Source organism: Sus scrofa, chromosome X (genome assembly GCF_000003025.6).
Source record: "Sus scrofa isolate TJ Tabasco breed Duroc chromosome X, Sscrofa11.1, whole genome shotgun sequence".
Classification (NCBI taxonomy): domain Eukaryota; kingdom Metazoa; phylum Chordata; class Mammalia; order Artiodactyla; family Suidae; genus Sus; species Sus scrofa.
In genome coordinates this window covers 124,684,040-124,805,935 of record NC_010461.5, presented here as the reverse complement: position 1 = coordinate 124,805,935, position 121,896 = coordinate 124,684,040, and the positions used below count along the sequence as shown (strand labels likewise).

Below are 121,896 nucleotides of genomic sequence, written 5' to 3'. Positions count from 1 at the left end.
CGTGGGTTTGCTCCCTGGCCTTGTTCAGTGGGTTAAGGATCCGGCGTTGCCGGGAACTGGGGTGTAGGTCGCAGACGCGGCTCGGATCCCGCATGGCTGTGGCTCTGGTGTAGGCCGGCAGCTGTAGCTCTGACTGGACCCCTAGCCTGGGAACCTCCATATGCCAACAGTGTGGCCCCAAAAAGCAAAAAGAGAGAGAGAGAGAAGAGAGAGAAAAGGGGAAATAGACTCCATCTCTCGCTGGGCGGAGGAGAGGCCCAGGCCAACTGCAGGCGGACGTGCAGAATGGGAGCCACTGCAGCAGCCTGGTTGGAAAGAGTCCCCCCAGTGCTCTGTCAGTCCCATATTTAAGAGAAAACCCAGGAGTTCCCTTCGTGGCCCAGTGGAAATGAATCCAACTAGTATCTATGAGGACGTGGGTTCGATCCGTGGCCTCGCTCAGTGGGTTAAGGATCCAGCCTTGCTATGAGCTGCGGTGTGGGTCGCAGGCACGGCTTGGATCCCGCGTGGCTGTGGCTGTGGTGTAGGCCTGCGGCTACAGCTCCGAATGGACCCCTAGCCTGGGAACCTCCATATGCCATGGGTGTGGCCCTAAGAGACAAAAAAAAAAAAAAAAAAGAGAGAGAGACAGAGAGAGAAAACCCAAGAGACAGGAAGAATGTGTTGAACAGTTGGTACTGAGGTTTCTGATAGGGGACCGCGTGGGTCAGTGACAGTGGCACTCCCCTTCCTAAGCATTGGTGCCTGTGTGGTCACCGCTTGATAAGCCTCAGTGTGGACGCAGTCGCCAGGCTGCCCTCCGTGACCCTGTCCCTCGGCCCATCTGTTTCCAGCCACATTGGGTCTGACAGTGTGTCCGTTTGGTGTGTTACGAAAGCCATTAATAAACAAGGGGATTTTGTGGAGTTCCCGCTGTGGCTCAGTGGGTTAAGAACCTGACTAGTATTCATGAGGATTCGGGTTCGATCCCTGGTCCCGCTCTGTGGGATAAGGATCCGGCGTTGCCGTGAGCTGTGGTGTAAGCCGACAGCTCCGGCTCTGATTTGACCCTTAGCCTGGGCACTTCCATATGCCGTGGTCCTAACAAGCAAAAAATCAATCAATCAATAAAAATAAACAAATGTTAAACCTTGGAGTATGAGAGTGCTTGAGTTAGCTCTTGCATAAAAATAGGAACACTTAAAAAGGCATCCTTACACCGGAAACTAACACAACTGTAAACCAACTGTATTTCAATAAAAAGAAAAAATAAAAATAAATAAAAATTGACTTTCTATTCTATGAAATAGGGTATATTCCAATTAAAACAACAGGATACTAAAATTCAAATTTAAAATGAAGACATTGGTATAAAAATTTTAAAATTACCCTAAAAAGTTATGCAATTGCCAAAACAACTTGAAGTGTTTTACTGACGTGAAATTCATATAACATAAAAGTAACCATCGTATGGAGTTCCGTGGTGGCTCAGAGGGTTAAGGATCTGGCGTTGTCACGGATGCGGCTCTGGTTACTGCCGTGGCACGAGTTTGATCTCTGGCCCCGGAACTTCCACATGTTGCAGGCGTGGCCAAAAAAACCCATAGTAACCATCTGAAAGCAGACAATCGAGTGGCATTTAGCACATTCCAGATCATTGTCACCACCCCAAACAGAAAGCCCATCACCATTCCTTGGCTCCCAGGCCCTGGCAATGCCTAATCTGCTTTCTGTCTCCATGGATTTGCCTGTTCTAGGCATTTCGTGTGATAGCAATCATGCAACAGGCGACACCTTGTGTCCGACTTCTTTTACTGAGATGAGGTTTTTGAGATTCATCCAAAATGTAGCATGGACCAGTACTTCATTCCTCTTTACCAAAACATATTTAAATGAATGACATTTAAGTAAATGTCCAGGGTAGCTTTTATAATCCCACTGAGTAGCTAATGACGATGGCATGTTCTTTTTTTATTAACCATTCAAAAAATGAAGTAGAGTTCATTTACCATGTTGTGTTAGCCTTGGGTGCACAGCAGCGTGATGCAGAGACACATATTCTCTTTCAGATTCTTGTCTTTCTGTCTTTTTAGGGCCGCACCCATGGCCTATGGAGGTTCCCAGGCTAGGGGTCGAATCGGAGCTGTAGCTGCCGGTCTACAACACAGCCACAGCCACAGCCACGTGGGATCCGGGATCCGAGCCACATGTGTGACCTTCACCACAGCTCAGGGCAACGCCGGATCCTTAACCCGCTGGAGGGAGGCCAGGGATTGAACATGTAACCTCACGGTTCCTAGGCAGATTCTTTAACCACTGAGCCACACTGGGAAGTCCCAGATTCTTTTCCATTAAAGGTTATCACAGGTCAATGAATAGAGGCCCTTGTGCCATAGAGTGGGTCCTTGGGGGTTATATATTTTATACACAGTAGTAGTGTGTTAATCCAAAACTCCCCACCCCCCTTTCCCCTTTGGCAACCACAGATTTGTTTAACCGGCTTTTGGTTTCATTGATCTTTTCTATTGTTTTCTTCATTTCTGTTTCATTTATTTCTGCTCTGATCTTTATGATTTCTTTCCTTCTAACTTTGAGTTGTGTTCTTTCTCTCGTTGCTTTAGGCATAAGGGTAGGTTGTTTATTTGAGATTTTTCTTATTTCCTGAGGTAAGCTGGTATTGCTATAAACTTCCCTCTTAGAACTGCTTTTGCTGCACCCCATAGGATTTGGATCATTACATTATCGTTTTCATTTGTTTCTAGGTATTTTTTACTCTCTTCTTGGTTTCTTTAGTGATCCATTAGTCATGTAGTAGCCTATTGTTTAGCATCCACATGTTTGCGTTTGTTTTTGCAGTTTTTCTTTTTTTTCTTTATTTCTTTTCTTTTTTTTTTTTTGGCCTTTTTAGGGCCGCACCCATGGCATACAGAGGTTCCCAGGCTAGGGGTCAAATCGGAGCTGCAGCAGCTGGCCTACACCACAGCCACATCAATGCCAGATCTGAGCTGCATCTGTGGCCTACACCTCAGCTCATGGCAATGCTGAATCCTTAACCCACTGAGCGAGGCCAGGGATTGAACCTGTGTCCTCATGGATGCTAGTCAGATTCATTTCCACTGAGCTACGATGGGAACTCCCAGTTTTTCTTATAGTTATTTCTAATCTTATAGTGTTATGGACAGAAAAGATGCTTGATGTGAATTAAATTTTCTTCAATTTACCAAGGCTTGCTTTTTTTTTTTTTTTTTTTTTGCCACAGCCGTGGCATGTGGAAGCTCCTGGGCCAGGGATTGAGCCTACACCAGAGCAATGACCCAAGACACTACAGTGACAATGCTGGACCCTTCACCCACTGTGCCACAAGAGAGCTACCAAGGCTTGCTTTGTGGCCCAGCATGTGACCTATCCTGGAGAATGTTCCATGTGCACTTGAAAAGAACGTGAATTCTGGTGCTTTCGAACCCAACTAGTATCCGTGAGGATTCTGGTTCAAATCCTGGCCTCACACAGTGGGTTAAGGATCTGGCATTACCATGAGCTGTGGCGTAGTTTGCAGATGTGGCTTGGATCCTGTGTTGCCGTGGCTGTGGTGTAGGCTGGCAGCTGCAGCTCCGATTCAACCCCTAGCCTGGGAACTTCCATATACTGCAGGTGCGGCCGTAAAAAAGCAAGAGAGAGAGAGAAATCAAGAGATTAGCAACTTGAAATAAGTACATGTATGTATACATTGCTATACAAAAACTTCACAGTACCAGCTAAACAAAAATCTATAATAAGAATTCCTTTATGGCATAGCAGGTTAAGGATCAGACCTTGTCACTAGTGCAATGACAAGGCTTGGGTTATTGCTGTGGCTCAGGTTCGATCCCTAGCCCTGGAATCTCCACATGCTGCAGGCGCCATCAGAAAAAATCTATAATGGATATGTATACACAAAAAAATAGGAATGCCAACATAACACTAAAGATAGTCATCAAGTCAAAATGGATCAAGAGAAAAGGAGAAAAAAGACCTATAAAAACAAATCCAAAACAATGAAAACAATGGCTATAGGAATACGCACACGGCACATTCTTTCCCCCCCCCATTTTTGGCCAAACCCATGACATAGGAAAGTTCTCAGGCCAAGGATGGAATCCCAGCTGCCTCTGCGACCTGAGCCACAGCTGTGGCAGCACTGGATCCTCAACCCACTGCGCCACAGTGGAAACTCCACATATGGCACATTCCCATCGTGCCTCGTTATTCCTCACTTCTGCTTTATTCACATATGCTGTAGAGTGGGTCACCCAAGCCGGGCAAAAGGGCAAACATTGGTGCTACCAGACAGCCATCTACCAAAGGTGGTGGCATGGCGATGACCTTGATCAGCATTGTTGTTAATTTGAGGACTGATCTTGGAGAAGACCAGCATCAAAGGGCATTGGGAGAGGAGACTTGTTGACGGCTTGATAAGCGCACAAGTGCCCTAGAACCAGAAATGCCGTGGCCTTGACAGTGCGGTGTGACCAGTCCCAATATGCGATAACAACCCATAGGAGAAAGTAACACGCTAACCAGTACGAATTTTAGTTTCTCCATTAAGGAAGGGCCCTTGCTACTTGTTTTGTCTGCTAGGTCTTGGCTGTAAAATAACCATGCCAGTTGTAAATAACCGGCGGGGGGCGGGGGGCAGGAAAGCCCCTCTGTTAAAAGGATTTTGAGCTGTCAGTTCCTACGAAGGTGCGGAAAAAACCTCTGCCCTCGGGGTAGAATGAATACCTGTGCTGCGGGGATATTGATTACGCAAAACTGCTTTTCTTTGGAGCACCCGCCCGGGCCGCATTCCTCTTTTATTCGCTTTTTCAACATGTATTGACCTGATACACTTTTTTATCTGTTGTGCTATTATATACAGTGATAGTGAAAGATATTCAGGCGGCAGTGTTATTTCAAGCTTTAAGATTTTGAGTTTTCAGGAGTCCTCTCTCTGGTGGTTCAGCAGGTTAAAGATCCAGTGTTGACACTGCTGTGGCTTGGCTTGCTGCTGTGACACGGGTTTGATCCCTGACCCAGGAACTTCCACATGCTGCAGGTGCGGCCAGAAAAAAGAGAAAAAAGTATAATTAAAACCACCAGGCAGAGGACAAAATAGCACTTATGCTACAGCAGTTTTCTGCATTTGTGTGGTATGAGGGGCGGTTGTGTTCATTATGCACAGACAAGAATATACCAGCAGAAACCAATCTGACTGGTATCCATGAGGATATGGGTTCAGTCCCTGGCCTCACTCAGTGGGTTAAGGGTCTGCCGTTACCGTGAGCTGTGGTGTAGGGTGCAGACACGGTTTGGATCTGGCATTGCTCTGGTTGTGACGCAGGCCTGCAGCTGTAGCTCCGATATGACCCTTACCCTGGGAACTTCCATGTGCTGCAACTGTGGCCGTAAAAAAAAAAAAAAAAAAAAAAAAAAAGCAGTCATTACCTTCAGTGAAAACATGAAAAATAACAAAGGCCCGCAGAATTCTACCTTCGTTGCCGTGCTACAGTTTCTACGTGAGCCGACCGTGTTGGCGGTTACTCCCTTTATTTTGGCTGCGTAATCTTTGATCCCATCTTTATACAACAATAATTTTTCTTTCATTTTCTTGGCTGTGCCTGCGACATGCAGAAGTTCCTGGGCCAGTGGTAGAACCTGAGCCACAGCAGTGACAATGCTGGCACCTTACCTGCTGCGCCACCAGGGAGCTGCCTCTATGACCCTTATTTTGAAACCTCATCTTCTGTAGAGGGAATAGAAGGTTAAGCTCGGCAGTCTTCATGCCCGCGGGCTTGATGGTCTAGAACAGTCTCTTTCCAGAAAGGGTTTTTGCTCGGACAGGGCTCCTTGCTCTGGGACCAGCCCCTCAGGGATGCGCCGTGGCTGTGAGCCTGGCCTGTGGTTTCTTCCGTTTCCTCACCTCGAGGGACCCGTTCTTTGCCAGCATCAGAGGTGTGGGCTTACGTTGCCAAATGTTTTCCTCCTGGGAGTCACTGAGACCAGTGGGAATAGCAGTTGTCTTGGCTTTGAGAGCCTCGGGGTCCTCATTTGTTCATTTCCTCTGGAAATGCTTCCCACGGATATGCATGTGGAGGAAAAAACCCCACCCTCAGCTAGCAGAAGAATCTTCTCGAACTCTCTGGCATGTTGGAGACTGTCAAGGAGGCGTCCCCACACTGCAACTGTGCCCGTCCCAGGGGAACTTGCTGGGTGTGGCGGGTCGCTCCTGGGAGTCTCTCCGCAGCAGAATGTTTGACTCTCTGTCATGAGCACAAACTGGAAACCACCTAAATGCCCATGGGCAGTAGAATGGAGAAATAAACAGACAGAAAGAAATATATAGGAATGAAAATGAAGTACAGCTTTACTGAAGAACATAGGTAAATCTCACAAATATAGTTTTGAGTGAAAGAAGAGAGATACAAACTAACCCACACTGCATCATTCCGTTCACAGAAAGTCCCCAAATAGGGTCACACTAAACTCTTGTTTGGGGAAGCTTCTTTAGGGAGCAAAACTTCATTTTTAAAAATTTTTTTCAAGTTTTTTTTATTATTACTCAATGAATTTATTACTTCTGTGGTTGTATAATGATCATCCCAATCCAATTTTATAGGATCTCCAACCCACACCCCCAGCGCATCTCCCCCCCCCACCCCACAGTCTCCTTTGTCCAAGTCTGTGAGTCAGTATCTGTACTGCAGAGAAGTTCATTCTGTCCTTTTTTCAGATTTAGGGAGCAAAACTTTAAAGAAAAATGAAAATGTGGTTGTCACCAAAATGAAGACAGGAGCGACAAAGGTTGTGGGAAGAGGACTGTGGCTGAGGATTTGTCTTTAAACTATAGAATATATTTCGCGGGCTTTATTTCAAACAGTTTTATTGTGGCCTAACTTACAGAGAACAAAGTATACTTTTTTTTTTTTTTATGGCCACACCCAAGGCATATGGAAGTTCCCGGGCCAGGGATTGAATCCAAGCCGCAGCTGCGACCATGCCAGAACTTTTAACCCACGGCACCAGGCCAGGGATGGAACCCACGCCTCCGTGTTCTTAACCCACTGTGCCACAGCGGGAGTCCCCTAAGTCTACTCTTCAGAGCATGCGATCTGACACATTCGGGCGCATATATACATACACCTGCAAAACCACCACGATCAGGATAATGCACACAGCCGTGAGCCCAGAAAATTCCTGGCACCCCCCCCCGACCCCGTAAATCCTCCCTAGAGTCCAGTCCCCGGGGAACCATGGCCTGCTTGCTATCGCTGGGTTAGTTTGCATTTTCCAGAGTTTCATACAAATGGACTCACAGTATATAGTCTTTTTCTTTCTCATTCATACCCAGCAGGACATCTGTGTTGTTGTCAGTTGGGGCTGATACAAGTAAAGCCGCTGTGAACATGAAAATGCACAGAATATGGAGTTTCCTGTTGGCCTAGCAGTTAAGGAAAAAAAAAAAAGAAACACAAAGAAAAAAAGAAAGAAAAGGAATAAATAGCCAGAAGGGATCTTCAAGAAATTTCAAAAAATAGAAAAGAAAGTAAAACGGAACACATTCTTGGCATCACGTGTGAACAACAAAAACGGAAAAAGAAGACAAAAGCCTACTTTTGGAATTTTGAACTCCCTTGCAAAAAAAAAAACCCAACATCTTCTGTTTAAAAAGAAAGTCGAAGGAAAAATTGCAGAATATCTAGAAAACAAGGAGAAGAGAAAAGTCAGAAAATTAGCAAATCAATCCTCAAGCTTGTTCTCTGAGAACAAAAACAAGACACAAGGATACAGCAGCAGCCAACCTAAGCCAGGAGAAAACCTCCGCTGAAAACCCAAAGTGTGAAACACCAACTCACACCAACTCTGTCTCTAAGCTCCCGGCACCTCGCCCAAATGGCTCTGAGCCCCCCTCGGGCCACAGGCAACTTGTGATCAAGGCAACAGAAAAAGTCACCATGGCAGGGGACCCCTTAGCCCCAGGGAAAGGTTGCCTAAAGGGGGACCGCTGATGCCTGATTGAGCTACCCCAGTCCCAGGGGAGCCCAAGGGCCAGGGTGGCTCAGGAGCCCGGGGAGGATCTGCCTGAAGGTCCCAGGGGCTGGAACGAGGTTGCGGGCCTCTGCGCTTCCTTGCAGCAGGATTTCTTCCAGAATCACACGAGAAGGGTGGGGTTCGAAATGCAACCGGAGCTCTGCCGAGAGGCGGAAGGGCCATCTGCCTGGCCGGGTCTGGGTCTCTTCGGGGCCTCACTCGCTTCTGCGGCTCGTTTGTCTCTTTTCGGCTCAAAAGCTGCACGGTGTCCATCAGCGTCCTTTCAGAGCGGGTGTTGGGAGGTGGTGAGGCAGGTCTTTCCCGGTCAACATGTTCCCGACCCATCTAGTGCACGGACGCTGCGGGGGAGCCTTAGAATCATGTTGTCACGTGTCACGACCATCAGGTGGGAAAAATTGGGTATCATTTCCTGGGCCTTTTCCAATTCCAGCATGTTTCAACCTTATCAGGGTGGCCTGAGGCCGAGCGGTCCCAGAAATGTTCCTGTGGAAAGTCGACGGGACAAAGATGACAGGCCGAATACCACAGACGGCGGCGTGTGTCGCCTCGGGGTCTCCACCACTCTCGGGAGCGTCCAGACGGCAAGTTAACCCTTTACTACACGTGAGGGCAAGAGGGCTGGGTCCCATCCTGTAACAAAACCCATCCTCCCATGTTTTGTGCACAGGTTGACTCTAAAAGCTTAAAAACCGGGACTGCCTGTGTGGCTCAGTGGGTTAAGGATGCAGTATTGTCACTGCAGTAGCTCAGGTCACTAATGTGGCTCAGGTATGACCCCTGGCCTGGGAACTTCCACGTGCCTCAGGTGCAGATACACACACACACACACACACACGCACGCACGCACGCACGCACACACACACACACACACACACCGAACAACCAAAGTCAAAAACTTACTTTGGGATGTTTCTGTAAATTTTTTTTTTTTGTCTTTTTGCTATTTCTTGGGCCACTTCCGTGGCATATGGAGGTTCCCAGGCTAGGGGTCCAATTGGAGCTGTAGCCACCGGCCTATGCCAGAGCCACAGCAACGTGGGATCTGAGCCGCGTCTGCGACCTACACCCCAGCTCACGGCAACGCCGGATCGTTAACCCACTGAGCAAGGGCAGGGACCGAACCCGCAACCTCATGGTTCCTAGTCAGATTTGTTAACCACTGCACCACGACGGGAACTCCTGTAAATATTTTTAATGCCAGGTCAAGAATCGGGATACTAGGATTGCACCTCCTCCTTATAAATCTAATCTGATGACCCCTGTGCCGTCTGAGAGAGAGTGTACACCACGTCCTCACCACTAAACCACCAGGGACCTCTGGGTCATTTGAAAAGAGAATTTTCTTAGCATCAAGGGCCACGAATCCTCTTTTCTTTTCTTTTTTTTTTGTCTTTTTGCCATTTCTTGGGCTGCTCCCACGGCATATGGAGGTTCCCAGGCTAGGGGTCGAATCGGAGTTGTAGCCACCGGCCTACGCCAGAGCCACAGCAACTCGGGATCCAAGCCGCGTCTGCAACCTACACCACAGCTCACGGCAACGCTGGATCGTTAACCCACTGAGCAAGGGCAGGGACCGAACCCGCAACCTCATGGATCCTAGTCGGATTCGTTAACCACTGCGCCACGACGGGAACTCCCCTCTTTTCTTAAACGTCATCGATTGGTAGAAGTATATTTTAGTTTGCTTCTTACTTTGATCGTAACGTGCTAGTAGTTCCTTTTTTCCTGCTATTTGTATTGCTTTCCTTATTTTCTTGAATGAATTACCATCGTCACATTCAATTTTCTTCAAACTCCCAGTCACACCATCTGATGTGTTGAGTTCATGTACCTATACTTAAAAAAAAAAATCTATCTATTTATATATATACACATATATTTTTTTTTCTTCTCTCCCAGAGCCTGCCATTCTCATCCTCCAATCTGGACTGATTGCCAAACAGGCCTTCTGCCCACTTGGCACTCATGGTATTTCCTATCACTGCTCTCCTGGATTAGATCCACTGTCTTGTGGATCCCACATCTTCCTTTTTCTTGGCTTCCACCCTTGTTTTGCTGGAGAAGATCCTTAAGTAGTTTCCTAACAAAAATATATATTTGGGAGGTAAATTTTCTTTGGTCTTGCAAATTTTAAAATATTTCTATTTCATTGTCACACTTGATGGATATTTTGACTGATGTAGAATTCTAAATTGAAAATCTTTTTCTCCTGGAATTTTGAAAGCGTTGACCTATTATCTTTTTTTAATTGTTGTCCCATTTTCTTTTATCATCCAGTGTTGTTATGAGGTCTGAGGCCATTTATTCTGATTCCTAGTCTCTTTTCTTTCAAACGTACTAGATCACTTGTCAAAGTCCTTGCATTTTCTCTCATATTTTCTGTCTGCATTGCTTTGTTCTATTTTCTAGGAGATTTCTTCAATTTTATCTTGCAATATTTCAATTGGAATTTGAACTTCAATAGCCACATTTAATTTCCAAGAATTTGTTTTGGTTCTCCACTCCCTTTACATAATATTCTGTTCTTGTTCCAAGGATACAATGTTTTCTTAGTTCTCTAGATATGCTAATTATACTTTTAAAATTTCCTATGTGTTCCTCTGCATTTTCTGGGATTCTCCCAAGTTCATTTGTTCCATAGAGGTTATATTTGCCTATTTTTAATCTTGACAGCTTTCTTCAAATTTCCGATGATCCGTAGTGGTTGGTTTATATTTAGGGAAGCAGGGCTGGATAGCTTTTGCAGATGTAATCGGCTTTAGGGCACTCGGTCCATTTTCCTGCTGTGACACTTCTGGGTAGAGCAAGCAGTTGAGGAACAGAGCTCACCTTCTGCTCCGGAGTTGACAGCATCCGTGCGGGAAGCCCTAGCTCTCTGCAGATGTTTCATTTGCATCTTTCGAGAAGTGTCAGGTGTTGCCCCTGCGGGCTGCACCAGCGGCCAGCTCAGCCGTCTGCTGGAGGAGGGGAAGTTTCAAAGGATGCCTTCAGTGAAGCCCACGTCTTCAGAACCTACTCTCTGGGGTTGGAGCTGGCAAACTGCCCCCACCCCCGTAGTACCTTTGTCGAATATTCTAGGTTGGATTTTTCCTGCCTGTTTTATTCATCGACCAATTACCATCTGCTTTCCAAAAAACCGTTGAGACCTGACAGCTGAGGATGATCTCCCATCCTTATCACATTCTCTTCACTCTGATGAGTTTATTCCTTCCTGTTCCTAGATATTTTCTTGCAGTGAGCTTCAAAGGGTACAGAAAGAAAATTCCGGAATTCCCGTTGTGGTGCAACAGGACACAGGTTCAAGCCCCAGCTGGGCACAGTGGGTTAAAGGATCTAGCATTGGCGTCCCCATCATGGCTCAGCAGTTAGCGAACCCCACTAGCATCCATGAGGATGTGGGTTCGATCCCTGGCCTCACTCAGTGGGTTAAGGATCCGGCGTGGCTGGGAGCTGGGGTGTAGGTCCAAGGCTCGGATCCCACAGAGCTGTGGCTGTGGTGCAGCCTGGCAGCGGTAGCTCCGATTCGACCCCTAGCCTGGGAACCTCCAGATGCTGAGGGTGTGGCCCTAAAACGCAGAAAAAAAAAGACAAAAAAATTGACCCCTCCCGGCCGGCCTGCACGCTGCTGCACCTGGCTGGGGAAACTCCATGTACACGGGATGGCCCCCAAAATACAGAAAATTCCCGGTGTGTGTGCGCGCACGCACACATACGAATATGAGCCTGAGGGACTAGAATCGATTCATTTCTTCGCCATTTTCCTCTTTTCTAATAAATGTACTTAAGGTTATTAATTTTTCCAGGTGACCACTTTGGCCACACAGCATAGGTTTTAACAGGGTAGGGCTCTCAATGTCTCATTTCTGCAGAGTTTATAATTTTCGTTTATGTTTCCTCTTTAACCAGAGAGGTATTTTGAAGCTTGTTTTTTTTTTTTTTTTTTTTTTGTCTTTTTTGTCTTTTTGTTGTTGTTGTTGTTGTTGTTGTTGCCATTTCTTGGGCCGCTCCCGCGGCATCTGGAGGTTCCCCGGCTAGGGGTCGAATCGGAGCTGTAGCCACCGGCCTACGCCAGAGCCACAGCAACGCGGGATCCGAGCCGCGTCTGCAACCTACACCACAGCTCACGACAACACCGGATCGTTAACCCACGGAGCAAGGCCAGGGATCGAACCTGCAACCTCATGGTTCCTCGTCGGATTCGTTTCTGCTGGGACACAACGGGAACTCCGAGTCTTTCTGTTTTTTTTTTTTCTGAGAGGTCTAATTCATAAGCAACTCTAGCAAATGTTCCATAGTGTTTGAAATATATTTGTGTGCTTTACGGTATCATTTGGGATGTTAGTTCTAAAACTTTGAACTGTTTTACCCCTCTCGTTTTCCGTTGTTATTTTGGATTTGCTCGCTCTCTCGCTCTCTCTCTCTCTATTTGATAGAGGAGTTCCCGTCGTGGCGCAGCGGAAACGAATCCGACCAGGAACCGTGAGGTTTCCGTTGGATCCTTGGCCTCGCTCAGTGGGTTAAGGATCTGGCGTTGTTGTGGCTGTGGTGTAGACCAGTGGCTACAGCTCCGATGCGACCCCTAGCCTGGGAACCTCCATATGCCCCAGGTGCAGCCCTAGAAAAGACAAAACAACAACGACAACAAAATGTTTTGACTTCTAGGAGTTCCCATTGTGGTGCATCGGGATCGGCGGTTGCGGTTCCATCCCGCGGCCAGCACAGTGGGTTAAGTACCCCGAGCTGCTGCATCTGTGGCTTGGGTTGTGACTGTGGCTCAGATCTGATCCCTGGTCCCAGAACGCAACATGCGGCAGGGTGGCGGAACACAAACGACGACAAAAAAAAAGGTTTCTTGACTTCCAGTTTGGTACACTTTCTCTTCTCCATCTAGAATTAACTTGCTACAGTCCATAAAATTGCCTAAATTTGACTCAGGCAAAGAATTTCCAGGTCAATTTACAAAAAATTGACATCTTCTAGGATCATGGTAATTTCTTTTTTCTTTTCGGGTCTTCTTTTATATTTTTCAGTAAAGTTTTATAGTTTTTTTGGCATTTCTTATTAAGTTTATTCCCAGCTGTTTAATAATTTTGGTAGCTAGAGTGGGTTGAATCTTTTTTCCCATTCCTTTTCCAGCTTTTTGTTACTGGCTGGGTCTGTGTGCCTGCGTCCGAACTGTAAGGAAATCCATTTGGGATTAATGGTCTTTCCCTTCACAGTGAAACTCCAAGGATAAGGTTTAGATGAGAATGGAAGGTGAAGGATGTGTGTTTTTTTTATTATTATTTTTTGGCTGCCTGGTGGCATGTGGAGTTCCCAGGCCAGGGATCCAGATTAAGCCGCAGCTGTGACCTATGCCGAAGCTGCAGCAGCACTGGATCCTTTAATCCACTGTGCCTGCCAGAGATGGAACCTGCATCCTGACGCAGCAGAGATGCTACAGACCCCATTGCGCTAAGAATAGATCTTGTCCTGTTTTTTGTTTTGTTCCCACTTATCCCCATTAAATATTATATTTGCTTTAAGTTTTTTAATAGGTACCTTTGATCAGATTAGTGAGATTCCTTCTATTCATAGTTCTCAAGTCGTTGCTTTTTTTTTTATCATAAATAGGTGTTGAATTTTATCAAAGGCTTTTCCCGTATCTATTGGCCTGATCATATAATTTGTTTCCCTTAAACTTAACAGTAAGTTTGATTTTCTAAATTTTTTTGGCCACATCTGTGGCACGTGGAAGTTCCCAGGCCGGGGATGGAACCTGAACCGCATCAGCAACCCAAGCCACAGCAGTGACAACGCAGGATGCTGAACCCACTGCACCACAAGGGAACGCCTAATTTTCTAGTTTCAAACCATCCTTGCATTTTTAGAATAAAACTCAACGTTGTTGGGATACATCAATACATACTGTTGGATTTAGCTTATTTGTTTACAATTTTTACATCTATTTCCACATCCTGTGCCTTCCTTTCACTGGCTTGTTATAGTAGTTGTGTTAGTCATAAAATAAGTTTGGAGAGAGTTCTTTCGTTATGATTGGAATGACCCAATCATTAAAGATTTGGTAGAACTCATCTGTAAAGCTCTCTGAACTTTTTTTTGGAGGAGGGTAGATTTTTTTAAAAAAACATAGTCAATTGCTTTGTGGCCATAGGGAATCTAGCCAGGTTCCCTGTTTTCTAAAGTCAGTTTTGGTAAGCTGTGCTCTTCTAGGAACTTATTCGTTTTACTTATGTTTTCCAGTTACAACATATAGTTGTTTATAATACCTTTTTAGAAAATTTATCTGTTTTATCTATTATCTACAGTATAATCTATTGTATCTGTCATTGTTTCCTTTTTATTTCTAAATATAACTTACTTGTGTCTTCTCTCTATATATCTAGCTTGTTAGAGGGTTGGCTTTTGTTTCCAGCTTTTCAGTTAATCAGCATTCTTTTTTTGGCTGCACTCCGGGCATGCCAAAGTTCTAGGGCCAAGGATCGAACCTGTGCCATAGTAGCAACCAGAGGCACAATAGAGCCACCAGGGAACTCCTGAAATAATCATCTTTTGATGTTCTAAATCTCCTTGATCATTATGTTTCTGTGTTATCAACCTCTGCTTGCCTTTTTTTTTTTTTTTTTTTTTTTTTGCTTTTCAAGGGCTGCACCTGCTCCATATGGGAGTTCCCAGGCTAGGGGTCGAATCAGAGCTTCAGCTGCCAGCCTGTGGCAGTGCAGTGTCTTCCACAGCCATGGGAACATGGGATCTGAGCTGTATCTGCCGCCTACACCACAGCTCATGGCAACGCCGGATCCTTAACCCACTGAGGAGGCCAGGGATTGAACCTGAATCCTCCGGTTACTGGTCGGGTTCATTACTGCCAAGCCACAATGGGAATTCCCTATGCTTGTCATTTTTTTCCTTCTATTTTCTCCAGGTTTACTCTGCTGTTCCTTTTATACTTTCTTGCATTGGAGGTTCAGTTTGTTGACTTATTAACTGCTTGTTTGCCCAACTGCCCACTCAACATCTCTTCTCAGCATCGCACGTCTAATAGGCAGCCCACGCTTAATACGGCAAAACAGAATCTTTGACCTGTACCGCCAAAAATGTACTCCTACAGTTTTCCCCATCATGGTGAAAGCGCCCGTTCACTCAGTTGCTCAGGCCAAAACCTCAGGACGCATCCTTGTTTCTTCTCTTTCTTTATGCCCTACCTCCAATCTTCTCTGCTCAATTTTGAAAACATAGCTTGGATTGCACAACTTCTCAGAAACTTCACTGCTACCACCCTAGTGAAAAACCACTGTCACCTCTCCTAGACTGCTGTCAGGGCCTCCTGCCTGGGCTCTTGCTCCTCATTTTGTCTCGCCACAGATTTCCACACTGTACCTGCCATAGACATCTGATGATGGCAGCTCCCAGTTCAAAATCCTCCAAAGACTTCTCATCTCAGAAGAAGCTTCCAGTTCCCATGGCAGCTCCAGGTGCCTCTCCAACCACATACCCCGTCACTCTTCCAGCCACATCAACTTACTCGTGAGACCTCAACACGTCAGGTGTAGTCTCTCCTCAGGGCCTTTGAACTTGCCCAACATCTTCTTCTCTCCCCAGATAGCCATATGGGGAATAATATGTGAGCAAAAGCCTGTGGTTATATAAGCAGCACCCCCTTTACCCTTGCTTTATCTGTCTGAAAGCGCTTATCACTAGGAGACATATTACACACTTATTTGTACATATTGCTTTGTATGAAGCCTCCCCCACAGGAATGATAGTTTTGCTGTCTTATTCAGTACTGTGCATCCAGAGCCTGGAACAGTGTCTTCCATAACGTGTATTTAATAAATTAACAGAGGGTAAGGAGCCACATCAGAATCAGAGGGTTCCTTGACCCTAGCTCAAGGGTCACTGGATGAATCGGATGATAGCTGGAATCAGAGTAAGGTCGCCTAGACAAACAGGCCTATCCTGAACACTCCATTAGCTAAAACTTTTCTCATACTCTTAAATATTTTTCTCACCGGCACTGTGGATCTTAGCTCCCAAATCACTTCTTCTAGAAGTCTTTCCTCTCCTGTGCAGGCAGTTAAGGGCTGCTGCCTTTGTGCTTCCATTGTGCCTTCTGCCCACCTCCACCAGACTATCTGCAGCCTTGGCTCTTCCCCCATCAGAGTTTCAAGAAGATCAAGGCTGTGATTTGTTCCTCAGTTTATTCCCTGCCCCTGTGATTGTGTGGCACACTACAGGTCAGATGTAAGAATGCATTGGGTAGGCCTCTTAAACCAAGGTCCCTCGGCTGGAACAATGTCAGGCAACTTTGCTGCTTGTACTGAAGGTGGTAATGTGGAGAAAATGCGGGTGCGGTGAAACACGTATAGCGGCGTACTGGGTGTGTTTGTGGACAGCGGGTCGAGGGCCCGGCATGGCCGCGCAAACAAGCGTCCCGAGCCTAGGCCTAGCTTTGCTCCAGCATCCGCAAGGGCCCATTAATCCTTAATATTCAAATTCCGCCCACTAAACCAGCCCCCCGGAGCCCAAGCCGCTTCTTTTTCCCAAATGACGGCCGTTGGCAGCCAATCCGCAGCTAGACGGGGCGTCCGCCCCCTTTTCCCTTGCCGGAATGGACACGATCTCCCGCCAATTGGCGGCGTCGCCGCCGAGACCCCGCCCCACCCCGGGCGCCGCACCCAATGGCGTGCGGGCTCGCGGCGGCGCCGGGGGCCGGGCGCGGGTGCGCAGGTGCAGCAGCGCGCAGGCCGGCCGGGAGGGCGGGGCGCGACGTCGGCCGTGCGGGGTCTCGGCGTCGGCGGCGCGCGCGCTCCCTCCTCTCGGAGAGAGGGCTGTGGTAAAAGCCGTCCGGAAAATGGCCGCCGCCGCCGCTGCCGCGCCGAGCGGAGGAGGAGGAGGAGGCGAGGAGGAGAGACTGTGAGTGGGACCGCTGCGGCCGCGGGCGGGGACCCTTGCTGGGGGGCGGGGGTAGGGGCGGGACGTGGCGCGGGAGGGGCCCGCGGGGTCGGGCGACACGGCTGGCGGATGGCGTCCCTCCTCTCTTACCCTCCCCCTCCCGCTGGTGACGGCCCCCCCCCCTCGGCCCGTTACCCGCACTTGCGGGTGACCGTCCTCGGCGCAGCCTCCCAGGGCAGCCTTCGCCTGGTTCCCCCCTCCCTCCCTCCCTCCCGCCTTCGGCGCGCATCCCGGCCCCTGGCCCCGCGGGCGCCCCTGTCGCCGGGGCTTCGCCTGTCGGGGCTGCGCGCGCGTCGTGCCCTTCGCGGGGCTTCGGGCCCGCGGCGCCGTCGCGCGCCCGCGGCCCCGGCCTCTCCCTGGATCGCGCTTTCGCGTCTCCCTCCCTCGCGCGCCCCCTCTCCCGTTACTCGGCCCCCCCACCGACGCGCGTGCGCAGTCCGCCTCCCGTCGGGAGAGTGCGCCACAAGGGCTCCGGCGCTCTCACCCCCATCTCCAGGCTTTGCCTCCCCCTCCTTCTCGCCCATTCCATGACTTTCTGCCCCCACTGCGAGCGAGTTCCTTTCGCATCTAGCAGGAACAAGTAGGTGGGAATTATTGTCCACCCACAAAAGGCGCTAGACATTGTGTTCCTGGTCCCACGGCTCATCATAAAGAGGCGGTTATAGTTACCATCAGGAGCCGTGGGTCGGGGACTGCGTGTCCGGCAGCACCTGAGGCTCTTCGGTGGGAGCTCGCCCCCAGGGTCTTTGGGGGTGCTGTGGCCTCAGAATCTGAGCGCCCTCCCCTCCTCCCCCCGTTCGCCGGCGATCTTCCAGTTACATAAGTGGAGTGGGACATAGTATGTGACCGGCTTCCAGAGCCGCGGAGCGCGCCTTGCTCACGATCCCCAGCCCCGGATGGGGCAATTTCATCGCCCCTCTGTGGTTCCTGTCAGTTGTCCCCGAAAGTTTCTTTTCTTTTTCGTGTGGTTCTGACTGAATCACCCAAACTGAAATTCAGGTGACTTGTACGTGGCGTGGCAATGTTTTCTGTGGGTTTGCACTGAAGACTTAAGGTCACTGTGAAGAGTCTAAAGATTGCTTTGACGGAGGAGACCGTTTATGGCATTACCAAGTGTGGATCAACGGGGCGGGGGTGGGGGGGGAGCTTGCTCTGGAACATACCTCTGTGGCCGTCGCTTCTGTTGTGTGTTTGGTGTAGATTGGTCACAGCAGAAATGGGCTCCACCACAAAAATGATATTCCTGACTCATGGTCAGGCAGATGTGTGCTTCTGATTATTTTTCCAGGAACAGGAACGGGCTCTGTAGAGCCATTCCCATGTTGTGTCTTTGCTGTGCAGGATCAGTGCCCCACATTGTGAGATGGTAGGATCGAATTCAGGGAGTGCTTGGTGATCGTGGAACCAAACCTACTAGCCCGTGAGGCTGAGTGGCTTAGACTTTGTAGGACTCTCACAACTTTTAGGCATTTTGTCATTCTACAAAAAGGAAGCATATTCAGGCCTTGGGAGGAGAATTCATTGTTAATGGACAATTACTCTAGGGGAGAAATTTGGGTTTCAAAGCCAGAATTTTCATCTGCGTCTTAGTGATTTCACTTAACAATGAGATTAACTGCTCCTCTTGGGTTGTTTGAAACATGCTGGATCCTTATTGCAGACAACCAGCCAACCAGATCCGGATTTTTTTAGGTCTCTTGGGAATTTCCACCAGGGATTCAGGGAAATAGGCTTGTTTATGGGCTTTTTAGGACTTGTACTTAAAAGTCCAGTCAGGGAGCCTAGGAAGCCTTTGGTTTTATGTTCTTACCCAGACCATGTCAGAACCTTAAAGGACACAGCCAGTGTAGTAGAAGTACGGGATTAAATAAGTTGTCACCGAGCGCACATCGCTGGCCCGGCCCTGCCGTACATTCCTGTCCACACACACACACAAGCCTCACTTGACAAAGCTTCCAGGGTTTGTACATCTGAGCCCGAGATGTGAGAGGACAAGGGCTCTGCTTCGTTTGGCATCATTGGCAGTGCGTTAGCCCTCTCGACTGCCCCTCCAGACAGCTGTTCCATCCTACCCCTATCCCTTTAAACTGCACAGCTTCCAGAATATAGTTTCTCTGCAGAGTGCCTGGTGGCATCTGAAGTCATTGTGTCCTAACACCTTGAAGAAACCTTCTGTGGCTTTCTTGCCAGTACTGGCCCATCACACCATGCTGTCTCTTGCTGCTACAAACTTGCCTGGAAGGCCTTAAACCTAGAGTCCCAGGTCTTTGTTTCACCTGATAGACCATCATGCAGTCAGATTGCACTCCAGCTTTTGTACTTGCTTATGTTAGGGTTAGAATACAATTTTGCATTCTATTTGCAATTTCCAGCCAGAGCCATTGTTTCCCTGTCTGCTCTGCCTCTTTGTGGCCGAATCTAGTGGGGTGGGGAGGTAAGCTGTGGAATGTGACAGAAAAACTGATGAGCGGATGTTGCCCCCATCCAAATACTCCTTCCTCCGCATTGAGATGGAATGAGAAACTTGCTTCTTGAACCTAGAATAAAGAGCAGATGTAAAGGTGTTACTTTCTTACTCCAGGCCAGTTTTCATCACTCATACACCTGCCTGGAATTATTTGCATGATAAATGATGTCTCCTGGAAGCCGTAATCTTTTATAAAGGCGAATATCAGTGGAGATCTTTTTATCGGCTAAGAGCACTTTGTGGCCAAGCTGCCCGAGTTATCTATGAGAAGAAGACAAGCAGAGAAGATGTTTGACCTTTGTAGTAACTTGTGTTTTAAGTGCACTGGGGGTAAAACATAGTCTAGACTGGCAGTTCCAGGGAGTGTGGCAGGACGCCTGCTTGTTCTCACCCCCTCTGCCATGGTAACATGTGTGCAGACCATCTCGTGTGGTCAGCAGACACAACCTTTTTTCTCGGGTAGAGCATTATTACCCCTCCAGTGGATGGACCTTGCCCTCAGTGTTTTGGTACCAGCCCTCTCCAGTCAAACTGCCATTGTCACCACTGCGCCTTTACCTCATTTTGGGTAGGACAGATGTAAACGAGTTCCTTTTCCTTGTACTCTCTGACACAAAAGTGCTCTTGTGCCTTTCTCTTGCGAGGAACCTTTTCCTTCCTATTGAAAGCTTGATTTGCATGCCATTGCTTAAATCCTTGGTTCCACCCCTTTGATGGTAGGTATGGCGTCTGGGGGAACTGAGTGGGAACAGGAATTTGGGGGCTGGCAGGGCATGCCCCCTCCCATGTTTAAGGGGGATTGTGACCACTCTGTTACAGACTAAAGCCTCGGCCTTTTTCACTTCTTCAAGGCACACTTGCATTGGTTCTGCTGGCCTATGGATGTGTCCTTAGCATAGCTGTTCTGCAGTACTGCATAAGTCTGGACTCTGGGGAGCATGCCTTCGAGAGGGTTCAGTTGGCTTCCTTGCCTAAGAGCTGGGGGCACTGTGTGTGTGTGTGTGTGTGTGTGTGTGTGTGTGTGTGTGTGTGTGTGTACACACACCTGCAAATCACTGCTTTATTGGGTCTTCACCTAATTGCTCTCATTTGCTGGCTCTCTTTTCTCTCTCCATAAACTCCTAATCAAAGAACTTAAACTTTCAGAGCTGGAGGAACCTTAGTCTAGCCCCCTCAATTTACAAATAGAAATGCAATTTACCCCAAAAATGCAGGGCCTCCCAGCCAGGATACCAATTTACTTTCTGTTGTATAGCTACCTGAGTAACACTGTTACCTGACTTCTGGGATTTCAAAGCATCCTATGATTAGACTGTTTAAGGGAATTATAAGGCCTCACTGCACCTCAGTAGATAATTCCGGGTACCATCCTGGTAGGTATAGCGCAGCAGTAAGAGGCTTGACTGGTGTTGCCTTTCCTCTGGGTTTCATTACATGAGCAATTGTGTGAATAGTCTCTAGAATTTTTCTAAAGATAAAAGTCCTACTCTTAGGCCAGCAAGGTATCAGAGAGTAGCTAGTATGGGGCGATTTTAGTTTTAACAAGGAAATGATGGTTATCTTGATGAAAAATGGTGACAGAAGATCTTTTTTGAACATGTGTTCAAAAGCAAAAGAGAAACTGTCAAACTATTAACTCAGTTTGTTGAACATTCGATTTACGATGATCTGAGAGGCTTAAAAACGTTTGCTCTGAAACAGGCATGTGTTATTTTTAAGGATGGCTTTGGATCTCCCAGGGCACTTAGTTTCTGTTGGTGCTGCCTTTTTTCTCTCCGGGTTAGAAACCCCTTTATGTGATGTTACAACAGATTGTGGCAACTTCAGCAGCTTGAAAAAGAGAAGGGAGACTTTGCCTCTGGATTTCACATGTTCTTTTGGGGAAGACAGTCTGATGTTGCGTGTTCTCTCAAACATGTCTTCTCTCCCCGAGTATCTCTGTATGACACGGTGCAAGAAATACAGAGATCATCACTAGTGATAAGCTTTATGGTGTCAAAATGTCCCTCAGAGGTGACAAGACCTGTGATAAGTGTCAGTTCTAACATGCACGAATCTTGCCTTGCTTTGAGCACTGTGCGTTATGTGCCACTCAGCTGCAGTTTATCCTTTGTTTCTAGCTCGGTAAGCCGGGAACTAGCGTAGTACTTTGTCTGTATGTTTATCTTCAAAATGTCCCAAATAGCCCTGGGAAAAAGGTCGTGCAGCACAATGGGGGCTTTCAACTTACGATTTTCTTTGTTTTAGGCTCCATAAAAATACAGACTCACCAGTTCCTGCTTTGATGTGACATGTGACTCCCCAGAATACATCTTGCTTCTGTAGACCAGCTCCAACAAGATTCCATGGTAGCTGGAATGTTAGGGCTCAGGTAAGTAACCTTCCTTTTTTTTTTTTAGTATATGTCCTGGTTTGGCCATCTGTTTTTAAAAAAAAAAAAGGAATAAAACAAGATATACTACTCTTGGACAGTATGAAAGTACCCCAAAGACTAAAGACATAACTGTGCCAAACTGTGCCATATAATAAAAAAAGTCACTTCCCTGAGCCCTGAAAAGTCAGTTTAGGTAGGGTTACTTGGTAGCCACAGCGTGATCTGGGGGCGGGTGTCAGATTAGAGCTGGAACTGGTGATCTGCACCTTCAGTTCACCTTTAGGCAGTTCAGCTGAGCTGGGAGCGCTTAGACCGAGCTCCTCACCTGCCGCCGCTGCTGTTGCCTGGCGGCCTACGGCATGACTCTGTTTGCTTTGGTCTTGGGCGAATGACTTCCTGGTCAACAGTAGTGGGTGATGCATTTTCGGATGTGGGAACTGGTGTGCGGTCCCCTAGAAGGATGGCCTCCTGAAAGCTGTTGCGCGTGCTTGCCGCACTCCTCCCACGGGACCCAAAGAGAGCGCCCAGATACACCTCTGGCTCTCGAGACTCTAGAGCAGAATGGATGTCTTGAAAAAGCTGGGAGCAATCGGAGCCGTTTGAGGTCTGACACTTGGGTGCTCTATCAGCCACACTTGAGGCTGGCTACTCTAGCGCCACTGTGTGGACTTCAGTTTTGTAAACATGAGCGGTTCCTTAATTTCTCAGCTGTCAGGCTCAAGATCTTAAGCTTTTTTAAAGTCAGGTCCCTCCACGGTTGATGTTTTGACACCTGGATTTCAAACATTCCGTGTGGTAAGGCAGAATGTTCTAATTGAATTTTTCCATTTCTTTTCCGAAGGAAAAAATGTGAGTTTACACACATGCTCGATTGTGACTCTTGCTGAGACCCTCAAGTAACAGTTAGTTGTATCTAGTGGATTCTGACACCTCAGTATAAAGTTGTGTGGGCATCCTTAACAGCCCGTTTGGGGACCGTGTGAGGGCAGAGTCTGGGTGGAGCAGGAAAAGGTGTGGAAGGAAGAGGAGGGCATCACGCTGCCTCCAGGTCCCAAATTTGGTTCCACTCCTGATCCTGTGACTCAAATTGTCATTGCCATTTACTGCTGTGGGGTGTGCTCTGGGCCCTGCTGACAGGGCGTTCTTTGTACGCCACTTATTTATGCTGGTGGGAGTTGTGTGGCTGGTGCTTTGTGTATTGTCTCGGAAATTGTGTGGCCTAAATGTAATATGTGGCAGCGAATGGGTCTCTTCTGCTAGGTATTAGGACTGTGGGGGTGATTTATGTTTTTCATAGTCTTTTTCGCAGTTTTGGGAATGGATTTTATCAGACAGACAGTGGTGACCCTGTATAGTGTCTTCTAAGAAATGTAGAAAGGAAGAGATGTTTTTAAAAATAGCCCTTATTACTTATGAATAGGAAAGACTCGGCCATTTGAGCTTCAAGGAACTTGGAAGGAAATTCTCAAAGAATGGAACCCCTCTTTAATAAATGAGTGCTTGATATCTTGCTGCTTTTCTTTTCCCTTTAAAGAAATTAGAAAAATAGGAGTTCCCATTGTGGCTCAGCGGGTTAAGAATCCAACTAGTATCCATGAAGATGTGCATTTGATCCCTGGCCTTGCTCAGTGCGTTAAAGCATCTGGCGTTGCTGTGGCTGTGGTGTAGGCCGGCAGCTGCAGCTCTGATTTGACTCCTAGCCTGGGAACCTCCATATGCTGCAGGTGCGGCCTTGAAAAAAAAAAAAAAGGAATTATGAAAGTAATACGTGCTTTTGATAGAAAATTCAAACCATTTTAAAGTATATCAAAAGTAAAACAGTGAAAGCTCCCCGTTACTTTCCAAACCCACTACCCAGAGTAACTGCTGTTAATAGCTTAAGTAGATCCTTCTGAATCTTCTTCTCAGGCTATACAAACAGGTACCTTTGTATTTTTGACAAAACAAGGATAGCATTATATGTATTCGGCGTCTATCTGTGTGGTATGTTTATCTGCCTTCATTTCTCCTAAATAGCAGTGTAGTTTGGGGCTGATATACTGTCACCATTGTCCCTCCGTTGGTTTGGACAGCGGTTTATTATTAGAGATGCTGCTGGATTGAACTTCCTCATGTGCCCGTCTTTTTGAAGAATGGCTGCCTAGAATTGGAGTTGCTGGTGGGTACTTCACATCACTCTCCAGAATGGTTATCCCAGTTCCCACAGCAGTCTTAGAAAGTGCCACTTCCCATACACCCCCAGAATTGGGTATCCATCTTTTATTTTATTTTATTATAAGATTTTTTTATTACTCAAATGAATTTATCACATCTGTAGTTGTATAATGATCATAACAATCTGATTTCACAGGACTGCCATCTCACAGCCCAAGCACATCCCCCCACCCCCAAACTGTCTCCTCCGGAGACCATAAGTTTTTCAGTGTCTGTGAGTCAGCATCTGTTCTGCAACGAAGTTCCGTCTGTCCTTTTTTCAGATTCCACATGTCAGTGAAAGCATTTGGTGTTGGTGTCTCATTGGCTGACTGACTTCACTTAGCATGATCATTTCTAGGTCCATCCATGTTGCTAAAAATGCTGGTATTTCGTTCTTTTTGATGGCTGAGTAATATTCCATTGTGTATATGTACCACATCTTCTTGATCCACTCCTCTGTCATGGGCATTTAGGGTATCCATCTTTTAAATATGCACGTCTGGGGTTTTTACTGAGGCTGAACCTCAGTAGTCTTTCGCCATTTGTACTTGGTCTTTACGAATTGCCGGTTTATGTTCTGCATTCCTTCTTCTGTCAGGATCTTCTTTTTAAGTTGGTTTATAAGAACTCTTAACATAATAAGGATATTAATTCTTTATCATCATGCAGATATTTTTTCTACTTTGTCATCATCTTTTGATTCTGCTTGTCTTATATATAAAATTCCTGATATGGTATCTTCTTTTGCTGTCATACTTAGGAAGTCTATTGCTACTCTAAGAACATGACAGTATTCATCTATATTTTCTTTCATCCTAAAAAACTTGATGATGTGCTGTATTTGTAATACATATTTGATATATGCAAAAGAATTAAGTTGTCCAGTTTCTTGGTGTGGTATTTAAAATACTTGTTTTTTAAAAAAGTGTTTCTTTGGTCGCACCTGCAGCTTGTGGAAGTTCCTGGACCAGGGGTTGAACCCCCACCACAGCAGTGACAATGCTGGATCCTTAACCCACTGAGCCACCAGGGAACTGCTGAAGTCGTAGCTGTTTGGTGAGCCAGTCACCTGGTCTTCACTTTATCATATGCTGACTTCAAGTGAACAAAGCGTCTCTTACTTTGTTCTTTCTGAATTTTTTCTTTCTGAGACTTCACGGCAAGCCTGTCAGCAGATAATCATGTATTTATTTACTCAACAAATATTTTATTCCCTGCTTCGAGCCAGGGGTGGTGCTGGGCCCTGCAAGTGCTGCCTTCTTGACTGGGTGAGGGATGCAGGGAGAGGCTGCAGCGGTTGTGATGCAGGCCGCACGGCTACAGTGCTCATTCTGGAAGACTCAAGAGAATAGTGGATCTTCACAAAAGTAGGTTTCAGATAAACTGGGAGGAATCCAGAAGGTGTGCATGTGCGTGTGTGTGTGTGTGTGTGTGTGCACACGTGCGTGCCCATGTGCGTGCATGTGTGTGTGTTTTAAATTCTGACATACGAGTTACAGCTTTAGGGTAGACTGCAGCATAAGCATAGTTTGTTTTCTGATTCATGTAATTGCAGGCTGATGTGTGTTGATTGATGATGAGGACTTTTTGCTCTGTATTCGGCTGGCTTGGTTGTGACGGCATAAAAGTTGTGTACTGATAAAATGGTAATTTTCCTCTGATGATTTTGAAGCTTTCTATAATAGCTGATACCAATAAAGACAGGATTTTGGTGAATGTATTCTTAGGGGAACAAGTGTAGTGTTTTGCAACTTGCATCATTTAAATCTAATAAATACCCTCAAAACTGAATGGAATCCAGATTTTCTTTTAGCTTAAAGAAAGGATATAAATGGCTTGTGATTAGGGAAAGGCTTCTCGCGTAAGCCTGAGTTTTTAATGGTACTTGGTACGGGTAGAGCGTGCAGAAGGAAAAAGGTGGTATAAAAGGGTGTATGGTATCAGATCTCCTTGCCACCCCGTCGTGAAACATCCATTTCTCTCCCTGAAGGAAACTGTCATTACCAGTTTCTTATTAATCTGTGTGGGTGTTGTTTTTAAATTGTGGTAAAATATACATAATGTTAAATTTACCATTTTAGCGATTTTAAGTGTATAGTTTAGTAACATTAAGTACATTCTTATTGTTGTGCAGCCATCACCACTGTGTATCTCCAGAACCTTTTTTTATCTTTTGCAAAACTGAAATGATCCCCATTAAACCGTGACTCCCCATTCCTCCCTCCTCCCCGAGCTCCTGGCAATCCCTCTTCCACTTTCTCTGCCTCATGTAAAACTGACTATTTTAGGAGTTCCCGCTGTGGTGCTGTGGGTTAAAGATGGGGCGTTGTCTCTGTGGTGGCGAAGGTTTGATCCTGGCCCAGCACAGTGGGTTGGTGTTGCTGCAGCTGTGGTGTAGATCATAGCTGCAGCTTGGATTTGACCCCTGGTCCAGGAACTTCCATATGCCATGGGTGCAGCCAAAAAAAAAAAAAAAAATTGGAAAAAAAAATTTGACTATTCTAGATACCTCATATTATATTCTTTTTTTGCGGGGGGAGGGTTCTTTTTAGGGCTGCACGCGAGGCATACGGAAATTCTCAGGCCAGGGGCCCAATTGGAGCTGTAGCCACTGGCCACAGCCACAGCCACGCCAGATCCAAGCTCACCACAACACCAGATCCTTTAACTCACTGAGGGAGGCCAGGGATCGAACACGCAACCTCATGGATACTGGTCAGGTTTGTTACCGCTGAGCCATGATGGGAAGGTCTATATATTCTTACATATATCTTTATGTATATATTCTGTGTGTGTTTACACACACTCAAACAAAGGGGTGTGTGTGTGTTTACCAAACGGTGAAATACCATGCACATTTGCAGAGTTTTCTCTTTTTAGTTAATATATCTTAGTAACTATTCGGTATCAGTTCCTATAGAGCCATGTCACTATTTTTTTTTTTTTTTTGTCTTTTTGCCTTTTCTAGGGCCGTTCCTACGGCATATGGAATTTCCCAGGCTAGGGGTCAAATCAGAACTGTAGCCTCTGGCCCACAGCACAGCCACAGCAACTCCAGATCCGAGCCACGTCTGCGACCGACACCACAGCTCACGGCAACGCCGGATCCTTACCCCACTGAGCAAGGCCAGGGATTGAACCTGCAACCTCATAGTTCCTAGTCGGATTCTTTAACCACTGCACCACAACGGGAACTCCGTGGTCCCATTGTTTTTTCTTAGTTTCATTAATGCTGAAGTGAATGGCTTTTTACTTACGTGATGTCGGTTACCGCCACATTTATCTGTAGGAGAAATTCCTAGTGATGGAACTTGGTTGGGTCAAAGGATAGGTGCATTTTACACTTTTGACAGATGTTGCTAAATCAAGGATGGCCTTTTAATTGCACAGTTTTGAGGAAACGACTGTGTATTAGATGAGCACAAACATTTATGACTGCAACACAATTTGTAGAGATTAGAGAGCTGCTCGTTAGGCTATGAAGAAATCATTTTCAGAGTTAGCACTAGAAAGCAAAACTTCAGAAGCTTCTGTTTCATGACTTCCTGCGAGCAGAGGATGAGACGGGACCCTTTACTTCGCAAGGGGAACTTTAGCAGGTTCTTGTTTGTGAATCTTGAAGAAAACGGAATATTTTTATCTTGGTACCGTTTTGAGTTGTAGTAGCTCCTTGGAACTTGGGGTTGAAGAGTCTGCCACAGCTGCTGGACGTTCTGTCGTGTTTGTATGTAATATGCGTAAGGAATATCCTGGAAGTATTTTTTTTTTTTTGTCTTTTTGTCTTTTTGCCATTTCTTGGGCTGCTCCCATGGCATATGGAGGTTCCCAGGCTAGGGGTCTAATCGGAGTTGTAGCCACCAGCCTACGCCAGAGCCACAGCAACACAGGATCCAAGCCGCATCTGTGACCTACACCACAGCTCACGGCAACGCCAGATCGTTAACCCACTGAGCAAGGGCAGGGATCGAACCCGCAACCTCATGGTTCCTAGTTGGATTCATTAATCACTGCGCCACGACGGGAACTCCTATCATGGAAGTATTTAGGACCATGTGGCTGTTGCTTCATTTCTCTGTGACTGCGGTGCTCTTTATATTGCAGTACTTTATTCATTTACCCTGTACTGATTGAGCATCTGTTACTTGTCAGTTACTGTCCTTGATCCTAGAGTCTGCCTACCCTCAGTGATTTTCTGCTCTGAGGGAAGACAGGGGCTCGATGCTGCAGTGGAGAAGTAGTGGGCTGCACGTAAACATTACAAGGATCCCGTGTAGACTTGGTGGGTGGGTCCGGGAAGAGACTTTTTTGAAAAGTGACCCCTCCAGAAACTGAAGGATAAGGCAGCATTAGCTGGTGCAGGAGAAAGTGTGAGTGGAGGAGAGACCAGAGTGTATGGAGGCTCACGAGAGAGATCTTTTCGGCTGGGTTCAAGGGTTCAGAATATGGAGATGAGCCAGGCGGAGCAAGCCAGGCCACGCAGGGCTCGAGGAGCAGTTCCATTTGCAGAGTGTGCCAGTAGGAAGTCAGACAGCTGCCCCAGCTGCGCCAGATAGGTTTGGCTTTCCTTCCAAGCTGCCTCCCTCTCTGAGAGGTTCCTGGGCCCCAGAAGGCAGTGCAAGGTGCTCTGGTCATCCATCCTGTCCCCTGTCCGCCCTGCACTGCTCTGGAGGCCATCTGCCCTGAGCCGACTTGCCAGCTCAGGCCCTTGGGGCTCCCATTTCAGATCTCTTCATGGAACCTTCCTTCTCTCACCTCTGTCCCAGGGACTGCTTCTCGCACACACTTCCCTCTCTGATAGTACCTAGAGGAGGGCAAGAACTTGCATGGTGTGTGGGTCAACTACAGACCAAACGCACTGCTTAGTTTTGCTGATTTTTAGTTAGTTACTTATTTAATTTTTGTTCTTTTGTCTTTTTAGGGCCGCGCCTGCCGCATATGGAGGTTCCCAGGCTAGGGGTCTAATCGAAGCTGTTGCTGCCGGCCTGCACCACAGTCGTGGCAATGCCAGATCCAAGCTACATCTGCGACCTACCCTACAGCTCACAACAACGCCAGATCCTTAACCCACTGAGCAAGGGCAGGGATTGAACCCGCAACCTCATGGTTCCTAGTCAGATTCGTTTCCCCTGCGACAGGAACTCCATGATTTTTATTTGTTATGTTTTTGCCAAGATATCTTTCATGGTGAAGGAAGCAGTGCATAAGTAAGCTCACTCCTGGGAGTTCCTGCTGTGGTGGTGCAGGTTAAGAATACGACTGCGGTAGTTCCCATTGTGGCTCAGTGGTTAGTGAACCCGACTAGCAACCATGAGGATGTGGTTTGATCCCTGGCCTTGCTCAGTGGGTTAAGGATCCAGCATTGTCGTGAGTTGTGATGTAGGTTGCAGACGTGGCTCGGATCTGGCTTTGCTGTGGCTCTGGCGTAGGCCGATAGCAACAGCTGGGATTTACCCCTAGCCTGGGAACCACCATATGCCACGGGTGCAGCCCTAAAAAGATCAAAAGACCAAAAAAAAAAAAAAAAAAAGAAATATGACTGCCCCAGCTTTGGGTTGCTGCAGAGGTGCAGGTTCAGTCCCCTGTCCGGGAACTTCCATATGTTGTGGGTGTGGCCAAAAAAAGAGGGAAAAAAAGAGAGAAGCAGGCTCAGTCCTGTCTTGTTAAGGACCAGGTCCACCTTGGTGAGCCACTGTGAACAGCATCTCGGTCATCCCCACAAACCCGGGCTCGGGAGGTGGGATCGGAGCTGTCCTCTGTGCGCCTGCTCCTCTGCTCCTCTGCCCTCCCGCAGGCCATCCCAACCCTTCGAGGTCCTGCCTTCCCACAGTCCTCCCGGCCGCCTTCCTCCTCGGCCTCTGCACTCTGTTCATGCGGTAGACTCAGGCACTTTCTCTTGGGACTTTGGAAATGTTAGCAGTGGGTCCTACTCAGTCTCCTTTTCTGTCCTTTTATGGAACTCGAATGTGACAGCTCCAGGGAAAGCCACGCCCATAGTTGCACTTGCCTGCCCGAGGTGATGGGGGTGGTCTTCCTGCAGGCTGACTGCTGTGTTCCCCGGGACAGTGGAGAACATTGGACAGTGTTCAGCAGATCGACAGGACGGTATCCTCCCTATGTGACATTCTGCACGTTGCTCTTTTCACACTGTACTTGGCTCTTGAGCCTGTCCGTGCTGCTCTGTGCAGACCTTCATTCATTTAACATGTCTCCTTGTGCTGCGGACGCGTCTTTACAACCAAAGTCCCACCAGAGCCCTGGGGAGAATGCAACTGTAGAGAAACAAGGATTGACATCTGGTTTATGTTTACATCCTTTGGGTCTGTTAAACGACAAGAAGATATTTTTATTTCTGGGTTTGTGAAAGCTTTCCACAAAAAAGGCATCCATTTTCTAGACTTATTAATAGAGTAGTCCGAAGCTTTTATTTTTAGATTTGAAAGAAATCAAAGCAGGTTTCTGGCATCTGCACATTTCCCTTCATTCCCATCTCCTCTGCAGCACCCACGTCGCTGCTGAGACACCAACTTGAGCGCTTTTCAGCATGAGCTGACTTTCTACCTGTAAGTGATTTTTGAAAAAATAAAAGCATTTTTGGTTTCTCTGGGCTTTCTAATGGTACTTAAGTTTTCACATTACTTTGAAAAGTTGTATTTTAAATTCTTGTGCACATATTGAGTAACTTATTTTTAAAATATAAATTTCCCTGTTTTTCTAGGTTTTGTGTTTTTGTAAACAGCAGAAGGTATTAGTCCATATTAAGTACTAATTTACTCTAATATTTTCAGCTGTTTTTGGAATTATGCTTGGCAAAAAATAGACAAATGTCGGTGGTTATGACAGTTTGTCTTTTTGTTCCCTTTAACTCCAGGATAAATAATTTTGGTGAAATTTTTTCTAGGCTTGTAAAAACACAGGAATGATTAAAGTCATCATAATAAGTACTTAGGGAAGGTTGAAAGTTTTTTTGTTTTTGTGTATTTTTTGCTTTTTAGGGCATATGGAGGTTCCCAGGCTAGGGGTCCAATCGGAGCTACAGCTGCCGGCCTACACCAGAGCCACAGCAACTCGGGATCTGAGCCAAATCTGTGGCCTCCACCACAGCTCACAGCAATGTCGGATCCTTAACCCACTGAGCAACGCCAGGGATCGAACCCGCAGCCTCATGGTTCCTAGTCAGACTCGTTTCGACTGCCACAACGGGAACGCCGAACGTCTTTTTTTTTTTTTTTTTTTTTAAAGCCGCATCACCTTATAAGAAAATGTTAATGTAGCTTGAAAGCAACTGTATTAAATTTCTTAACCACTCTTCCAGGTTGTTTAAGACAAAACAAAGTGAACAAACAAAATCATAGTATTCATTAAGCTCTTTATTTTTTAATTACATAAGTAAAGCATCATCATAGAAAATTTAGGAAATGCGTATGGAACTCACTCTGGAAATTCCACCACGCAGAGAATACTGCTGTTACTATTTGGTGTGTATCTTTCTGGACCAAGGGTTCTGACTCAGGGTTGAAAAGTCAGGGGTTCTGTAACCTTGCATGGGGAAAATGCTAACCTCTCACTGGAAATTCACAGACCAGTGTAGGCAACAGACCATGGTAGCGTTAGGAGTACCTATGACTTTGTCACCAGTAGAGATCAAAGATACTTCCATATCATGTTGTAGTTACAGATATTTTGAAATATCACTTGTGTTCATCACAGTTCAAACTTAGTTATTTTACACACTTCTAGATCTGATTATTTAATGGTTTACTAACGGAGTACATGCTACTCTAGCACCAGTTCTCAAAGTGAATTGTTGATCAACTTCTACGTATTTTGTCTTATGCATTTCAAAACATTCTTCTGAGGAGGGGTTCAGAGGGCCAGAAGGGCCCATGGTAGAAAAAGGTTAAGAACACCTATTGTATACATTATACCCTGCAACTACAAATAAAAGAGCAGCCAGCATTTCAACATTGTAAATCAACTGTACTCCAGTAAAATTAAATTAAAAAAAACATACACACTATTGTATATGAAAGAAGCAACAAGGTCCTACTGTATAGCATAGGGTAATTTACTCAATACTGTATAATAACCTATGTGGGAAAAGAATCTGAAAAAGAAAGGATATGTGTATATGTTAAAATATATATATAAATATATATGATTAATGAGAACCTACTGTATAGTATAGGAAAGTCTACTCAGTTGCTTGTAATAACCTATATGAGGAAAAAGGTGTTGATATTGATTTATTTTGCTGTATTCCTGAAACTAATAAAACATTGTAAATCAACTATACTCCAATACAGTAAAATTAAGAAAAAAAAAGCAGCCAGCACTTGAGAAGTCACTTGGAAGAGGCCAAGGAATGCCCCCAAGTACAGGTGCAATGAAGAGAGACAAAATGACATTAAATCTTAGTGCAGGAGTTCCCACTGTGGTGCAGCGCGATCAGCAGCATCTGTGCAATGCCAGGATGCAGGTTTGATCCCCAGCTAGCCCAGTGGGTTAAGGATCCAGTGTTGCTGCAGCCGAGGTGTAGGTTGCAACTGTGGCTTGGATCCGATTACTGGCCTGGGAACTCCATATGCTGTGAGGCAGCCAAAAAAGAAAAAAAACAAACAGTTCAAATTATTATATCAGATGTTTTTGTGCACACATTTAGTGTTTCCCAGATACCATACAAAGTTAATGCAACTACAACTGGCAAATATAGCCTACAATTTACCTTTGCTGTTGGCATTTTAAGCATCCTTCTAGAGTTTTCTTTATGCACCTGTGTGTATGCATACATAGGGTTTTAGATAAATGGGGATCATATGTGCTGTTGTAACTTGCCTTCTTTCTCCAATGATAACGTTATAGATATCTTTCCATGTCAGTAAAAATGTCATCACTTTTCCCCCAAATGAAAATAACTATTTTCTAACTGTAAAAGTAATATCTGTTCAGTGAAAGAAAAAGGTTTTTTTAGAAAATACAGCAAGTGGAAAAGTAGGAATTGCCCATAAACTTGCCATCTACAGATAGACAATGTCTGGATAATGTTTTTATACCATCGTTTTTAATGACCACCTGACATTTTATTGATGGTTATGCCTTGATTTAATTAGAGGTGTTTCCATTGTTTCTGTGGTTTCATTTCTTTGAATGACGCGTACAGCCGTGTGCTGACCATTCCGCTCTGTGCCTGAGTGTCTGGCTTGCATTTCTAACCTCCCTCTGGAACTCCACGTCAGATGGTCTCTTCAGTATTTCCTCTTGCTGCTCATAGACATCTCAAGCTTAACAAGTCCCACTCAGAACTCTTGATTTTTTTCCCCCTTCAAATCCACTTCTCCTCTTAGTTTCTGTCACATTTATTAAATAACATCAACATCCACCCAGTTAGCCAATCTGAAATTCTCGGAGTTATTCTCGATTCTGTTCTTTTCCTCATCTTCCTGTAAGTCACCAGCAAGCCCTGTGGGCCTCTACGAGAAAACTCTGCCCAGAGAGTTCTACTGTGGCTCAGCAGAAGCGAACCCAACTAGTATCTGTGCGGACAGGGGTTGAATCGGAGCTGTAGCCACTGGTCTACACCACAGCCACAGCAATGCTAGATCCAAGTCACGTTTGTGATCTACACTGCAGCTCACGGCAACACAGGATCCTTAACCCACTGAGCAAGGCCAGGGGTCAAACACGTGTCCTCCTGGACATCAGTCAGATTCGTTACTGCTGAGCCACGACGGGAACTCCTAGGTTCGGGATTTTTTTTTTTTTTTCTGTCCTTTTAGGGCCGCACCCATGGCATATGGAGGTTCCCAGGCTAGGAGTCAAATCAGAGCTGTAGCCGCCAGCCTACACCACAGCCACAGCCATGCCAGGTCCAAGCCGCGTCTTCTGCGACCTGCACCACAGCTCACGGCAATGCCGGATCCTTAACCCACTGAGCAAGGCCAGGGATCAAACCCGCAACCTCATGGTTCCTAGTCGGATTCGTTTCTGCTGCGCCATGACGGGAACTCCAGGTTCAGGGTTTTTGATGTTAATGTCAGAGCAGTAAACTATATTGAAAGGTTAGGTTTTTTGGATTTTGATTTTTTTATCAAAATATTACAGCCACTCAATAACAACATAACTTCTCAAAGGAGGTTATGATAAAAACATTCTGCGCCTCCTCCTTCCTGTTCCATGACCCAGAAATACCAGCTTTTAACGGTTTCTACTTTTCGTTTCTTTGATGGTTACCATCAAAACTAAATTGTATGCTTATGCATCTTTCTTGATTTGATAGCTTTGAAGAATTATATTAATTCCCTGAAATGAAAGAAGACGACTTAGCTTATATCACTTTCCTTGAGATTAATAGTCACATTTTCTCTGTAACTTTAAACAGTGGTTCCTGTTCTATCACCATTAGTCCACATGGCGCTTCCCTCTCCGTGGGGGGATATGAGGACCCTGCATCAGCATAAACGCTCGGTCTGGTCAGTATGTACTCAGGGAGTTTGATTTATTGTGTTTTATGGTTCAGCTACAGTCAACCATTCTTTTTTGATCAAATTATTACAAATTTGGTCAATGAGATTCCCTTTATTCTGGTGCCTGTGTCCTCTTGCTATAGCCTCATTAATTAATTAGTCTTTATGTGATTCTTTGCTTTCTGGCGTAAGACATTCCATCCCAATGTGTGCTTTTCCTACCCTGAAGCTGTTCCAAGAGCTCTGATTCCTTTTAGTGGGAAATGGTATTTAGAATCCAAGGTTGTGTGCTTGATGTGCGCACTCTTATTTGGGGTGACATTGCATCTAGGTCCATTCAGTGAACAAAGTTAGAAAACATTGGGAGGAGTTCCCGTCGTGGCGCAGTGGTTAACGAATCCGACTAGGAACCATGAGGTTGCGGGTTCGGTCCCTGCCCTTGCTCAGTGGGTCAAGGTTCCGGCGTTGCCGTGAGCTGTGGTGTAGGTCGCAGATGCGGCTCGGATCCTGCGTTGCTGTGGCTCTGGCGTAGGCCGGTGGCTACAGCTCCGATTAGACCCCTAGCCTGGGAACCTCCATATGCCGCGGGAGCGGCCCAAGAAATGGCAAAAAGACCAAAAAAAAAAAAAAAAAACAATTCGGAAAAACTTCCTAACTCATTCATGAATACGTAATGATGTCTACAATGGAACTTTCACATTTGAGGGTCTGTCATTAACTTTTATCCTTATATATCTTTTTCTTACGCAAAAAGTTCATTTCTCGTTAACATTAACAGTTACTTATTTGCTTTATCTTATAATATACATAAAATAATTATAAAATTATAACACTGATATTACTACCATCATTAAAAATCCCGAATGAAGTTTAGATTTTCTTTTTGACCTTATGTAAAAATCAAGATTCTCATGTTCAAAAGTCACCTGTGGGATTTGCTTCTAGTAGTAATGAGGTAGCTTGTTTTGGACTACCCAACTTGCAGATAACAGCCAAAGACGCTATAGACAAAAATTAAAAATAGCTATTTAAAGACACTAAATGTACTGGGATTTCCTGTTGTGGTTCAGTGGGTTACAAACCCAATTAGTATCCATGAGGATCCAGGTTTGATCCTTGGCCTCACTAAGTGGGTTAAGGATCCCGAGGTTGCCATGACCTATGGTGTAGATTGTAGACACACTCAGATGTTGCTTTGCTGTGGCCGTGGTATAGGCTGGCAGCTGCAGCTCCAATTCGACCCCTAGCCTGGGAACTTCCATATGCCTTGGGTGTGGCCCTAAAAAAAAAAAAAAAAAAGGAAAAATAAAATAAGGATACTAGAGAAACTAGAGAGAAGTTGATACTTGGAAGAAGGCAACTGCATTAGTTGAATTTCCTGTTTGTAACAGCTTTTGCATCCAAGGGCACTCCTAGTCGGTGTGCTGCAAGGAGACTGAGATGCAGACCTGCCGTCTTGGCTTGAGGAATCAGAGGACTGAGGGCAGATATTCTGGAAAGAAGATCACCATGGGCAAGGCAGTGGTGGTGCAGATTCTTCATATCAACTCTACTCAGCTCCATTCAAGGCGAAAGAAATGAACAGAGATTTCAACCACTTCCACGATAGGGAAGACACTTTGGAGTCTGAGTTCCACCAAATTAACTGTCTGCTAAAATAAAACACCAGTACTCTTTTTTTTCTTGGCTGCCCTCCAGCATATAGAGTTCCTGGACCAGGGATCAGGTCCGGGCTGCAGTTGTGGCCTATGCTGCAGCTGCAGCAACACTGGATCCTTAACCCACTGTGCCAAGCTGGGGAATGAACCTGCTTCCCAGTACTCCAGAGATGCCCACCGATCCTGTTGCGCTACAGCAGGAACTCCAATTAACATCCGTACTTTTTATTGGAACATAATAGAATCCAAAGTCTGATAGCGTACCACTCAAAATATCTAGACTTTTGAAGAAATAGGAGAAATGTGGTCCTTACTAGTGAGCAGGAATAAGCAAAGTTTTTTCCTGAGCATAGTGACTATTTTAGGTTTTGCCGGCCATACAATCTGTCACAACTACACAACTCTGCGGTTGTAGTGCAGAAACAGCCATCAATAGTATGTAAACAAATGGGCATGGCTGCAGTTTTTAATATAAAGACACAGCTAGGTTAAAAACGAAAGAATATAAAGAGATACATGCTGCAAACAGTAAGCATAGGAAAGCTGCAGTGACAATACTAGTAACAACAACGACAACAAAAAGACTTCAGAACAAAAAGACTTCAGAACAAAAGATATTTACCATAGATAAAAAGACAGACTTCATAATGATAAAAGGGTCAGCTCATCAGAAAGACATTGACAGTAGGGAATGTGTATGTGCCTAATTGCGGAGCTGCAAAATATGTGCAGAAAAATTAGCACAATTAAAGAAACAGACAAATCCCTAATTGTACATGACAATTTCAATACTCTGCTCAATAATTGGTAGAACTAGACTAAAAAATCAGTAAGGATGTAGAAGATCTGGGCATTACCAACCACATTTATAGAATCACAGACTCAGCAACTGTGGAACACACATTTTCAAGTGTACATGATACAGTTCACTAACCTACTATTTGCTGGACCATAAAACAAGTTCAGTAAACTTCAGAAGCTTGAGATCCTGCAGATTATGTTCTTTCTTCTTTGGCTGCACATGTGGCATGTGGAAATTGCTGAGCCAGGAATCGAACCTGAGCCACAGCAGTGACAGTGCCGAGTCCTTAACCATTAGATCACCAGGGAACTCCCAAATTATATTCTTTGATCAGAATGGAATTAAATTAGAACTCATAATAAAAGATCTAGGGGAAAAAACCCAAATATTTGAAAATTAAACCCCACATTTCTAGGAGTTCCCATCGTGGTGCAGCAGAAATGAATCCGACTAGGAACCATGAGGTTGCAGGTTCGATCCCTGGCCTTGCTCGGTGGGTTAAGGATCCAGCATTGCCATGAGCTGTGGTGCAGGTCACAGACACTGCTCAGATCCTGGGTGGCTGTGTGGCTGTGGAGTAGGCCAATTCAACCCCTAGCGTGGGAACCTCCATATGCCACAGGTACAGCCCTAAAAAGACAAAAAAAAACCAACAAAAAACCCAGCCCCCACCAAATGCACATTTCCAAATAACCCATGGGCCAAAGAAGAAATCCACAAGAAAAATTAGAGATTTCAAGTCATAATGAATTAAAGTGAAAATAAACATATTAAGTTTTATAGAATGCAGCTAAAGGAATACTTGGAAACGTATAGCTTTAAGTGCATTTATTAGAAAAGAAAAAGGGTATAAAACTAGTAATCTAAGATTCCACCTTAAGAAGCTAGGAAAAGAAGGGAGTTCCCGTCGCAGCGCAGCGGAAACGAATCCAACTAGGAACCATGAGGTTGCGGGTTCGATCCCTGGCCCTGCTCAGTGGGTAAAGGATCCAGCGTTGTCATGAGCTGTAGTGTAGGTCGAAGATGCAACTTGGATCTGGCATTGCTGTGCCTGTGGTGTAGGCCAGCAACTGTAGCTCTGATTGGAACCCTAGCCTGGGAACCTCCATATGCCACGGGTGCTGCCCTAAAAAGAAAAAAGGAAAAAAAGAAAAAAAAAAAGGAAAAAAATCTAACAGTGTATTAAAGAGATAATGTAGTACCCGTCATGGCTCAGTGGTAGCAAACCCAACTGGTATCCATGAGGATGCGGGTTTGATCCCTGGCCCTGCTCAGTGGGTTTAGGATCCACCTTTTCTGTGAGCTGTGTAGGTCAGACGTGGTTCAGACCCTGCATGCTGTGGCTCTGGCATAGGCCTGCAGATGCAGCTCTAATTTGACCCCTAGCCTGGAAATTTCCCTATGCCGCAAGTATGGCCGTAAAAAGACAAAAAGTAAAGAGTCATATATATAACTAGGGACTTTATATACTGGATATATAGAGAGAACTCTTAGAACTCAGTAATAAAAAGGCAAAAATAATAATTTTTTAAAACAGGAAAAATTTTAGTAGATACTTCATAAGGACAGGCATGCAACAAAGTGCTAATATTAGTCATCAGAAATGCAAATTAAAACCACAATGAAATACTAATACATACCCAGTGGGATGGCCAACACTGCAAACTGACAACACCAAGGTGGGGCTGCCTGGAAAGGGGTGCCAGGGAACTTTCTGTGGCCATGGTACCATCTTCTCTCTTGATAGGGGTTTGGCTTATACAGGTGCATGGACTTGACAAAACTCATCTGGTGATACAGTTAAGATTTGTCATTTTGCTGGATGTAAATTTTACCTTAAAAAGTGAAAGTGAATTTTCAACTGTAGTTAATGATATGCAAGTTGAAATGTTTGGGGATGAAGTGTACTGGTGAACTTTCAAATGCATCAAAAATAAGATGGGTTAGAGTTCCGTGGTGGCTCAGCGGGTTAAGGATCCAGTGTTGTCACTGCTGTGGCTCTGGTTGTAGATATGGTGTGGGTTCAGTCCCTGGCCCAGGAACTTCTGCATGCTGAGGGCACAGCCAAAAGCAAAAAAATGAATTGATGGGTGGGTGAATCATGTCAGAAGTGGTGGAATCTGGATGATGAGTATGTGGGTGTTCTTTGTACAATTTGTTCAATTTTTCTGTATGTTTGAAAATTTTCATTATAACGTGTGGAAAAAGTCATTTGGAATAATTCTTTTCTGTGTTTATGTTAACTGATTTTATATACGGTTAGGTTTATTTGATTTGAGTTTTGTGGTTTGCTTTTTTATTTTTTCCCATTTTTTAAAGTTTTATTGCAATGTTGTAATAATTTTTTTCTCTTTAATTTTGGAATATGTATAGTATTTAATGGTTTAAAAGTCAAGCCTAATTTAATCAGATTGCTGCTTCACCAAACTTTTTTTTTTGTCTTTTTGCCATTTCTTGGGCCATTCCCGTGGCACATGGAGTTTCCCAGGCTAGGGGTCCAGTCGGAGCTGCAGCCACCAGCCTACACCAGAGCCACAGCAATGCGGGATCCGAGCAGCGTCTGTCACCTACACCACAGCTCTCGGCAACGTCGGATCCCCAACCCACTGAGCGAAGCCAGGGATCGAACCCGCAACCTCGTGGTTCCTAGTCGGATTTGTTAACCACTGCGCCACGACAGGAACTCCTCACAGAACTTTCTTTAGTAACCATTGTGGAATAACAAAAAGTTAGGATTGTAATAATAATAATTCTTTATATTAATAGCCTATATGCATGCTTTATGTATAGGTAAACAACATGCATGGGTTTTATGATTCTGTTTGTTCCATGCTGAGTATATTTATTGAAATGCAATTTAGGTATCTGTTGAATCTAGTAAAACAGGCTTGAATTTAAAAAAAGCCAAGCTTTGGATGTTAACTGGACTTGTGGCGATCACTTTGTAATGTATACAGATGTCGAATGCCACACACCTGAAACTTACATAATTTTAAATAAGGCTGGAGTTCCTGCTGTGGTGGGATGAGTTAAGAATCTGACTGTAGGAGTTCCCTTTGGCTCAGCAGTAACTAACCTAACTAGTACCCATGAGGATGAGGGTTAGATCCCTGGCCTTGCTTAGTGGGTTAAGGATCTAGCATTGCAATGAGCTGTGGTGTAGGTTGCAGACTTGGCTCGGATGTGGCGTTGCTGTGGCTGTGGTGTAGGCCGGCAGCTGTAGCTCTGATTCGACCCCTAGCCTGGGAGCTTTTAAGTGCTGCGGGTGCAGCCCTAAAAAAGAAAAAGAATCCGCCTGAATCCGGCCCAGCACAGTGGGCTAAAGGATCTGGTGTTGCTAGACCTGTGGTGTAGGTCACAGATGCTCAGATTCAGTCCCTGGCCTGGGAACTTCCATGTGTCGTGGGTGTGGCAATAAATTTAAGTCCAAAATTTTTTTAATTTTAAGAAGCTAAGCCTGTGTAATACTTAGACGTTATTAGTTTCTTGCTCATCCTTCTAGTGTTTTCTCTTGCAAAGATAAACCAATAAATGTATTGTTTCACCTTTTCTAATATAGAAAGCCTGTTTGATGTGCTGTTGCGCAGCTCGTTTTTGGTTTGTTTTCGCTTCCTCTCTCCGCCTTTATGCTGGTGTGCAGCCCTCCCGTCCTCACTTTGCTCTGGGTTCTTCTGCCCAGACTCTGTTGTATAGATAAGTATAGATGAACATGCTTTAGTCACGCAGCTCCCTGGACATGGACATTTGGGTACGTTTCAGTCTTTTCCTGTTGGAAACAACGTCACACTGTTGTTTTTTATTTGTAGCTAACCTATTTTTAATTTCTAAACTCGTCATTTTCTTAAAGTTTTATTGAAGTATAGTTAATTTCTAAGGCTGTGATCATTTCTGCTGGACAACAAAGTCGGTCATACATATACACACGTCCATTCTTTTTCGGACTCTTTTCCCACATAGATGATTACCGAAGACTGGGTAGAGTTCTCTGTGCTCGACAGCAGTGCCCCATTCCTCAGTGTGCATCTCTCCCCCTCCCCCCCTCGTCTTTTTCTTTCTGGATTTTCTTTTTTTTTTTTTTTTTTTTGTCTTTTGTCTTTTGTTGTTGTTGTTGCTATTTCTTGGCCGCTCCGTGGCATATGGAGGTTCCCAGCTAGGGTTGAATCGGAGCTGTAGCCACCGGCCTACGCCAGAGCCCAGCAACGCGGATCGAGCCGCTCTGCACCTACACCACAGCTCACGGCAACGCCGGATCGTTACCCACTGAGCAAGGCAGGACCGAACCCGCAACCTCATGGTTCCTAGTCGGATTCGTTAACCACTGCGCCACGACGGGAACTCCTGGATGTTTCTGATTTAGAAGAGACCCTTTCCTTTCTTGCTTGCTGAAAGTGTGCTGCCCCCAAACTTTTGGATCAGAATCTGATGGTCAGTAACTCCCCAGGGGACTTGTGTGTACATGAGAGTTCACGGGGCTCTGCTTGCCCATGTTCTGCTCTGCTCTGCAAGCCCTTTGGGGGTTCTGTCAGGCACACGGGCTCCCATCTCCTTGGTAGCTCCCTTGCAGTGCATTCACTCCATTCCGTTCGTCAACACACTTCTCCTACTTCCAGCACCTAGAAATTTCTGAAACATAGCTCACCTGTTCGGAAGTTCCCTCCTGCTGTTGTTTCTGGCATCTCTTTTGGAGGTTTCTTCCTTTTCACACATCTGAACTTTGTCTCTTTTAGGTTTGAAGGCTAGGTAGCAGATGCATGTATACAGTTGGTTATCCTCTACGGAAGGATTTTGAGCAAGGAACTAGCCGTAATGTGGTAAACTTCATCAGAGGTGATGGGGACAGAAGCTGGCTGAGAATGGGTGGGAGGTGAGGGAGTGGAGGCTGGGTGTAGACAACTCTTTTTGAGAGTTTTGTTGGGATAAGCTCAGAGAGATGGGGCTGGAGGCCAGGGCAGCATGGGATTGTAGAGTCTTCGCAGGCGGGTGGCTGTGAGAGTGGGTTTGCGTGAGGAGGTGGAGGTGGAGGAGATGGCGCGCTGGAGGAGCCGAGTCCTTGCTTGGAGAGAGGCCGCAGCAGGGCAGGCTTTGGGTAGGCCGTTCCTCTTTGAAAAAGGCAGAGCAGGGGCAGGTCGAAGGCACGTGGATCCTTTGCCAGAGCCCAGGGATCTAGTGAGAATTGGAGCTCAAGTAGAAGCTGGCGCGCTCACAGCACAGCTGCAACAGTGCGCCCCAGTGAGGTGGCTTACACTCCCAGCAGCTGATTCTCGCACAGGGCCGTAGGCCAAGGTCCAAAATCAAGGTGTCATGCGGTCCCACTCCCTCCTCTAGCGACTGGCAGCTACATGGAAATCCTAGACATTCCTTGGTTTCTGGTCGCATCACTCGTCTCTTTTTGCATCTTCACTTCTGTGTGCGTCTTCTCACCCTAAATGCAGGGAGACCTCATTTTGAGACCCTTCACTTATATCTGCAAAGACCCCTTTTGAAAATAAGGTCACATGATTTGCAGGGTCCAGGGGTTAAGACTTTTTGGGGGTTTCCCTTGAAGCCATTATATAGAAGTCTGTCCACCTCCAGGATAGAAAGGCCCGGCAAAGGCCAGGAGTCCCCGCAGAACAGCTGTTCTCAGTGGAGCTCAGGCCACAAGCAGATGGGCAGCGAGTCAGCTAAAGGGGTTCGCGGTAGATTTAATGACATGCTCATCTTGTCCCGAGCGGTCTTCAGTCCTGGCTGTTGTCTGGGTACCACAGGTGGGCGGCAGCTACAACAGGACAACCATCATCATTCACTGGCGAGTTCGTGTTTCTTTAAGGCCTTGTTCTATGATGAGACACAGAAACAAAACATTCAGAGTGAAAGTACTTAAAATTGCGTTCTTTGAGACAACTTTTTTTTTGTCTGCGCCCATGGCACAGGGAAGTTCCCGAGCCGGGGTTGAACCTGTCCACAGCAGTGAGGGTGCTGGATCCTTGACCACTCGGCTACCAGGGAACTCCCACGAAACAACTTTCTGAAGATGCACGTGCTCTGAAGAATAGCCACATCTTTTTATTCTTTCTCAGTCAGACTTTTACACTGGCTGGTACTGACGCCAGGCAGCCTAGCCCTCATTTTTCTCCTCTGTCCAGCCCACTGCCTCTAGGACCAGCTCCAGTGATCCTTTCCCCTCGCAGGCAGATGGGCACCACTGATGTTCCCATCTTTGTTTTTTGCTTGTTTTGTTTTTGTTTTTGTTTTGTTTTTGTCTTTTGAGGGCTGCCCCCGCGGTATATGGAGGTTCCCAGGCTAGGGATCCACTTGGAGCCGTAGCGGCCGGCCTGCGCCAGAGGCGCAGCAACGCCAGATCCGAGCCACGTCTGCGGTGATGTTCCCATCTTTGTCTGGCCCTTGCCTCCCTTGTGTTCTCACTCATCTCCTTCCCAGTGTAAATGGCACAGCAGTCGTGATTGTTCCCTGGCGTACCGCCCCCACAGCTTTACCACTTTCTGGCTTTGTCATACCCAGGTTGACAAAGCCCCAGCCCTGGTAAAATGCAGGCATCCGCTCACACCTGCTCTCCCGCTCGGCCCTGCAGCTGACTGTGGCCCCCTGGTTGCTCCCATTTCACGGTCATGTCCACTCACTTCAGGAGAACTTCATGCTGCCGAAGTGCAACTCCCTGGTCTCCCCTGGCCTCTCCCAACCTCCTCATCGGCTCTTACACCAGCTTGAAGCTGATGGAAGTGGCTGGCAAGCCAGGAAGCAATCTGAAGAGGCCCAGCATCTCACCAGCAATTGCCCCTGCTCCCCGCTCCCTGGCTCCTGCTCCAGGCCATCTGTCCAGCCCTGTCCCACATCGGATACAGCTCCCTCCATGCCAGGTCTTTCCCATCCCCCTCGGCCTGCTGCGACTTCTCCCATCGCCCTGCCAGCTTCTCTGCTTCCCTTTACTGGCAGGTCTCTTTGTCTCTCCGTGTGTTCTCTTGAGCCCTGTCCAACTGGTCCTTTGCTGACACGAACAATGGCCTTTAGGTTTTAAAATCAGCGTCGGTGACCCCAACATCCAGGGGAATCAGTCCCTTCCCTCCCTTGAGGCTTGGCATCGGTGTGCACCTTCTCAGCTGGGCCTACCCTGACTGTCCTGTTTTTTTCCCCAAACCATAGCTTTGGTCCCTTTCTAATCGAATCAGTGGCTGACTGTGTCCATCTTGACTGTTCGTTGTTGCCGCTAGGGCAGAAATTTACTGGCTGGGGTGGTTCGCTGTGTTCACAGAGGTGGCTTGGCACCTGGGTCACTGTCTGCTGTCCTCAGGTCCTCGAGAAACCCTCGGTGAGTGTGTGCCCCCCACGCCGCTGCTCGGACTTGTCTCTCCCCTCGCTCCCGAGGGGATCGGATCCAGCCTCACGGCTCTCTGTTCCATCTGCAGGCCACTGGCTGCCAGCTGTGTATCTCCCTGCTGATCAGGCCCTGAACGCCAGACCCAAGCACCCAGTGCCACCTTGGCATCTCTGCTCGGCTTCTGACAGGCTCGCCACCTGTACCAGTTCAAGCCTGAGCTCCCAACCCCCCACGCCTTTTCTTTCCTTGGGCTTCCCTGCCCAGTCAACAGCAACTCCCATCTTCCTGCCCCTTGGGTCAGAGATCTGGTGCTAGTGTCCCACCCTGCTCTCTCTCACACCACCTCCCACTTGTCCACAAACGCTGCTCGTTCCCCTGACGGGTTCTCCCCAGCTCCTTGAGGGCAGAGTGGGTTTCTTGCCTCTTCCCTGCCTAGAATCATGCCTGTTTATTGAGTGAAAGAAGGGGTGAATTCTGCAGTGGGACCTTGCCCTAAGGTTTCATCTTCCACCAAGAGGGGCAGAACAGAATGCAGCCCGCTCTGCTCTTGGCTCATGAGCTTCTCTGTGGCCCAGAGGAACGATACTTTTTACGGTTTAATCAGACCTGCGTCTGGAGGAGAAAGTAAACTAACGGGAGGTTATGTGGGGTCAGAGTTTGAGTCACTTTGAGGAGATTTGCAGGTATCCAAAACCGGCATGAAGTGATGAAAGTCTAAATAGCCCCCCACTATTCCCCCACTTTTTGAGCAAAAGGCCTAACTTGTTTTATTGTGCTTCCCTTTATTGTGCTTCACAGATAGTATTTTTAAAATAAGGTATGTACATTGGTTTTTTTTACAAATTGCAGGTTTGTGCAGCCGTGCGTGGAACAAGACTCTTGATGCTGTTTTGCCAACAGCATTTGCTCACTTTGTATTTCTGTGTTACATTTTGATAATCTTGCGGTATTTCAGACTTTTTCATTATTCTTATGTCTGTTATGGCGTCTGTGATCAGTGATCTTTGATGTTACTGTTGCAGAGATTACAACTGGCTGCAGGCTCAGATAATGGTTAGCATTTTTTAGCAATAAAGTATTTTTAAAATAAGGTATGTACATTGGTGGTTTTTAGCTAGAATGCTGTTGCACACTTAATAGACTATAATCTAGTGTAAACATCATTTTTATATGCACTGGGAAAGCAAAATAAACTTGTGTGACTTGCTTTACTGCGATATTTTCTTTTTTGTGGTGGTCTGGAACTGAACCCGCAATATCTCTGAGGTTTGTCTGTACATCCTTTCTGAGTGTCTAATTTAACAGCATGATTCCCCAGTGCAGCTTTGCAAAAGAGGAGATCTGAATTTTAAAGGCTGTCAGGTGCCTTTGCCATCTGTGGCTTCATATTTGTGTAACAGTACTTGTATTTTGCCAACAGATGTGCTGCTTAAAGTACTCATGAGAGTGGCCTTTGTGGTTTCTGCCTGACTGGATGCAACCTCAGGAACTGATTCCTGAGAATCGGCAGACACTGCCCACCTCAGCCCCTGGGTCTCCTGGGAGCTGTAAGGGGCAGGGGTTTTGGCTCACCACACAGCCTCTGGGCACACACGTCTGTATGCCTGCCCCCTGGACCTGGTGTCCTAACTTGCTCAGCAGGCTTGGGCCGCTCATTTCCTTGCGCAGTGGCTGTGGTTTGGGAGAGCAGAGTGCTCTGGCTGATTGAGCTTTCAGAGTCTCAGCAATTCGAGCACCGTTTTGTTTTTGTTCTGGTCAGGTTATGACACCCACTGCTATGAAGGAGGAAAGGAAGGGAATCTGGTGTTGTAGGAGGTCGTGTGTTGTGTCATTAATTGTTACATTTTGAAGCTCTTTTTTTATATTTTGCAGTGAGTTTTCTTTAAATAAATAATTCTGAGAGCTTATCGCATTGAAGGCATATGTGTTGTCCATGGTACATTCTGAATTATCTGGATTTATTTTTGTCTCTTGAATTCACTTATAAAGACTGCGTTTTTAGTCAACAATACTGGAAAGAAAGAATCTCAGAATTTATTTTGTCATTTTTCAGTAGCTTGCGTCATAGTGATTTTGAGAACTTAGTAAAAAAGCTGTGTAGCAAATAAAACTTCACATGTGGTTTATCATGAACACTTTTTTTTTCTTTCCTTCTAAGTACCTTGATGCCTTTTATTCGTTTTATTTTTTTGGTCTTTTTAGGGCCACGCTTGCAGCATATGGAAATTCCCAGACTAGGAGTTGAATTGGAGCTGTAGCTGCCGGCGTACACCACAGCCACAGCAGTGCAGGATCCAAGCCGAGTCCGAGACCCCCACCACAGCTCACAGCAACTCAGGATCCTTGACCCACTGATCGAGGCTAGGGATCGAACCCTCATCCTCATGGATGTGAGTCGGGTTTGTTACCACTGAGCCACAGTGGGAACTCCCTTGATGCCTTTTTTCTGTTAAAAGAATCCCCTACCCTCAGTAGGTGACGCCCATCCTCAGGTTGGCCTGTGGTTACAAGACGGCAGTTGCAGCTCCAGCCATTTCATCTTCCTCTCCAGGTAGGGAGAAAGGGCATGTGGGAGGGGCAGACGGGCACTTGCTGGCTCAGCCTCCAGTCCCGGTCAATAAATCCATTTCGGTATCCATCTTTTTTTTTTTTTTTTTTTCCTGAGGAACAAACAGCAGCTACAACATTTATTTTTCACTCATGGATCTGGGTCAAGTGCAAAATGGATCATGTCTGTTTTCAAGCCTGACATTCTGGGACCCAGGAGAGAGAAGCAGCTGCCCGGGATGGTCTTTTCTAAGACGGATGTCAGCATGGAACAGGCAGCACACTCTGCCGAGTTCTCATGGCCCAGAATGTCGTCCTAGCGCTGCCGGGAAGCTGGGAAGCTGCTTTCCTTAGCAGAGCACAGGGTGCTGTTAGGAAGGCAGACAGAGGACCTGGGTGTTGAGGGGCAGCTGGCAGTGCCTACCGCAGGGGACAGATATTCCTGCCCCTTGGTCTCCAGAAGCTAGGGGATGGCTTGGCTAAACCCATGCTGCCCTCAGGGACTTTGGCTCTTGAAAGACAATGAGGGATAAGTCATGGTAGTGGCACCTGCATCAGGAGGCCAACAGTAGTGGCACATATCCGATGATGAGGTGGTGGTGGTGGTACCCAGGGTGGGTGTCTTCACCAGACAGTCCCTTTAGTACAGCTTTGGGACAAATAGAAGGGGGAAAAAGACAGTGCCAGCTTGCCTTGGGATCGGCTCCTGCTGCAGTTTGCTCCTCACTTCCTCCAGTCATGCAGCTGCTTTTCTGAGCTTGGTTTTCTGTCTCTGCATTTCCAGGTTCTGCCACAGATCGTTCCTTAGTGACTGAAATTAGCTAGAGTTGGTTTCTGTTGCTTGCCACCCAGGACCTTCATGCTTTCAGTTTTGACTAAAGTGCGTGAACCATGTCACTTTAGGGTTAAATCCCAGCTCTTTCACCCACTAGCTTTCAGGTCGTCTTTTCTCCTTGAGCCTTGGTGTTGCCTTTAGTTAAATGCTGCATTCGTGTGTGGCTGAGCCTTTAGCGAGATGGTATGTACAGCAGTGGTCGGGAATGTATTGGGAAGCTGTCCTAGTCGGACCTTTTGGATTGACTGTGCATCATTTGGGCAGTGGGTTAGCAACTTAGGAGACCTATTAGCAGCTCCAGGGGCCCTTCTGGGGAGGGAGTGAGGAAGGCCAGGAAGTGTTGCTGGCGCCCATTGTGAGCAAGGCTCTCAGCAGACCCTGGCCTCCGTCAAAGCAGAGGCTGTTTGCTGAATGAATGAATGCTGGAGTGCAATTTCTTAGGATTTGGGCAAGTCTGAAGTATGTGGGGAAAATAATTAAGCTGCAGATCACCATCCAACGAATCGGCCTGGGTTTAATGCCTCCACTGGGCTCTTCAATGGTCACTGATTATGAGTGCACTTCGGGGCAGATTTTGACATTTCCTTTTCATTCTAGATTTGAATGCACCTTGAATGCAATTTACTACCAGTCACTGCTAATGAGCGCAGACTATGAGTAGGAAGTTTGTAAAGAAGAGATAGAGGTGGCCCAGTGAAGCTAGGAAGGGTTCTGCCTCTGTGATAATCAGAGAGATGCAAGTGAAAACGAAGAAGATGCCATATTCACCTACCAAGTTTGTAAGGATTAAAAGGACAAATAGAAGGGGGAAAAAGACAGTGCCAGCTCACCTTGGGATCGCTCCTGCTGCAGTTTGCTCCTCACCTCCTGGGCTGGCCTGCCCACGCAGTCAGGTGAGGCCTTGCCTTGCCTTGCCTGTGGACATGTTTGGATTCAGTGTTCGGCAGGTGGCCCCATGCATGGTTCACAGTGCAGGAAGTGCAAACTCTAGAGGGATGCCTGGTCTGCAAGGAGCAGCTGCCTCAAGGGGCTTGTATGTGTCCTTTGAGGTGTGCTGTGCACACACGCACACTCGGAAACCTACTTTTATTTCCCGGCACCTGCTTGGGTCAGTGTAGCTAAGGTATATTTTTGTCCATTTTCTCTCCGTTACTGAGTTTACTAGCATGAAGTTGTGCTTCTCTTTTTATAAACCTCTGCAACATCTGTATTTGTCTCCTTTTTCATTCTAGTGTTGAACTTGTTCCTTTTCCCTTTTTTCCTTGTCTTGGTAGAATTTTGTGGGTTTTACTAGCCTTTCAAAGAGTAAACCTGTGGGCATTGTTGTCCTGTAGTACTGTATGTCTACTTTCCAGTTCATTAGGTTATGGAAAGTTCTGTATTACGTCTTCTTTCTTGGGGGTAGATCCTCTGGTTTTCTTTTTCTCACTTCCTAAATTCTAAACTTAGCTCTTTGGTTTTCAACCTTCTTTTTAAACGTAAGGCTTTACTTTTTTTTTTTTTTTTTTTTGGGTCTTTTTGTCTTTTTGCCATTTCTTGGGCCTCTCTCGAGGCATATAGAGGTTCCCAGGCTAGGGGTCGAATCGGAGCTGTAGCCACTGGCCTACGCCAGAGGCACAGCAATGCGGGATCTGAGCCGCGTCTGCGACCCACACCCCAGCTCACGGCAACGCCGGATCCTTAACCCACTGAGCAAGGACAGGGAGCAAACCTGTACCCTCATGGTTCCTGGTTGGATTCGTTAACCACTGCACCACGACAGGAACTCCAGGCTTTAAATTTAAAGTTGATCCTTGGAGTTCCTGGTGTGGCTCAGCAGGTTAAGAACCTAACTAGTATCCATGAGGATGGGGGATTGATCCCTGGCCTCGCTAAATGGGTTAAGGATCCAGTGTTGCTACAGGCTGCGGCGTAGGTCACAGATCTAGCTTGGATCCAGCATGGCTGTGGCTGGCTGTGGCCTGCAGCTGTGCAGCTCTGATTCGACCCCTAGCCTGGGAACGTCCATATGCCACAGGTGTGGCCCTAAAATAAAGAAATAAATTTGATCCTCAAACGCTTTCAGCTGCAGCCAGCAAGTGTTGTGCAGCGTCACCACTTAAAGCCAGCTCAGAGGGTATTTAATTTCCTCTATGATTCTTTCTTTAATCCTTCAGTAATTTAGAGTGTGTTTTTTAAATTTCCAAGTACATGACTTTGTGGCTTTTTTCCTAGTTTCTATTTTTAAAAAATCAAGTTCTAGCTAAATGGCACCATACTCTGAGAACGTGGTCTTTGGGGGCATCAGCCTCATGGCCCATGGACAGCTCGTGAGCACCCGGGTGAGCGTGGGCTGCCGGCAGGGCGCGAGAGCCAGGGCAAGCTCATGGCCTTCGTCTCACCCCCAGGGTGAGGAACACAGCCTGTCTTCTGACCCTCGTTCTGTCTTCTGGAGCTCTCTCCACTACTAGGGGAGTGCCTGTCACCACCTCCTGCTGGGTTGCTGAACACACCAGTTTCTCTATGGCCTTTGTTAAGCTGGGCTGTGTTATTTATTTTGAGGCCAGGTTTTCAGTTTTAGGAACTGTTTTGTCTTCCTGCTGAATCAAATCCTTTGGCATTATGTAGTGACTCTTTTTGTAACTAATAATGCTTTTGCTTTGAATTTTGCTTCATTTGATAAATAATGGTGCTACACCAACTGTGTTTTTGGTCAGCGCCGCCCTTTTCATTTTCTTTCTTGGTGGTTGTTGTTGGGGTTTTTGTTTGTTTGTTTTTTGTCTTTTTAGGGCCGGAGCTGCAGCTGCTGGCCTACACCACAGCCACAGCAGTGCCAGATCCTTAACCTACTGAGTGAGGCCAGGGATCAAACCTGCATCCTCGTGAATACTAGTCGGATTCTTAACTCTCTGAGCCACAATGGAACTTCCTCCCCTCTGTGTCTTTATGGATTAGATATAGCAAATAGCTGGATTTATTTTTAATCCATTTTGTTACCACCATTAACAACTGTTACTGATGCATTTGGATTTGTTTATACATTCTATTTTTTCCACATTTAGTGTTCTTTATTTTTCTCCTTTCCTGCTTCTCTTGGATTGAGTTGTTTTGTTTAAATTGTGGTAATATACTACACATAACAAAATTTACCATCTCTCTCTTTTTTTTTTTTTTGCCTTTTAGGGCCACACCTGTGGCATATGGAGGTTTCGAGGCTAGGGGTCCAATCGGAGCTACAGCTGCCGGCCTACACCACAGCCACAGCAACGCCAGATCTGAACCACGTCTGTGACCTACACCATAGCTCATGGCAACGTCGGATCCCTAACCCACTGAGCAAGGCCAGGGATCGATCTTGCGTCTTCATGGATGCTAGTCAGATTCGTTTCCACTGAGCAACAGTGGGAACTCTGTAAAATTTACCATCCTAACCTTTTTTTGTTTGTTTGTTTTTGGCTGCACCCATAGCATGTGGAAGTTCCCTGGTCAGAGATTGAACTTGTGCCATAGCAGTGACCCTAGCTGCTGCAGTGACAACACCGCATCTTAACTGCTGCACCACAAGGGAACTCCCCATGTTAACCATTTTTAAGTGTGTTGTTTAGTGGCGTTAAACACATTCAAGGAGTTCTCATCGTGGTTCAGTGGTTAATGAACCCGACTAGGATCCATGAGGACGTGGGTTCGATCCCTGGCCTCGCTCAGTAGGTTAAAGATCCAGCATTGCTGTGAGCTGTGGTGTAGATCACAGATATGGCTCGGATCCCTTGTTAATGTGGCTGTGGTGTAAGCTGGCAGCTGTAGCTCCGATTAGACCTCTAGCCTGGGGACCTCCATATATGCTGCAGGTGTGGCCCTAAAAAGCAAAAAAAGAAGAAAGAAAGAAAAAAAAGAACAAGCCAATTAAAACTCATTCCAAAAGATGGAAGTACAACATTTTGAATGTGGTGTTTTTTTTTCTTTTTTTCTTTTTACTTTAACAATAGAATGTAAACTTCCCCATTGTTATGGACTAAAGTATTTGTGGCCCAATTCATGTATTGATACCCTAACCCCAAATGTAAGGCTGTTTGGAGATGGGGCTTTGGGGAGGTAATTAGGATTCAGTGAAGTCATGAGGGTGGAGCCCAGTGGGTGGGATCAGTGAACTTAGAAGCAGAGACTTCGGAGAGCTCACCTCCTGCCATGTGAGGACGCAGGAGAAAGCAGCCATCTGCACACCAGGAAGAGGGCTCTCGGCAGGGAATCTGCTGGCACCTTGATCTTTGACTTCCTGCATCCAGAGCTGTGAGAAAAAAAATTTCTGTTGTTTAAGCCCTTAGTCTGTGTTTTTTCACTTATGGCAGCCCAAGCTGGCTGAGGCACCCATGTTATGAAAAACAGTAAATATCCTTTTAAAGCCACCTTGCATTCCATCACAAATTTAGTGTATCTTCTGTCTTGGCCGTCTATTGGCTCCCTACCCCTGACCTCTGGATGCCTCGCATCTTCCCTGTGCCAAGCTTTCCGAAAGAGTAGATTAGTTTCGGAGTTCCCATCATGGCTAAGCGGTTAATGAACCCAACCGGATCCATGAGGGTTGGGTTTGATCCCTGGTCCCGCTCGGTGGGTGAAGGATCCAGCGTTGCTATGAGTTGTGGTGTAGGTCGCAGATGCGGCTCGGATCCGCAGTTGCTGTGGCTGTAGCTGTGATTTGACCCCTGCCTTGGAACCTCCGTAGGCTGCAGGTGCAGCCCTAAAATGACAAAAGACAAAAAAGAAAAAGATTGCATTCATCTCCGTGGCCCTTTTGATCGGTTCCTGGGATCACGTCTTGATCCAGTCCTTCCACTCCCCCAACCCCACACTCAGTCGCTGCCCCATGCAGTGCTTCCAGACCAGCCTCTGTCGGCCCGCCTGATGAGGATGCACTCACGGCATCGGCACCAGCCCACATGAGGCAGCCTGGTCCTTACCCATGCTCTGCAGGGGAGAGAGAACCTACCAGACTCCGTCATTTCCCGTCGTAGCTTCTCCATGGCATGTGATTTCCTTCTTGCAGCCTTCAGTGTCGAAAGGGCGAGTTAAACCAGGTCACGCCCTTTGACCCTCTTCCCTCGGTCCCCTCCCGCCACACTGGCTCCCAGATGATGAAGAACTTGCCCGCTGATGCGTGTGCCCCCTGCTAGGCTGAAGCCACTGACAGCAGTGACTGCCTCTGCTCGCCCACCACAGCCTCCCTTTGTCATCTCTGCTGTGGCACTTGTCACTCTTGTTCAGAGCTCTGGGGGAAGGTAGCAGCGAGGGGTGTCGCTCTTTGTTTTACCCCCAGAGCTAAGACTTTTCAGTGGAAGATTTCTGTGCATTCTCAAGTTTACAAAGTCAGTCCCTGTGTTAACACCAGAAGCAGTAACCTGGCTCCGCTCAAGCGCCACAGGCTTGTCCTACCAAGGACCAGGGCGTGCACGCGCTCCTCTTACCCGCCGTGCTGTGCTGGGGGCCCTGGTGGTGCCCAGACGCCCAGTTGCAGCGGGTCTGCAGAAAATGATCTGAAGTTGAAGTAGGGGTTGTTCACAAGCGATGATCTTCCAGAAGGGGGTCCCCTGGACCCTAGAGGTTCTTTGCCACACACCCCACCCCCGCCACTCTGGTGGCTGCCACCTCACAAGCCTGCACTTGCCTGCAGGTCTGTCCGCAGGTGAATCTTTGGGCTCCAGCTGACATCCCATTAGGTGGTGACAGCACTAAAAAGCAGCCGGAAAGAGCTGGTTTTCCTCCGTGTGAGAAAAAGGCTCAGGGGGCGTGTGTGCGTGCCAGTCAGACTTGACCACGCAGAAGGCATTTCAAGGTTTTTTGCCCTTTTTCCTCCCTCCCATTCTCAACCCACTGCCCGCCCTCCCACCCACCCCCCAGTAAGAACAAACAGCCGGACCCTGTGTCCTCTGGCCTCTGTCACACCTGTCCTGCAGGCCGCGAACTCGGGAGTCTCCTGCCCTGCCTGCCATTCCTTGCTTCCGCCCACCTCTCCCTCCCTCCCTCCTCCCTCCGCCAGCCGAACCCGCGAACCCGCCAGCTGAACCCAGCCCAACCCTGCCGTCTCTTTCTAGGCCTCCTGCCGGAACTCACCCGCTCCCCTGCGCATTTGTGCCTTCCCTGCAAGTGCCAGAGCTCATTCTCCTGCTTGAAACGGAGAGCAGGAGCCCTGCCTTCAAAGGGCATCGAGGCCCCTCACCCGACTCCTGCCTCTCTTCCCACTCCTTTTGTCGGCCACGGAGGATCGTTTTCATACTTCTGGCCCTAGTTCCCCTGCTGCCTTTCCCCTCCTGCTTGTTCTTAAAGACTCAGCTCGGGCATTTTTGCTGCAGAGAGTCCTTCCTAGGCCCCCTGAGGCCCATCCGGGTTAGAGCTCTCCTCTGGCGCTCTCGGCTCCCTGCAGATGCCTCACGCCAAGGGGGTGGCCTCTTGACCGGCTCGGCCCTCCTGCCCTGGGCGGGAGGAGGCGTGTGTCCTCTGCCTTCCCAACCCAGACTCTGATACTCACCAAGCCCAGACCGTGCCCCTCCCTTTGAGGACTTGGCGCCAGGCCCTCGGTCTCTGTCGGTCTCCAGCCATTCCATCCTACAGGTGACTTACCTGTGCACATGAGGGCCCTTCTCCTGGCTCCCGCCTTCTGATCGCTCCGCTCCAGTGACCTCAGCCACCCCCTACCAAGGTCCCAGCCTGGACTTTGTTATCACTGGCAAGTGCTTTAACAGACACCTCCGCTGGTGACAAAGACTTGCTGTGTTCCGTGCTCCCCAGGAGTCTCTCGGTTTTCTCTTCACCGAGGCCTCCCTCCTCTGCTCCTGCCCAGTTCTCTGTTCCCTCTTTGGCCACACTTTGCAATACCTGGCTGCTCACTGTCCCCCCTCCTCACCCCCTACTTTTGCTCAGCCCCTAGCGGGTGTGTGTGTGTTGCCATGGTCAGGGGTGATTCCTCCTCCTGACGTCGTTGTGTCTCTTCGGGGGGCCCTCCCTGCACCCTCTCCTTGTGCAGCGTCCTTGGTCTCGTTGGTTTGATGTTCTTTGGCCACCGTGGTTCACATCTGAGCCCCCTTCTTTGAGCGGACTCTCGTCCCATCTTACAAGTTTGCTGGGAGGCCACGTGACCTCTGACTGTAGTTGCTGAAAATGCCGTGTGCTTCTTTTCTGCGTTTCCCTTTCAGCTGGGGCAGTGGTCGGTAAACCACATCCCAAGGCCCAATCTGGCCCACTAACTGTAGAGAAAGGGTTATTGCAGCCCAGCCCCACTCTTCCTTTACGTATTGTCTGAGTGGTTGTGACAGGACTGTGGCCTGCAAAGCAGAAGGTATTTACTATCTGACCCTTTATAGAGAAAAGGTTAGCCGAAGTTCTGCAAAGGGGGTACAGCCAGGTGCCTCAGGCTCGCATGTCAGAGCCTCTCTGCAGGAGGGGGAGCAGCATGTCGGCAGCAGTGGTTGCTGTGTCGGTGGCACAGGCAGCGCTGGCTGCCCTGCACCAGCCTGGCCACAATATTTGGAATATTGTTCCTGACCAAATAGATTCAAACCTGTTTCTCCAACCCTCTAGCCACCTAACCCCCCCCCCCGTATTTTTGTTATCGGGATAGGATATCCATGAAAGAAATTTACCATTTGAACCATTTTTAAGTGTACAGTTCCATAGTATGAAGTATATTCCTACTGTGCAGACATCAGCACCTTCCTTCTTCCAGTAGCTATAAAATCAGCCTTGCTCTGTGTCAGTCTGCTCTAGACTCGGTCTCTGCCGTTGGCCAGCAGTAATCCGGACAGACGGACCCGAGTGTCCTTCTGCCGCTGCAGTCCTCTCTGTCCATCTCCTCTGCGCTTTCTCCAGGCGACAGGAGGAGAGTTGTCCACATGTACCTCTGACGCGCCCTCCCACGCTTACCTGCCTCTTCAGACCTCTGTGCTGATTCCCAGGCCTCTGTCTCTAGGCTAGACCTCTGCAAGGTGAAGCGCTTCAGCAACAAAAATGTGAACTACGGGTGTTCCTTCTGTGGCCCAGTGGGTTAAGGATTTGGTTTTGTTGTTGCAGCGGCTCGGGTCATAGAGGAGGCATGGGTTTGATCCCTGGCCTGGTGCAGTGGGTTAAGGATCTGAGATTGTTGGAACTGTGGTGTGGGTCACAGCTCTGGCTCAGATTCATTCTCTGGCCTGGGAACTTCCATATGCTGGGGGGTGGGGGTGGGGCAGGGAACGGAAGTCAGAACCCTCAGTCTCCTGCAGTCCCCCTGCTCCCGGCACGCACATGCCCCCAACGGACGGCACCTAGACCAGGCACCACATCACTTGCCTGGACTCTGCAGTAGCCCCACACAGCAGGCATAGAGTCACTGCAGATCCCCAGCAGGGAGTGCATTCAGCAGGCAGCCTTGCTCCTTTGGGCCTGGCCTCAGCTGTGAGAGCTTACTCACCCAGTTACACAGATTCCAGGACACTGTCCAGGTGACCAAATGAGGGAGGGGGTACAAAACCCCTCCCCTGTCATCACTGCCCAAGCTTCCTCTCCATTCCGTTCACAGGTGTCGATCCTGGACATGAAGCCAACAGCCAACGTAATGCCCAGGGCTTAGAAAGAGGCGCGTTTTGCTTGATGCTTTACTGTGGCCATCCCCAGATTCTCCATTTTTGAGTAAGAGGCTCTGCATTTCATTGTATACTGGGCCCTGCAAATTATGGAGCCAGGCCTGCCTCATTGTCTCCATCTCACGTGGCTCCAGCCCATCCCTCTTTTGTGTGTGTGTGTGTGTGTGTGTGTGTCTTTTTAGGACCACACCCGAGGCATATGGAAGTTCCTAGGCTAGGGGTTGAATCAGAGCTCCAGCTGCCGATCTACACCACAGCTCATGGTAACGCCAGATCCTTAACCCACTGAGCGAGGCCAGGGATCGAACCCGCTTCATGGATAGGAGTCGGTTTCATTGCCACGACGGGAACTCCCCAGCCCATCACTCTTGTTTCTTCTGTAACATGCTGGATTGTTCCTGGGGTCAGGGCCTTGCCTTGGCTCTTGCTTCTCCTTATGACTGGGCCCTGTTTGCATGATGAGCTTTCTCGAGGGGCCTGAAGAATTCTTCATCCTCGTGGTTAAGCGGTTGGCCAGGGTCTCTCTCACTGGCGGGTGTTTTTCTCGCATCTCCCTGAGCACATGGTGGTCCTTTCAGGCTGCATATGCAGCTCATCCCCGTGTCAGGTTACTTCGCTTACGATGTATCTGTGATGGCATCTCTGTGCCATTTTGGGTTCCCTGCTACAGGGACAGGAATTATGCTTGCGTTGGATTGTCTTCGTCTCCCTTCCAGTGTTATCAGCTTCACTCTAGTTGCTTTCATTTCATCTTTTTCCTCTGCATTCACTCTTTGTGGAATTTGATTTCCAGCTATGTGTATTCTGTTTCTGGCTGTTTTTACATGTATTATTAGTTTCGTCATAATGTGTTTGGGTCTGCAGTTTGTTTCCCTAGGTTGGGAATTTGCCCTTTCATCTGACTGTGTTTTATCATCTCATCTTTGAACTGTTACTGAGAACATGGTCTCATAAAGTTGGGAGGAATTTCCTTCTCTTCCTTGTGTGTGCTCTCCTCTTGCTGGGACTTTGCCTTTCCTGAGCCGCCTCTCTCTCTCTCTCTCTCTCTCTCTCTCTCTCTCTCTCTCTCTCTCTCTCTCTCTCTCTCTCTCTCTCTCTCTTTTCTTTCGGCCATAATATGTTTCTAGCGTTACCATGTTGTTTCTTGTCAACTTGGCTCAGGCTTAGATGGCCCTGTCCAGCTGTTCTGCTTGCCAGCCTTCCTGCATCCTCTCTGTCACTGGTTTCCCTGCGGGCTCCCGCGAGCTCGTTATCTTGTGCTCAGAGAGACGTGGCACACCTGGGAGAGCTGCAGTATCTAGAGTCTTGGCGCTGTCCTCAGCATTGTGTTCAGCATCTTATACCAAGGCTCCGCCTAGCCACTGGAAGCCATACTGGCTCTTCCCCTAAGGGATGTGGTAAGGGGCACCCCAGGTCCCTGGTGGCTCCCCGAGCGTGTGTGCAGCACCCCAGGGCAGTCACCACCATGGAGCCGGCCTTGCTTGCTGGGCACTTTCCTTGTTTCTCCTGTACCCCCAGTAGGAACTTTGGTAGCTCCTAGGCCTAAAAGGAAGAAGTTAAAGGCTCTCGCCCAGTTGCTTCTTCCCACCTTACTGGGTGAGAGGTCTCTGGTGGTGTGGGCTCCCTGGTATGACTGCCAGGTCTGGGCCAGGGCTTCGGTCTTGCTGCCACTTTGTCCTCCAGAATCATTTCCTGGGCTGCCAAGTTATGAAATGTAGTGATTTCGATTTTTTGTTGTCATTGTTATTTCCTATTTGGGGCCACATCTGCGGCACATGGAAGTTTTCAGGCTAGGAGTCGAATCGGAGCTGCAGCTGCCGGCCGACACCACAGCCACAGCAACGCAGGATCCGAGCCGCGTCTGCGACCCCCACCACACCCACGGCAATACCGGATCCTTAACCCACTGAGCGAGGCCAGGGATTGAACCCCATCCTCATGGACACTCGTTGGGTTTGTTACCACTGAGCCATGACAGGAACTCCTGAGTTTGATTTTATGTCCCTTTTCTTTGTTTGATGAATTCTGCCCTCACACTCCTCCCCACGCTTGTTTCTCGTCTTATTAGGGACTGGGAGAGAGCAATTCTGTGCTTTCTCTAGCTGTTCACAGACAGACTTATTCTAGGCGCACCTCAGGTTCCCAAGTGTTTCCAGTCTTGCCGTCGTATTTTCTCCCCAGTTAGTGTTTGTGCACAGGAAGTGAATGATCTGTTTGCTATTTGTCCTGTCACCAGGCAGCTTACTTGTTTCTTAGCCAGTCCCTAGAGTTGTTTATGGGATATTTGGTCCTACTGCTTGCCCGTCTGCTTCCCACTGGCCCATGGAGACTGGTCGCTGGGACCCAAAGACGGGATGTCTGTCCAGGGGCCCTGGTGCGGAGGATCGCCGTGAGCACCCTGCGGCAGGTAGGAGCAAAGGTGATGGGAAGGAAACATGATGGAAGAGAAGTTGCTGGATGTGGAGACTGGAAAGCAAATCCTAAAGCACAGGCTTTCCAGGGGAGGACAGGAAGTCGCAGCGTTAACATCAGTGTGCTCCCATTCCTAGCTCATCGGGCCAGCTTCCTTCTGCAGGTACCTTCATAGCACAGGTAGTGGTGAAGCCGCCCTCCTTCTCCCACTGGGCCCGATCCGACCCCACCCCCAGTGGCCCCACATTCGTGTTCTGGAGCTGCTTCCTAGCTCCTTGCTGGTATCTCCCCTTGCACCACCACATTCTTCAAAGTTGCTGTGACTTCATTACTGACTATGTGCTTTAGAATATTGCCTGAAGCAGGAGAAAGAGAAGAAATGGATGCAGGGGAAAGTGTGTCTTTTAAAAGAAAGAAATGTATCTTGTACATGGTACCTAGAAGGTGCTCCAGGATTGTTAGCTGCTGAACGAGTAGCTGTTGTCTTTGCGAGGACTTGTGTTTAAAGCTTGCCCCTACCTGCCCAGCATTCCTCACCCCCCTCCAGGAAGCCAGCTGGAAATCATTCGAACACTTCCTCAAACGTTTAAACATGGAGTTCCCATGTGCCCGCTGGTTCTACTCTAGATAGAGACCCAAGAGAATGGGGTGCAAAACCTTGTACACAGATACCCGTAGCAGCTAAAAGGTAGGACAACCCAGATGTCCATCAGCAGATGACTGGATAAACAAGGTTTGGTGTTTCTATACAAGGGAATGTTATTTCGCCATGAAAAAGGGAAGGAGGTTCCGATCCATCCACAACGTGGATCAACTTTGACAACATGATGTGGAGTGAAAGGAGCCAGACACCAAAAGCCATTAATTACATGATGCCATTTATATGCAAGGTCCAGAATAGGAGACTGAAAGGAGATGAGTGGTTGTCGGGGGGCTGGGGGAGTACCTGCTTCGTGGGGATGGAGTTTCCTCCGGAGATAATGAAGTGTTCTAGAACTAGATAGTGGTGATGATTGCACAACATTAGTACTAAGTGCTGCTAATGGTAATTTTATATCATGCATTTTACCACAATAGAAAAAAATATTGATCAAATGCCCTCAGAATATTTAGCCAACAGCCTTCAACTTGGCTAAATGCCTAGTCATTAAGCTTCTTGGACGAAATTCCTTCTGACTGTCATGGTTACCATACCCGCAGCTTCAGAAATAGCATTTGGATCAGCTTGGTCCAGTCTAGCATCCATCACTGTAGGTCCCCACACTGGCCTGTCACTCTCCGATGGGCGGCAGAGCGACTTTCATGGACATCGTAAAAGCTTCTCAGATTCAGGGTAGCTGGTGAAGTCGCCTGCCATTTTAGTGGGTTCTTTGAAAAAGGAGATTTGGAGTTCCCCTTGTGGCTCAGCAGTTACTGAACCCGACTGGCTTCCATGAGGACGTGGGTTCGATCCCTGGCCTCGCTCAGTGGGTCGGTGATCTGGCGTTGCCGTGAGCTGCGGTGTCGGTCGCAGGCGCAGCTTGGATCCCGCATTGCTGAGGCTGTGGTGTAGGCCGGCAGCTGTAGATCTGATTTGACCCCTGGCCTGGGAACCTCCATATGCCCCGGGCGCGGCCCTAAAAAGACAAAAATACCAAAAAAAAAAAAAAGAGATTTAATTCACTTACCACCAAATTCATCCATTTAAAGTGTACAGTGGCATTTAGTGCGTTCACAGTGTTGTGCAACCATCATCTTTATCTAGTTCCAGAACATTTTAATCACCTTTCCCCCAAAAAAACCCTGTACTCGTTAGGAGTCATTACCCATTAACATTACCCCCAGCCCCTGGCAATGAATTTTTAATCCCTGGATTTGCCTCTTCTGGACATTTCATATACACAGAATCGTACAGTATTTGTCTTTCTGTGCCTGGCTTACTTCACTTAGCATAACGTCTTCAAAGCTCATCCATCCTGTAGCAGGTGTCAGAGTTTCCTTCTTTTTTAAGGCTGAATAACATTCCATTGTATGGATAGACCACATTTTGTTTCTGCATTTATTTGTCCCTGGACACTTGGGTCGCTTCTACCTTTTGGGTGCAGTGTATTGTGCTGTGGTGAACATTGGCATGCAAGTATCTGTTCAAGTCCCTTTTTAATTCTCTTGGGTCGGTACCTAAGAGTGGCACTGCTGGGTCACATGGGAGCTACCGGCCTGTTCTCCACAGTAGCAGTGTTTTTCCGACTTACTTTCCTTTACCCTGTGTGGTAAACTCATGCCGTGAAGATGAGGCTGAACCATGCAGCACGGATGGCCTTCATTTGGGCGGGGTTCTCCCTTTTGGTGGCAAGAACTGTGTTTTATTTAGCATTTCCAAACACACACCATTACTTGTATCTTCTAAAAACAAGAGTCTTGGGAGTTCCCATCATGGTTCAGCAGTAACAAACCAACTAATATCCATGAGGACGTGGGTTCAATCCCTGGCGTCGCTCAGCGGGTTAAGGATCCAGCGTTGCCTTGAGATGTGGTGTAAGTTGCAGACGTGGCTTGGATCTGGTGTTGCTGTAGCTGTGGTGTAGGCCAGCATCTGCAGCTGCAGTTCAACCCCTAGCCTGAGAACTTACATGTGCTGTGGGTTCAGATCAAAAAGACCAAAAAAAAAAAAAAAAAAAAAGACTCGTGGAGTTCCCATTGTGGCCCAGCAGTAACGAATCCGACTAGTATCCGTGAGGACGCAGGTTTGATCCCTGGCCTCGCTTAGTGGGTCAGTGATCTGGCGTTGCTGTGAGCTGTGGTGTAGGCTGCAGATGCAGCTTGGATCTGGCATTGCTGTGGCTGCAGTGTAGGCTGGCAACTGTATCTCCAATTCAACCCCTAGCCCGGGAACCTCCATATGCTGCGGGTGTGGCCCTGAAAAGACACACAGACACACAAAACGAGGGTTTTAAAAAATACGCTGAATTTAGAGCCGGGCCGCTGAACTTCAGGTTCCCCCATTGAAGAAGGCTTCCAGCTGAACCCCACCCCCTCTTTTAAAACTCCCTGAGACCAGTGAGACTCTCTTCTGGAACCAGTTTGATTGTCTTAGATGTTTAAAGGGGCCGAAGCTGACGTCTCCAAGTGCTGCCGCCTTTATTGATTCATGTAGAGAAAGAGGCCTTGATTCTGAGATTCTGCAGCTCATACTGGAAGTAGAAAGAATTGGAATCACTGGCCTATGACCATTGACCACGGTGGGGACGTAGCTGCCACCTACCCTTACGGTCTGTGGCTTTGTTGTGACACTTGGGCTCCTTCTGTAGCTCCATAGGATGGATGAAAAGTGCTGAGACATGCCTGAGATTGGGAAAGGTCGGGATGTTGCTGGCGCTCTGGCTGTTTCCTAGAGCTCACTGTGGAGGGGGCTGGATTCCAATTCAAGTGAAAAATGCCCTTTGGCTGCTGCTTTCACGTAGCCTTGTAGCCTTTCTTTTATTATTATTTTCTTTAATCTGGAAGCCTTGGGATCAAGTTGTGCCACGTCAGCCGCACCTGTCTGGCCAGCTGCGCCTGCCAGCTGTTGGCCGATGGCCCCCCTGTAACATACAGGAGCCTTGGGTCAGGAGAATGCCAGGTACAGCCTTTTGCACGGTTACGGTAGGTTACTTTCGTTAGGAAAACGCAGTCAGTTCTCACCATCGCACCCCTCAGGATACAGCGATTTGGCCTGAAATCAAGATTCCTCCAACTCTGATTTTCCTTTGCTACATCAAAGGAAGGATGTGATCCAGTGTTTCTGTTTTAGCCGCAAAATTACGAAGTGATGGTTTTGTTTTTGTTTGTTTGTTTGTTTGTTTGTTTACCTAAGAACCTTCCCTCAACGTTTGTAGATATTTAAGATTTGGGGGGGGGGGCCTTCTGCTTTAATGTGATAGGGGCATCCCCCCAATCTCGTGTTCTACCAGTCACACAGTAAAAAGTGGAAGGTGTTATGGGGAAAACTGGGGTGGGGTAGACCATACAAAACCTATGTGATTTGATAACCAGAGTTCAGAAAACCAGTGACAGTTGTGGTTAAAAGAACCCCCCGGGCACACTGTAGGCTCTGTTGGCGTTTGCACCTCGTGTCACCATCAGCTGACTGCTTTCACTATAACCCCCAGATTTATGCTTCTTCCCACGCAGTGTACAGATGAGTTGTTCTGTTGATTTTAAAAGTCGGGACCTGGGTAAGGCCGCCTTCTGCCATTTTTTTTTAACACCGAGAAATATCCTGACACCTTCATTCACACTCACAGCTTCACCATGCAGAGCACAACACTGTTGAAAACATTGTGGTTCTTTAAGCCGCTAGAAGAAGGCACTTCTGCAAGGTTTCCAGCTTTTTTGTCTGAATGTATTCATGTAACGTGAAGGCGTTCTCTTTCATTGTTAGAAAGCTTGCCCGAAACTGCTTCAAAATATTCCTGGCCACCAGTACAACTTCCAGTTGTACTGATACCATCTCCCCTTTGTAAACCCGCCGCTTCAGTGGCACTGTGCATGTCGCCCTGAATCATTTGCCCTTGGCAGGTTGGTCGCGGTTGTCACGTGGTGCTCCCAAGAGCATCTAGTGCAGTTGTGACCCTCAGGGGCTTTAGCAGCAAGCTCTCCTGGAGGCATACTCTCAGTCAGACCAGGGAGCCGGTCCACAATGGCCTGTTGCTCTTGGGGCTCCCAGCTCTTCGGCCTCCTTTCCCCAGGAGTAGACTCAGCCTCAGGATCAGGCCGGCCACTTGTTCAGTCGCTTGTTAAGGGGGCACCTGCCACATGTCTCTGCAGAACAGGAGCCTTTCCCTTCCTTCCCCTTTAGCCCGTGTATTCATGACTTTCTTGCCAGCTCGTGAGTATAAGACTTTAACCGTTATCTTTTATAACATTTTCTAGAAGATGTTCACGCCAGCACTTTTAGTCGTTTCAGCAGAAGGAGTGTCTGTAGAAGCTGATGTGTCCTCCCAGTGCGACCATCCTCTGTGACCTCTCCCTCATCCGTGTTGACATCACTGCCTGCCTTCACGGGGCGAACATGTCACCGAGGCGCTCAGTGACCACTCCAGCAGCATCTGCCAACCTCAACCCACCAGAGCCTGCCGGCTTTGGGCGCTAACTAGCCCTGCTCCTAGAGGCTGATGGCCAGAGGCATATGACTGTGGAAAGAGGTGCCCTGTGCCTAGTGCTGTGCATTGAGCAGGGAGATGACAGGAAAAGAGAAGCCACGTGCTCACTGGGTCCTTGACCTGCACGGTGGTGTATCCAGAATACACCACCAGGGGAGCCTGGGGTGCTCCTGCTCGTGGGAGCAGCCGCAGGAGCTCGGAAGGCTGCTCGCAAGTGCCATTTTAGCCCAAGTGAAGATGAGGGTGGTGGCTGGCCTGGAGGTGGGCTGCTTTTCAGTAGTTGTTTCTCCCTCCAGGGACGGGGTCACAGTGCTGCTGGCATGGGCTGTGGGTGATGCTGCCCGCGCCCATCCGGTCTGGCCTACCCTAGGCACCCCCTCCTGGCCTAAACACCCAGCAGTGTCTGGGCTTCTCCTGTGCCCGAAACAGATGAGAGTAGGGCTCTTTCCCTGTTGCCTCCCCTCCGCAGCCCAGATTGGGAGCTCTCGACGAGCGAAGACTGATGCGGAGTCTACCCCGGCCTCCCAGCCCTTAGCAGAGGCTGGCTCCGGCATGCGTAGTTGCCCAGCGCAGGTCGACTCAGGTGTGACCTTGACCGGTTCCCTTGTCTGAGTCGTACTTGCTTTTCTCTCCACCTGGGACACTGAAGAGTTGAAGAGGTGATTTTTGGGGGGCTGCTCCCAAGGCTAAGCGTGTGAACTTAAGAACTAGGTGCCCAGCTCTTATGTTCCTCTCAGGGTGTGCTTGTGCGCGTGCGTGTGTGCGCGTGCCCACGTGCGGGTGTAGGCACACACTCATGTACATGGTCTGAGGAGAGGGAGGTTGAAGAGGGCTGTTTGGTTTCTTTGAGAAAAGTGTGTTTCAGCAAATATGGTAAACCTCCTGGTGGGAGGGGGCGTCAGGGACTCGCCTGGTCCCCCACCCTGGCCTTGCTCCCTCAGGTCACCCTGAGACCGAGCAGGTGGCTGAGCCGAGGGCAGACTCTCTTGGATTACGTGTTTTGCATCATTTCAACCTTGACTCCATGCCCAGCAGAATGGCTTCCAGGCTTCTCAGTGGGATTTTCTTTTCTTTTCTTTTCTTTTTTTTTTTTTTTTTTTTTCTCCGCTTTTTAGGGTCGCACCTACAGCATCTGGAGGTTCCCAGGCTAGGGGTCTAATCAGAGCTGTAGCCACCGGCCTATGCCAGAGCCAGAGCCACGCAGGATCCGAGCCACGTCTGCGACCTACACCACAGCTCACGGCAACGCCAGATCCTTCACCCACTGAGCGAGGCCAGGGACCGAACCCACAACCTCATGGTTCCCGGTCGGATTCGTTAACCACTGCGCCACGACGGGAACTCCTCAGTGGGGTTTTCTTTTTAAGGAGAAAAGTAACAGAATATAACTTAAGGAATACCTCTGTGCCCCTCAAGGCATGGAGTTGAAAATCACCATACTGTCATAGCTGCTTCAGGGAGTTCCGATTTGACAGAACTGGAGAGGGAAGGAGTGGGCCTACACGGGGCGTTGGGGTTGGCAGCTACAAACTATGGCATTGAGAATGGCTAAGCAGTGAGGTTCTGCTGTCGAGCACAGGGAACTGTGTCCCGCGTCTTGGGGTGCAGAAAAGGAGCGCATAGATATCTCATTCAACTAGCCTCGACTGAAAAATAAACACAGGAACTCGAATATCACAGATACAGATCCTTTCACCCCCGTCTTTGGGAACAGAATTCACTTACTGCATCCTTAAAAACAGTTGAAAAGGCAAATTTTATGTTATGTATATTTTATCACAGTAAAAAACTGAACTCACTTCGTTTGGGCCAAGTCAGAGTCTGGGCACAGGTGTCTCCCCACCTTGTAGTTTGAGCGTCTTTTGTTTGTCGTTAACTTAGGGTGTTGTGTTAGTCTCTCCTTGGGCTTCGAATCGTGGCTGTGGCTGTACCTCCCATCTGCTCCTGACCAGGTCTATTGCTCCTCCTCCTGCTCACGTCCCAAGTCCTCTCTGTCTTCGTTTTGGACCCTGCCGAGCGTCCCTCTTAGGTGCCCCACCCAGGCCGACCTTCACACGGCAGCTAAAGGGATCCTTTGAAAACAAGAGCCCTCGTCCTGTCCCCTGCACAGAGCTCCCTGATAGCTCCCATCACGCTCAGAATAGAACCCGAGACAGCACCCCCCCCACGTCCCCCACTTCAGGCATCTCTGCTTCCCGAACCTTCTTCCCACTTAAGCCCCATGGGATCCTCACGTCTTTAGGTCTTCCTCCCTCCCCCCAGCTTTATCCAGTGAGGTTTGCTCGCTGTGTGCTAAGCTGTTCATTCTTTTAGACACCTACCTGGTCACAGCCTTGGCAAATGCGAGGAGCCTGTGTCCTTTGACCCTTCCTGTTCTCCCAGCGTGCCCTGCCTTTCCACCCGCTGCTCCCAGGGGCCAGCCCAGGGTCTTTCCGGAGCTGCCAGGCGGGTTGTTTTCGTTTTCTTTACGCTTATGTAAACATTTACATGATTTGGAGACTGAAACCGTATCCAGAGAGGTCCTGCCCCATGCCTGTGCTCACCTCGGTCCCCCCCGCCCCGGCTCTGGTGTGGGTGTGTCACGCTCTGTCCAGTAGGCCTCTGGTGGCAGTGGCGAAGTGGTCTTGGGCTGCTGAGAATAACACCGTTGCAGGTGGCGTCCCGCATCTGTTGTTTTGCCTTTCTGGAGGCATCTCTTCAGGGTAGACTTCGAGAAGGGGCTCCCTAGATGGCATGGACAACCTGGATTGTGTCTAAGAGGCATTCCTGGGGCAAGTGGTTTGTACTTGACCTCACCGGGGGTAACGTACTCGGGGCCTGCGAACAAGAACAAGAGTGGCTTTGCCACTGGTGCAGTGTTTTCCTCTGAGTCCGCGGCTGTCCAGGTTCCAGGGAGCAGCACACTGTGTGCTGTGTGGAGGTGGTGGCTCCGGTCTGCTCTGCTGGCAACCTCCCCTTCTCCCTTCTGTGACAGTGGCCTGCAGGCCCACTCCCAGCTAAGACTGGGGGCCACGAGAAAGCACGCTCTGTGCCGGAGGAGCCAGGAGAGGGAGGAGGTCGGGGCGAGCCTGACCTGAGCCATCCAGGAAAGGGGTGTCCTCGTGGCACTGAGTGTTCGGTGACGTATCCATGTCATTTGAGTCTGGCTTCCTTGGTGCCTTTGTTGGCATCGCCATGGTGTGGACGAGAAGCAAAGTCACTTGGGGTAGACCAGCCAGAGGCGGCGGACAGGGGTGGTCTTGGTCTTTTCCAGGACGAGCTGTGGGCCGATTCCAAGCCCACCATTCTTCTTTGCAGGCCTCCTGGCCCAGCCGCAGGAGCGTCAGGGGCAGACTCTGATCCGGGTCCGGGTGACCGTTTCCGAAGTCCACAAGGAAGGAGCCCCCCCCCGCCCCCCCGCCCCCGCCAGGCAGGAGGGGAGCTTCGGGAAGCAGCGGTTGCGTCTGTACGCGAGTGTGGAATGACGAGGGTGTTCCTCGGGCCCCCTCCTCCCTCTTCCTTCCCACTGGCCAAGGCCGAGGTGCTGCCCCGCGGGGAGAGTCCGGTGGTAAAGGTTCACCCGACCCAGGACTGCTGCTCTTCTCCCGTGAGAGCCCTGGGCAAGAGTGTCTTTGCGACTCTCCTCTTTCTGGGGTGTTGGTACCCGTTCTCGGGATGAGGAAACTGAGGCAGGGATGTCGAGGCGGGGTCCATGTTTGGAAATGGCAAAGTCAGGATTTGAGCTCAGGTCGGCTGGCTCCAAACTTACCTGGTTTTCCACAGCACTGCACGGCGCACCGCCTCCCCGGGGCAGTGTGGGGCTGTTCCCATCAGCAAGGCGTCCTGCCCTATTTCTGTTGAGCACACATTTGAAAAGACCCCAGGTACACAAGCCGTAGCAACACCCAAGCCAGGCCTTCCTGAACAGGAGCCGCGCCCCCGCTGCATCTCGGCGGGCGGGCAGCTCCCTCTCCAGCAAGCGAAGGCACCTACCTGTCAAACCCAGAGGCCCTGGGGGATGGCTCATAAAGCAGAGCGCCACGCGGTGTGCAGGCCTGCTAGGAGCGGGGCTCGGGGTGGCCAAGTGTCAGCAGCGCAGACGCTCTAAAGAAATCTGTGACGGGCAAGGGCGTCTAGACCAGGGTGCGCTCCGGCGGGCGGCGCCTTTGCCCTGGACCTGCCATTGCTCACTTTTGCTGCAAACCGCTGTGTTCTCTGTGATACTGATACGCTTGTTTAACGCTTCAGGGAAGAAAAGTCAGAAGAACAAGATCTCCAGGGCCTGAAGGACAAACCTTTGAAGTTTAAAAAGGTGAAGAAGGATAAGAAAGACGACCGAGAGGGCAAGCATGAGCCCCTGCAGCCGCCGGCCCACCACTCTGCGAGCCAGCAGAGGCAGGCAAAGCAGAGACCTCGGAAGGGTCAGGCTCAGCGCCCGCTGTCCCAGAAGCTTCTGCCTCCCCTAAGCAGCGGCGCTCCATCATTCGCGACCGGGGGCCCATGTACGACGACCCCACGCTGCCTGAAGGTTGGACCCGAAAGCTTAAGCAAAGGAAATCCGGCCGCTCCGCTGGGAAGTATGATGTGTATTTGATCAAGTAAGTAAAGGCAGCTCCTCTCTCTGCAGAGCAGGGCGGGTCAGGCGGGCGGGGGGACAGGGACAGGTGCTGAGAAACCGAGGGGGCGCCCTAGGAACATAGCTCTTTGCTGTCCGTTGATCAGGAAAACATGTGTGCGTAAGGCCACCTTGGGTCGGGGACCTCAGTCAGGACCAGCCTTGTGGGTGCAGTCAGGTATGCTTGCAGTGACTGTGTGCCTGGGTCCCAGCCCTGAGTGACGTGGCGGGGGGGGCGGGTAGCAGAGTGTGGCTGGACCGTGGCCATCCTCGAGCCTCACCTGGACATGGCAGAGCAGCAGGGCCGATCCAGGGCCGCAGTCAGGGTACCAGCAGAGGCCCCCTGAGCCCCAGCAGGTAGTTCCTTAGGGTTCGGCCCACCCCGTGAATGAGACCGGGAAAGGGGGGCTTTCTGCCCCGGCCTCTGGGGAGAGACCCGGAGGCCCCCGCGTGCCTCCCCAGCTGTCCCTCTTGCCTTTGGCCGGCGTTGGGCTGGTCGGCTGGTGTTACCTGTCCAAACAGAGTAACTTCCACGCCAGAGCTTCAGAGGAGGAGCGTGAACACGTGTGTTTCAGTTCTGCCCCTTAGATGTTTCCATGGAGGTTAGCAGTTTTCCAACGACGCTTGCAGACAGCCTCGCTGAGCTGCAGCACCTCAGGCCTCGGCCCCCTAGCTTTCTTAGCTCATCTCAGCTTTTCTTAAACGTGACTCTTGTTCAGCTGTGTCATCTGGCATGTCAGCTGCAGAATGGCTTCTGTCAGAGAGTTCATCGCCGCCTTCTCCTCTGCCCCTCTCCGGTATTGCCGTGGAAGCTTCTGATCGTTCTTTGTGTCTCTCCATTTGTTCCCACAGTCCCCAGGGAAAAGCCTTTCGCTCTAAAGTGGAGTTGATTGCGTACTTCGAAAAGGTAGGCGACACCTCCCTGGACCCTAATGATTTTGACTTCACGGTAACTGGGAGAGGGAGCCCCTCCCGGCGAGAGCAGAAACCACCTAAGAAGCCCAAATCTCCCAAAGCTCCAGGAACTGGCAGAGGTCGGGGACGCCCCAAAGGGAGTGGCACCACGAGACCCAAGGCAGCAGCGTCCGAGGGCGTGCAGGTGAAAAGGGTCCTGGAGAAAAGTCCCGGGAAGCTGCTCGTCAAGATGCCTTTTCAAGCCTCGCCGGGGAGCAAGGCTGAAGGGGGTGGGGCCACCACGTCGGCCCAGGTCATGGTCATCAAACGCCCTGGCAGGAAGCGAAAAGCTGAGGCCGACCCCCAGGCCATCCCCAAGAAGCGGGGCCGGAAGCCAGGCAGTGTGGTGGCAGCTGCCGCCGCCGAGGCCAAGAAGAAAGCCGTGAAGGAGTCTTCCATCCGGTCCGTGCAAGAAACCGTGCTCCCCATCAAGAAGCGCAAGACCCGGGAGACGGTGAGCATCGAGGTGAAGGAGGTGGTGAAGCCCCTGCTGGTGTCCACCCTCGGCGAGAAGAGCGGGAAGGGACTGAAGACCTGCAAGAGCCCTGGGCGCAAGAGCAAGGAGGGCAGCGCCTCCTCGCCCCCCAAGAAGGAGCATCACCACCACCACCACCACGCGGAGCCCCCGAAGGCGCCCGCGCCGCTGCTCCCGCCCCCGCCCCCGCCCCCGCCCGAGCCGCAGAGCTCCGAGGACCCCGCCAGCCCCCCGAGCCCCAGGACTTGAGCAGCAACGTCTGCAGAGAGGAGAAGATGCCGAGAGCGGGCTCGCTGGAGAGCGACGGCTGCCCCAAGGAGCCCGCTAAGACTCAGCCCGCCGTCGCGACCGCCGCCACGGCCGCAGAAAAGTACAAACACCGAGGGGAGGGAGAGCGCAAAGACATTGTCTCGTCCTCCATGCCAAGGCCAAACAGAGAGGAGCCTGTGGACAGCCGGACGCCCGTGACCGAGAGAGTTAGCTGACTTTGCGCAGAGCGGATGGCCAAGCAAACCAACAAGAATAAAGGCAGCTGTTGTCTCTTCTCCTTATGGGTAGGGCTCTGACAAAGCTTCCCGATTAACTGAAATAAAAAATATTTTTTTTTCTTTCAGTAAACTTAGAGTTTCGTGGCTTCAGGGTGGGAGTAGTTGGAGCATTGGGGATGTTTTTCTTACCGACAAGCACAGTCAGGTTGAAGACCTAACCAGGGCCAGAAGTAGCTTTGCACTTTTCTAAACTAGGCTCCTTCAACAAGGCTTGCTGCAGATACTACTGACCAGACAAGCTGTTGACCAGGCTTCTTAGGGTACGCCTGCACCTCCCCACCCAGCCCTCCCCTCACGTGGTCGTTAGGGACAGAGAGCCGTTGAGAGGACGCTCCTGGTTTTGGTGCCTTTGGCGCCCCGGTCTCAGCTCTCCTCTCCCCCCACCCTGCCCTGCCTCCAGCGCCCCACCTCCCCCCCCCCGCCCCCCGCAGCCACGTCGGGACAAGGAGGTGTGCGGCCAGGGACAGCTGGCTTCTTTAGAGCAGACAGAGATGGCCAGCGGCTATAGCCTGTGTCGTCCCACCCGGGGTGGCAGAAGCCCGGCGCCACGCCAGCCCCCATCCAACCTCGACAAGGATGTTTCCCAGGACCGGGACGTAGCACCTGTTGGCCCCCGTGCTGGCATGGCCAGGAGGGAGGCGTCCTTTGAGCTGCTGGGTGTACGATGGCCTGAGCCCGAGGACAGGATGGCCCAGGGCCGACCTCCAGCGGGTGGCGCTAGAGAGAGGCCGTGGCGGCGGCAGCGGTGGCGGCGGCGGCGGTGGTGGGACGAGGCCCCCCGGGCAGGCTGGCCGGGCCTCCAGGCGGCCTAGCGCAGCGGCAGGAGGGCCTCCCCGTCGCTCAGAGCAGTTGTACCTGATAGTTAGAGCCTTAGGAGATGGGGCAGGGGGCTAGGGCCAAGGAAGGGAAAACGTTCTTCCAAAACTTCCCAACTCGAACTCCCATAGGGACAGCTTAGAACTATTTGCACTATTGAGTCTTCATGTGCCCACTTCAAAACAAACACCCTCTGAGAGAGCAGACTGGCTTGAATGCGTGACACTTTGTCCCTTAAGCCACCAGACGTGACGGGGTTGAGAACTACCTGGATCTGTATATACCTGCGCTTGTTTTCAAGTGGGCTCAGCACATAGGGTTCCCACGAAGCTCCGAAACTCTAAGTGTTTGCTGCAATTTATAAGGACTTCCTGATTGGTTTCTCTTTTCTCCTGCCATTTCTGCCTCCTTTCATTTCATCCTTCACTTCTTCCCCTCCGCTGTCCTCCTCGTTTATCCCTTCTGTTCCAGGCAGCCGCAGTGCCCAGCTGTACCCTGAGCCGACCCAGTCCGCTCAGGCCCCTAGAACTCACCCCACCCACTTCTGGGCCCTGAGGAAGCCCCAGGCTCTGCCGAATCCACCCGGCCCTAGCACCTCAGCCTCTCTGAAGGGCAAGGGAGCGGTGAGGTCCTACTCTCCTAGGAGGCCCCTTCCTTGGTCAGATCCCAGCTCCCAGACCCCATGCCTTTTCACCCTTCCACTCAACAGAAGTGGCTGGGAGACGTTGGGCCGAATTTGGGCTTGGGAGCCAAGGGCAGCACAGAGACCCACGGCGGCCTGCCAGAGTCATAGAGTGGCCCAGCCCTGCCCTTGGCCTCTGCCAGACCTCGGCAGGGCAGGGCGCAGGCGGAACCAGTGCGGGTGCCCCCTTGCCGCTCCTCTCCACGCGGGTTCTTGTCTGCTGGGCCCCGTTTGGTCTCCGCTTGCAGGAGAGCAGGTGTGCCTCACGCCTTTGCACCGGGGCTGTGGTGTGGGGCTTGGCTTTGCTGTGGGCTCTTAATTGATGGGTTTCAATGTGGGATCCCGTGCTTTCATCCTCTGTTCAGGAAGTCCTTATCTAGCTGCATATCTTCATCATATTGGTATATCCTTTTCTGTGTTTACAGAGATGTCTCTTATATCTAAATCTGTCCAACTAAGAAGTACCTTATCAAAGTAGCAAACGAGACAGCAGTCTTATGCTTCCAGAAACACCCACAAGCACGTCCCACGTGAGCTGCTGCCATGAACTGTCAAGTGCGTGTTGTCTCGTGTATTTCAGTTCTTGTCCCCTGGCTTCCTCACTGCGGTGTAACCATGAAGGAGTGAAACATCCTAGAAACTGTCTAGCACCTCCTCGCCAGTCCTTAGTGATCAGGAACCATAGTGGACAGTTCCAATCAGTAGCTTAAGAAAAAAACACGTGTCTGTCTCTCCCAGAATGGTTAGAAGCAAGGGAGTCTGCCCCGTTCTGTTTGTAGCCTTGTAGTTGCCTTTCTAGCATTTTTGTATCCATTTCCTGATGCTGCAAAAGCACGTCCCACAACCAAACCCGCTCTCCTGTCGACCCTCCAGGCTTCACTTCTGACGCCTCCCCAGGAAGGGATGGGGATTGGAGGAGGGTCGCGTCCTTCGGGACCCCTCTTCCTCTGAGGACAGCAGGCTCCTGGCACACCCCCAAGGACTCCTGTCCGTGTGAGCACGATGTCCAGCCAGTTTGTCGTGGAGGCGCCCTCTGTTTTGGTTGGCCAGGTTTTTAGGCGTTACACTTGGATTCCAGTAAAATGTGGTTCCTGGGACCAGTATCAAGAGCTGGCCTCCCCATTGGCTTGGTACCATCTGGTCCTAGGACAAGGAGAGCTAGGCTGGCCCTGCCCCCCTTTCACGCGTAACACTTCATTCTGGGGCGGACTGGGCGTCGGCCGCTGAAAACACAAACTCTCCAGTGTCATTTCCTTTCAGCCCAGCCTGACCTGCAGCCCCCTCTCTCCTCAGCATCTTCCCCTAGGTTTCAAGGCTGCAGGCGGGGCCGAAAACCTTGGGGCTTTCGGCTTCCCTCCCCTCTTGCGCATAGCCTCGTCCCTACACGAAGACCTACACGAAGGCCGAGTGAGCCGCCTGGAGTCAGGCAGGTTGGCGGGAAAGCCTGAGCCACGGAATTCCCACCAGCCGTGTCTCGCCCAGCTTGGGGTTGTGGCCTCCAGTCTGTGTGTCCTTCAAGTCCAGGAAGATGGGGGGCATCTTTGAGGGACGGGGTCAAGAACGTAGGCATTCCCGCCAGCTTTCGTCCCGGTACCCGGTACCCGTGGGGCGAGGTAGAGTCGTGTTCGCCCTCCCCAACCCTGTTCCGGTTACTAGTGACTACCTCCTCCCCCGACGGAACTCCGCGCGGCCTCCAGCGCCTCCCACACGCCCAGCCCGGCCCCGCCCCGCCCCGCCCGGCGGTGGGCCTGCCCTAACCCGTGTAGTTGCTGGCCTCGACACTGCAGTGCACTGGGGACACGGCCACAGCCAGGCTCTAGTACAGCCCCCTTCGGCGGGTGCTGCGCCCGCGTCCGAGGGCACAGCAGGCGCCTGGAAGTGGCACGGCCCCCAGTCCATCAGTGCCAAAGCAGCCAGGGACCCCGTCCCCTCAGCTGCTTGGAAGGAGACCCCACGCAGGTGTGCGCCCCCGTCTGTGTGGGTGTGTCATCCCAGGCTAGGGGCCCCAGGGGTCGCCTGCCCCTCCGCCCAGCTTGTTGCTGTGACGGCACTAGCCGGAAACCATCCCCTATGTGTGGTGGCAAAGGACTTTCCTTAGCGGGCAGGATGGCTGGATTTTAAGTACCTCTCAGTGAGCAGCTCAAGCCCAGGAGGGAGCAGAGCGCGAGGACTGATGCACCAGGTGGATACTGTAGAGCCCAGGTGGCACCTGGCAGCTGAGCCCCATGCCTGCCTTCCAGAGCATTCCTGCCAGGCTCTCTGGGCTGACGGGGCCAGGGGAGGTCACAGGTAGGGTACCAGTTCGAGCTTTGTGCGTCCATCCCTGGTGGGCTGGTTGCCTCAGATTGTTTCCCGATGCGAGTTTCACCCACGGGTGGCCCAGAGCCCTGTGGCCGTGGCGTGGCCAGGCCCCTGAGTCTTGGTGGCCTGGGGGTCGGGGTGGGGGAAGCGCAGCAGTGCTGCCCCGCCTGCCTGTCGTCGAGGTCCCGCCGCACAGAGGGCCCGCTCCCAGCTGCTCTCTGCCAGTGCGCCCGTCCACTCCGGGGACTGGTGGAGTCTCTGTTTTTGCTGCTTTCTCTTTTCAAAACCGTACCAGTCTTTAGAAAAGGCGTGGTCTGATTGTTACAAACCGCTAGGATACTGCCTCCCCCAGGGTCTAAAGTTCCGTGTTCAAGGGGGGAAAGTGAACAGCAAAACCCCTTGTCAACAATTCAGAAGGAAGACTTCGGAAACATTTAGCAAGAAACTACATCGAGATGTTTCCGAAGGAGTAAGAGCAAAAGCCTTTGCAAAAATGCTGATGTAATGACACTTGGAGCCTGGCCTGGTATGTGGTGGGCGCTGCAGGCCTGGGGGAATCCAGCCTGAAACGGCTGGGTCTGAGACACAGGGTCATCCTGTCCCTGGAGAGCCCCCCTCTCCTTAGGGGGTAGCAGTCCCCAAGGACTCAGCTGCCGCCTCTGTCCTGGGAGGGAGGCCTGCCTGTCCCAAAGCTGCAGGAGCCCAGTTCCCGGGGTGGGAAGGAGCATGTTCGGCAGGGCATCGGAAGGCCCGCGACCTTCTCACTGCCCAGCGCCTCCTTTCTCAGGTCCGCAGAGCCCACCCCAGTGCGGCCGTGTCAGGAGGATGAGTTCTAACAGGGCCCAGGCGACTGGGACGGAGAGGGGTGCAGCCCGCCCCCAAGGCTGGTCCCCTGCTCCACACTCCTTGGGGCCTAGGGCCCAGGCGAGGTGGCACTCACCTTGGGCTCTGCCCCCCTTGCCCCTCACCCGCAAGAGCCCCTGGGGCAGAGGTAGGGTGGGGGCAAGGACAGGTGCTGGGCAGAGCCGAGACCTCCAGCCTCGAGTTCCAGAACCGATGGGAAACCTGCAGATTGCCTTTGCTCTGTTCGCTGCCCCCTCTCTCCTGCCTCTCCTCAGGTCCTGCTCAGCAGTGAGAGAAAAAAGGCCAAGAGGTTTGGCTCCTGCCCACTGGTAGTCCCTGTCCCCGCAGTGTTTGCGTGTCAAGTGACAAAGCTGTTCTTCCTGGTGACCCTGATTCTCTGCAGTATCTTGTAGACTATACGCATAGGCCTGCTTGGTCTCTTCTGTCCTGGGCTTTTGTTTTGCTTTTTAGTTTTGCTTTTAGTTCTGTCCCTTTTATTTAATGCACCGAGTAGACACACAGAGCGGTTGAAGTTTTATATCTATATATATCTGTATATTGCACAGTTATAAACTCATTTTGCTTGTGGCTCCACACACAAAAAAAGACCTGTTAAAATTATACCTGTTGCTTAATTACAATATTTCTGATAACCATAGCATAGGACAAGGGAAAATAAAAAAAAAAAGACCAAAAAAACAAAAAAAAAAAAACAAACAAATGAAAAAAAAAAACGACAAATCTGTCTGCTGGTCACTTCTTCTGTCCAAGCAGATCCGTGGTCTTTCCTCGCTTTTTCAAGGGCTTCCCTGTGCCAAGCGGAGGAGGCCCCAGGCAGTACCTGGGTTTTGCACTGTTTCTCCCGAGTTCGTGAGAGGGGCCCCAGGGTGCTGGTGCAGGACAGCTCATTTCAGTGGCGGTGGGGTGGGGTGCCACAGTGTGCCCTCACTCGCTCTGGCAAAGCCTAGAAGGTAGTTGGCACTGCCTGGTCCCCTTCGATCTCTGGGTGCGGCAGCTGGAGTCCATGGGGATGGCCTGACACCCAGCCCCACCCCTTCCAGTGACCCGGTCAGAGCCATCGCCAGCAGGAGGGCTCCCGCTTTGCTGAGTCCGGGGGCTGGAGGGGAGATGGAAGGCCGCGTCTCTGAACGTTTGAGCCGTACCAGGTAGAACACCAGGGACCCCAAACCATCTATGAGGTCCCGTGGGTCCCCTCCAGGAGGTAGCGAAGACTCCAGAAATGCCCCTTTCTCTTCTCCCCTATCCTACGAGTAATTGCATTTGCTTTTGTAATTCTTAATGAGCAATATCTGCTGGAGTTTAGCCGTAACAGTTCTTTTTGATCATTTTTTAAGTAATTAAAAACACCAAAAAAAAAAAAATCCAGAAACTTGTTCTTCCAAAGCAGAGAGCATTATAAAATCACCAGGGCCAAAAGCTTCCCTCCCTGCGTCATTACTACTTCTGAGGCCTGCATCCGAATGAGAAACACTCGCAGGCCCTTTGGGTGGCCAGGCTGCCCTCGGGCCCCTCGGAGGGCCGGGCCGGGGGCTCGCTCCAGGCTTCGTTCAGTATTAGCGGTGGGTCCCAGCCCCCTCACCCACCCAGCCTGGCGGGGGCCGGGGGTGGGGTGGGGGGCAGAGGAGCCGTCGCCGCCGCCGCCGCCACCGCCGCCGCCGCCGCCCGGCTGTCACAGGTGGGTGTCCGCGTGTGTCCACGTGCGTGCTTTCTGCTGGAATCCGAGATCAGCGCAGAGGTAGCCTCATCCGCTGACCTCCAGCCCCGCCCGGCAGAGCGGGGCCCACCCAGGTCAGTGTTTCTGGGGAGCTGGACGGTGGAGCGCAAAAAAGGCTTGCGGAACCTGATGCCTACTCCTTCCCTTGCTACCGAGGCCTCCTTTTCCGTTCGATTTGTCACTGCTTCAATCAATAACAGCCGCTCCGGAGTCCGTAGTTGATGAATATATGACCAAATATCACCAGGACTGTTACTCAGTGTGTGCCGAGCCCCTCCTCGCGCGGGGCTCCCGTGTCCCCGACACTGTAACGTGTGCTGTGTTTGCTCTCCTGCCCTCCTCCACCCTCCCCTCGTCTCTCTGGGGTTTTTCTGTTTGGGTTTGGTTTGGTTTTTATTTCTCCTTTTGTGTTCCAAACATAAGATTCTCTCTACTGGTCCTCTTAACTGTGGTGTTGAGGCTTATATTTGTGTAATTTTTGGTGGGTGAAAGGAACTTTGCTAAGTAAATCTCTTCTGTGTTTGAACTGAAGTCTGTATTGTAACCATGTTTAAAGTAATTGTTCCAGAGACAAATGCTTCTAGACACCTTTTCTTTACAAACAAAAGAATTCGGAGGGAGGGGACAGTAACCGGGACTGGAGGGGCTGTCCTTTTTCCCCAGGAGGGGAGATCCAAAGACGAGACCCCTGCCCAGACCAGCCAGAAGCCACCCAAAGAAGTTAAGCCTAAAGCCAATGGACCGAATAGCTGATGTGTTGCCGTTTTCGAAGTTAGAGCCAAACCAGGTTTTGTTCCATTCGGTGAATTCTTTTGCCCCCCCCCCCCCGAGATTATTCGCATCATGGTTATGTTTTCAATAAGGACAGACAAGGCTGATGTTCCCGCGAGGGGTGTGAGCAGAGCCAACCTGGCCTCAGTGGGAGAAGGTTGGGGCGGGCCCGAGTGGTGCAGCTCAGACAGAGGGTGGGCATCTCCCTGGAGACCTGCGCCATGGCCACAGGTCGGGTATACGTTGACAGGGCATTACTGTTCAGGGTGGGCATTACTGATCAGGGCACCGTCGTCCCCTCCCGCCCCGTCCCGCAGTGCTCGCTCGTGACGTGACCTCTCAATCCCCCCCCGTGCCCAGACGAAGAGGTGATGGCGGAGGGGGTGCCCTCTCTTTGCTGTCATCCAATCCCCAGCAAAATTTGGACGTGAGAAACCCCCTTCTTTTTTCATGGCAAGTCCAGATCCTCCTTCTCAGAGAAGCCGTTGCCTCCCAGACACTGTGGAGGGCTGATGGAGCAGGGACAAACGCGTGCCCCCTTAGCGCCTGGCGGCCCCTCCTCTGAAAGGTGAGCACAGTGCTGACTGTGGCGACTGTTTGCGCGTGGGGTTGAGTAGCGGCAAGAACCCGACAGAGTCGCTGCCCCGTCCTGAGTCGCAGTGACACAGGTGGCCCAGTGCAGAGGGAGCTGGCTCCAGCCCAGAAGCCCGCCCGAGGGTGGGCAAGGCGTGCGTGGGGCGCGGGGAACAGCCCAGGACAGACTTGGCTGGAGATGTCTCCAAAAGCCCTCTATCGCATTCACCTTCAGTTTTTGTGTTTTGGGACAATTACTTTAGAAAAATAAGTAGGTCGTTTTAAAAACAAAAAATATTGATTGCTTTTTTGTAGTGTTCAAAAAAAGGTTCTTTGTGTATAGCCAAATGACTGAAAGCACTGATATATTTAAAAACAAAAGGCAATTTATTAAGGAAATTTGTACCATTTCAGTAAACCTGTCTGAATGTACCTGTATACGTTTCAAAAACACCCCCCACTGAATCCCTGTAACCTATTTATTATATAAAGAGTTTGCCTTATAAATTTACATAAAAATGTCCGTTTGTGTCTTTTGTTGTAAAATCAAGTGATTTTTTCATAAGGTTCTTTTACTATTTGAAAAGATGGGCAGCACGCAGTTTCCTTTTATTTTTGTAAGTTTTTTAATACGTGTGAAAGCCAAGAATACTCAGCATGCCTTTTAAGTGACGCGTTTGCACCTTTTGTTGGGAAGTACTGTATCCTGTGCTGTTAGCATTCTCGATAAATCTCTCTGTGAAAGTGACTCAAGGTCTGGGCTTTCATTATCAGACAGCTCACAGGACAGCACGGCGGTGTTCCCTGATTCGCTCTGGCCCTGAGCACGAGGAAGCCAGCCGCTCTCAGGACTGGCGTGGGAAGAAAGGGCAAGCCGCTCCCGCGGGCCTCCCTTGGGGCACGCCTGCGCGGGCCGGGAAGCTCTGGGGCGGCAGGCCTTCAGCACAGCAGCACGACGTCCCTGCTCCTGAGGGGCCAGGGTAGGGGTGTCTCCGGTTCTGGCTGTGCCCAAGGGATGTGCCCAGGTGCCTTTGGAAACACCGCGCCCCAGCCGCCAGCTCGGCTCCTGCTGCTGTGCCTACCGCCCACGACCCTCCCCTGGCTTCGGCTGACCTGGATCCCGGCCTGAAGGGGGCGCGCTCACACCCTGCCTGTGCTCCCCGGCGTCCTGGAAGGCAGTGGGCTCTCTGGAGCTGCCAGCCCCGCCCCAGCCGACTTCCAGCAGGCTGCTGATGGCCTGGAGGGGACAACGACTGCTCAGAGTCCAGCATCACACACAAACGTGGACACACCTCCTAGGCGGTGCGCTGCAAAGCCGTGTCCGTGAACGTTAAGGGGCGACGTTCACCGTGGGTGTGTGCTGAGCATCCCTCGGGGCCAGCGCTGTCCGCTGTCCCGGGAGCCAGCTGCAGTGTAGCGGGAGCAAGTCGGCCCCAGTCCTGGTTCGCTTGGAGCTCGGCGTGGGCGCGCACGATCGTTCCCTGTGGTTAAGGGGAGTCTTAGGGCTGTCCTGGTGGGGAGTCAGTCACTGGGGCTCCGGGCGCGGCCGGCCTCCTCTTTGGGAGTGGCTGGAGGTGGCCGCATCGTTCGGGGAGAGGCCCGTCTTGGGCAGACCTGTTTTCTGGGAACGCCGCCTGGCGTGGGGCGGAGGGGTGAGCAGCCCTTGGGGGTCAGCAAAGACCTGTTGCCTTTGAAGCGGGCAAGCAGCTGGAGAAACAAAAGGCGAAGTCACCCTGGCTGCTTTGGGGGGGGGTCTTTGCCATCTGGTGGGGGAGGCAGCCAAGTGGAGAGGCTGAAGAAGGACGCGTCAGAGGTGCCGGCCAAGCAGGGGCTGTGGGAGGCTCGCCTGAGGGGCCCAGGGAGCTCTCCGCCGAGCTTCCGCCCGGGGGGCTGTCTGAGCTCCAGCTGGTCCGGTGCGGGCCACGCAGCTGCAGGGCAGGTCGCTGCAGGGCAGGTCGCATTCTTGGAACCCTAAGGAGCTCTGGATGGCTGCAGGCTGCTGCTGTGTGCCGAGCGCTAGACAGAGGTGGACAGGAAGGGGCTGGGTGACGACAGCAGTGGGGGCAGGGCGGAAGAGCTGGGACCCCAGCGGAGGGCTTCGGGGAACCCCGGGAAGGCCCGAAGCAGGCAAGTGAGGTGGCTTGAGTTGTGCCTAAGGAAGACGACCCGGCACTAAGAGGTAGCACTGGGGGCAGTGGGCCTGTGGGCAAGAGATGGACTCCAGGAAAGCTCAGGGAGGTGACAGGGAAATAGCAGCTGCTGCCGCGCCAAGCGCCTGAGACCCCAAGGACACCAATGGCTGCCCAGCAGAGTGCGACCAGTGTGCGGCCAGCCCTGGGAGCTCGGTGCCCGATGAGCGCTTCAGAAAGGAGGGGGGGACCGCCAGCTGAGCCAGGAGGGTGACAAGAGGGAGGAGCGACAGCAGGAACCGAAGGCCTCTTTTCAAGAGATGTAAACACGTTTCATGTGCCAGTGGCGGAGGAGCCAACAAAGAAAGAGATACGGCAGGTGCTGCAAAGAGCGGGAAAGATGGGCTCCCGCGCCCAGGAGGTGGCTGGAAATGCTGAGTTGGGCTGACCTGCTGTAAAGCTTCCAGACCGTTCTTCTGCACCCCGCCTCGGCCAGGCCGCCTCTGCGACCCACATCTGACCCTGCCCTGCCCGGATCCGTTGACCACCCTCCGCTGCCTCCTAGATAAAACCAACTTCTTAAGACGGCCTCCCGGGGCCCCTCGGCCGGCCCGGTGCCAGCCCTTTCCGGAACAACCCCGCGCCGCCGCCGCTCCGAGCCCGCCCCTCCTCTTGGGAGCCCGCCCCCCCCCCGCCCCCCCCCCCCCGCGCCGGGCCCACTGCGCAGCCTTCCCGCCGAGCGGTCGCGCGCGGCGCCCCCGTGTGGCCGGGGCTCGCGGCGGCGGCGGCGGCAGCGGCGGGCGACATGGCGGCGGGCCCGGGCACCGCCCCTTCCGCCCCGCCGGGCGTCGCACGAGGCCGGCTTAAAGGGGAAGTGAGTCAGTGTCCGCGGACCCGGCCGGCCGAGGCCCGCGCCCGCCGCGGCCCCGAAAGGCCGCGAGAGGCCCCGGCCGGGCGGCGGCGGCAGCGGCCATGGCCGGGGGGCCAGGCCCGGGAGACCCCGCGGTCCCCGGCGCCCAGCACTTCTTGTACGAGGTGCCGCCCTGGGTCATGTGCCGCTTCTACAAGGTGATGGACGCCCTGGAGCCCGCCGACTGGTGCCAGTTCGGTGGGTGGCGGCGGGCCGGCGGGGGCGGGGCGGGGCGGGGAGCGCGCGGGGCCCCGGCGCCCAGGCCTGACGACCCCCGCCCCGCAGCCGCCCTGATCGTGCGCGACCAGACCGAGCTGAGGCTGTGCGAGCGCTCCGGGCAGCGCACGGCCAGCGTCCTGTGGCCGTGGATCAACCGCAACGCCCGCGTGGCCGACCTCGTGCGCATTCTCACGCACCTGCAGCTGCTCCGCGCGCGGGACATCATCACAGCATGTGAGCGCGCGGTGGCCCTCGCCCCCACGCCGGGCCCCGGGCTAGGGGTCGCCCAGGGCGTCCCACGGAGCTCTTCCCCCCTCCCCGCCCCGCGCCTGGGCCTAACAGTCCTTTCCTTCCTCGGTGTCCTAGGGCACCCTTCCGCCCCTTTTCTGCCCCCGAGCAGCACCACCCCCAGGCCCAACAGCATCTCTGCACCCTTGGAGGCCAAGGCCCCCAGCCCCCGGAAGTTGCACTCGTCAGCCTCCACCCTCCTCTCCCCAGGTAAGACAGCCCGGCCGGGTGTGGGCTTGAGGAACCTGAGAAAAGGACCCCCTTGACCCTGGCCATGGCAGTGAATCCTGCGGCCGGTCGCCGTCTCCCTGTCACTGGTGTCTTTATGCAGCTTTTCCAGGCTCCCAGACTCATTCTGACCCTGAGCTCGGCCCTCACACAAGCCCTGCCGCCCTCCAGCCCCCAGCGCTATCTGCAGCCCCTCTCTCTACCCAGGTAGGTGGGTCCTGCGGGCCCGCGGGTCTGAGACAAGCCCGAAGAAACCCAGCCTTCGCTACACTGGGGAGCCCCAGCCAGCCCAGCAGGGGCGCTGGGAGTTGAAGGAGCTTGTGGCCTGGGCAGAGGGGAGGAGACAGGCCTCCCCTGATCCGGGGTCTCTGCCCACAGCCAAGCCCAGAAAGCTCAGGGTCCCTCTTGCCGGGGGCCCCCTCTTCGTTCTGCTGGCCCCTCCACGAGATCCGCCAGGGCACCCAGGACTTCTCAGACGCGCTGAAGATCGGGGAGGGCGGCTTCGGGTGTGTGTACCGGGCGGTGATGAGAAACACGGTGTACGCTGTGAAGAGGCTGAAGCAGGTGCGTGGAGCAGCCGGCAGAGGCCCCGGTCCTCCCCCCGCTGCTCCCCCACACCGCTCTTCCACCCTCCGATGCCTCTGTTCAAAGCCCCCAGCCCCTTGCTTATTCCGGGCCCAGAACAGGTGGCAGTGGGAGTGGCCGTGCAGCCTTGACCGCACGAGCCTCACACTGCCCGTCCCCGTCCCTCCTTTTCCCCGGGGGCTGCAGGAGGCAGACCTGGAGTGGAGCACGGTGAAGCAGAGCTTCCGCACCGAAGTGGAGCAGTTGTCACGGTGAGCCTGGGGTGCCCCATCGGCCTCTAGGGTCATACACCCTGGGACCTGGCTCCCTCAGTCCCGCGGAGCCTGCCAGGCCCGGGCCAGCCGAGGGGCCAGCAGGAACCGCACACCCCGGGATGGCCAGATGGGAGGCGCGTGGATGCGGGGGCCACAGCGCTCAGTCCCAACTCTGTCGAGCAGGTTTCGTCACCCCAACATCGTGGACTTTGCTGGCTACTGTGCTCAGAGTGGCTGCTACTGCCTCGTCTACGGCTTCCTGCCCAACGGCTCCTGGAAGACCGCCTCCACGTCCAGGTAGCCTAACCCGGCCTGGCACGGCCGCCCCGAGGCGGGCACGCTTGGCACCTGCTGCTCTCACCTGCCCGGAAGCCTCTGAAAGCGGGGCTCCGGACTCAGAGTGGCTTGAGCGGAGGAGGCCGCCCCGCCTGCCTGCGCACCCGGGCCCAGCCCGTGAGGCGCCCTCCAGACGCCGGGGCTGCGTGCGCGGGGCCAGTGTCTTTGCTCTCGCACCCGAGCCGCTCGGGACGAGCAGGCCGTGCCGGGGAAGGCGGGGAGGGGCTCTGGAATGAACGCCGACCTTCAGGAGCCGAGGGCGGCCACACGCCCGGCCGCCTCTGAAGGAGCTGACGGCGACTTCGCTCCTCGGGGGCCCAGCGAGTCGCGGGTGCAGGGAAGGGTGGGGGTCAGAGAACGATGGCCCCCCAGCCTCCCCTCTGCCCCTCTGCCCCTCCTGCCACCCCGCACCTAGGCCTGGCCCCCTCTCTCCTGGCCTCAGCGACTGGACATCCTTGTGGGCACGGCCCGGGCGATTCAGTTTTTACACCAGGACAGTCCCAGCCTCGTCCACGGAGATGTCAAGAGGTGAGGAGGGACACAGCCGTGCCCCTGGGGGGCCCGGAGCTGCAGGAGCGCCTCCTTGCGGCAGCAGGGAGCAGGAGCATCTGCTCCAGGAGGCCTCACCCCGCGTGCTCTCCGTGAGGAGGGCCTGCCCCCTCCTGCTCGAGGCTGACCTTGGGGGACAGCTGGGCCGAGGGCTCCGGGTCCCTGAGTACCTGGCTCGGGACAGCTGTGGACGCAGAGGAACGGGGGCTGGCTGGCCTGGGCGAGGGTCCCCGGGGCCGAGACCACTCCCTTCCCTCCCCAAGTTCCAACGTCCTTCTGGATGAGAGGCTGATGCCCAAACTGGGAGACTTCGGCCTGGCCCGTCTCAGCCGTTTTGCTGGGGCCCAGCCCGGCCAGAGCAGCGCCGTGGCTCGGACACGGACCGTGCGTGGCACCCTGGCCTACCTGCCCGAGGACTACGTCAAGACCGGGAGGCTGGCTGTGGACACCGACACCTTCAGCTTCGGTGTGGTGAGCCGCTGCCCGGGGGGCGAGGGCCGCGGCCAGGCCAGCCCGGCGGAGGCGGAGGGGGCTTCGGCCGCTGCCCCGTCACGCGGCTGTCATCTCGAATTCCTTTTCTTCAAGGGGGCCCTCCACCCTGCCAGAGCTTTCGTCCCCCAACCCGGGGCCCTGTCCCTACCGGGAGCCGGGCCCCCTCTGCCCAGAAGCCCCTGCTCCACCTCCCCCTGCCCTCTCTCCAGGTGCTGCTGGAGACCCTGGCTGGCCAGAGGGCTGTGAGCACGCACGGCGCCCAGACCAAGTACCTGGTGAGCCTCCGGGCCGGCGGGAGGCGGGGAGGCACCGCACCTGGCAAGCAACAGGTGTAGCCCTGGAGGGCAGAAGGATCTGGAACACAGCACCGCCTCTGCTGCTGCTGCTGGCTCCTCTTTGGAAGTCAGCAGGGCTTCCTTGGCCTGGGCTGCGGGCGGGGAGGGTGCACCTCCGCTGGGCAGCCAGCGCCCGGGGTGGGGGGCCACGCCGCCTCCAGGAAGCCTTCCCCAGGCTGCCCCTGGACTTCCCGGTTCCTGTTTCACCTGGAGGCAGGATGGAGCCGGGAGCCCAGCAAGGCGCTGGGCCTGCTTCCGCGCAGCCAGCGTTTGTGCCTCGCGCGGTGTAACTGGCGTGTTGCTGTGCCCCTTCTCCGGGCCGGGGCTCTTTGTGGCTGTTACCAGGCCGCCGGCCTTTGGCCCCAGGACCGGCAAGCAGCCAGGAGCTGAGGCTCCTCTGGACGCTCTCCCCCTTGTCCTCCACGCCGTGGCCAGAGGGATCTTTGAGACCTGGGTAGAGGTTGAGGAAGCCTGGACGTGCCCGCCGTGTTTGGGGGTCCAGGCGCAGTCCCTCGATGCAGCCTGACTCTGCCGCTCGTGGGCTCCTTCTGTGCTCCGTCCTCCGCTGGCTCCCTGGCGCCCAACCCAGGGCCTTCGGAAGGGCCTTTCCTTCTGCCTGAAAGGCCACCCCCCCGGGGCTTTCCTCCTGGCCTTTCCCCTCTCGGAACTCAGGGCGCCTCTGCGCCCGTTCCCGCCCTGGCCTTCCGCTCCGCGGGGCGCTCCCTCGGCTCTCCTCCCTCTCCAGCGGGCGCACCACGCGCTCGGGCCCCACTTGAAGCCCCCGCGGTGCAGAGGCCGGCCCGCTGCTCTCCCCTCCCAGGCAGTCGTCCGCTCTCTGAAAGCAGGCCCCAGGGGTCGTGTCTGTGGCCGCGCTCACTGTCCCCCGTCCCGCAGAAAGACCTGGTTGATGACGAAGCCGAGGAGGCCGGGGTGGTCCTGAGAAGCACCCAGTCCGCGCTCCAAGCCGGCCTGGCCGAAGACGCCTGGGCGGCCCCGATCGCCACCCAGATCTACAAGAAGCACGTGGACCCCAGGCCTGGGCCGTGCCCCCCGGAGCTGGGCCTGGCCCTGGGTCAGCTGGCCTGCTGCTGCCTGCACCGCCGGGCCAAGCGGAGGCCCCCCATGACCCAGGTAGTCCTGGGCGGTGGGGGGGACGGGAAGCAGCCAGCCACCTGCGGGGGGCCAGCGGCCTGCCCTGTAGGGAGCCAGAGCCAGCCCCTGCCAGCCCTCTTGCTGCAGACGTCTCCAAAGGGGCCCTCTGCCTGGAGAGCCCCACCAGCCCGCCGTGCAGGGCGAGGCAAAAGGCTTTCCCTGCGCCCTCTCCTGGGTGGACCGCGCCACTGCACCTGCCTTTTTGTGTCCCCTCCCCAGCCCCCACCTCTTCCCCGTTCCCAGGCCTTAGCTTTGGTGGCCGTGGCTCTCTTCTTCAGCCACGACCCGGGGCCACCTTGCGGTTTCAGCATCTTCCGCGAGGACCGTGACCAGGTCTGGACCACTCACCCGGAGGGCCCGTCTCTCCTCGCAGGTGTACAAGAGGCTGGAGACGCTGCAGGCGGCAGTCGCAGGGCCATCCCCGGAGCCAGAGGCTGCCAGCCGCACCCCCTCTTCCCCGCAGGAGAACTCCTATGTGTCCACCTCAGGAGCCCTGGCCCAGGCAACAGAGCGGCTTCAGAAAGGCACCAACCAGCCCGTGGAGAGCGACGAGAGTGTGTCCGGCCTGTCTGCTGCCCTGCGTTCCTGGCACCTGACCCCGAGCTGCCCCCCGGGCCCAGCCCAGCCAGGCAGCCTGGGCCCAGGGGCCGCCGTGTGGACACCAGCACCCCTCAGGCAGGCTGGCCGTACGCAAGGGGCTTCCACTGGACAGTCCGGCTGGGAGAGCGGCCCGGGGCCCCAGCCCACAGTTGTGGAAGGTAGCTGGGGACATGTGCCCAGAAGAGGGGAGACCCGGGGCCCCCCCGGTGACAGTCCCCATGCGCCCCAGCCCTGGCCCTCTGAGAGGGGAGACCTGGGGCCTGCTCTGAAGCTCCCTCTGTCCTGAGCAAGTGCCAGGCCACTGCCCAGCCTTGGCAAGGAACACAGGTGGGGGACGAGAGGCCAGGAGCTCGCTGCCTGAAAGCCGCGAACAAGGAAGGCTCTGTCCGGGACCGGGCTCCGGGCCTGGCGGCGAGCCAGGGCCGCGGCAAGGCCCCTGCCAGCCCTGCCCTCGGAAACAGAGCTCAGGACCTCTGTCCAGAAGGGCAGACGTGTCAGAGAGCAGTGCCCGGGCCATCGGCCCCTGTGGCTCAGAGGGCGCTCTCTCCACCTCAGGCTCCCTCCCGGGCGGCTCCGAGTCATCCCCGCCCCCGCAGATTGTCATCAACCCAGCCCGACAGAAGATGCTGCAGAAGCTGGCCCTGTACGAGGATGGGGTTCTGGACAGCCTGCAGCTGCTGTCGTCAAGCTCCCTCCCAGGTACCCCGGGACCAACCCTCCTGGTGCCAGAGGCTGTGGCTGACGGGGCTGCGAACCCAGAGGGGGCCACGGGCGCGCCCTGCAGCTGGACGGCTGGTCTCCAGGGCCCCTTGGGGTGCGTGCGGTGCGAGGGCCGGACAAGCCCGCCACCCCCTCTCATGACGGCCGGGCGCCCAGCCTGCCCCCTTCGGGAGATTGTGTGTTGCGGGCAAAGCCCTGCGCCAGCTCCCTCTCCTTCCCCCGACAACACGCACCCGCCCAAGCTTCCAGGACACGTGACGCCCCAGATGCCACGTGAGGACGCGCTGCTGAGGCACAGAAGTCCGATGCCCGAGAGCGCCCGGGAGCTCGGGGGGGGGGGGCGGGGGGGCGGGCGCACGGCCCGGCCCTCGAGCTGGGGCTTTGGGCAGACGGGGCGCCTCCCCGGCCCCCGTTTGCTAACCACCGGGCCTCTCTTGGTCCCTCCGCAGGCCTGGGCCTGGAGCGGCAGAGCAGACGGGGGCCCGAAGAGAGTGATGAATTTCAGAGCTGATCCCTTCACCGGGGCAGGTCCTCAACCCGGAAACCAAAGTTCTCATGGTCAGAAGTTCTCAAGGCTCATGCAGCCACGGCGGGGGCGGCGGGGGCTCCAGCCTCGTGCGGGAGTCCCGCTGGCGCCCTGCTGCTCTAGGGCTGTGGGCACAGGCAGGGCTCGGAGCCGCCTGGCCCGGCTGCTGCTGCTCGCGGTCAGCAGGGCAGGGCAGGGCATCTCAGAGGGCGGGGAAGCCCGTGTGACTGCAGGGCATGCGGAGCTGAGGAGCGTGTGACCGACGGCTGCTGGCGACACAGACCGGCAGGAGAGGGCAGTGGGGCCCTGGTCCCACGGGGCTGGTGGCGCACCAGCTCCCCTGAGAGGTGGGCAGGGTGTCCGTAGCCCAGGCCGACAGCAGCAGCCCTTCGCCCTTCTCGGGGACTTTGCCAGAACCCTGGGGGAGAGCAGCCCTCTGGTGGCAGAGCTCGGGAGGCTGCTTGTAATCGGGCAGAAGGAGAGCGAGCTGTGGCTGCCCTAAGGTTCAGCCCACCGACTGGAAGTGGCAGTGGCGAGATCCCCCCCCGCCAGGCCAGCGTCTGCGTGCCGCAGTCGGCACCCAACCAGGTCAGGCTCCGGAGGCCCCAGGCCCGGCCTCAGGCCGAGGCATGGGCTGTGACAGAGGGGCCGCTACCCAAGGTTTGGCTAGGCCCAAGCTCTGTGTTACCTAGAGACGGCGAAGCCCCAAAAGGCAGCAGGTTGGGAGCAAGGCAGAGGGGAAGGAAAAAGAAAATTCGACTCGCGTTTTTCAAGGCAGGTCAGGTTTCGTGTAACCGAGGGTCTTTGAAAGCAGCCCAGGGCTGTAGCCCGTGCGTACAAGAATTTGGCGTTTGCAGTCCTGAGTCACACTACACGCCCCACGAAGCTAGGCATTGGTGAAATCCAGGTTGTTCTGGAGCAATAAAAGCTTACGTTCAAGCTCTGGCTGCGCTTGCAGACTTTGTGAGACTGGGAGCCTTGAGCTCTGCCGCACTTGACATCTCAGGGCTCCCGACCATCCAAGGCAAAAACAGCACCCTCTGCAGACTCGAGTCTGCACTTCCGGGAAGCCGCCTGACGGGTGGCGGGTCCACAACGCGACTGCCCAGCAGAACTCCACAGGCCCTTAAGTGTTCCCCATGTTGCGGATTTTGACACCGTTGTAATACACGTGGCATCTTTTGCTTTCGTTTCCTGATTGAGCTTTCAGAGCACAGAAATCAACTGAGTTTTGCACATCGGCCTGACATCCCGCGACGTGGGTAGTTTATGCGCACGGTCACCTCATCTGCTGAGAGAGACACTTGCCCCTCCTCCTTTCCAGCCTGTATGCCTTTCAGGTCTTTTTCCTGCCTTAAAACTCAGCTAAGGCCTCCAACGCCAGGCTCAGTAGAAGTGGTGGAAGTGGACATCTTTCCCTGTAGCATCGAGCCGACCTTGCAGTCCTTAGATAACAATAGCCCTTGGTCATGATGTATTACCTTTCATGTATTGCTGAATTCCATTTGCTAGTACCTCTTGAGAATTGGGGGGGGTTGCTTTTTCTTTTTGTCTTTTTGCCTTTTCTAGGGCCGCTCCCGTGGCATATGGAGGTTCCCAGGCTAAGGGTCGAATCGGAGCTGGAGCCGCGGGCCTGCACCAGAGCCACGGCAACGCGGGATCCGAGCCACATCTGCAACCTACACCACAGCTCACGGCAACGCCGGATCGTTAACCCACTGAGCAGGCAGGGATGGAACCCGCAACCTCACAGTTCCTAGTCGGATGCGTTAACCACTGAGCCACGACGGGAACTCCCTAGATGTGTTTTAATCATTTCCAAATATTTGAGAATTCAGCAGATAGCTTTTTGTTTGGTGTTTTTAATTCTTTTTTTTTTTTTTTTTTTTTTTGTCTTTTTGCCATTTCTTGGGCCGCTCCCGCAGCATATGGAGGTTCCCAGGCTAGGGGTCGAATCGGAGCTGTAGCCACTGGCCTACACCAGAGCCACAGCAACGCGGGATCCGAGCCGCGTCTGCAATCTACACCACAGCTCACGGCAATGCCGGATCGTTAACCCACTGAGCAAAGGCAGGGACCGAACCTGCAACCTCATGGTTCCTCGTCAGATTCATTAACCACTGCGCCATGACAGGAACTCCAGTGTTTTTAATCCTATTGTGACCAGAGGAGAATTTACTCTGTACGCTTTCATTTCTTTTCAGATTATTGAGACTTGGTGAACACATGGTTTCGCTTGGTGACCAGTCCGTGTGTATTTGAAAAGGGCGTGTATGCAGCAGGTGGGCAGCGTGTTCTGTACATGGCCAGTGGGTCAAGGTCGTTGAGAGAAGAGCAGGCCAGACTGGTCGCCAAGCGAAACCATGTGTTCAGCAAGCCGCAGTAATCTGAAAAGAAATGCAAGCATACAGAGTAAATTGTGAGCTTGTCTCGGTGTTTTCAGTTCTATCAAGACTCTGCTGCGTGTATTTCGAGGCTCCCATTGGGTGCGTGCACATCTAGGGTTGTTCTCGTCTCGAGAAGTTGGCCCTTGTCTTGTCACGAAGCGCCTCTTCATCTCGATGTTTCGACGTCTGCTTGGTCTGGTACGAATGTGGCCGCTCCCAGCTTCCTCAGGCCTGATGTGCCTCGTGGCATGTGATGTTTTGTGTCCTGTTCTTTGCACCTGTGTCTTTGAAGTGAACTTGGAGGGAGCATACGGTTCCGTCTTACGTCTTATCGAGTCTCACAGCCTTTTAAGCCGTGTGTACACATAAGGCTTGGGTTTAAGTCTGGTCCTTCTCTGTTTTCTGCTTGGTCCACCCGCTCTTTCTGCCCCTTCTCCTCTGTTCCCGACTTCTTTTGATTAATCAGATGTTTCTGATACTCTGTTTTTTCTCTCCTCTTGGCCCGTTAGCTCTAATAACCAAGACCATTGGTTCTGCTCAGGAGCCCCTTCCTGCCCCATATTCTGGAAAGTGCCTCCAGGCAGAAAGGCTGCCATTCGCAGGGCCACCATGTTCGTTTGCCTTCTGGTTAGTGTCCTGCGCTGCCTGTGGCCCAGGACCTGAAAATCGTGGGTTCAGACATTTTGCGTTGGATGCCCAGTGGCTACAAGCCAGACCTGCAGAGTTAGGCGTCTTCAGTGGGCTTCGTTAGGGAGCTGTAAGGTAACAGCAGGAAAATACACAAGCTGTCGTAAAGAGCCACCCCTGAGACGCAAGGCGGGTCCAGTTATCCCTTGCACCAAAGCCCCTCAAAGTCGAAGGGCCGACGCGATGGCATTGTCTTGCCCAGGAGCCTGCAGCCTGGGAGGGGCTCCGATGGGACGAGTCTGTGGCAGCTGGAGCGGCCAGAGGCTGCTCGCCGGGACGGTTGCACGGCTCCCGCCGGTGTCTGGCAGTGGATGCTGGAGCTCAGCCAGGACCCTGCTGGGCAGGGACACCCACCCATCTTCCTGTGGCCGCCTTCCCGGCAGGGGCTGGCTTCTGAGAGTCAGCATCTCGGGGAGGCAGCCTGGCGGAGGCCGAGGCCCCTTCGTGGCCTGCTCTCTGCTGCACCCGCAAGCGCAGGGGAGTTCCAGTCTGGCTTCTGACGAGGGCAGTGTCGGAAGGACTCGTAGACGGGTTTAAAACGCGCCCAGGGGCATTTCCGTCACCCCGAGAAGATTCCCCACGCTGGCCTCAGAGGCGGAGATGAATCTGCCGTGTTCTTGAACTTCCCAGAAATGAGACACCATGGCCCGGGCTCTTGGTGGTTGGACACAGAGCCATGCTGTTGTGAGCAGCAGGAGCTGATTGCTTTTCGCGCCCGTCAGAGGGCCCGGGTGGAACCGCCACCCTCCATCCCTCGTCCCCTCGCCGGCCATCTGGGTTGTCTTCAGTTTGGGGCTGGTGTGAATAAAGGTTCCATGGACATTTTGTGCGTGTCTGGGTGACAGAGGCCTCGATTTCTCTGAGGAGTCGTATGAGTCAGGGTTTAATCCCAGAGGCAGCAGTGCTCTAGGCGGGCCCCCGGGAAGGAGAGACAGACATTCGTGGAGAATAACGCCAGGCAGCGCCCGCGTCTGTCCCACTGGGTCCCAGTGCTGCAGGACCAGTGGGCGCCCTTCGGCCCAAACTCCGCACACGTCTGGCCTGGAATTTGGCACGACGAGGGCTGCAGGGAGGGAGCCAGGCGCCACACACACTGAAAGAAGGTGGATGTGACAACGGGTTCGACGTGGATGGTGCTTTTAAACGGCCCTCTCGGGGGGGGGGGGGGGGCGGAGTTCGGATGGACAGTGATGGTTATACGACGCTGGATGTATCAAATGCAGAACCTGGAGTGTTCAATGACAACATGAGTGGTTCATGGTCAGGTAAATGTGATGTTGGAGGTATGTGTTTCTACCTGAAGTATAACAACCAAGCGCAAAAAAAAAAAAAAAAAAAAAAAAAAAAAAAAAAAAAAAAAAAAAAAAAAAAAAAAAAAATATGATGTTGGGTATGTTTTACCAGAATAAACACACACGCGCGCACACACACACACACACACACACACACACACTCAAAGAAATGAATTCCCGTTGTGGCACAGCGAAAGCGAATCTGACTAGGAACCATGAGGTTGTGGGTTCCATTCCTGGCCTCGCTCAGTGGGTTAAGGATCCGGTGTGGCCGTGAGCTGTGGGGTAGGTTGCAGATGCGGCTTGGATCCTGCATGGCTGTGGCTGTGGTGGAGGCCAGCAGCTACAGCTCCAATTTAATCCCTAGCCTGGGAACTGCCATATGGCACGGGTGTGGCCCTAAAAAGCAAAAAAAAGAAAAAAGCACGCACATCGGCAATTACACTAGCATATCAGTGGATAAACAATGATTGCCAGGCTGGATTAAACATGAAAAGCCCCCAACAATATGGTGCTTAAATGAGATACCTTGTATTTTTTTACAAAAAAGAAACGCTGTGTCTGTCCTTCCCTGTCGCCGAGGCAGCCCCCGATTTCCTTTCTGGGGGTGCTTTTACCTGTTTGGACATTTCGTGTACCTGGGATCATACAAATGGGATCTTTTTTTCTCCCCCCCCCCTTTGGCCATGCCCGAGGCGTGGTTAAGTTCCCAGGCCAGGGATGGACCCTGAGCTACAGCAGTGGCATCGCCAGATCCTTAACCCGCTGCACCCCAGAGGCCATCCTAATTGGTTTCTCTTACTAGAGGGATTTCAGGGTTCACCCACATTGGGTCATTACTCCACGCCTTTGATGGTTGGCCAACATGCCGTCACACGAAAGGGCCACATTGTGTGGATCCACTCGTCCATAGACGGAAATTTGGGTTGTTTCTAGTTGGGTGCTTCTAGGAACACTGCTTTAGGGACGTTGGTGTGTCTGTGGCCGTGTGGCCGTGGCAATTTCTCTAGGTTGGAATTGCTCGGTGACACAGTAATAACTTAGGTGGATCCGTTCGAGGGCCTGTCCAACTCTTTCCGCAAGGGCGGCCCCGTGCTCCCTCCCGCCAACACTCGGCCTCGTCGGTCCTTTGGAGGACAGCCGTTCTAGCAGGTGTGAAGAGCGAGCTTCATGTCGCTCGAGTTGCTCCTTCCCTCATCGTCCATCAGCTGGGAGAACTCGCTGGGGGCGCTCTTTCCTACGGGACAGGTCGGCTGGCATCGAGCTGCCCCAGCCTCTGCCTGAAATGTGTTCATTTTGCTGTGTACACAACTCCAGGTTGGCAGTTTTTCTCTGTAAACACTTTAAAGGGATCCCATCACCTTTCATGAGTTCTGTTGGGAAGCCAACCAGCAGGCAGTGTTGTGTTTCCGTCTAACTGCTCTGTTTTCTTTGTCTGGGCGGTTGGTTTTCGCTGTGCCCACAGGATTTGGATGTTCCGGTCCCAGGCATCGAACCTGGGACACAGCAGTGACGCTGTATCTTTAACCTGCTGGGCCACCAGGGAACTCCCCCTGTCGCTGCTTTGAAGGGTTCTTCTCTGCCTTTGCTGCTTATTCTCTGGCGCATTCAAATGGTTCTTAAAAAATATACATTTTGGAGTTCCTGTGGTGGCTCAACGAGTTAAGAACCCGACTAGGATCCACGAGGATGTGGATTCGATCCCTGGCCTCTCTCCGCGGGTTAAGGATCTGATGTGGCCGTGAGCTGTGGTGTGGGTCGCAGATGCAGCTCAGATCTGGCGTTGCTGTGGCTGTGGTGTAGGCCGGCAGCTGCAGCTCGGATTCGGCCCCTACCCTGGGAACGTCCTTATGCCGCCTGTGCGGCCCTAAAAACACTCCAGAAATGTACATCTTGTCCAACTTCTTTGGCTACAGAAGACAATAGCGCACGCTGCTGGGGCGGGGGCGGGGGGGACGCGGGGCCGCCCTTGCGGAAGTACTTTGTCAGACCCTCGAAGTGTTACTCCTAAGTCCCCTATCGCCTGGCAGTTCCACTCCTAGAGAAAGTGCCACAGCCCCGGGGAACTGGCACACGAGCGTCCGTTCGGCCCTGCTCGTGGAACACTTGTGAGCACGTTTTCAGTGAATTAGTCTGATATGCTCTATCAGCCGTGGCCAGAGTCAGAAGTCACCAGAAGTTCTGCTTGACTCCTCCCGCTCCTCCCTCACCGCCCCCAACCCCAGTGAACCGACACGTCTTATCTTCTTCAAATTGTAGGCTTCTGCCCTGCCTTGGCCCAGGCCACCATCAGCCCTGTCACAGCCCTCTGGCCTCGTGTCCTGCCACTCGGGTCTCTCAGATGTCAAACTGTGCCGTCCCTGCATCCTCGGCTGGGCCAGATCCGCCAGGATGAAGTGACCGCCAGCCTCCGTCCGTCAGCTGTGCCCTCTGTTGAGTGGCCTTTTTGCTGGGCTTGTGGGCTGCAGGCCGCCGGTTGCTATGGCAACCCCGAGGAAGCCTTGGGAAAGGAAGCTCGCTTTACACCGTCAGCGGGAGGGTTGAGGATGCCGCACCCGGAATGAGCCGAGGCTGCGTGTTAGGTCGAGCCAAAGGCAGGCTGGCAGGAGAAGGGGGACCCATGGTCTCCTAGGGACGGGACGGCAGAGGAACAGCGCTCGGCTACTGGCACATCCGAAGAGAGGGCTGGCCTGTCCTGTCACCCTTCGTTTTTTGATCATCACGCCAGATCGCGAAGGCGACCTCCGAAACACTCCGTCGTCGCAATTGTTTTCCAGGGAGTGGAGACCTCCCCCCCTTCCCCGCCCGCCCCCGGGGCTGGGTTTTCTGCTGAGTCACTGCCTAATGGCTCCCCGAGATAACTGTGTCCCCGGCGCTTAGCCTGTTTCTAAGGCAACCCGTGAGCAGGCTGGGAGTGAAGCCAACCTGGGATCAGGAGTCCCATTCCGAGCCACCGTGTGGTCATTTTTTCCCCCTAGCCAGAACATCTTTAGAGTCCGTTTTTTAAAAATCAAGCCTTTCCTGGAAAAAACCAAACCAAACCCCCCCCCAAAGTCGTGCTCCTTACAAAGAAACCCCAACGTTACACACATGTAGTGCACAAGGGGGGACAAAGCCCTTCTCACTCTCCTCCCTGAAGTCCCCTCTCGAGAGCAGAGAACAGCCACGCAAACCCCCACCGTCCATGTCCGGGGACCCAGCCCGCGCTCCCGCACCAAGCACTGCGCGTGAGGCCGCGCCCCGGTGCGCACGCCAACCCCGCTCTCGTTCCTCTGCAGAGCTGCAGAGTAGCTGGGGATGGTCGCCGTCAACAATCCTGTGTCCTTGCTCGTGGATTCGCACACAGTTAGGCAAGGGTATTTTTCTTTTCTCTCTTTTTTTTTTTTTTGGCATTTCTTGGGCCGCTCCCGTGGCATATGGAGGTTCCCAGGCTAGGGGTCCAAGCTGCCGGCCTACACCAGAGCCCCAGCAACGCGGGATCCGAGCCGCGTCTGCAACCACACCACAGCTCACGGCAACGCCGGATCCTTAACCCACTGAGCAAGGCCAGGGATCGACCCCGCAACCTCACGGTTCCTCGTCGGATTTGTTAACCACTGCACCACAATGGGAACTCCGCAATGGTATATTTCAAGCGAGGTCCTTAGGAGCTGGGGTCTCATTTCGGTACCTCATTCCCATGGAGGTACCCAGAGTTGGGTATTGGCCAAAGTTTCCGCTTTTGCAAATCTAATCAGTGAAAAAGCCTATCTTTCATTTTATTTCCATTTCTTCAGTATGAGTGAGTTTGGATGTTCCTTTGTCTTCACCGGCCTGTGGTCACACCCGTGGTCAGATTTCCACCGACCTCTGGGTCTCGTTCTTTCCATATACGGGATCATAACTCTTGGGTTCTCCTTATGTGTTACATGTATTCTATCCTCGTCTGCGACGCGTCTTTAACTTTGTTCCTGGTCCTTTACATTAAAAAGTGTGCTATTCTTCACCCGTCAGAATGGCCATCGTCAAAAAGACCACAAATAGGAGTTCCCGTCGTGGTGCAGCAGAAATGAATCCGACTAGGAACCATGAGGTTGCGGGTTCCATCCCTGGCCTCGCTCAGTGGGTTGAGGATCCGGCGTTGCCATGAGCCGTGGTGTAGGTCACAGGCTCGGCTTGGATCCTGGATTGCTGTGCCTGTGGTGTAGGCTGGCAGCTGCAGCTCCGATTTGACTCCCAGCCTGAGAACTTCCATATGCTGCAGGTGTGGCCCCAAAATGAAAAAAAAAAAAAAAAGTTGGCGAGAATCTGGAGAAAAGGAAACCCTAGTACACTCTTGGTGGGAATGTGTGGAGGTTTCTTAAAAAACTAAAAACAGAACCACTGTATAATCCAGCAATCCCACTCCTGGGCATCTATCCAGAAGAGATGAAAACTCTAATTTAAAAAGATTTGTGAACCCCAATGTTCACTGCAGCCCTGCTCCCAATAGCCAAGACATGGAAACAGCCTAAATGTCCATCGACAGATAAACGGCAAAGACACGTGACACATGCATGCAATGGAGTATTACTCGTGGGTTCAGGAGGAAATTTTAAAATTTTGATGTACTGAACACAAAATATAACTTTTACATTTGAAATTCTAGACTAAATGAATGACTTTTTTGTTGAAAAACAGAAATCTCCAAAATTGTCTCAAAAGTATTAGAGAAACAGGACTTCCATTGCGGCTCAGGGGCTTAAGGATCCATCCTTGTCGCTGCCGGGGCTTGAGTGGCTGCTGTGGCGCAGGTTGGATATCTGGCCCGGGAACTTCCTTCCGCATGACCTGGGTGTGGCCAAAAACAAACAAACAAACAAACATAAAGTCGTAAAACTGAAAACAAAAATCATGTGTGAGAGGGAATTGCCAGCCTCGCGCAAAGGACCCGTGTTGAGCAAATGGCTCTGTGTAGTGTGGCTCCGGCCCTGCCGGCCCGAGGGGGCCCTGCCGGCCTGAGGCATGTTGGGGGCCGGGGCCGCGTCTGCCTCTGCCCGGTGTGGCCATCAGCTGGCTTCAGACACAGTTCTGCATCTGTGTGCCCTTGCTACCCGCGTGCAGCAACCAGTGCCACTAGAGGTGACCAAGGGGACCCCTTCCCCTGTTGTCCCAGTCGCAGGTGTTAGCGGCTGGTTCCCCAAAATGACCCCCAGAAAACCCCGTTGCTCCGGCACAGCCGAATTTACTGGGCTCACCGCAAAGGAAGCGCCCCGCACGGGAAGCTGGAAGAAAAGCCCGGAGCCTTGGAGCCCAGCAGCGATTTCAAGGTGAGAGCCTGGGAGGTGCAGGTGTGGCCTGGAGCCAGAGGTTTGTGGTCTCTGCTGGGTTCCCTTTGGCGATGGCTGGGAAAGGATACCTGGCCCCAGAATCGTTTGTCACACGGGGACACGGTGGCTTGTTAGCTCCCAGGGCGGCTCGACCGTTTAAAGCAGGATGGGATGCGGTCGGCTGTCAGTCCTTATGAGACCACCTAGACCCCTGCGGCCTGCAGTGAGAGAGACGGCCACCTGGACGGAGCCGTAGAAGCTTCTCGGAAGGGGGAGGTGAAGGGCGAGGTGTTTGAATGAGGGGATCCGCCTGGGCTGGAGCAAACCCGGTCCAGGATTGGGAGACACCGCCCGGCCAGGGCTTTGGAGGTAACCTCTGCCGGAGGCTCTTACCCTGATGGGGGCTCGATCCTCTAATGGTTGGATAAATGGGTCTTGAGGAAGTTCCTGGAATAAACAACCAAGTTATTTGCAACCTCCCCGTCCTAGACAAGAATTTCCTGGCTGGGGCCTGAGGGGATCAAAAGCAGCCAGGGCCCTGGGCCCCGCAGGCCTGAGGGGCGGGGAAAGGCCAGCCCCAGGTGGATGGACTCCTGGGCAGGGGAGCCATTCGAACCGGGTAGGAGGGTCAGGTTTGGATTGAAGACCCGAACGAGACTAACTACGGGGGTGGGGAGGGGGCGTTGCTGGCCAAAGGAAACCCATTTCGTGCAAATGCTTCCCAAGACGGTCGGGCGGTGAAGCCGGGCGCAAGGGCGAAGCAAAACAGGGCCCGTCTGACGTCAGACCCAGTCCCTTCGGAGCCACGGGCAGGGGACAAGCCCTCTCCACTGACACCAGAAAGACGCCGGCATATTGGCTTCAGGAAACGGCATGGAGCAGGATAACCCGCCACATTTTCTGACTTGTTTTTTCATCGAAGCCCACCCTTTTCTGGGTATGGTGTCAATTTTGTAACCAGCCGACTGACTGTATTTGCTTATTTTTTTAGAATTCTTTTTCCGTTGATTCTCTTGGACTTTTACCAAAAATGAGAAGGTTGTTTTGTCCTTTCCAACATGCATTCTTTGTATCTTTTCCAAGGTTATTTTTTTTTTTGTCTTTTGTCTTTTTAGGGCCGCTCCCGCGGCATATGGAGGTTCCCAGGCTAGGGGTCCAGTCGGAGTTGTAGCCACCGGCCTACACCACAGCTACAGCAACGCAGGATCCGAGCTGTGTCTGCGACCCACAGCACAGCTCACGGCAACACCGGATCCTCAACTCATGGAGCGAGGCCAGGGCACAACCTGCAACCTCATGGTCCCTAGTCGGATTCACCTCTGCTGCGCCACAATGGGCACTCCATCTTTTCCAAAATGAAGTAATAATGATGATCATGGGACTACTCTCTGGTTCTTGGCCAATGAAAATGCTTCCTGGAGTTGCCTGGTGGCCTAGCAGGTTAAGGCTCCGGTGTTGTCACTGCTGCGGCTCTGGTTGCTGTTATGGTGCAGGTTCAATCCCTGGCCTGACTGATTTTTCTTTTAGGGTATTTTTTCCTGTGGTGAAATACATATAAAATTTTACCGTTTGACCACTTTTAACTGAACCGTCCTCAATTTCTCCTCCTCCTCTCCGTGGCCTCAGCACGCACCAACCTACTTGCTGTCGCTGTGAATGTGGATTTATACACCGTTTTTTTTTTTTTTTTTTGTCTTTTTGTCTTTTCTAGGACCACACTCATGGCCTATGGAGGGTCCCAGGCTAGGGGTCCAATCGGAGCTGGAGCCGCCGGCCTGCACACAGCCACAGCCACGCCAGGTCCGAGCCACATCTGCGACCCCCACCACAGCTCACGGCAACACCAGATCCTTAACCCATGGAGCGAGGCCAGGGATCGAACCCGCAACCTCACGGTTCTTAGTCGGATTCGTTAACCACTGCGCCACGATGGGAACTCCGATTTATACACTGTTTGTCCAATTGTGTCTTGGCGTATTTCATTCAGCATAACGTTTTCCTTCCTTTCTGAGGCTGAATAACACTCCACGGTGTGTCTCCACCACAGTCTCTTTGTCCCTTCCTGGCCTTTCGGCTGCTGCGATGCTGCTGTGAACTGGGCTTCAGTATCTGTTCTGATCCCTGCTTTCAATTCTTTTGGACAGAAAGCCTCCAGTGGAATCGCTGCGAATATCTTTTTCACATCTCCTGATGTCCTTCTTTCCTCCTTGGACGTATTAATATTACTACGCATAGGAACATAATTCCTTATTGACTCGTGTCTGCCCTCTTGGAATGAAGGCCCCTGGTTATAGGGCATATTCATTTCTTATCACGGCAGGTTTCTTTCTGGTGTGGGCGCTGGGGGCACCTCTGTGGGGCAGGCCGCGAGCACCTACGGAGCGCCAGACAGCGGCCTGGACCCTTGCAGTGGAGAGTCTGCCTGGGTGCTGCTGCTTTGCTGCCGGAAGCTCTTCTGGACTCTCTGGACTGTGACACGACGCGACTGCCTTTGACTGCTCTCTCCCGATTGCTTCTCTGCTCCTTCTTTTAGGTCCATTTTGGTGACAGCGATTGCCGTGCCCAAGCCAGCGGGCCTGGAGCACAGCCAGGAGAGGCTCCAGCAGAGCAGGTTGCTCAAGGCTGCGGCTCAGACCCAGAATGCAACGTCACCTCGGCTTAGAGTGGCTCCAGAGTGGGGAGCCCAGCCCCCAGCGCGGCTCTCCGTGGGGCCCCGCCCGCCTCGCCGCCCTGGGGCAGCCGAGGGGAGCGGGGCTCAGCCTCACTGGTTGTGGGGAAACGCACGATCAAACCAGCGTGAGGTGGCTGTGCACACCACATGAGTAACGCTAAAAGCACTGGTCACACCAAGCGTCGGCGAGGAAGCAGGCCGCACCCGTGGCATATGGTCATTCCTGGACTGGGCAGAGACCATGCCAGCTCCTTAACCCACTGTGCCACAGAGGGAACTCTAGGGACAGCCACTTTAGGTAACTGTCGGCGGGCTTCTCATGAACTTGAACTTCACCCACCCTAAGTAAGCGATTCCGCTGCACGAGTGTCTGCAGCAGCCCCAAACTGAAGCAGACTAAATGCCCAGCAGCAGTACTCGCTGTGGCTCAGTGGTAAGGAAGCCGACTAGGCAGCATGAGGTAGGCTGGCAGCTGTAGTAGTTCGACTACTAGCCTGGGAACCTCGACGGGGCGCGGGTGCGGCCCTAAAAAACCAAACCAAACCGAAAAAAGCCTATCAACAGCCCAACAAATAAACATATCATCGACTCTCTAACTCAGCAACAAAAAGGAATTAATGAACTTCTAGAATGTGTGAAACCCATCTGTAGTGATAGAGGCCACAAAACTGTCTGCTTTAGGTGTTGGTTTGATGGCGCCTGCACTGTGTGTATGGAAGGTTCGACTGGTACACTCCCTAGGCACTGCCACTGCTGGCTGTGGGGGCTGAGGGCAGTTTGCTTTATCCCCGCAAAACTGCTGTCTGCTTGACCTAAATACCTCTGAGGGAAGCCCGTGGAAAGTTCCTTCCATGGTGCTCGCTTTCTCGATTTCTCCCTGGGGTTGTGCTGATTTTTGCTTTATATATATATATTTTTTTTCTTTTTGTCTTTTCTTTTTTTTTTTTTTTGTCTTTTGTCTTTTTGTTGTTGTTGTTGTTGTTGTTGTTGTTGCTATTTCTTGGGCCGCTCCTGCGGCATATGGAGGTTCCCAGGCTAGGGGTCGAATTGGAGCTGTAGCTGCCGGCCTACGCCAGAGCCACAGCAACGCGGGATCCAAGCCGTGTCTGCAACCTACACCACAGCTCACGGCAACGCCGGATCCTTAACCCGCTGAGCAAGGGCAGGGACCGAACCCGCAACTCATGGTTCCTAGTCGGATTCGTTAACCACTGTGCCACGATGGGAACTCCTGCTTTATATATTTTGAAACTATTTTAACACTGTTCCGAAAACGTTCTTGTTTTGTCTGATATTAATAGAGCGACGCCGGCTCCCTCTTGATTAGCGTGGTCCACGCTTTTTCTTTTCCTCGTTCCTTCGCATGGGATCAGCTTGCTGACATATGTTTCAGGTGAGTGTGTCATAAACACCACATGCCTGGAGGTTGTGGTGTGGACGCGATGTGACAATCTCCGTAAATCTCTGAGAGCCGCTCAGAGGTGACAGCTCTGTTGTGTCGGCCGCCACAGAAGCGCCCCCAGTAGGGCTGGTTCAGCTCGTCGGTGTCCCAGACTCAGCTCGTCCACCTGCAAAGAGAGCCCATGTGAACGGCAAAGGTGAAGCGTTTCAAATGGAAAACATTTCTCAGTGGCTGCCTGGCCACTAGGATGCTTCTAATCCCAAACCGGCAACCGGGAAGCCCTGTCCGTTGCTGTGGTAACCATTCAACGCGGCATTAGCCCACGTTCCAGCCTGTCCACTCCCAGCTACAGACCCAAGACAAAGGGAAGCATCCATCCACACAGAAACGTGTGCACAACGCGTTCCTCCGGAGAGTCAAACTTAGGAACAATCCAGTGTCCATCATGGGTAGAGCGGTTCTTTTGGGGTGATGGCAGGGGTCCACAATTGGGGGGGGAATGGTTGGCCCGCCTGCTGAATAAACTACAAACCACTGAAATGTACGCCACACGTGGTTTACATCTCAATTTATGTTGGCCACACCTGGGGCAAGTGGAAGTTCTCGGGCATGGCATCCAACCCACTGGGCCACGGCGGGAACTTCCTACATCTCAACTTTAAAATGTATTTTCGAAAGAAAAGTTGGCCCAAGCCTTGGCGGCAAGGGCTCCCATCACCACCCCGCCTTGGCCACTTCCTACCTCCGCGGCCTCGTTCGCCTTCCTCTAAACTGACTGTTCTCACCTCCAACGCAGCCCAGCCCGGGAGTGGCCCCGCACCTGCTTCTGTGCAGACACCTGCCTCAACTGCTCTTTCGGTCGCCTGGTCCAGTCCTCACAACCACCCACACCACATGAGGGGGAAACTGAGGCCTCCCAGCTAGTGAATTGCACAGATGTTAACTGTTTCTCCCTTTTTTGTCTTTTTCGGGCCTGCGGCACGTGGAGGTTCCCAGACCGGGGGTCCAATCGGAGCCGCAGCCGCCGGGCTACACCACCGCCACAGCAATGCAGGATCCGAGCTGCTTCTGCGACCTACACAGCTCATGGCAACGCCAGATCCTTAATCCACTGAGCGAGGCCAGGGATCGAACTTGCATCCTTGTGGATACTGGTCCAGTTTGCAACACAGTGTATGGATGGAACGTGTTTTCTTTATCCACTCGTCCATTGACGGGCCTCGGGCTGCTTCTGCCTTTTGGTCCCTGGGAATAACGCTGCTGTGAACATGGGTGGGACGTGGCTCTGGACCACGTGGTGCGTTTAACATTTTTTTTAAATTGACGTCTAGTTGATTTGCAATGCTGTGTTAACTTCAGCTGTGCAGCAAAGTGACTCAGTTATACGTATATGCACGTCTTTTATATATATATATATATATTCTTTTTCATGATGCTTTATCAAAAGACACTGAATAGAGTTCTCCGTGCACAGGGTGCACTTAAAGGTTACAAGACACGGGAGCCGGCAGTGTATACAGCCAGGGCACCTCCCGGGTGGAAGAGCCAGCCAGGGAGTGGCTACACCCAACTCCGGACGGTGGGAGGGTAGGAAGTGAGACGGCTGAGATGGTGGCAGCACAAACGGAGGCCCTGAGAGGAAGGAAAGAAGAGGCAGAAGTCAAACCAGGAGGCAGCGGTTCTGAAGAGAAACAGAGAGGCGCAATCAAAATGAAAGGCAGGAAACGGAAGAAGAGACTGGAAACCAGCAAGTGGGTGGAAGGGTCTGCTGGGCAAAGAGCGCTCCCAACGCGCAGGGGCCGGGCCCTGGAGGTCACGGCTGGTGGCCCACAGCCATCAGGTAGGCCACACAGCAGGGGGCTGACAGAAATACATTGGGGCTGAAAACACGGGGACGTCAAGCCTCCACGGAGAAGCGGAAGAGGCCCTTCCTAATCACGTGACTAACTGGGGTCCCGTTTATATTTATCCAAAGATTTCTGCTCATGGAGCCCTGCAGAAGTCCGGGGGGCTCCAGGCAGGTGCACTCGGCTGACCTGTCCTGTTCTCGACGGCGACAGCTGCACTGCTTTGTGCTATTTTGTCATCAGTACTATTTTAAATAACTTTATAATGAAAATTTCATAATGAAAACGACTACCCGAAGCAGCTACTGGAGATTTTTAAATTTATTTATTGCTATTTTTTATTTTTTTGGCTTTTGTCCTTTTAGCGCCACATCCATGGTCCTTGTGGGTGATCTATTTTATATATACTAGTGTGCATATGTAGGACATATGACAATTTGACAAAGCTACTGATGTGCACACAGTATAATCGAAGCAGCTGTAAAACTTTTTTTTTTTTTTTGGTCTTTTTAGGGCCGCACCCACGGCATATGGAGGGTCCCAGGCTAGAGATCCAATCAGAGCTGTAGCTGCCGACCTACACCACAGCCACAGCAACGCGGGATCCGAGCTGAGTCTGCGATCCACACCACAGCTCACGGCAACGCTGGATCCTTCACCCACTGAGCAAGGGCAGGGATCGAACCTGCATCCTCATGGAGACTGGTCGGGTTCGTTAAGCACGGAGCCACGACGGGAACTCCCCAAAACTGTTTTAAGCAAGACCAGAAACTCCAAAGGTACCAAGAAAAAGATAGGCATTGGGAATCCGCCACGGTAGACTTTGAGATACCCACCAAGCCGAAGACCAATGAACTTAGGAAAACTCATGTGGTTTTCTGCTGGTGCAGGGGGTTAAGGATCTGCTGTTGTCCCTGCAGCGATTGGGTCACCGCTGTGGCGAGGGTTTGATCCCTGGCCTGGGAACTTTCATTTGCTGTGGGCGCCGCCCTTCCCAAAAGAAAATGATATGACAGATGAATACTTAAGATTTGACTATAAAACAATCTCCTGCAAACTATTAGAAGAAACATTCCCCAAATGAGGAAAGGAAATAAAGCAGCCACTCACAGAAGAACGACTCCTAACTTCCAATAGCCAATGCACAGGCACCAGTTGTGCACTTGTGCGTGTGCGTGTGTGGCGGGGCGCGAGACGGGAAAGCCAGCTGACACCTTGCTGGTGGGAGGGCAGCAGGGAGGCCCCTCTCGTCGCCGTTAGAAAGGAGCGCCACGAGTGAGCCCCTGGCGCTGGCTGCGGGCGGGGTGAGGGGGCCCAGGGCCAATGCCCCGCAAGCAGCATCTGCGCCCAGCACTGCGGAGTGGGCAAGACTGGGACGGGTGGCTCGTTGGCCCCCTCGTGAGCACCTAGAGTTTCAGTTTCTGTGAGACGAGGGCTTCGTGCAGGTGTCTCTGAGCCTTGGGACGCTGAACCGTTAGGCCAGACGCGGGGAGAGGGCCCATCTGGTAACCGATGCTTCTCTGCTGTTCCGAGGCAAAAGGCAGACCAAAGGGCAGAGCCGGGTGGGGGCACAGCTGCCAGCCCATCCCCCGGCGCCCTCAACTCGGGGTGGGGTCAAGGCGGTCCCCAGGGCAGCAGAGGAGGCAGGAGGCTGCTTGGTGAGGGCTGGCCACACTTGGAGAAACACTAATCCAAAACAGGGAGAAGAGGGAGTTCCCGCTGTGGCTCAGCAGGTTAAGAACCTGGCTAGGATCCATGAGGACGCAGGTTTGATCCCGGACCTCGCTCAGTGGGTTAGGGATCTGGTGTTGCTGTAGCTGTGGTGTAGCCCAGCAGCTGTAGCTCCGACTGGCCCCCTAGCCTGGGAGCTTCCATGTGCCTCGGGTGTGGCCCTAAAAAGCAACAAAACAAAACAACCCCCTCCCCCGGAAAAAAAAAAAAAAAAAAAGGCAGAAGAGAGAGAAGGTTCCAGGCCTCTGGCTTTGGTTGGATTGGCTCAAGGTAGGATTGGGTGATTTTCTCTTATTTTGTGTCTTTTTAGAGCCGCACCCGCAGCACATGGAAGTTCCCAGGCTAGGGGTCGAATTGGAGCTGTAGCCGCCGGCCTACACCACAGCCACAGCCACGTGGGATCCGAGCCGCGTCTGCGACCTACACCGCAGCTCACGGCAACGCCGGATCCTTGACCCACCGAGCAAGGCCAGGAACTGATCCGTGAGAATCATGGATACTCGTCAGATTCGTTTACGCTGAGCTGTAATGGGAACTCCAAGGGTTGTACGATTTTAGTGAATAAAGCTAGGAGGCCCCGTTAAATCTGAATTTCAGATAAACAATGAGAAATTTTTTGGTATGAGCGTGTCTCTCACAACACGTGGGACGCACTGGTTCTAAACCATTGTTTGTCGCCCTGCATTTTATCTGAGGCAGGGGGTTGGGCTTCTGGAGGTTTCTGCCCCACCTGAGTCTCTCCTTTGGGTGGAGTCCACGCTGCTGCCCAGGGTCTCCCTGGCCCTGGAGTGGTAAAGCCCCCACGGTCCACCCCACCGTCCAGGAAACAGTCGAGTCGCCCTCGTCTGAGTGTGCGGACCCAGCCCAACACAGGCGTGGAATGAAACCCAGAAGCTTCTCAGGGTCACTTGTTAAATGGGTATAGGTCAAAATAAAGTGAAAACAGCAAAATAAGTTATGAGTGCTCGGGGCTCAAAGGTATGGCGTGAATAAGGCTCCGCGAAGCGCCAGTTCTCAGTGGCTCCCCTCTGTCAGGGCCAGCAAAGCGGGGCCAGGGGACGCGTGCAGCCCGCACGGGCCCCTGGGCCTCCCCGTCCCTCCCCCGCCCCGTCTCAGCCCCTCCCTCCCTCCCTCGGCCTCTCCCAGGACACAGAGAGCCTTCGAGACACCTGCAGCGGAACAAAGCTCCCTCCCCCAGCGAAGCCCCCCCTTCCCCTGCGGCGCCTGCCTCGAGCCCCAGCCCCTGGGGGAGGGAGGAGGCCAGGTAGCAACCGAGGGTGTCCTCTCCATCTGCCCTCACCTCAGGTGACAGGGCCATGAAACGGGTGCCTAGAGAGCACGTTCACAGGTGGGAGAGGCAGAATCCTCAGCAGCTCCTCGGCCCGGTGTCCCCACCCCACACCGTCATCTGCGTGAGAAGAACGCTTCAGGGTTTCAAGATGCCAACGCCAGGGCCCTACCCTGAGACGTCATCAGGGAATCATGGTTCCTAAGGACCTAGTGACAGACACTTGACACCTCGGTGACCCTGGCTGCTGAGGACACCTACGCCATACCCACCAGGCAACATTCTGCTGAGAATTCCATTTCTGACACTGCGTGCGTGTTTCTGCATCTAGACACACCCTGCCTTGTTCCACAAACGCTCTGCGGTGACGTGGCTTCCATGTGACCTGCTGTCAGCTTGGCCGTCACAGATGCCACAGAGTTAAGTGTTCTGGCCTTCGGATTTCCCCATCCGTCTGCTCAGCATGAGTTTGCTATGACTCAGGCTCCCTGGACCCAGACACCTCTGGGGACACTCACGGGTGACCCCAGTGCCTGGCCTGGCAGGCGGGCCAGAAGCTACCCTGTCCCATGGTCACCAGCCTGCACTTGCAGCCGACATCCCACGTCTGACAACCAACATTTTACTTTGAGAAATTTCAAGCTGCAGTAAAGACACAAGAATAGGGCAAAGGCTCCCCACAGCCCTGCACCTTGAAAGTAAGTCGCAGAGACCCTAACCCTTCATGAAATTGACTCTTTGTAACACGCGAACCCGCAACTTCACAGGAAGGGACAGGCTCCCACGGCATCGCTGTGTGCGCTGTCAGCCGTCACCTGACACTGGGAGCACCTTCCTTCTTCGCTTTACTTCATCCCCCCGGGAGGGCGTCTTTGGCAAGTGTTTAAATGCGTCAGGAACAAGAACGCAAAGTGGAACTGGAGCACGTCGCAGACTTTGGACCAGAAGTGGCCCGTGAGCCGCTGGAAGAGAGGCCACCGCGCAAGCTGATGGTCACACAGCTTGAGGACCACAAAGCCCACGCAGGAGAGCACGCCCAGGGCCAAGTACTTTGCCGAGGACGTGCCGCCGCGGCGCCCCTGGGTGCGCAGGGCCTGGCCCACGCAGTGGCCATGTGCACGCCCAGCGCCAACTCAAAGCCACAGGGGTGCAGCAGGGCCAGGCCGTAGCTGCTCAGGGACAGGCCCTCGACAGCCAGGAGCAACCAGGGCTTCCAGCCCCAGTCCAGGCAGAGGCACCAGGCCACGGGCCACGCGAAGATGGGCAAGGTGAGCCACTGGTCCAGCACGGCGGCGGCCCGCGTCTGCGTCGCGATCCGCAGCCACTGGACCGGGCCGTAGACCAGGGCCATGCCGGCGAAGACATCCTTGAGGTAGCGTGCCCTCTGCACCTCGGCGGGGCCCCCGGGGGCGCTGGCCTCGCTCTGGAGCCAGTAGGCGCCCAGGAGCACGTAGGCCAAGTTAACGAGTGAGTTGAAGGGCATGGCCAGGAAAGCGGGGAGGCCGGCGAGCGGGGCTTCGGCGTAGTGCTCGCGGCCCACTTGGACGAAGACACTGTCGAAAACACCGCTGCGGACGGCGGCCACGCACAGGCAGCTGGCCAGGGCCACGTGGAGCAGGGCCCGCCCCGACGCGGCCTTCATCCCCGAGGTGTGACCCAGGCCGGAGAGCGCAAGGAGCAGCTGTCGCCGCGGGTGTTTCAGGATTCAGATAAACAGTTTTTGGCCCAACGGCCGCGCCTCGGCCTCCCGGCTGAGCCAGCAGGAAGCCGTCCCGTGATTTCCGCCGCAGATGCTGTGACCTTGCTCCGCAGGGGCGGGGGCGGGCCGGGGAAGGCGGGGGTTCTGCTGATTGGTTGGCACCGGCGGAGGCCCGGGTTCTGCCTCTTTCCTTTGTGGTTACAAAGAGAGTGCGGTTAGAAAGAAAATCTTCCCCCACTTCGCAGCCTCGGGATCCGCCACCCGCTTGCATCAGAAAAAAACAGAAATAAAAGTGCAGCGAGAGCCACAGTCCATTTGCCTTCGTGGGCGTGGCCTCCAGAAGCCTCGGGAACCCTCTGGAACCCTCTACCTAGTGGTTTCATGGCGCTCTCTCCTGACACCTATGCTGCTCTTCCGCATTTAGAGACTGAAATCTTGCCCAGGTTTATGGCTGAACCCACCTCAGTGCTGTTATAACTGTGGACGTTTCCAGGCGTGCCCCGAAGCCCTTTTAACCCAATAGCCAGGTCAATTAGAAACCACAAGCTGTGGTCCCATTTCTGGTCTCTAGGGTGAGGGATGGGGCACCGGGGGTCAGCGAGGAGGGGAGATGGGAAGGAAAGGTTTGCTTCCGCCTCTTGGCTGAGGCTGGTGGCAGGGGGAGCGGCCCCCAGGCCTGTCACCCTGGTTCACCAGCCTGCCCTGCCCTGCCCTGAAGTGCGACACCTTCCCAAACCACCACCACCAACCCTTCCGCTTCCTGCGGTCCCAGGCCAACCAGCAGCGTGGGCTTACCGTGGACTGTCAGGTGCTGGGGCGGCTGTGCTCGGAGTGGGCCTAGGGGCTGAGAAATGCAAGAATATTCATGAGAGAGGCAGGTCAATGCTCTGAAAATGACTCAAAGGCAAGACAGCAGGCAAGACTGTGTGAGCCGGGCCTAGAACTCTTCTGGGCCTGTTTGCACACCTGTAGGATGCACCTTCCTACGGAGTCACTGGGTGAATTAAGTGAGTTTTTAGATGTGTGGACCACTTAGCACAAGGTCCAGGCTGCCTTTGGCAGTCTAGGACCTGGAAGGGCGAGGGTCCGATTGCGCCTTCTCCCTCTGGCTCCTTGCTCGCTCCTCGTTCCTGTTTGCCATTTCGCTTGGCACACTGGCACTGGGGCCCGCCGGGCCTCAGGGGGAGCTTCCTGGCTCTAATCCTGCCGCAAGGGCCTGCTGTTAAGTTCACAGATTGAACTGAAGCCCTTGCCCCGACTCTGCAACACCTCAGCGCGGGGCCCTGTCGCCACCCGCCTACCACGGCCTCCAGCCCAGGGGGCTGCCCCGCCCCAGGTGCCCACCTCCAGGAGGGCCACCTCTAAAGGGGTCCAGGCACTGCAGTCCCCAGCATCTCCCTTGCGTACGGCCAATGGCACCGTGCTCGGCCCCCTCGGGGGCTAGCCCTCTGCTAAAGGCAACCTCTGGGCCAGACGCCTAAGGGCCACCTGCACGTAGTCCTGCGAGCGAGTCGCAGGCCACAGTCTGCCCTCCTTCCCCCCTGCGCCTGGCCTGCTTACAACCCCCAACTCGGCTGTCCTGTCCTCTGTGGCACTGGCATGGCCCTGCCCAGCGGAACACCTAGTGTCTCTGGGTCCTTCCCTGAACCCACCCGGGGCCTGACTTGCTGGCGTGAAGATCCTCCTGTCTGCCAGCCGCCATGGAGGAGAGCCAGGGACAGGAGCCAAACAGTGTCAGCCTGTCAGAGAAGGAGGTCCGGACAGGGCAGGGCAAGTGAGCCCTCTCCGGCCGCTGTGCAAACGGAAAGGGAAACCTGCTTTCCAGGTCCACCCAGAAGACCACGCTGGGGACCTTATGGCCCAGCTCCGCTGTACCCCTGAGCTGCCAGGAGCCTTGGGACCCAACACTCCACGTTCTTCCCAGCCTCCTTCAGCACAGGATGGCCAGCGGGCTCAAGAGCATTATCCCCGCGGGTGCTGGTTCTGGGGTCTTTGGGGGAAGTCCTGCAAAACATGACAACTCCTGGCTGAGCGTTAAGAAGTGCTCCTGCTTCCTGGGTCAGGAGCCACCATCACCTGTTGCAGTACTGGCTTCTTCGGCCGGGAGCATCTCTAATAAATGCTTGCTGTGCCCCGGACTCCCTGGACCACCCTTGCTGCCCTTCTGCAGATCAGGGGCCACCCGGATGTCCAAGGAGCCTAGAGCCAGCACCGTGACTCTTGAACTCTGAGAAGAGAGTCACTGCACGGGGGCGAGTTCCCTGGGAACCAGCAGCTCGGCTTCCTTATTTTACAGGGGAAGGACCTGGGGCCAGAGCGGTGCTGTGAATGGTCAGAGGCCACACAAACACAGGTGAGGGCTCTCGTCTTTAGCTGCGTCACAGGACTCTTTGGCCGTTCTCAAACAAATGCCTCCAGATGCATAAACTACGACAGAAAATTCCAACATAAATTTAATACGTCTAAAGACAGGTATTAAAACATTTTTGAAAATGTGTGATAATATATGTGCTTGCTTCTTCTTTTTTTTTTGGCCCCACCTGGGGCATGAGGACGTTCTCAAACCAGGGATGGAACTGGAGCAACAGCCATGACAACACCAAATCTTTAACCCACTGGGCCGCCAGGGAACTCCTGTGCTTCTTTATTAACAGGTTAAATGACAGGCTCTGCGGGAGGCTGAATAACTACGGTAATTTCAAAGCAGTTATTCAGCCTGCCAGTAGGTCTTGTAATTAATTTCAGGATCTCCATAGGAAAAGCCATCTGATCTAAAATGATCTCTCATCATTTCTTTTGGTGACATAGTCACCAGGCTAACGCTCTGGGCTTGGCTGCCTACACTTGGAATTGTAGGACAGGCCAACTTTCGGCTAGAGGTTGGTGGATGTCAAGATGAAATAAAGAGGACAGAATCTGGGAAGTTCACCTGCTGTCACTCCAAGACCCCGGACAGCAGCGCATTACAGCCTGCGTCTGGCAGTGACCATGAAGGTGCTGCGACGAGACGGTCTCCTGCAAGATTTGGAACGTGGGGGTGACGCCAGTACCCACCTCTGAAGGTTGTTATGAGAACTTACAGTATTGGCGCGAAAAGGCCAGCGAGCACCATCCGGGTATTTGGCCTCTCGGCTTTGCTGGGGGAAATTCAAATCTCGAAAAAGGGCGGACCCGAAAGGCGGCTGTGCGCTTGCGCGCGGGGCGGGGCGCAGGCTCTGGGAAGCGGGCGGGGCGGGCGGTGACGCGGGGTGACGCGAGGCGACGCGGAGCTCCCCTGCGCCCGCCCGCCCGGCTCAGGCGCCGCAGGCCGGGCTGCCCGCCCGACAGCCAGAGGAGCGGGGGGCCTGCCCGGCGCGCGGCGGCCCGGCTCGTCTCCTTGGGGCGCCGGCGGTTGCGGCGGCGCCCCCGCCTGGAGGCGGGGCGGCGGCCTGGGAGCCTGGGAGGGCTCCGCCCCCGGCGCCGCGCGCCCGGCCGCGTTCCCGCCCACTCCCGCCCCGCCCCCGGCTCCCCCCGGCGGCGGGCTTCGGGCCGCCGCTCTGAGGCAGCTGGGTGTGCGGAGCAGAAACACGTCCGCTCCCTCGACCCTAGGACTGACTCGAATGTGTCCCGCCAGCCGCCTTCAGCAGCCTCTGTTCCTGTCCCCACTGCTAGTTAAAGGCGACGCCTCTAGAGTGTGTCCCTTCAGCGACCCAGGGGGCAGTTCCCATGGGGGGCGGGGCCAACCCCGTCTGAGGCCTTCTCATCCGGGCATTCCCCAGATGCCGCAGCCGCCATCTTTGTTTTGTGCTGAAAGTCGCTATTGACGCCCGAGGACGGCCGGGCGAGGGGAAGTGGCAAGATGGCGGCTCCCAGGGCGGAGGCGTGGAGGGGCTCTCGGGGGGCCCCAGGGCTGGGCACGCCTGTGCCTGACCCCAGCGCGGCCTGATTCCAAGCCAAGCGCGCAGCAGCCCTGGTCCCTCGCCGCGAGGTTCCTTTAAGAGGCCTCGGCCGGATGGAGAAGCCCGCGAGGGCGGGGGAGAGGTGGTGGTGGGGAAAACAGTGACGTCGCCCGACTCCGCCCCCTCGCCCGACCGCCGCCGCCGCCATGTTTAGTTGTTACTTCTTCACACAAGATGGCGGCTCCCAGGGAGGAGGCATGAGCGCCCTGCCGTTACCGCTCCTCCTGCCGTACAGTTGCCACTTCGGGGCCTAACTCTACCTCTTTGGAGCGGCTCCTGTGGGAAGGAGTCATAAGGAGGGAAGCGAGGATCGGACGCTGCCTTGCGTTTGGTTTGCAGTGGAAGAACTGACCCAGGAGGAAGAGAATAGGGGGGAAGGGGGAGCTTGTCTCAAGATGGCGGCTCCCAGGGCGGCAGGCTCAGCCTGAGCCGCAGAGGCGGACTAAGGGGAGAGCTTCGAGACCTCACGAGCCGTACGGCGTGGGCCTCCGAGCAGCCGTCGAGAATTCGGGCTCGGTCCACTGGCCTCTGGCGCGACTCTATTCCTTAAGAGTGTCGAGGCTGTTTCGGGAGCGGCCGCTGCACTAAGCGCTGGGCGGGGAAGCGGGACGGTCTCAAGATGGCGGCTCCCACAATTGTGGTCTGAGCGCCGGCGGGGCTGGGACGACCGCGGCGCTTGTGGCTGCTTTCCACCCGCCCCGGAAGCCGGCCAGTGCAGGGGACTTGGGGGGTGTGGGAACCGGGCCGGGGCTCCGCCATTTCCGGCGGGGGAGGGCTACGACTGAGGAAGGGAGGAGAGAGAGGCGGCTCAAGATGGCGGCTCCCAGGGCCTCCCGCTCGAGCTTGTAAGTGGGAGCTCCCAGGCAAGGAGTCAGGGCGGCGGGACTCGGCGGCCTCCAGCTTCTCGGGCCCAGGCGCTCGGCAGTTTCAGGAGGCTCTTGAGGAGACGGGGTGAGCAAGAAGAAGGGGAAGAGCAGAAGTGAAGGAGAATAGTTAAGATGGCGGCCTCCATGGAGCCGTCCACCGCTGTGTGAGGAACCGCTTCTCCGTGAGAACCGTCTTAGACTAAAGGGGGTGTGTGTGAGTGGAATTGGGGGGCTTCCTTCTCGCTTGGTGACTTTTTTCCACCGCGCCCTTTCCCGGAACTATGGCTTCGGCCGTGTCACCCGCCAACTCGCCAGCGGTGCTCCTGCAGCCTCGCTGGAAGCGAGTGGTGGGCTGGTCGGGTCCAGTACCCCGGCCCCGCCACGGCCACCGCGCCGTGGCCATCAAGGAGCTCATCGTGGTGTTTGGCGGCGGCAACGAGGGGATCGTGGACGAACTGCACGTGTACAACACGGGTGAGTGCAAAGCCCGCTGGGTCCTCCGATCTTTCCCTCTCTCCCTTCTTCGCCCTTCTCTTCCCTCCCTCTCTCCATCCCCTCCCTCTCCCTCCCCTGCCTTCCCTCCCTCCCTCCCCCCCTCCCTCCTCCCTCTCCGTCCTCCCTCTCCTCCTCCTCCCATTCCCCTTCTCCATCCGCAGTGATCTGCTTTTTTCTCCCCCCTCCGAGACCCTTTGCCGTGCCCGGCTCCTCTGCTTTTCCCTTCTTTTCCCTGCTTTTCCCCGCTCTCACACCCCTGCTGCTTCTGTGTTTGAGGGGTGCTTTTCATTATTGGAGAGGAACCCTCTAGCCCGGCTGGTGAGGGAGCGGGGGCGTCGCCAGCGGTGGTGACTTCAGACATACACCGTTACCCCCGCCAGGCGGGCGGATGCGTCCCTTTGGCGCAGAGTCCCACCCCCTTCCTCCCTCCTGCGCCTGCTCCGCTCTTCCCCGGCTCTAGTGCTCTTTCAGGAGAAATGACAACTTCTGGATTCCAGATTGGTTGCCTCTCTAGAGGAGCGGGGCAGAGTTGAGCAGCCTCCTCCCCACCTGGAGGAGGGGCGGGTTGTATGCCCTGCGGGGTGACCGTCTCGCCCGTTGTGCCCGAGCCTTGGGGACGCACAGATCAGATGGCATTGCTTCTGATCACTTTCAGCATTTTACTTCTGGGGCGTTTCTCCTCACATCGCCTGTCGTCTTGATCTGGGGCCCTTTGGTGTAAGAGATGAATTTCACCCCTTCCCGACTCACTGCTTTCTGTGAGCTGGAGGGGGTTAGCCCGGCCGTTCTCCTGCTTCCCCCCAACCCACGGCCTGGCTGGCTGGGAGGAGCGGAATTCGGTGACAGACTGGGGACTGCGCTGCGCCTCTGTCTCCAGGTGTTGCTGGCGCGCCGGCTCGGCCTCTTGCCTGGTGTCCCTGCTAGGTCTCGGGGGCTTAGCCACATCCTCCTGCAGCTCCTGCCCCCGTGGTGGCCACTTGGCCAGCTTTGTACCCCTAGCGCCGCCTGGGGCCGGAGCTGCCTGTTGAGTCGCTGCTGCCCCGCAGGACCTGGCCTTGCTCCGAGCGAGGGGCTGGGCGTCCTCACCGAGGACGAGCGCAGGACGGTGGACCTGCACGTTCTGTGCCGGGGCAAAGACGGGGAGGCGGCGCGGTGCGGCGCGGCCCCTCCGGGTGGGACAGCATGATTTTAGGAAGCTCGCCTCGCCGCCGGGGAGGTGCATTCCCAGCAGCCGCGGTCCCTGGCCGCCTTCCAGTTGTCTCTCCCTCGCTGTCCCGTCTAGCGAACCCCTCTCGCGCCAAGGTTCTGGCGGTACCAGGTCCTGGCGCCTGAGCACTTCCTCTTCCTCCTGGCCTGGAGGTGGCCCCGGGGTAAGATGTGGGTTGGAGCGGGGCTCTTGGTGGGGTGCTCCCCTCCCCCACCAGCCCCCAGGCGCGAAGGACAGTGTTCTGTGCATCTCGAAGGTTGTTGACCCTACAGAGTTGACTTTCAGAGGCCGGAGGGTTGCTGGTGGCCCTTCCCATTCTGGGTCTGAGCACCTGTTGTCTCCAGTGAGGCTGGGCTGGCCGCGGGGCTGCATGCCAGCTGGCGCAGCTGCGGTGGCAGCGGTGGCCCAGTACGGTGAGGCCAAGGGGCAGGGCCAGCTTTAGAGAGGCGGCTGCCCTGAGCAGAACCTCCCGCACTCCTCGGACCCCCTTCTTTCTCGTAAGGCCTGGAGCAGGCTCCTTGGCAGGGAAATACAATTTTAGAAAGTAGGGCAGGGGCCTAGTTACCGTGAGCTCCAAAGTCCACTGCTTCCTGGGGCCTCTGTGTGTTCGTTAGTTTATTGAAATGAGGGGACCGCTTGGGCGTTACTCTGTTCTCCATCTGCAAGGACGTGCCGGGTAGAGGCCAGCCAGCCTTCTGGAGGCCACGGCCCCGATTCCTCCAGGGCGGCAGTTCGCAGAGTGCCCTGCCTGATGGGTCTCCTAGGCGACTCCCTGGTCCTCGCGGAGTGCTCGCTCGCTCGCTCTCCTCCTGCAGTCTCCGTGCTGCCTCTCCCGCCAGCCGGGGCGCAGATGCTGGGCATCCTTCGGGCATCCTCAGCTGCCACCTTGACAGCTGGCCTTCTGCTTCCCTTGGTTTTGTCTCAAATGAGGTCAGAGTGTGCTCTCCAGCGCTTTTCCTTCTGCGCGATGAGTGCTCGGAGAGACTCGCCCTTTGGGGGGAGCTCGCATCTGGAAGGGCTCCGGGTCGCTAAGACAAAGGCTCCGGGGGGCATGTGCGTGCTCGCCGTCTGGCTTGGCTCAGCCACTGGGGCGGGGGGGGGGGCTGCACCTAAAGGCCGGGGAGGGGAAAGTGTGTGTCCTCCCGCCTCGGGGGCTGTGGGACCCTTAGCCGGCCTTTGGGCGGCCTTAGGGGAGCCACTGCCTTTGACCTCAGGGAGTTTCCTTGCCGCAGCCAAGCGGATTAGCCCGAGGACCCGGCCCGGCAGGGTGGGGCGCGTCCTGCAGGGGGGAGGGTGGGGCGGGCGGGCAGGAGCCCCCGCGTATCTGGGGGTGCCTCTCCGTTTTCACCCTGAGGCGGTTGGGGTCAGACTGGGGAAGTGACGCGTCCAGGGTCACTCTGCCAGCGGCGGCTGAGTCAGGCTGGCTCCGTGTCTCTTCCCTCCGCGGGCTTAGAGGCGGCAGCGGGGTCCTTGCGGCCCACGGGCCCGGGGCTGGGCCCAGGGCTGAGCGCGTCTCGAAGCGGCCCCCCTCGCCCCGGGCCCTCCGCGCCTCGCACAGTCACTTCCTGATCAGCCCCGCTGGCTTCTTGTGTCGGGAAATCCTGTTCAGCCTTCAGGGCCCTGCTCCGGTGGCCCCTCTTCTGAGAAGTGGCCCCTCCCGATCACCCGCGCTGCGTGTGCTTCGAGGCCAGGCGCGCGCCAGCTCCCGCCTCCCGCCGCGAGGCCCCCCTTCCCCGCACCCCTCCTCTTACGGGGAAGGAGGGACCCGGAGCCTGGGCGACGTGCCGCCCCCTCCCCCGATGAGCTACCACGATGAGGGGCCACGGAGGGCAGCTGTGCTTGTCGCAGGTGGTCCCTTAGGCCGGCCCAGGGCAGAACCCAGATGGGGCGACAGGAAGAAGGGTCCCTACCTCTGCCTGACGGGCTGCTCCTGATGGGCGTGCGGAGGGCCCCCGCCCTGACCGGAGTGTTCCAGAGCCAGACGGCCCCTCTGCGGTCCTGTGGGAGGAGCTTGGGGATGTGTCACCGGTCGAGTCTAGCCTGGCCAGCTGACCCAGCGGTCAGGGTGTGATGAGAAAGCTGTGTGTGGCGGCCACACGGGTGCGTGGGTGAGCCAGGGTGGCCCTTGGCTCCTGTGCGGAGGGCCCCTGTGTGGGCACCTTGCCGTCCCTTGAAGTTGGAGAAAGGTTCTTGTCTCTGTGTGTGTGTGTTGCTTGGTCACCTCGAGTAAGTCGCTGCTGCTCCCGGACTCTGTGCCATTAGCTGTTGAAGGAGGTTGACAGAGGGGCTCTCAGAGGTGTTTTGGCCTTTTTATTGTATTTTTATTTTTTGACTTATTTTGTGGTTGCACTCATGGCTTGTGGAAGTTCTCAGGCCAGGGGCCAAATCTGAGCCTCTGCTTGGCAGTGCTGGGCCGGGGATGGAACCCACCCCAAGCTGCCGCAGTCGGGTTCTTAACCCACTTTGCCGCAGCGGGAACTCCTGGCCATTGGATGAAACTCTTTCCAGGGATCATGTGAGGCCATTGCCCCCCGTGTGTGCAGGGGCGATTTGCCGCAGCGTGGAGAGCTGCTGCTTTTCCTACTTCGTGTTTGTACCACGGGGGAGACTGAGGCAGGGAGCGGGAGTCCGGGGCTGGCTCTGCGGGAGAGGGGAGGGGTGAGCCGGCTGCTGGGCATCCTGGAGGCCCAGGGACTCCACAGAGCTGTCGGGGGGCCAGCAGCCTGTCCCGAAGCAAGCTATACAGCCGTGTAGGGGCGCGCAGGCACCTCTGTGTTGGGAAAGGCCCTAGAGTTGTGCTTCTGTGTCGGCGCAGGCCTCTCTGCCAGGGTGCGCGCTGAATCTTGAGGTGACAGCAGAGGGGTTGGGTTACCTGCTGACCAAGGGCGTGCCTGGCAGCAAGTCAGGCCAAGAAGCAGTCAGACCCCAAGAGGCGCTCCGTTCATGCCCCAGTCCCTTCCCTGGCCACCTGCCAGTCCGTCCCGGTCTGCTCTCTCACTTTTGACCCAAACTGATCTAGGGACGTGGAATGAGGTTTGTGGCTGCCAGTTTGAGGCTTTGGAGGGGGTGTGGAGTGTCCTTGACGGGAGAGCCCTTTAAATGACGTGTAACGAAGAGGGGGACTTCGCCCCGTGATTTTGCTGGGCAGCCTGAAGTGAGGCGTGGAAGTGCCAGGCCGAGCGAGGGCAGGTCGTGAGCCTGGCTGCAGGGCCCCCAGCCCACGCCCAGCTGCACTGCTGTCACCTCTGACCCTGTTCTGGGGCAAAGGGGTACCATGGACCGTGGCACTGGGCAACAGCAGCAGAGGTGGGTCCCCGCCCCCTGGCTCTCCTGCACGGGGAGGTGCAGGCCGCAGGCCGGGGCACCCGGAGGGAAGGGCACGGGGCTGCCCAGCGGGCATTTCGGGTGTCAGCCGTTTCTTTCCAATGGCCCAAAGAGGAGCAGGGGAAGGAAGCTGGTGGCCACATCCCCAGGATTCCCTTGGTCCGCGACTTCCTGCTTCTTGGCGCGGCCGGGACACGAGGCGGGGCCGTGCCGGGCTGCTTTCGCTGAGGTGGGGGTGGGTGGAAAGCGGCCGGGATGGGGGCTGGCACCCGGGTGCTGAACGGACAGAGTCCCACACCCTCGGGAGAGGAGGTGGCGTCCCAGCCTCTCCTTTCTTGGACCGCATCGGAAGGCCGCTCGCTGCACGGCCGGCGGAGCAGGGCCGGGGGCTCTGGTGCCGCGAGCTCCCGAGGTGTATTGACGTCCGCCTCCTATCCCCCCAGCGACCAACCAGTGGTTCATCCCCGCCGTGAGGGGGGACATCCCTCCAGGCTGCGCGGCCTATGGCTTCGTGTGCGACGGGACGCGCCTGCTGGTGTTCGGAGGCATGGTGGAGTACGGGAAATACAGCAACGACCTCTACGAGCTGCAGGTGACGCCCCGGGCGCGTCTCGCCGCCGCGGGACAGGTGGCCCAGCTCACCCCGCGTTGAATTACTGGCTCTTGATTTTGCAGGCGAGCCGATGGGAGTGGAAGAGACTGAAGGCAAAGACGCCCAAAAACGGGCCCCCTCCGTGTCCTCGGCTCGGGCACAGCTTCTCCCTCGTGGGCAACAAATGTTACCTGTTCGGAGGTCTGGCCAACGACAGCGAGGACCCCAAGAACAACATTCCCAGGTGAGGCGGAGGAGGCTGGCACTCAGTGCCCTCCAAGGAGCTTTCCAGCCCTGGCGAGGCCCGGCGGGCAGGCTGGGAGGTGGGCGCCGCCCTGCCTGGGGCTGGTTCCTGCTCCTCAGACCCGGTGTCAAGTTGGCACTTTCCTCCTCGGGGTCTGCTGCCTGCAGCTTCCCTGCTGGCTGTTTTCTGAGCCAGGTGCCCCCTTGGCGCCTGGGAGGCTCTCGTCCCACACCCAGCTTCGCGAGCAGTGCAGCCTGGCATGGCCCGCCTGCTCTTCCTTTTCGACTCCTTCTCGTCCCGGCAGGAGCGGGGGGGGCATCTGGTGTGTGCCGGCGAGGCTTGCCAGGACTGGCCTTCTTTCTCCAGGTACCTGAATGACTTATACATCCTGGAACTGCGGCCAGGCTCTGGAGTGGTAGCCTGGGACATTCCCATCACTTACGGTGTCCTGCCCCCGCCGCGGGAGTCGCATACGGCCGTGGTCTACACCGAGAAAGACAACAAGAAGTCCAAGCTGGTGATCTATGGAGGGATGAGTGGCTGCAGGCTAGGCGACCTCTGGACCCTGGATATTGGTAAGACATGGGGGCGGCGGCTGCAGGGGCCCCGGGGCCAAGCTAGCCTGCGGGGTGTTGAGGTGGGCTCATGGGTGGGCATCTTTCTTGTGGCACAGTTGGGAGAGGCCCCTATTTGGCATTGTCGTCTTTCCCCGAGCTTCTGGCCCTTCTTTAAGGGAGAGCGAGGCTCAGAGTTCCCGTTGTGGCTCAGCATGTTAGGAACCCAAGTAGTATCCATGAAGTGGGTTCGATCCCTGGCATCGCTTAGTGGGTTGAGCATCCAGCGTTGCTGTGAGCTGTGGTGTAGGATGCAGGTGCAGCTCGCATCTGGCATTGCTGTGGCTGTGGTGTAGGCCCGCAGCTCCAGCTTCAGTTCGACCCCTAGCCTGAGAACTTCCCTGTGCCACGGGTGCAGCCCTAGAAAAATTAATCAGTAAGAGGAGGGAAGCTCAGTGTGCAAAGTTGGTCTGCTAGGTTACCGGAGAGTAAGGGGAGACGTAAGGGCCTTTCTGGAAGGGAACGGTGTAGGTTTCGTAGCCCGAGTCCCCATCAGCTGTCAAGTGGTTAGGCTGTGCTGGGGGACTGACCCTGCTCGGGTGCCGGCAGATCGGATGCCGAGAGAGCACAAGGCCGCTGGGGGCTCTTTGGCCTGGGCACCAGCTGGGGAATCCGGAGCGGTTGCAAGAAGTTCAGGCTGGTGAGAAGCTGGCTGTGCGGCTAGGGTTGGCATTGACGAGAGCTCATCGGGGCCGGGGGTCCCTGCCGCCCGGCCTGCCCGGCGCCCATGCTCTAGGCCGTGGAGGTGGCGTCGGGGGGAGCGCGTGCTGAGCGGACGTTCACAGAGGCTGCTGCCAGGATGGGAGACAGGCTGGGAAATGCGTGGGTAACCTTCCCTTCCCCGTTGGTCTTTGCAGAGACTCTGACGTGGAACAAGCCCAGTCTCAGTGGGGTGGCACCTCTTCCTCGGAGCCTCCACTCGGCCACGACGATAGGAAACAAGTGAGTAGCCAGCCGGGGCTTTTTCCTTCCTCCCCGGCCCCACCCTGGGCTCGCAGTCTCGTTCCAGCCGTCCCTGAGGCCGCAGGAGTCCTCTTTTTGGCCGGGCTGGCGTTCAGCAGCCCCGTCTTTGCATTTTGACCCTGGGGACTGAGGGAAGGCAGAGGCCGGGGAGAGGGGCACGGACGGTTCAAGACCCTCCCCAGCAGCAGCTGCGAGTCTTCGGCCATGCCACGGTCCCAAGCGAATGCAAGCAGTGGGGACTGGGTGACACAGTTCTCGTGAGGGCTGAGCCACCAAGTAGGAGCTTCGTGCGTCCTGGGGAGAGCTAGAGGACCGAGTGTCTTTAGGCCTTTCTGGATGGAAGAGGTGGCATCTAGCTCGGCACCTCCTCTACAATCCTCTCCTGCTCTTCCCTCCCTCGTCCCAGAATGTACGTGTTTGGTGGCTGGGTGCCTCTCGTCATGGATGACGTCAAAGTGGCCACACACGAGAAGGAGTGGAAGTGTACCAACACACTGGCTTGTCTCAACCTGGGTATGGCCTCCTCGGGCTCGGAGCGGCCTGCAGAGGGCTGCGGGCGGCCGGGCCCCCTCGGCCCCGAGCTGTGTGGGGAGTGCCGGGGGCGAAGCAGCTCGCGAGGCCCGGGCCTCTCTCTAGCATCCACCAGAGGTAGCCAGTGGTCAGGGCGCCGCGAGGGCCGCTCTCCTCCGCCCTGTGCGCGCAGGCTCGGCCCCGCTCCCGTCTCCCACCGGGGGTTGCTCACCCACCCTGCCGGGACTTGGCTGCATAGACGAGCCTTGCCTATAGGTGCCTTTAAAGCGAGCCGCCAGACGGCAGCCCGCTCCACGCGGCGCCGCGCCTGGCCACGGCCCTCCCCTCCGTCCCGGAGACCGTCCCACCCCGCGCGGCGGCGAGGGGCCTCATTCTTTTGACGTGCTCTCGTGGTGTCGAAACTTGCAGCGACGCTGCTCCGTGAGTATGTTCTCAGCACGTGCAAGTGACCTGGAGGGGGACCCCTAGAGGTAGAGATGCCGTCCGAGGGGTGTGGCCAAACGCAGACACCCCGGCGGCAGGCCCGACGGGTGAGCGTGTCTCCCTGGGGGCCGCCCCGCCCGCGGCTCGGGCACGAGAGTCACTCTGCCAGGCACCCTACGGGTGGAGCTGGCATTTCTCTTACCTTGAGCAAGGGTAGGTATTTTTGCTCAGGTCCTCCTGTCACCTGTTCCGCAGCCTGGCGTCCCTCCTCTCCCATCTCTTTCTAGAGGCTCTTGTGTTGTTTGATGTGCGAGAAGTGACATCTTGTTTCAGATAGTTCTCCCGGCTTGTAGCTTGTGGTTGGTCATCTTGGCGGTCTTTTTGCCAGAGTCGTGTTTTTTGGTTTTGTCTTCACTTAGTAATCTTTGATGACTTCCTGCTTTTAAGTCCCCGGCCCCGACGGCAAGAGGCCGAAAGCCACTGGGGGGGGGGTCCCTGGCCGTGCTGACCTCCGCGTCTGCCCTCCCCAGACACCATGGCCTGGGAGACCATCCTGATGGACACGCTGGAGGACAACGTCCCCCGGGCCCGAGCCGGCCACTGCGCCGTCGCCATCAACAGCCGCCTGTACATTTGGAGTGGGCGTGACGGCTACCGAAAGGCCTGGAACAACCAGGTCTGCTGCAAGGACCTCTGGTACCTGGAGACAGGTAAGGCCCATTGGAGGGGCGTCGCCTCTGCCGTGGCTGCCCCGGCGGCCTCTGCCCGCCCTTCTCACCCGCGGTGCTCTCTCACAGAAAAGCCACCGCCCCCGGCCCGGGTGCAGCTGGTGCGAGCCAACACCAACTCGCTGGAGGTGAGCTGGGGGGCAGTGGCCACAGCCGACAGTTACCTTCTGCAGCTCCAGAAATATGACATTCCTGCCACGGCTGCTACTGCCACCTCCCCCACACCCAATCCAGTCCCGTCTGTGCCTGCCAACCCTCCCAAGAGCCCTGCCCCCGCAGCAGCCGCACCTGC

General features: G+C 53.3%; 4 protein-coding genes and 1 long non-coding RNA gene across 5 annotated transcripts in view; 3 read left to right on the top strand and 2 right to left on the bottom strand.

Annotated features, from left to right (window-relative positions):
• MECP2 (methyl-CpG binding protein 2) lies at positions 16,873–70,413 on the top strand. Its single transcript, XM_021080802.1, is given in 5 exon segments — positions 16,873–16,959; positions 21,713–21,836; positions 68,000–68,349; positions 69,219–70,015; positions 70,018–70,413. Coding segments are annotated over 3 exon segments (1,158 nt in total). The 5' UTR covers positions 16,873–16,959; positions 21,713–21,836; positions 68,000–68,251; the 3' UTR covers positions 70,281–70,413.
• On the bottom strand, positions 77,086–80,884 carry LOC106507059. Its single transcript, XR_001302752.2, has 2 exons — positions 80,643–80,884; positions 77,086–80,080 (listed from the first exon to the last, which is right to left on the bottom strand). It is a non-coding gene; the product is annotated as an uncharacterized LOC106507059 (long non-coding RNA).
• On the top strand, positions 81,081–88,332 carry IRAK1 (interleukin 1 receptor associated kinase 1). Its single transcript, XM_003135490.4, is given in 15 exon segments — positions 81,081–81,301; positions 81,389–81,556; positions 81,689–81,820; positions 81,942–82,045; positions 82,217–82,402; positions 82,610–82,674; positions 82,861–82,946; positions 82,949–82,974; positions 83,429–83,541; positions 83,826–84,033; positions 84,264–84,329; positions 85,284–85,520; positions 85,915–86,299; positions 86,697–86,840; positions 87,311–88,332. Coding segments are annotated over 15 exon segments (2,118 nt in total). The 5' UTR covers positions 81,081–81,165; the 3' UTR covers positions 87,373–88,332.
• On the bottom strand, positions 106,587–110,886 carry TMEM187 (transmembrane protein 187). Its single transcript, XM_003135487.4, is given in 4 exon segments — positions 106,587–107,088; positions 107,091–107,869; positions 108,475–108,523; positions 110,760–110,886. Coding segments are annotated over 2 exon segments (795 nt in total). The 5' UTR covers positions 107,623–107,869; positions 108,475–108,523; positions 110,760–110,886; the 3' UTR covers positions 106,587–106,825.
• HCFC1 (host cell factor C1) overlaps positions 111,090–121,896 on the top strand; it is a 21,722-nt gene continuing 10,915 nt past the window's right edge. Inside the window, 8 exon segments of the mRNA XM_003135485.5 lie at positions 111,090–112,957; positions 117,953–118,101; positions 118,185–118,345; positions 118,712–118,920; positions 119,817–119,901; positions 120,329–120,435; positions 121,407–121,586; positions 121,674–121,896. The exon segment at positions 121,674–121,896 is cut by the window's right edge and continues 137 nt beyond it. Coding sequence (XP_003135533.2) covers positions 112,765–112,957; positions 117,953–118,101; positions 118,185–118,345; positions 118,712–118,920; positions 119,817–119,901; positions 120,329–120,435; positions 121,407–121,586; positions 121,674–121,896 — 1,307 coding nt within the window. The 5' untranslated portion in view covers positions 111,090–112,764.